General features: G+C 36.3%; 1 protein-coding gene across 1 annotated transcript; it reads left to right on the plus strand.

The window, feature by feature from the left end:
- The first annotated feature begins 33,769 nt into the window (after window positions 1-33,769).
- Window positions 33,770-104,681, plus strand: SLC7A11 (solute carrier family 7 member 11). Its single transcript, XM_004471969.3, has 13 exons — window positions 33,770-33,880; window positions 36,432-37,289; window positions 41,153-41,279; window positions 45,270-45,385; window positions 53,359-53,484; window positions 57,045-57,144; window positions 62,446-62,490; window positions 85,266-85,389; window positions 87,182-87,285; window positions 88,071-88,167; window positions 90,350-90,499; window positions 91,738-91,915; window positions 97,528-104,681. The coding sequence occupies exons 2-13, from the start codon at window positions 37,013-37,015 to the stop codon at window positions 97,593-97,595; spliced, it is 1,512 nt and encodes a 503-aa protein (XP_004472026.1). The 5' UTR covers window positions 33,770-33,880; window positions 36,432-37,012; the 3' UTR covers window positions 97,596-104,681.
- Window positions 104,682-144,179: the final 39,498 nt, after the last annotated feature.

Raw genomic sequence — 144,179 nt, forward strand, 5'->3', positions numbered from 1 at the left:
TGGTTACATTAAAAAATATAAGAGGTTCCCATATATCCTATTTCCCACATCTCCCACTCCTCCCACATCAACAACTTCTTTCATTAGTGTGGTATATTCATTGAATTTGATGAATACATTTTGGAGCACTACTACACAGCATGGATTACAGTTTATGTTATAGTTTACACTCTCTCTGAACCCATTCAGTGGGTTGCTTCTACTTTTATTACTGCTAATTATAAGTCTTTGTGTAGATAAATATGCTCTGCATTAGAATTTATGACACTCCTGAATTAAATTTTTTTGAATTTGGACATTTTATCATGATCTAGACATTTAGTTATTGTCTTGAACATACCTGAGATTAGTGGAACACAAAAACAAAAAAATTCCTTTTAGATTTTTTCTTCTTATACTCTTTCCAAACAGCCTCCTGCTTGTTAGGATATTTTTGCAACTTTAGAAAATTTCCCACCATTTTTTAGTACAAAAATGTCCAATCTGGTGAGAATAGTTTAGAACTTCAATCTCATTTCTGATTTGACACTCATCTCTTCACCTCCCCTTCACTGATCAGCCTTGGATTACATCTGTAGGTAGTGGCGGTAAAACCTCTAATCCTGAGGTACTATCTTCTACCTCTTATATAAGGTTATTATTTAGCCAACAACAAAAAAACAAACAAGATGTCTTGTCCAGTTAAATTTGAATTTCAGATAAGTAGGCAGACACTTTTTCAGGATAAATCAATCCCAAATATGACTTGGGACATACTTATACTAATTTGCTTCCATAGGGCATCCTATATTTTCTCTGACAACCCTGCCCTAATAGCTTCTGGACCATCTAGAGTGTTGGAGCTAAGAAAGGGAGAAGAAAATAAATAAATATATTTTGTGAAACCAAACACATAATTATAAATAACTCCCTCTGGATTCATTCTCAGGGTTTTGCTTTGCTGCCATGTAGGAAAGGAGCTCAAATGAGAGCCTTCTCGGGGGGCTCATGTTCTGCAGACAGTGATGTTCTTCAGGAGGCTTCCCAATATTCCACTCTGACCAGGGAATGTGCCCAGGGTGAGTCCTCTTTGCTTCTTCCTCTGGAAGGAGACCCCCCCAATCATATATGGAAAATTAGCAAGTCCCCTGTGTAAGAATTCCAAAGGCATTTGAGAGCCTTGTTTTCCCTTTTGGTTGAAAGTTCAAACTCTGAGTGGTTTTATTGAAGGATCCCTCACATGGATCCTGTAAATAATGGGCATACCTCTTATAGTGACAGTAAGAAACAGATGTAACATTCAAAATGGATCAAAATGAGGGGAGTTAAAAAGAATTTTAAGGGGCTATTTTTAAAAAGTGTGGGGAAGGTATAGGGAAATCTGAAGGGGTGATGTAATACCCCTGGACACCTAATGCCAGGGTATAGTTACTCTCCTTAAGACTGAAATGTTAGGGGAAATTTTGGTTATTGGTGCTGGAGACAGAGCTGTGTGGCAAGGCTCACCCAACAGGATGTGTGTCCTTCAATTAAGAGATATTGTTAGCTCTTGGCAACATCACAGCACACCTTCCTCCCTTCCACCTCCTTCCCAAGGGAAGCCAGAGGCAAGAGAACCCACTGATGCAGCCATGTGCAGTCAGCTGTGGAGAAGTGTTGAGAACGGTTGGAAGGTGGATCTGCAGGGCAGAGAAGAGCACAGAGCATTCTCTCCTTAGATTAATGACTCTATTCTTATCAACTATCCTTGAATTTTGTAGTCTTTCTTTTACATAAAAGGCTGGGAAGACTGGTAGGGTGTGTGATGTTTAGGGTAGCACACAGTGCCCTTTGTAGGTCCTGTGGAGATGTGGCTGTGGGTTCTCTCTAGAGTGTGTAGGGTATGTGATTTATATTTATGTTTATATTTATGTATATATTCCAGAGCTTGGTCTAGATTAACTATAAATTTTATTTTTATAGCAGTTTTAAATTTACAGAAAAATTGTCCAAAAAGTACAGAGAGTTCCCATGTACCCCTCATCTCTACCCTCACACATAGAGTGTGTGATTTTTAGTACCTATTGTCCTCAGATTTAAGATTTTAGTGGCAATCTTGAGACTGCTAGAAAAGAAGTCCTATTCAGCATCTTGGTTCAGATATAAATGAGAGAAAGCTATTATTTAATTCATGACTTAGGGGAAAATCCATGGTAGTGACTGAAGCTTACACAATTTTGTGTAGACACTTTAAGGAAAAGAACACAAAATAGGAATACAAATATAGGAATGGAAGACACAATTTATGTAGAATTAGAGGCTAAATCACAATAATTTTTAAGAAGTTGATTAATACTGAGACTATTACAAAATACTTATACCACTGCAATATTTTCATACTTCCATTTTTGGCTGTACATTCTTTGTATACCTCTTCATATGAGGAATATTTTATAATATTTTCTGTAAAGTATACAAAGATAATTCGGTCATTCTGATATGGTTGAGTGGAATTGGCTTTTGTTATGCTGGTTTATACAAGTTTCTTTAAGCTTCACCACTTATTGATATTGTCATTTTAATTTTTCAATTGTCGTGAAACTTAGGAAATTTTCTGTAGTGTATTTATAATTGTATATACTTAATTTTCAGGTATATTCTTGACAGGAGTGAATTCTTTTTGACTCAGTGTCAATGAGAATCAAATTCTCTTTTAATAATATTAACTTGTCTGATTATTGGAAAAATTCTCTGCAGTGTAGTTTCTGGCTCTGCATATTTCACACCTTGCTTCTTCATTACACACATGCTTCAAGATGTTATAGAATTTGTTGACATAGTGATTTAACCTCCTACCCTCTTTTTATCATGACACCAGTTGTGCCTGCAAAATTGGCAGTAACATATTCCTGGGAGCCTGTCCCAGGACAACTGGCAATAACTAACCACACACATAAGTAACTGAAAACCATAAAAATATATCTCACTAAATGGAATATAAATGTTTGCCCAGCTCAACTTCTACTTCACAGGATTCCAAGTGTGCCCACAACCACTTCAGCACTGAAGAAGGGACTGGGTTGAAGGAGTTGGCAGTTTCACATGACTGAGGTTAAAATATCTTAGACTCACTTAATTATCCAAATTTCATGACTATGAAAATACCTCTCTAGATCCATCCTCTCAGCACACTGCGGGTCCCTGAAGCTTAAATGGCATTTTCTTCATAGTAAACCCATTACTGCATCCTAATCCTTTTCATCCTGGAGCATACCAAGAGCTTCCTGTGTAACTGGATGTGAGTCGATGGATGGCTCAGGTCCTCATGTGCATTGTGTCCTTTATCCTTGTAAAATACATTCTCTAAAGGTGTTATCATCTACAAATACTGAGTCTCTTTGCCTCTTCCCCATACCCCACCCCAGAGGCTTTAGGAAAATTTAGAAAAGCAAAACTGTATAAGTTTAATATTGCTTTTGGGAGGCTTCTCAACATATAAATCAATAAGTACAACTCAATTACTAGATACTTGGTGGTGAGGTCACCTATATGCTAGAAATATTTTAGTCTGATTCAGTCTTATGTTAGCCAGAAAACCTTAACTGGTGGGAACCTCAAGAAAACTGTAGTCTTCATAAATGTCCTTTTGAATAATATTCTTCAGGAAACCAGGTTTATATGTGTTAATATTCATTTTATTCTTAATCTATACGAAGAATTAAATCTTGATATCATTTTGGAATACTGAGAATTTTATTGTCTATGCACCTGAATGATCTGATAACACTTGTAATTTTAAATGACCCCTGTATCTGTGGAAATTCATATTAAAATTCTTGTTTCTTCACTCTACCAAATTATGGATAAAATACTAAAGTCAAAGAAGTGTCTCAGTGAGAGTCTGGTAGTAAAATAATTCTCATCACTTTGAAATCCACTGCTGCTTATTTTGTACTTTTGAATTTGTAATTTAACTTGTGATCATACTCACAATATATACAGATGTATGTTTAATATAAAATGTTCTTATTTTTTTAGGCATTTTAACAAAACCAGTATCATATCCCTAGCAGCAGTAAATGGTCTTCCCCTATAACAGGACATACTAGTGTTCAAATTAAAAAGGAGTCGAGCTCAGATTGCTAATATTTCACCTATGGCTTGGGATACAGATACATTTGAAATGAATTCTTTTCTTCAACCTTTTATGACTTGCAGTATTAGTCAAGTTCTCTTGGGAAACAGAACGAAGAAGAGATCTCTGTAATTAGTATCAAACTTTATAAACTTGTCTCATGACCATGGGGATGCACAAGTCCAAATTCCACAGGCAGATGGAAAACCAGGGGTGCTGGTGAAGGTCCTTGATGAGTTCCCAGGTGACACTGGCTGCATGAAGTAGAGATGGGAATTCTCTCTCTGAATGCTGAAATCACTTCCCCTTTTAAGGTCTTCAACTGATGGGATGAGATGTCACTCTTTGCTGATGGCAATTTCCTTAGTTGATTGTAGTTGTAACCAGCCATCTATGCAATTGACTCACTGATGATTAAAGTACATGAAATGCCCTTGTATTACAATTAGTCCAGTGCTTACTTAACCAAACAACTGGGCACCATTGCCTGGCTGAATTGACACATTAGACTAACCATGACAGTCCACCCCTTGTCAAATTGGCAGCCATACACATCAACTTAATCTCTAAATAAAATTAATCTCTAAATAGAAACAATAACAGACACATATATATTTCCATCTAACAATATTCAACTGCCCTGTGTACACCAGAAATGCACTAATTCCTCCAGAATAGGATATAAGTCCTTGGGTCATATTCACTCTTAAACTTGACACCCTTAAATACTATGATGTGAAATTAATACAACTTATGTCATATAAAGGAAAAGGTTAAGGAAGAAAACAAACATTCATTTTATGTTCAGATACTAACATGCTTAAACAAAACAAGGAAGAAATATTCATGACTGTTACATTCCTCATTTCTGTAACTTGTCATGTGGTCAAAGGTCATATTTATCACTACCTTCTTCCACTGTCCATTCCATGTTCTCTTCACACTTAGCAAGCAACTCATCTGGCAATGGTTCTTAGACTGGTGGGGTGACCCAAACTTTCATTCTTCAAGATTCTGGGCCATTGTTAGTCCTGCTTGGATTGGGTTGTTGCAATTTCCCATTGACTTTAATCACAGGGCATTGCAGCTCTAAGAGATGCCTTAGGGGATCTCCTCCTGTATTTCAGGCAAACTCTTCTTTACCTCCACTGTGTAGACGTAGTCCTATTTTCCTGTGATAATCAGGATAAATCACCCCAGCCAGTACAGTAAATCCCTTCTTTGTCAGTTGATTCAGAGGCACAAGGAGCACAAAGTGGACAACTGACTGTCTTAACATCCAGTTCAATTGAATCCTTGTAGTATTTCCTGGTGGAGGCACTCCTCCTTTTGGAACTAAGAACTGTAGACCAGCAGAGTTTATGGGTGCAGGGACAGAAAGCAAAATTTTTCCTAATGGAACATTAGGGGTAATAGTGAGTGGTTTCACTCTGATTTCCACCCCTTGATTCATGGACACATGAATCCTGCCTATGGGAGAAATCAAATGAAAGAGTGGATGCTAATTTAGAGCATAAACAGCCTCCTGGAGAACACTGCTATAACTGAGTCTTCAATAGGCCATTGCAGTGTTCTATCAATCCAGCTGCTTTGGGAGGATGTGGAGCATGGTAAGACAAGTAAAGTCCATGAGCATGTGTCCAATGATATGAAGAAATGCTGTGTGGAATACCATGACTGAGGAGAAGACATTCAGTAAGTCCACAGATGGTACTTTTGGAAGAAACATTGTGTGCAAGGAAGGCAAATCAATATCTGGAATATGTGTCTGTTCCAGTTAGAAAAAAATGCTACCCCTTCCATGATAGAAGTCATGCAATGTATAATCAGTCATTCCCAAGAGGTCATAGCTGTTGGCTGGGAAAGAGAAGGTAACATGGCAAGAGTGGTGACCATGGACATTTGAGCCACTTCTCATGTAACTTACTTGTGCCTTCAGGACCTGCTTGAGCCCTATCTTGTATATAACACTTCCACTATATGATGAAGTGTTTCTGTGCTTGCCCAGGTTTATGGTTTGGTGGTTTAGACAATAACCAGTTCATGATAGGCAACTCATGTGTCATGGTAACTTGGTGGCCTATGGTTAGGCATTCAGTCTCTACTAAGGCCAAGTAATAAACCAAAAACTGCTTCTCAAAAAGAGTAATTATCTGCGGAGGATGCCAAGGCTTTGCTCCACATCCTAAGGGTCTGCATTGTGATTCGCCTACACAGTTCTGCTAAAGCCTCCAGATGACATCTCTATTTGCCATTGACAATTCCAGCACCATGGATCTTCTGGAGCATATGGGCCAAGGAGCAGTGCAACTTGCACAGCAGCCCAGACCTATTGCAGAGCCTCCTCTTGTTCTGGTCCCCACTAAAACCTAGCAGCTTTTCTGGTCACTTGGTAAATGGGCCAAGTAGCACACCCAAATGAGAAATGTGATGTCTCCAAAATCCAAGAAGACCAACTAAGTGTTGTGCCTCTTTTTCGGTGGTTATAGGAGTAGTCAATGCAACAGCTTATTCTTCACTTTAGAAGGGATATCTTGACATGCCTAATACCACTGGACACCTAGAACTTTCACAGAAGGAGAAGGCTCCTGTGTTTTTTGTTGGATTTATCTCCCATCAGCTCTCACACAAATGTCTTACCAATAAGTCTAGTCTGTATTAGTCAGCCAAAGGGGTGCTGACTCAAAATGCCAGAAATTGGTTGGTTTTTATAAAGGGTACTTATTTGGGGTAGGAGCTTACAGACACCAGGCCATAAAGCATAAGTTACTTCCCTCTTCAAAGTCTATTTTCATGTGTTGGAACAAGATGGCTACCAATGGCTGCCAGGGTTCAGGTTTCCTGGGTTCCTCCCTTCCAGGGTCTTGCTTCTCTCTGGGTTCAGGGTTCTTCTCTTCCCAGCGCTCAGGTTTCCTATCTTCCTGAGGCTTACTTCTCTTTCCTCTGTGAGCTTACTTCCTGGGGCTCCAGCTTAAGGCTTCAGCATCAGCTTCAACATCAAAACTCCAATATCAAAAACCCTCAACTCTGTCCTTTGCCAGAGGCTTGGAATTTCAAGAATCAGTTTTGTTTTCTTTGTGCCTGACAGCTCAGTCCTCAGCATATCTCTCTCATCTAGCATTTTGCTATAAATTCCAAGCAGAAGCCAAGCCACAGTCCCTGGGTTTACTTTGGAAATTTCCTCCACTAAATGCCCAGGGTCACCATTTTCAAATTTAGCCTTCCATAAAACACCAGGAGTTAATCTTGCTAATTTCTCTGCAACTAACTTTAAAACACAGATTGCCTTTCCTCCAGTTTCCAATAACAGTTTCATCATTTACTTTTTTTTTAATGATTATATCCAGTATTTTATTATTACATTAGAAATGGAAATAAACTGTGACAAACTACAAAATCATACAACACCATGACTATAAGGGAACAATGGCAGTACCCATTGGAGAAGGTTAAAAGTGGATTATCCTGTAGGGAGTGCAAAGATGACATACACAAATGTCATCTGTGGTGAGATTGTTCACAGCACTGGCTATCTGGAATTTACACATCAATGGGAAGTTTTAAAACAAAGGTAGTGGAGCATTCACTGCCCCTGTGCCCTTAATCAGGGAGTATGTGTGAGAAGACATAAGAAAATGACTAAAATCTCTACAAACACATAAACTTACAATTAATAAACCCATAACTAAGACAGTCAAGTAATGCCGAAATTTGCTCTTGTGAGGAGACCCCATTTTATGATGTTTGGACACATTCTTTCTCCTGCTGGATAGTTTCCTTTGAAGGGAGAGTATTTTTTTTTCTTCAGTGTTAGTTTTCTTCAGTTTTGACCTGTTGAACTTCTCCACTTCGGACAAGTCTGGTTTATTACTCATCTTGTCTGAAAGCTTGAAGACCTGGTAAGAGACAAATACTGGGCGCCGGGAGCTCCTCACCCTGGGCAAGGTTCCATTTACTTTTAAGACATCATAAAGTCTCTTTAGTATCCATATTGCTATCAACACTCTCTTCAAAGTGATCTAGGCCTTTTCCATCAAGCATCTCACAATTTCTCAAAAAAAAAAAAAGTGCTCCTTACTGATTTATAAAACTATTCCAGCATTTCAGTAATTGCAAGAGCACTCCCCCCCCCCCTTGGTACCTTGCTCACTAGGACCAATCAGCATGATATCATCAATATAATGGACCAGTGTGATGTCTTGTGAGAGGGAGAGATGATCAAAGTCACTGTGGACAATACTATGACATAGGGCTGAAGAGTGATATACCCCTGAGGTAGGACAGTGAAGGTATATTGCTGGCCTTGCCAGCTGAAAGCAAATTCTTTCTGGTGGCCCTTACTAATGGCAATTGAATAAAAAGCTTTTGTTATATCAATAATTGCATACCAGGTATCTGGGGATGTGTTGATTTGTTCAAGCAATGACACCATATCTGTTATAGCAGCTGCAATTGGAGTCACTGCTTGGTTAAGTTTATGAAAATCTACTCTCATCCTCCAAGATCCATCTCCTTTCTGCTCAGGTCAAATAGAAGAGTTGAATGGGGATGTGGTGGGATTCACCACCCCTGCATACTTCAAATCCTTGATGGTGGCACTTATCTGTGTAATCCCTCCAAGAATCCAATATTGCTTTTGATTTACTATTTTACTAGATAAGGGCATTTCTATTGACTTCCATTTGACCTTTCCTACCATAATAGCCCTCATTCCACAAGTGAGGGATCCAATGTGGCAATTCTGCCAGTTACTGAGTATGTCTATTCTAATTATGCATTTTGGAACTGGGGAAATAACCATGGAATGAGTATGAGGACCCACTGGACCCACTATAAGATGGACCTGAGCTAAAATTCCATCGATCACCTGACCTCCATAAGCCCTACTCTAACTGGTGGACCATCATGATGTTTTGGGTCTCCTGCAATTTATGTCACTTCTGAAGCAGAATCCAGTAATCCTAGAAATGTCTGATCATTTCCTTTCCCTAATGTACAGTTACCCTGATAAAAGGCTGTAGGTTGCTTTGAAGGAAGATTAACAGTAAAATTTTTTGGCAGTGTAACAGGATCTTTCTCCAAGTGAAACTGGCCTTCAGCTCATTCAAGAGACTCTGGGTCTATAAATTGTCTCAAATCTGGGAATTAAGGGGCTTGATTCTCTGTTTCTGTAATTCATGTAGGGTTTTGTTCATTGGAACTAGATCTCTTTTGCTTATACAGATCAAGTAGGAATTTAGTAGGCTGCTCATCTATTTCACCTCTATGTACCCGATGATCTATTAGTCAACATCTAAGTCTATGCAACTCAGACTATTTTGCTGCATTGAATCTGCCTTCCATTGTGGGGACCATGCCCACCTTTCTTTGATAATGAAGTGCTGCTACTTGGCTTCTGCCAGCCCAGGATCGAAACATCCCCATAGTGCTTAGGATTCTAGTCCATGATAGCAGTTCCCACAGTAATATCTGGACTACAGAGAAGACCACCACAGACAGCTTCAGGGAAGATGGAATTAGTCTCACAGATTTATTCCTCACCGTCCTGGTTAAAGGTGTGTCCTCTAAACATTCCTGGGGTAGGCAGATAGGTCTTAAATGGTGAATCCATTCTAGCATTCCAATCTCTCGAAGCCTTTGGATCCCCTTGTGCACAGTATACCAAGGAAAATAGGGTATCTCAACCTTAGACATTCTAGGCCATCTTTAGGTCCATGTTTCAGGCAGCTACCTGAACAACTGTTAGACCCCTTTCTAACCCCTTGAGTTACAGTGTTAATTCAGAATCTTTGCTTAGTGGGCCCATACCAACAAATTCAGCCTGATCCAACTTTATATTCCTTCCACTATTATCCCAATACCCTTGATATTCATTCCCACATATATTCCTCTGATTTCTGTCTCTATAAATTGGAAAACTCGTGTAGTTCTTTTAACATAAAGCATACTTCCTCATGGGTTACACTTTGTATTTCATCTTTGGGGGATTTTTGTGACTCTAGTCTAGTAATGGGTGTGGAAGAGAAAACAAAACTGACCTCAGGGTGTTCCTTTGCAATTTTTCTAGTGAGACAAGATTAATCTTTTCAGTCAGGGGTTGGATGGTAGGTTCCTTGGGGCAGGCTGGAAATTGATTGATGGTTTCTTCAGGTCAGGGAGGAAGTGGAGACACTGTGGGGCAGGCTGGAAATTGGGCAGTGTAGGCTTGATGTTGGGTGGTACCTGCCTAAGAGTAGGGAAGAGGTTCAGACTCCCTAGGTAGGCTGCAGGTTGGGTGATGTGAGCTTGATATTGGTGGTCTCCACAGGGAAGACAATCACAGGTTTATCTGGCAAAGTCTCACAGAATTTAGGATTTCAATGTCCCCACCGATATCATCATCAACTCATATTGTCTCTATCCCAATCCTCAGTGTTCCACTTTTCTTCCAAATAATGTCCTCACTTTAACAGCAGACACCCTGCAAGGTCGATATTTTAATTTCTGTTGTAATTCTGCTTCTCATACAATGAGAATGTGAGTCTGATTTTCAGAGATCTCAAGTCTACTGCTGTACACACAAAAAAAGATTTTCTTTCAGAGTACACATAGAAACTTTCACATCATTCATGCAGCACTTAAGCTGCAAATTCAAAGCTTTCAGTTCATCCCTTTCTTTTGTAACTGTATCCAGCATATTTAGGAACAGCCAGTAAACATCATTGTACCTTTTAACTCTACAGAATTAATAAGGTGTGAAAAACACTCTCATCCAGATCCTTGCCTCTTATATGCATGGAAGTAGTCTGATCCAGCGGTGATATTGTGCATATCTCTGTTGCCAACTCTCACCATGAACTATAAGTGGCCTCTTGATTATTGGAAAGAAAGTCATTAGTGTCCTTGAATCTAATCAGAGTTAAGAGCCAGTTGCAAAAATGCCAGAAACACTTCTAAAATTCCATTTTTAAGATTCTGTTTCTTAAGAACCGCTCCCGGTACCTACCTGTATTAGTCAGGGTTCTCTAGAGAAACAGAATGGACAAGAGGTTTCTGTACATTGTATGATGTTTTATAAAATTGTCTTAAGCAACTATGGGGATAACAAGTCCAGATTCTGCAGGGCGCTGAAGAAGGTCCTTGATGAATTCCCAGGAGACACTGGTTGTCCAAAGGGGAGATCGCCCTGTATGCTGAACTCACTTCCCCTTTTAAGACCTTCAACTGATTGGAAGTCATTGTTGAAAGTAATCTCCTTCGCTGATAGTAGATGTAACCAGCCATCTCTGTTATCAACTCACTGATGACTAGAGTCCATGAAATGCCCTTGTATTACAATGATCTCAGTGCTTGCTTGACCAAATAACTGGGCACCTTTACCTGGCTGAGTTGACACTTTAGCCTAACCATTACATCTACTTATCAGTTTAAGCTCAGTTTCTTTACTTTTTAAGTTAAATTTAAATGTAAATCCTTGGGGGGAAATAGTAAATCCTTGGGGAAAGCATAAAAGAAAATACTAGAATGAGAGGAGGGAGAGGAATTGGTATACAGAGGAATTGATTAGAGAGTCAGTAACAGATTTATATTAAAAACTTACTTCTCTATAACATAATACTTTTGTGACATCCGAATAACATGGGCCATAATAAAATACTTTACAAAGTGTAAAATGTTATAGACAAGCATAATTAATGCTTGTATTTACCATTCTATTTCTATTTAAATATAAATATTAACCCAGAAATCTGTGTATCATAGGAGTTCTTTTTTTTTTTTAATCACAAATTTAAAGGAGATTTTCTAAAAACTTCTTGGGAGCCTCATGGTTCTAATTACAGCCATTGAGTAACATTCAGTTTTCTAAAATTAGTTGTTTTGGGGCAAATGACGCAGATTTTAGCAAGTAGTATTTATGAGGACTCTTTACTTAAAAAAAAAAGGTTATGAAAAATGCTCTTCCTGGGAAGTCTTGACTAAATCAGGCAGAATAAAATGCAAGATAAAGATCCACTTAAAAAGAATTTTACCTAATGTTTTGCCTTTCTTCTCCCAATTGTTTCCTGGCTGCTTTTTATAATACCGACCTTCCTGTTTCCCTATAAATTCTTTTGAATTATTTCTTTCCCTACAGTAGAAACAATGGTCACAGATGTTAATAGTTCCTAGCTCACTTTCTCTTTGAACTTTACTTTGATTTTCTGAATGAATGCCTCAGAAATAATATCAGAAAAAAGGAGGAAAAAAATCTCCATTTCTGGTCATTGTATATGCCTGTTTGTGATTGTGACCTCACCAAGTTTACTGCCTTTGAATAAAAATTTTAAAATACACACAGTGTATTTGACTGTGATTTAGAATTAAATACACTGGGTATATAGAAATACAAAATATATAAATTTATATTTCTTTTTACATCAGACCATATAAAACAGATTTCAATTTAGCCATTTTAATATATGACATCCTAATGATAACAATACGATATGGTTTATATAAAAGTATTCGCTTATTTGAATTGTGAAAAAAAAACCTCTTGGTAAAGCACCTGTAAATACTTTTTTTTGTAAATACTTTTTGAACACAAAAAACATAGTCAAAGTTGTTCTGACAGATGAAGATTGAGGGTCCATAGCAAACTGAAAAACAGACATAACATCTGAAATTTTCATTCAAGCAAGACACAGCCCATAATTCCGTTGGTGTCTTTCCTAATTGATTCATCAGACCTGGTATTGAATAGCCTATAATATCACCAGTTTGATGAGGTACAACCCTTCACAGGTTTCAAGGGTAACTTGGGGAAAAAATGCACATATGCTCTTTGGTCTAGGGCTTCAAAATTGGGCAGTGTTATTTTCAAAATATTTGAAAATAAAGTTTCCAGTTGCTATCCATTTTAGGGTTTACCTTACTGAAAAGAATGTTCTTTGGAATAAAAGCAATATTAGAGAGTACAGGAACACTCGTAATAGGAAATACAGTATTAATCTATTAGAGCAATGTGTTTTTTTTTTTCACTTCATTTATAAAACAAAAATTCCCTTACTTTAAAATAAGGAAGTCAACTAGATAATTTGTGTTTCCTTTCTAGCTCTATAAGTCTATAAGTAAATAATAAAGATCAATATGTATGCTAAAAAAAAAAAGAATAGATTCGAAGACCTATTACTTGGAGTTTTGTTCTGATTTTCCCTTTCAAATCATGTCTTCTTTTAATATAATAAGTATTGTAAACAGGAATCACTAAACTATGTCAACAAAAATTTAATCATGAGATAAACCAGGACAAATCCAGAAGGGTAGCTTCTGTGTTTATAGTCGTATCATCCCTGTTCATTGTACTTTGAAATGGAGTTATTTGTATGTGGCTGGCAAATTGCTTAGCTAAACAATCTCTGCACCTGGTTTGAAATGGTTAGAAAGGAGGAGCAAAAATTAATTTGATTTCCCTTTTCCTGTTATTTCCCCTTCCATTACAAAATACCATTTAAAAAACAAAAAAGTGTTTAAAGCTCTTGTTTTTGACAGTCGCTGCAGAAGTTAGCTACCATTTCTGATCTCTCCAAGTGTCAGGCATCAGAACCCAGGAAAGTAGAATAAATCTCTGGTGTTATCCAAAATGAAATATTTTTAGTAAGTCATTATGCCCCCTGGCATCCTGGTCTGTAGTGTTGAATATCGTTTCTGTCTGAATACATTTTTTCCAACATTGATAATCAGAGTTGATGTGAACAGAGAACAGTGTATAGAAAAATGTTCTTCATACAAACTGTGCCAATGTTCATGCTTGGAAAATGGGTGTGATTTACTAAGATGATACATTTGTGTTTGCTTTCTGTTTGTCTCCCTTTTCACAAAGGTCCAGAAGCAAGGGGAAAGGGACAATTTGTCAGTTATATTTATATCTTAATAATGAACAAAACATCCTAAGATACCACCATCTGAAATCCTACCTCTCTGAAAATTTAATTTTTGTAATTATTTGAAAGAAATAGTTAACTTAAAAGTTGCATGCAGCATTTATATATTTTCAGTTTTCCCCCTACAGCTTTCCTAATAGATTATTTTCTATAAAGATCAGGGAAATATTAATTATAGAAACATTCTAAGTATAATACATTGCAAAACTGCTTGGAGTAGCATAGTTTATAATATAATTCTATCAGCAGTGTAGCACTATAGCATTAATTTTCAGTTATGAAGTTTGAATGCATAGATATTGAAAATAAAATATGCTGACTAAAGGGAAGCATTTTTAGGAATATCATTTTCCCAATATTTTGAAAATTATATAGAATTAGGAACTTTGATAGAATTAGAAACAAGTCAAAATTGTTTCAACCCTCATATTTTGCAGATGAGAAAATTGAGACAGATATATAACTTGTCTAATGTCATATTAGTACTTGGTGCAGAATTGTCAACAAGGGCTATTCTTACTTTATCACATACTCTTTAGTGTAGGAATCTTTCTAGACTATATGACTGTAATTTTAATATGTATCAAATGCAAGTTTAATATAAAATTTTTATATAACTTTACATTGAAAGTGTGTAATCTTTCATAGTCACTCTGATGTAACTAAGTAAAATATTTTATGATTTTAATAGAAGTTTTGATTTATGGCACAATACTTTCTAAATACCAAAGTGATTTGTTATGTGAACATTGTGCAATCCTTGTGTAGTTGTATCCCCTATTTCAGTTATTAGACACAGCTTACAATTTATAAATGGATGAAAATTATGCTTTAGCTTTTGAACTTAAGACCTGGTAAATAGGAAAGAAAAGAAGTATTTTGATTCTTGGAAATGTTTCACTCTAGTTCAATAATTAGTATATTTAGGAATTTGAATTTTGTAATTAAATATTTTGGTTTATAAAAGTATTATTCTTTGAAGTATATTGGCCAAGGATGCAGTCTTCTTGATGGTAGGTATATTTAGATGCTTATAGTTTATAATGAATTGGGGTTTTGTGGAGCACGATAACTGAGACTTCAGATAAAGTTGCTACTTCCTAAGAATCCAATAAAGAATAAATAAGATATATTTCTAAACATACCTCTGACTACAAAGAAAAAAAAGAAGAATATTAAGAGGTCAGAGATTATATTGCTGGGTTAGACATTGAAAAGGGATGGAATAAATCTGAGGAAGCTTCAGAAAATAGGTAGACCTCGAAACAAACAATTAGAGGTTGAATGCAAGGTGCTTTCCTGGGATTTGCTCCAAAAGTATGAAATAGCTTACACAGGGACTCAAAGGTTACTCTGAAATGAGAAGTATACTGGCAGAGAGGGTATGAAATGGGGATTTTGGAATGGAGCAATGGAACCAACAGAGCAGAATTGTATGGGAAACAAAATAGGACAGTGGAAAAATATGTATCCTCTTTCTTACACACATGATTTCAGTAATTTCAGACAGTCTTTACTAAGCACAGATTTGTAGACAAAAGTGTGGGTTCTGGAGCCCTTTTTAAGGGTTCTCTCTAACTGTAAAATGTGGTTAATAATGCTATTTTCCAAATAGCTAGCACTTAATGAGTCTTATGTGCTAGAAACTAAGCACTTTGCTTATATCAACTCATTAGACCTCAGAACAACCCATTGAGGTAAGTTTTAATGGTTTTGTTGTGAAGATTAAATGGACAAATATGTGCCAAGCACCTTAGTGAAAGTAGCAAGCACTTCAAAAAGGTTAGCAATTAGGATCATCTTTATTAGATGGTTTTCAAATTAAAATGGACCTAAGTTTTAGTCAAGACCTAGTTAAGTCACTCTTGGTAGTGCTATCACCAGTGTTAACAGAGTAAATGAATATTACAGTTAGAGTTATCTATGAAGCCAGGCCACATTTTAGTATCTGAAGATCAGAATAAATCATCCTGTCAGCGTTGTGATGCTTCACATTTGTAGGCAAAGTGTTTTTATTTGTTCATATTCTTTGGAGATGTGCCTATTTTAATGTACATATATATGTTTTCAGAATGGGTTTATAACATGTGGGAATTCCTAAGGCAATATGTACATGCTCAGAAAAGACAGAAAGGACCCAGCACTTTTGGCTTGGATTTATCTGCTGGATGGCTCAGCTTCTAAATTCCAGAGATAACATGTTAAAATATTAAAATGTACAGTGTGGGACAAAAGATCACCAGACAGACAAAAAAGCAGGAAATGATGACTCATTGCAAGGACAATATAAAACTTCAAAAACCATCAACAAAGAATACCAAATTTAGGGCATGTCAAACAAAGATTTTTTAAGAAGTTTTCTTCAATATGCCCAAAGAGCTAAAGAAAAAACATGGAGAAAGATCTAAAGGATATCAAGAAAATTATTAATTAACAAAGAAAATATCAATAAAGAGACAGAAATTATCAAAATGAACGAAATAAAAATACTGGTGTTAAGGACCACAATGACTGAAATGAAAAGTTCCTTAGAGGGTTGAAGAGCATATTGAACCTGGGAGAAGGAAGAAACAGTGAACTAGAAAATAAGACAATTGAAATGACTCAACCTGAGTTTCAGAAAGGAAAAAAAAAAATGAAGTGAACCCAAGTTACCTGTGAGACACAACAAGCCTACTGATATACACATTATGGGAGACCCAGAAGAAGAAGAAAGATAGAAAGAGGCAAAAGGAATATTAAAAGAAATAATGTACATTCTGAAAATGTACAAAATTTAATGAAAACCAGGAATATACATACTCAAAAAAGGTCAATGAAACTCAAGTGGGATAAACTCAAAGATAACCATGCTGAGACACTGTATAGTCAAACTGTTAGTGCCAAAGGCAAGAGGAGTTCACCAAAAGCTTCAAGAGAAAAGCAATGTATCGTGGATAAGGAAACCGCATTAAGATTACATGTTGAATCCTTCAGGGAAGATTCCCAGAATCCTTCAGGGAAGAAGACATTGGAATGAAATATTTAAAGTGGTCAAAGAAAATAACTGCCAATCAAAAATTTTATATCTAGCAAGACTATGTTGCAAAAATGAGATTAAAACATTCCTATATAAGCAAAAGTTGAGAGATTTTGCCAAATTTGACCTGCCCTACAAGCAATGTGAAATGGAGTTCTTCAGACTGAAAAGACACTGTATGCAGGGACAGATGCTGGACATTGTGTATGCTGCCATGGTCCACTGGGTGGACTGGGGGTGAGTGTAGAGCAGCAGTGCTCCAAAACGTATGCACCAGGAGCAATGACTGTGCCATGATGATGGAAGAGTTTGTTGATGTGGGAGGAGTGGGTGCGGGGGGACCTCATATTTTTTGAATGTAACATTTAAAAGAAAATAAAGGAAAAAAAAAACCCAGTGATACGGAGAACAATCATAAAAAAAAAGACACTGTACAGCAGATTGAAGTGACATAAAGAAATAAAGATCACCAATAAAGATGAGCATATAGGTAATTATAAATTCTAGTATTATTGCATTGTAATCTATCAATGTAACTCCACTTTTTACTTCTTACAGGTTGTAAAATGTAATTGCATAAAAATTGTGATAAATCTATGGTTTTGGACACACCTTGTATAAAGCTACAAGTTGTAACAAATACAACAAAACAATGGGAAGATGTAGCAATACAGAAACATAGTTTGCATATGCGGATGAAGTGGCTATTAAATCAAGCATGATTGCTATAGATTCAGGATGTTAAATTTTAAGCCTGATGGTGACCATGAAGAAGATACCTGGAAAAATATATACAAAAGGAAATGAGATGGGACACAAATTAAGATATGAAAATCAAATAAATATGAAAATAGCCACTAATGGAAGAATTGAGGGATACAAAGACAAAATAGTAAAATGGAAGAAGAAAATCTTGCATTATTCATTAGCAATTACTTTAAATGTAAATAGATTAAACTCTCCAGTCAAAAGAAAGAGATTGGTAGAACTGATAAAAAAACACATGTCCAACTATATACTCTTTACAATTGTCTTACCTTAAATTCAAAGACCTCAGTAGTTTGAAACTGAAAGGATGGAGAAAAATATTCCATGAAACTAGTAACCAAAAGAGAGCTGGGGTAGCTATACTAACATCAGATAAAATAAACTTTAAGTAAAAAACTGTTACAAGGGACAAAAAAAAAAAAAAAAAAGACACTATATACCGATAAAGGGGTTAATTCAACAAAAAGATATAATAATTATAAATAAATATGCACCTAACAACAAAGTCCCAAAATATATGAAACACATACTGACAGATAATTTAATAGTAGGAAATTCAATACAAAACTTTAAAAAATGGATGGAACATCTAGGCATTAGATAATTAAGTAAATTTAAATAATCTTTAAAAAAATTTTGTTTCTTTTGCTTTTTTCCTTATTTTTTTGCACTTTGTATTTTTTGTTTTTAAAAATAGAAACTTTGAGTGGTACTATAAACCAAATAGTCCTAAAAGAAATAGAGTACTTCACTGAACAACAGCATAATACACATTCTTTTCTAGTGTACATGGCTCATTCTCCAGGATAAACCATATATTAGATAACAAAACAAGTCTCAATGAATTTAAAAATATTAAAATTATATGATGTATCATCTCTAACCACAATGGAATGAAGTTAGAAATCAGTAACAGAGGGAAAATTGTAAAACTCACAAATATGTGCATCTTAAGCTTCAAAGAAAAGTGACAAGGGAAATAAGGAAATATCTTGAGACAATGAAAATTAAAACAAACAAAAGCTTATGGAAGGCAGCAAAGATGGTGCTGAGAGGGAAAATTATAGCTCTGAAGCTAACATTAAAAAAGAAGAAAGATCTCAAATACAGACATAACATCAGACCTGGAGGAACTAGAAAAATAAAAGCAAACTAAACCCAAAGTGAGCAGAAGGAAGTAAATACAAAAATCAGAAAGGAGATAAATGAAATATGTGACAAAAAATAGAGAATCAATGAAACCAAAAGTTTGTTGTTTGAAAAGATCAATAAAATCAACAAAATGTTAGCTAGATTGACAAAGAAAAAAACAGAGGATGCAAATAATTAAAAGGATTATAAGAGGATAACTGCTGAATTGTATAATTGAAAGTAGATAAAATGGGAAATTTTAGTTGTATATTTGTTATAGAATAACTTTTTAAAAAATCCATTCAACTGTACAAAACAAAGATTGACCCATAATATAAACTATGTATTGTAGTTAATAGTATAATTATATTAATATTTTCCATTGATTGCAGCAAAGATGCCAGGCAAGTATAAATGTTAATAAGAGGGAAAACTGTGTGTGGGGGACAGGATATATGTGAATTCTGAACTTCTTGCATGATTTTTTATGTAAAGTTGCAACTGCTCTAATAAAAAAAAAGCTCAAGGGGGACAAAAATGAAAAAAGTAAATAATATATAATTTCACCTACATGAAGTTCTAGATCAAGCAAAACTAAATTGTAGTGAAAGATCTCAGAACTGTAGTCCCTCAGTGGAGAGCAAGAGAGGGAATTGACTTGGAAAGGGATGGGCAGATTTTCCTGAGGGAAATATACTGTATTTTGATAGCATAATGGAATTTGTCTTGCCTGGCAAAAGGGACCTTGTAGGGATGATTAAGTTAAGAATCTTGAGATGGGTTAATTATCCTGGATTTTCTGGATAGGTTCAAGGTAATGACAAGGGTCCTTATAAAAGGAGAGCAGGAGATTAGAGAGAGGAGTTAGAGATATAACTAGGGAAGCAAGAAGTTGGCATGGTGCAAAGAAGGGACCGTGAGTCAAGGAATGCAAGGTGGTAGCTCTAGAAGCTGTGAAACACCAAGACATGGATTGTCCCTTCAGAGTCTCCAGAGAGAATCAGCCCGGATTTTAGACTTTGATTTTAAATTTCTGACTGTAAGAGAACAAATTTGTGTTGTTTTAAGTCACTAATTTTTGTGGTAATTTGTCACGAGGAACAGAAATTTTTACACTCCCTGAATTCTCTCAGGTTTCTGATGCAATATCATCTTACTGGTCAGTTCTCAGAACCCCCTATAGAAACAGCAGTGCTCTTACATTTCCATTGCTCCTTTCCTCCTCATTTTGTATTTTATTATTTTAACAGACTTTGTCCTGAAAGGCAGCTTTCATCTGGCTACGTTCAGGAGTCCACAGGGTCCAGATGGTTTCAACCACAACCTGCTGTGGTCCCATTGCCCTCACCCATGTTTTAGAGCCTGCCAAGCCTACTTGCAGTATTGGTGGCTGCTTTCAGCTTGTCCTAAAAATGTTCCAGTGGGTAACTCTTGGCAATAGTTGGGTTCTCCAGGTCTCAGGATCCTTGGAATTCCCCTGTGCCTTCCTCCCACTTTTTCCTTCCTGTGTGGGTCTATCAGCTTCTGGTGGATTGTGGTCACGGACTCATAGTTTGGGATTTGTGAGGATACACTTTCACTTAATTTTGTTGTGGATATTGCCTGTGGGTTTTGTTTTTTTCTTTCAGTTTATATGGGGGAGTCAGGGAGATTACAAAATTATGCCTCCACTGCCAAGATTCTTTTAATTAAAAAAAATCTTCATAAATTTGAGAATGCAACTTGTTTTAAAAAATAAAATAGGTATTAAAAGCACAGAAAAGACAAAAAGACAAAAATCTATGGATTGGAAAACCAAGATTGTTAATTGACTCTTGTTAAACTCTTGGCCCAGTGTAGCAGTCTGATATGGTTATGAATTCCAAAAATAGATATTGGATTATGTTTGTAATCTAGTCTGTACCTGGGCATGATTAAGTTATGATTAGGCCTTTAATTGCTCCATGTCATTATAGCATTGAGTCCCCACACCTTGGTAGGTGGAGACTCACAGATAGAAGACATGACAAAGGACAGAGCTGAAGGTTTTTGATGTTGGAATTTTGATGTTGGAGTTTGATGTTCAAGCCTTAAGCCAGAGCCCTGGAACGTAAGCTCGCAGAGGAAAGAGAAGCAAGCCTCAGGAAGAAAGGAACCCTGAGCCCAGGAAGGAGCAAGCCCTGGGAAGAGAGGAACCCTGAATCCAGAGAGAATCAAGACCCTGGAAGGGAGGAACCCAGGAAGCCTGAACCCTGGCAGACATTGGCAGACATTTTGCTCCATCATGTGAAAATAGATTTTGGTCAGGGAAGTAACTTATGCTTTATGGCCTGGTATCTGCAAGCTCCTACCCCAAGTAAATACACTGTATAAAAACCAACCAATTTCTGGTATTTTGAGTCAGCACCGCTTTGGCTGACTAATACAGCCAGTATAAGCTTTATACTTAATTTTTCCCTATGACAGACTTCTTTTATTTAGGAGGGAAGTTGAAGCCATTCTACTTAGTATGCTGAATCTCTGTTTCTATCTCTATCTCTAATCTATCTGTATATCCATCTATACGTTACATGTATATAAATATATATATTCATGTTACCCCATGTATTCCTCATAGACTTTTGAGGATATATTAATTAGCTTCGTATTTATTTTATATGAAGGTGACCACTATGTATATGGAGACTCAGGCTAAGTGAGTGTATGTGGTTTCCTCACGGTGCTGGGATGTTATAGAACCCTGCCTCCTGAGAGTGCTAGAAAATCAAGACCTCAAAAGAGAGATGGAGACAGGATAAGCTCTGGTCCTAGCAGAAGAGAAAGCCTATGTTGAGAAACTGAGGCAGAAAATTATTCGCATGAACTGGGCTAGCGTGTTATAAATTTGAAACAATGGTAATAGACTGAGCATAGGGTGACCAAGGGGTCTCTCATTCCCTGTCCGTGGTGGAGATGGTGGTAAGACTTTTTAATCCTTTCTCCTGACAGCTATTCAGATGAATCCCTACCTGCCCTCAATATTCTCCTTACTGAGGACTTGGGAGAATGAACCCTCAGATGATAGTAAATCCAGAAATGGGAGAAGGATTGTATGGAGTCAAGAAGATGATACTGTGCTACCAACAGAATATATTTCCAGTTTTTAGCAGGGGTCAGTAACCTACTAGAAAATACATTGAACTGTTATGCAATTATTTTTAAAAGACATGGGATTAAAGGGTATTCTATCAGAGTAAGCAAAGGATATCTTTACTGCTTTTATGAACCCCTGAAATATTTTCCTACACATTCTATCTATTGATTTTAATTAGAAAATACTTCTTTAAAGTTTGGGCCTGTGTTAGCTATTCACACTTAGTACACATTTCTCCAATAAAATTGCTTTCTTATTTTAATAAATAAGGATATTTTCATTGAAGAAAATTTTCTTTTGCATAATGGGACAAATAGTGAATAGTAGATTCAGTTTGGGATTTGATTATCGAGAAAACATATAAAAATATTCAGTTGAAAAAGAGGACTAAAGGATACCAAAAATAATTTTTTCCCCTAATTTACCATTTTCTTAAGTGTCATCAGAAATTTTCTCTTTGAAAGACTTACTTTGCATTCCACACATTGCCCATACTTTATCTTTTAATACAAAAATTATTTTGGTTGCATGAAACACATAAAAATGGTTAACTCCAATTTCATTCTTTCACATTATAAATGTGTCATAGAATCATGAGATTTTGTAATTAGATGCCTTTCTCATAAGACACTCTCAATTAAAATGGCCATGAAACACCCAACAACATATATATTTCTAAAAATTGGCTTCCTTCCTTTCATGTCTTCCTCCCTCCCTCCCTCCCTTCCTCCCTTCTTCCTTCTTTTCCTTCCTTCTTTCCTTTCTTTTTAATGTAAACCAGTGGTGATTTAGTTTGCTAGGATAAGACATGTGAAACTAAAAGGTACATTAGAGCCCTTATTTAATTGGCAGGTTAAATACCAAGACAACAAAAGCTATAATCAGTCCAATCTGCTACCATTCTTATCAAGAAATCTAAGTCACAAAATGGTGGTAAGTAGCTATGGCAAAAACACGGACCGTTGCATCTGGGTAGTTAACTGGAAAGGCTACATACTGACTTGATGTTAGTGGAAGAAAAGACCTCTTTGCCAAATTAAAAACTATCTTCTAACTTAGAGCTTTGTAAATTTTAAGCTACTGACAATCATGCTGTATTTGAGTATGTAATCCCCAAGCATAGCACAACTACCTGCTTCACTTCGAAATTTTAAACATATTCTCTCTGAGTCAGTTTTACTTATCATCGTCCTCCTCCTTCTCAGCCTTCACAGGAACACCTGTAAACTCGTGATAAATTTTCCTTTAATTTTTTTCCAGAAAGTGTTTGTTCCATATTCACCGACACCTTCCCTGGTCATGATAAATGTTTTTGATTAGCTCCAGCTGGGCTTTACTATTTTTTGACTTTCACAAGATATTGAGCATTTGATCATTGTAGGTTTGAACAAGACACACTGCTTGGTTTCAGTTTGTTCATTAACATGGTAGATTGAATAATTCTGAATTTTAATGGAAGACAGAACAAATGTACCACATTGATGGGTTTTGCATGGTTTCTAACTGAATGGATAACATGGAAGTTCTCATTTTTACCAATCATTTTTAATGTCCCCACTTTTTCTAACCCCCGGCTGCTCCCCCACCCCTACCCCGACTCCATAGCACACACATACTTGTACCATCTACCAGACTTTCAGGGGTCATATACCTATATTTCTGAATATTCTGCCTCTATTTTTCTTTAAGCCAAAGTTTTAACATTTTTCTTCTTTTGTTCTTGCATCGGGCTATGTCTTATACTAAGTGGTTTATTACTATTTTAGAGACATATATACATAGACTGATCACAAACACATATACAAAAAGAACAAAAATATACTATAGTATTTGTTGGAGAGAATTCCATTATAATTGAATCAATAATGCACTGTTTCTATAAGGCACCAGTCAGAACTTTCAACATGTTTTTATAGCACATTTTACCTTTCAATATTATTCATTATAAATTGATTTTTTCTATTTGCTTTTGCTTTTTTTAAGAATATATTTTTATTTTTAGAATTTATGCTTTCATAATTGCAATAAAGAGGGAAAAAAGAAGCTTGTTAGCTTAAGAACTGAGGGAAGAATTCCTCTTGGGTGAAACAAATGTCTTTCTTGAGATCAACACCATGATGGGCCGTTTGGTTTGTGAATGATTCTCTTAGTTTAGGAATAGGATGGGATAAGAATAAGGAAATGCAGCCCAACTGTGCTGAATGGAAAAATAAGGTGACTTTTGAATTTCTGCATGCTGCCTGGAAAGAAGAGAGATGAGAATAGATTATGAGAGACAGGTAACTGAAAATTTAGGCAATGACTGGGAGAATGATCTGGGAAAATTCGCCAGGGTCAGAAATTGGGTAAAAGACTTTGAAAAAAAACCTAGATATATCTAATTTTAGTTTTAGTTTGTTTGCTGTATTTCTCTGATATGGAAATTCCTCTTCCCCAACGCTCATTGCAGTAGAACTTCGTATTACTCTGTCAGACACCTCAAAATGCAAAACTTTGAGTGGTTGCTAATTGGATGTTTGTGACAGATTTGGGGCAGTATCAAGTGGGGTGAAGAGGTAAGGATGTCAATAATAGGGGAAACTATGTGTATAGCTGTGTGTGTGGGGGTTATATGGAAATTCCCGATATTTTAGGTATTTTTCTGTAAATGAAAATCTAAAATTTTCCTAAAATAAGTAAATACAAAGTATAAGCAAGAAGAAAAGGCAAGGTAAGTGTCTAAAATTCAGCTGAAGTACAACCTGAGTGTTCACCTTGGCTGGCAGACATGTAAGTGCTACCTTATACCCTCTCCAAATCTGTAGCACACAAAAAATGTGAGATTTGGTCCAGCATTACTTTAAATAGAGGCAAAAGAGGGCCTCAATGCTGTGGTGCATTCAGTGCACCCAGGGGCTGTTTACATGACAATATAATATTCGTCAGGAAAGGACTCTGTGTACTTCTAATACTATGATATCTGTTTTAAATTAGGCATTTATTTGTATTAATAGCTAAGGGAGGTAAGAAGGAACACAAAGAGAGAGGTAAAGGAGGGAAGAAGAATAAGAAAAAGAGGGTGGGGAGGGGGGAAAAGACATACCCAAGTTCTTCTATGGTAAGTATCAGCTTTATGCCAGTGCTCCTCTCTCCTCCTTCCTTCTGAGCCTCTGCTTTTCTTTCTTTCTTTTTCTCCCTGCTTTCATTCTTTCTCCTTTCTGCCCTTCTGTTCTCATTGTCTTCCTTGTAAAGAAAGAACAGATTATGATAGGAGTGGAGGTTAAGAATTTGGGAGAAAGGTAGCTTTTAATCAGCATTTCCTGAATTCTCTTTGGTTTTATTTGTATCAGGAAGGGAAATAATTGTGCAGGAGTGCTGATATGAGTTTATGTATCCTCAATGGGATGAAGTGTATGTACTTAAATATGGAGACCAAGTGTGGTTTCATTAGTAAAGAACAGGTCAGGACATGGGGAAGAAGGGGTGCAAGATGGAGGAAAGAGCTGAATATGGTACCTACCGGTGCGGCATTGGTTTTCAGAAATAAGCAGTATTGGGCAACTGGGGCAAGGTAGGGAGGGTGATTGGTAGAAACTGGAAGTGTCCCTGTGCTTTATCAGGGACAACGTTCCTGGCTTTTAGACCATTTCCCCTATAAGTTAACTTTATAGCAGTTATGACCATTATAATCAATTTATTAGTTGCCTCTGTCCTACTCGATTATAAACTTCATGAAATCAGGGTTTATACCATACTTACACAGTGCCAGTCATATAACACACATTCAATTGATTGTTCTCATTAATCACCATATATTTGCACCTAGCATAATGCCTAGCACATGTCAAATATTTATTAAATATCCGCTGAAGGAAAGAATAAATGGGAAAATGCACAGAGGAGAAACAATTACAGAAGAGGTCAGCAAAGCAGGCAGGCTCTTTCCAAGTGGATGTTCTCATCTCAGGTCTACATGTCAGTGAGATATGTAAACTTTGTATATCATTTATATGTATTCAAAGAATGTTCCAGTGGAAAGGGAATATGCTTAGCAAAGTTCCTAAAATATTCATTAACATGAACAGATTTGAAAAAGAATCCCATTTTGGAAAAATGGTTTTATAACATTTTGATTTTAGAATGGAGTTATAGCTCTTGATCACATCTGCAATAGTGAGTTAGCCATTTTAATGGAAAGCATTTTAGAGAACTCTGGTCTAGGATTCCACACTGAGATTTTCATATACTTCATGATTGAATTTAACCTAGGTTCAAACTCAGTTTATCATGTGTTTTGTTTAGTAGTTACAAAGCATGGATTTGTTTATGTTAGAGACTAGAATTAACCCTCTCTCTTCAGTAGCACTTTTATTTCAGTCATAACTATTTCCCCTGGAAAATTTCTTTAAGGACTACTTTCCCAGTCAAAAGTATAAAAGGACCTCTAACAAATTATCCTAGTCAATGTTGACATAAAGCATACTGTAGATAAGCTGTCAGTTGTGATGAAGGGTGTATCCTTTTCAGAGATTACAAGATTTCCTGCTTCTGAGAAAAACAAGGAGTAGAATTTCAAGCTTAGACTTGCTTGTCCTTATATTGTGATGACTCAGTATCATGACTGAAATCAAGGCACATGATTCATTTACTCGTTGAATTATTTAAATGGAAACACCATAAGTATTACGGTAGTTCAGTTGTACATATGACTCACATATACATATACTTACATTTATGTTTCTTATATTACTTCAGTATATTTTCTCTAGAGTTTCTACATTTTTCAAAATATAGTTCCAAAATTAAGATTTTTATCACTCTATTTACTATAGGTGTTTTTGGAATTGGTTATTTATGAATGATTTTAGGTTTTTAGCTTAGTATAATCTCAATGATATGTTACAACAGAGCGCTTTCAGCATTCCTGATGATTGTTAAAAAATTTATGTTACAGGAGGCTAAGTAGTCTTCCTAAAATCTTTTTTTTTTCCTTTCACGTGGGAATTTAGGCTTAGTTGTGTAAAATAATTATAGGCAAGAATAGACATGCCTAACCTTTCTATGTTTCCCGTACTGGTATGTGCTATGAATCCTCATTGGAGGTAGTGAAGCTCATTGAGACATAAGGTAGAATTTGAGATGTCAGATTATTTTAGTATGTAATTTAATTACATTGAGTTGATGTAATTCAAACCTATAGAAAAATTTAGAAAGGCCATACAACAGACACAACATGCTTAATTCAGAATTAACAGATATAATTTCACCACATTTTCTTGACCTCACACCTTATTTTTATTTTAAAGAGATAAAACATTAGGATCTCAGCAAAGCCTTATCTCTGTAACTCTTTCCTCTCCTCCCTCCATAAAGGTAATCACTATTCAGGAGCTGACATTATCCTCACATGTTTTACATGCGTTATAGATGCATAAACCATATGCACACTTGTTTTGTGTACTTTTAAACTTTACATAAATGGTATCACACTGTGTGTATCCTACTGCAATTTGCTTTTTTCACTTAACTTTATGTTTTTGGGATGTTAACACATGCAAATATAGTTCATTCTTTTTACCAGCAGCACCATATTTTATAGGAATAAGCCATAATTTATCAATTCCCTTAAGATGAGGATTAGGGCATTTCACATTTTGCTGTTATAAACATTTCTGCAATGAAAGATCCTTGTCCGTGCCTCCTTGTGCACTTGTATGAGAATTTCTTTGAGGGAGATTACTAGAAGTGAAATTTCTAGTGCATAGGGTAGATTCACCTCAATTTTACTGAATATTTCTAAATTTCTCTCTAAATTCTATGTACTTTTACACTAGCCATCAATGTTTAGGCTTCCTTTTCCTCACATCCTCATCAGCACTTGGACGTTATCGGTCTTAAATATTCGTCAACCTGATAACGGTGAAATGCTAACTTTTCTTTCATTTCCCTGAGTAAAATAGCTGATTAAGATTTGTTCCTATGATACTAGGAAACACAACTACTGCTTTTTATTTCCCTTAGAACCTCAGGCACAAGGAATTCCACTTCTTATATCCCTAGGTTCATGGCACAAAATTATTATTAATCCATGCATGGTCAAATTTTCCTTTACAGTTTATTCAATTGTTTATTTTTTATTTATTTCTCTCCTTTTCCCCCCTCCTCTCCCCCCCCCCCCCCCCATTGTCTGCTCTCTGTGTCATAATGTCTGCTTGCATTATGTGGCGGTACTGGGAAACTGCATCTCTTTTTTGTTGCTTCATCTTTCTGCGCCAGCTCTCTGTGTGTATGGCACCACTCCTGGGCAGTTTGTGCTTTTTTCATGCAGGGTGGCTCTCCTTGCGGGGCACACTCCTTGTGTGTAGGGCACCCCTATGTGGGGGCACCCCTGAGTGGCACCGCACTCCTTGCGTGTGGCAGCACTGTGCATGGGCCAGCTTACCACATGGGTCAGGAGGCCCTGGGAATCAAACCCTGGACCCTCCATATGGTAGGCGGATGCTCTATCTTGAGCCATGTCCACTTTCCTGTTCATTTGTTTAATAATAATGCCATGGCCACCATGAACTTACCTTCCAAGCTTCCATGAGATGACAAATCCTAAGTAAGTGATTTTTTAAGGTAATGCTTCCAGAAAAACTGGTAAAGGAGTACAGGAAGCAGGAGAGAGAAGATTAAGAAGCCAGGCACAAATACAATTTTAGCTGAAGTCCCAGCCTGATTCTGAAAGAAGCACTCTGGAGTATATCTCAACTCAAGGCAAAGGCACTGGGATTTCATATTGCTAGATAAGTGAGTCACTGGCTAAATTTCCTTAAAGGATGTGACCTCCCAGGCACTTCCCATTCTCTGCACCCATGGGAAAAGTGACCCCATTAATCTAAGAGCAGTTCCCTATGGAGAGTTCAGGTGTGCCTTTAAAAAGCAAAAGAACAGGTCAGAGAATGGGTCCACACAAACAGGCAAAGCAATACAAGGAGAACTTGACAGAACATCAACAGCTTGCTAAACTTGATCATGTTTTCTCTGATTGATTTAATAAATATTGAGAGACAAATATTGAAATCTTCAAACATTGGGTGTCAATTTTTCCTTACAACGCTATCATATTTGCTTTACATATTTTGTGGCTATGTGCATTTTTTGTGGCTATGTGCATAGGTATTTTATTTGCACAATGGATCTCTTCATCCATGATAATATTTTCCTTAAAGTTATTTTGTTTGAGTAATATATTTCAAATGCCGTTTTCCATAGTTTCCCATCTGCCTGTGTCATTATGTTTTAAACTTCATGTGTTCTGTGTAAATAGACTCTAACTGGACATTGACTTGTATAATCCAGTCTAAATCTTCTCTTTTAACTTGTATTTTTCACTTAAATTTGTTATTACTGTTGTATTTGGATTCACTTTTATTATCTTATTTTGTGCATTTTTTGTTTAGCATGCCATTACATTGATCATTTTCCTACTTTTCCTGATCATGGCTTTAGTGATTGAAATTTTCCATTTTACTTTTCCCGTTATTCTGGTTTGGGGTTATATATTGATCATCCCCTCCCTTCCCCTTCCCTCCCATCCTCTCCCTTCCCCTCCTCTTCTCTCTTTTCTTTCCTTTCATTCTCTCTGAGTCTCTTTTTCCTTTCCTCATTGCTCCTTCCCTCTCCTTCTCCCTTCCTTCCTCTCCTCTTTCCTTTTTGAATATGCTTGCATTATTAACATGAATAAATAACTTACATAATCTGAATTAATGTATCTACTCTCTTATTCCAAAATAAAAGGATTTTGAAATATAACTTTAATCACTTCCCATTTTTCATGTTATTTAATCTAATATGTACCTATAATTTGTTTAATTTTACTTTTTATCAAGTACTATTAGAATATAATTTGAAAATTCTTAAAATCCTATGAAGCTTATAACATGAAGAGGTGTCATTTCAAACAAACAAAAATCCCTCTCTGCCCCTCCCCTATTCCATTTTCTTGCTCCCCAGAAGAAATACTTACCAACTTTAACCTATTATTTTTCTAAATCTCTAAAAAATATGCCTATATTGTCATCTTATAGTTCTAGTTTTGTGTGTTATATATCAACTTCTACTCTGAAAGATGATGAATTAAATCACTTACTAGTATTCCCTCCCCACTAATCCACCCCTTCCACTCTCCCAATAGAGATAAATACTGTTGTCTTTATTGCTGGGAATAAATAATTACCAAATATTTATCCACTACTTACTACTCTGCAACAGATACTGGGTTAGGTATTTGGGATGCAGAAATAAAAATGCAATCCAAGATCGTGATGCTTATAGTTTAATGAGGAACAGAGCAAATTAACAGAAACTAACTATGGAATATGAGTAATACGGTAATTGAAGTTAGTAAAGGAGGTGAGAGAGTGAAACATGTAGGTATTAAAGAAGTTAAATTTTAAGGTAGAGGAAATAGAAAGTTCAGATGCCCTGAGGCTGGAGTGTGCCTATGCTGTAGGTATGGCAAGTACTCACTGTGCAGGAAAGTTACTAGCAAGGGATAAAATCAAAGAGGAAATGGGTTGTCAGTTTCAGTATGTTCTCCTAAGTCAGGGTCAACAAACAGTTTCTATAAAGAGCCAGATAGTAAATACTTTAGGTTTTCAGACCATATGGTCCCTGTTAAATACTCAGCTCTGCTGTGATGGGGTAAAGGCAGCCATAGACAATAAATAAATAAATGAATGTGGCTCTATTTCCATAAAACTTTATTTTACAAAGACCTCTGACTAAGCCATGGCAAGGCCTAGCTCTTACTCACTGTGTGTTACCATCCACTCTATACATTTCCACACTTTTACATTAAAGCTAATTAAAACTTCTACATATATTAAACCACCACCTACCACCAGGTCTTGAAGATATTTTCCAACAATTTTTTCTAGAAGTTTTATGGTTCTTTCTTTTATTTTTAGTTTTTTGATTCATTTTGAGTTAATTTTTGGATAAAGTATGAGATAAGGGTCCTCTTTCCTTCTCTCAGCTATGGATGTCCAATTCTTTCAGCACCATTGTTTAATGGATTGTTCTGCCCAAGCTGTGTGAGTTTGACAGACTAGTCAAAAATCTCTTGACCATATCTGTGAGGGTCTGTTTCTGAACCATAACTTTGGTCCATTAGTCTACTTTGTCTGTCTTTAGGCCAGTACCATGCTGTTTTTACCACTATAGGTAGGTAATATGATTTAAAGTCTGGAGATGAGGGTTCACTTTTCCTTTTTATGATGTTTCTGGCTATTCAGGACTCCTTACCCTTCCAAATAAATTTAATGATCATGTTTTCAGTGTTTTCTGTAATGCTGGTGGAATTTGTATTGGGATTGCATTAAACCAAAATATCAATTTGAGTAGAATTGACATCTTAATGATATTTAGTCTTCCAGTCCATGGGCATGGAATGTTATTCCAGTTATTTAGGACTTTTTTGATTTGTTTTAACATTGAGTTGCAGTTTTCTGAATACCAGTGCTTTACATCATTGGTTAAGTTTATTCCTGACTATCTGAGTTTTATCTGTCATTTTATTTTTACCACTCTTTTGACACTTTGTTACTTTTATTGATATAATCTTCATTTCTAGACTCTTCCAGGCCCCTTCTCTCTGTCTTTTCTTTTCAGACTCTAGCACGCCCTTTAGTATTTCCTGAAAATCTGGTCTCTTGCTTAGAAATTCTCTCAGTTTCTGTTTATCTGTGAATATTCTAATTTCACCCTCATTTTTGAAAGCTAGTCTTGCTGGATATAAGATTCTTGGCTGGAAGTTTTTCTCTTGTAGTATCTTAAATATATCAGACCACTGTCTTCTTGCCTCCATGGTTTCTGGTGAGAAATCAGCACTTAATCTTATTGGGTATCCCTTATATATTAGACATTGCTTTTCTCTTGCTTCTCTCTGAATTCTCTTTGTCTTTGGCATTTGACATTCTGATGAGTATGTGTCTTGGAGTTGGTCTATTCAGATTTTTTTGGATGGGAGTATGTTGTACTTCTCGGACAGCGATATCTATGTCCTTCAGTAGGGTTGGGAAATTTTGTACCATTATTTCTTCAGATATTCCTTCTGCCCCTTTTCCCTTCTCTTCTCCTTCTGGAACACCCATGACACGTATGTTCACACACCTTTTGCTGTCATTTAGTTCCCTGAGACCTTGTTCAATTTTTTCCATCCTTTTCTTCATCTGTTCTTTTGTATGTTCACTTTCAGAGGCCATTTCTTCAAGCTCACCAATCCTTTCTTCTGCCTCCTCAAATCTGTTATTATCTGATTCCACTGTTTTTTAAATTTCATTTATTGCACCTTTCATTCCCATAAGATCTGCTATTTTTCTATGTATGCTTTCAAATTCTTCTTTGTTCTCATCCAATGTCTTCTTAATATCCTTAATCTCTTTAGCCATCTCATTGAATTTATTAAGGAGTTTTGTTTGAACATCTATGATTAGTTGTCTCAACTCCTTTCTGTCATTTGGAGGCTTATCTTGTTCCTTTAACTGGGCATAGCTTTCTGTTTCTTGGTGTGGATTGTAATTTTTTCTTGGTGCCTTTGCATCTGACTTCAGAGTATTTCTTCTGGGTGCAGTTTTTCTCTTTAGTTTAGGGCTTCTTATCCTTTCTCCCTTGCTGGTTGTGCAGTAGGAGGAAAGCATGTAGTTGGTGCTGTAAGCTGTGGAGGTTCAGGCTGCCCTCATTGCCCCAGGGACTGATGAAGTTTCTCCCAACTTTCTCCTTTCCTAGAGGCAGGGACAGAGTCACAGTTGTATGGAATAATCCAAGTCATGCAGGCCTAGATTGTAATTTTCCAGAGAGACTGATAAAGCCTCATGCCCCTGTCTCCCCTGCCTGGGACTTGATGGAGCTGCATGTGTGAGTAGCAATCTATGCAATGTGGGTCCAAGATGACCACAGTTGCTCTGGTAGACTTCTGATTTTCAGTCTATGCCAGCCAAAGTTACCTGTAGGTACCTGTATAGGCTGGTACAGGGCTCCTCAGCCTCCTCCCTGTTAGAGTTGGGGTTGAAGCCTAGGCTAGGGCTACAGGCTGATCTGCGTGAAAGAAACTGGTTCCTGCCAGACAGTGAGATTTTCAGTCAGTCTAGTTTCCCCTCAAGCTGGTAGTAGAGTCAAAATGGCCACTACTGGCCTCTTTCTGACTTGGGCTGGTTCATACCCCAACTGTTCCCACAGTTATATCTTAGCCAGCTAAATCTACCAATCAGTAGCTGAAATCAGCACCCAACCGTCTCTTCCTCCCATGTTTCTGGGAAATGGAGCTTCCAATTCCAGCCACATAACAGCTCCTAGGGTGGCTCGTGCCACCAGAGTAGGATAATCACTAGCCTCTGTGGCTTGGCTTCTATTTTCCTGAAGAGGCTGGCCCAGGTCCCTGCAGCTTCCTCCCTGCTGGAGGTGGCACTGTGGCCCAGGCTAGAGCTGCAGTCTGGCCTGGATGGAAAGAAGCCAGTCCCCACTAGCACTGGGATTTTCAGTCTGCCCCACTTCCCCTTGTGCCAGGCGCAGAGTTAAGATGGTGGCTCCCGGCCTCTTACTAACTTGGACAGGATCAAACTTTAGCTGTTCTCAGGATTATACTGTAGCCCACTGAATTTATTCATCAGTAGCTGAAATTGGTGCCCAACCATCTCTTTCTCCCTCATTTTTGGGAAAGTGGAGCTTTCAATTACAGCAGTAGAACAGCTCCTGAGGCATTCCAGTGGAGGATGGGCACTAGCCTCCAGGGCGTGGAGTGCTCTACTTACAAGTCTTCTCTGCAGATGGGCAGTCTCCTCCTTCAAGGATGTTGCAGGAACCTCTTCTGGTCTCCTGGAGCCCCCAAACAGGTGCTTCAGCTAGCTCCAGAGAGCTATGGGTGTTTCCTAACTGCCCTGTAGCCGGAGCTGACTCTAGGAGCGCCCTACTCTGCCACCATCTTGCTGGTTCTCTCACAATTGATTTTTGTATGTGGCATGAGGCAGCATACCTAGCAAGGACATGAGGTAGCTTATAGAATCAAAGGAAGGTCTTCAGGAACCAGAACCAATCTGGGTCCCTTAGAAAAGAACAGGGCTACATGGTACCAAGACTGAATATCTCTCATCTTTACTTATTCTCTCTTACTGCTTAAGGGCTTTCTCAACATGTCAGATTATGTGACTGTAGTACTTCTTGGGTCACATCCTTAAACTTTCTAACTCATGATAGTAGCTAATCCCAACTCTGTTTAGATTTAAATGCCTATACTCTGCATTCAGGGGGCTGATTTTCTGTGTGTGTGTGTGTGTGTGTGTGTGTTTTGTCAGCCCTGGGTTATGGGCCCTTATTTATATGCGCCAGGAATTTTACCAGAAATAAACAGCAGTTTATCAAGTCTAGTTCTTATATGAGGTACTTTAAGGGAGCTGAGACTATACTTTGTGCATAGTAAGCACTAAATAAATATTTGTTCGATGAATAGAATAAATAGCCTCTTAATTTTTCAGGAATGTTTAAAATAAGGCCTGAAGCAGGAGGGAGAATACAAACCCATTTGCTTTGAACTCATTTTTATGATACATATTTGAAGACCATCCAAATTCTTAGTTTATAAGTTTAGGACTGTTGATTATAAGGGTTTATTAACTTAGAAGGTAATTCAACATTTTCTTTGTAACCTGCATTTCCTGAAATTTTCTGGACGGCCAGAGGCAGTATACTGGTATCTTGATAGCTGTGTGCAGCTTTCTGGAATTCTTGACTATGACTCTTTTATATGCTAGTACAGCCCATTTGGCCATTAGCCTGAATGTGGGCAAATTCACAAATATTCTTTAAAAATGCTGCAAAGGAAGAGAAGGTTACTTGATGTTGAAAGAAAATGTTTTTCTCCTTTGGAATTTATCTAACTCTGCACAGCAGGGCTTAGGCTCAATTTATTAGTTAGATCATTTAAGCACAAAATTTAAAATTGAAGTGTGACTCAATGTTAGTGAGGAAAGGGAAGTCATTCCCTGGGATTCCTAGTGTTCTAATTTTAACTCAAATATATTCAGTGCTAATATGTTACCCTTTGGGTCAAATGGAAGCCTCTCTTCTCCCCATTAGGTGCTTTAATCAGGAGAATTGTTTGAGTGGAAACACATGGAGGAAACAGAGAAGTAGAAAGAAGAAAATCTTCAGCTTCCTTTTCTAGGAGTTTGAATGAGGCAAATGACTTTCTATTTTTGTTTTTTGAAAGACATAGCTAAGGAAAAGTATTCATTGGCCTTTATAAAAACCTGACTTAGTACACGCAAAGCAAATTAGGTGGGATTTAGGCAGATAATATAAAAAGGAAATGATGTAGCCTCATTAATTGAAGATAGAGCATTGATGTGATGCACAATTTTCTCAGGTGCCAACATAACAGAGATTGATTCTGATCTTCTGTGAGTTACTTTCCCAACTGTTAATTTTTTCTTGTATTATCCTATTCCACCCCTTTCCTCACACACCTCACTTACCTTTCATACACTATTTCTTTTGTTTTTACCCAGAAGTTCAGAAACACAGTTAATGGCACGTGTAAATGTAGTTTCAGGGTAATAAGAATGTCAATTTTTCTCACTGGACCTCAAACTACTTGTAACTATAGCCAAGTGGTATCTAGGATTTCTTTTTTTTTTTTCAGCATTTGTTTTGTGGACACTTGGTTAAGAAAGTTAGTAGAGCTTAAAAATATTTTGCCTTTCTTACTGTTTCAATGTAAAATTTTAAACTTAGCTTACATTCTTAATTCATTTAAAAATTATAATCACAATAATGTTTCATAAATTTAGAGGGAAAAAAATTACATAATACCATCACCTTCTACCACATTAATGTGTGTATTTCTTTTCAGGCTTTTGTTATATGCATGCCTTTATGTAATAAAAGTTATTACTTAATTTTGAGATTAGAATTTTTGTAATTAAAGAGAATGTAATGCAAATGAAGAATCTGTACCTTTTACTTAGTTCAGGGAATCACCTCTTGGTGATAAGGATCAGAAAATCACTATTTTCTGAAGTTCTATTAGTTTTAAACTTGCCATACTGAGATGATGATTTTAAATACTCGTTTATTCTGGGTAGTAAGAAGTAATTTCATCTTTTAATGTTGAGGACAGCTTACAATTGTTACTTGTGTGGCAGCAAGTCTATAATCTAGAATCATTTTATCTTTGTAAATATTAATTTTTAACTGTTGTTAGGAAACACAAAACAAAAAAAAAGAAACAAATTCTGAAACCTAAATTTCGTTGTTATAAACAATGCAGCTTTGGATTATGTTCTATTATTAAAACAGTAGTGTAAAATGTTTTTATGTGCAAGGAAAAAAAAACTCCTTAAAATGAAGTAATCACTTCCTGTTTCACTTTTTATTTTCTTTTCGCAGGAAGAGCTTTGTCTCTCACTAGGAGTTGCTTTAAATCTCTGAGAAGGTCTGTTCTGAATTTACTACTTCTGGAACGGAAAGATCCCTTTTAACTGTATGCTTTGTTCTCTCAAAACCTTCTGTCAGTTGAGCAACACGCTGCTACTGTTAAAAATAAATAAATAAATAAAAAAGCGCTGAGTAATGCTGGAGCCTTCTCATGTGGCTGATGCAAACCTGAAGAATTTACATCATCATTTAGCTGGAGTAAGTTGGTGTGACAGCCAGGAGCTTAAATACAAGCCCATGAGGAAGCTGAGCCGGTTTCTAATGATAGGGCGGCCGAGCAGCCGCAGCAGCAGGGGTAGGACGAGGAGGTGGAGGACAGGAGCGCGCTAGGAACACACAGGTGTTCCTCAGGAGTAATTAGACAGCCGGGAAGAATAAAATACCCCTTTGCGTTTTTACCTGTGAACACAATAGCACTGAGAAAGACAATCCGAAAACAGAGAGGAAGAGATCGATCCGTAGAGACTCCAAAGTTGAGAGTTTGTTTGGTTTTGCTGTTCCTCTGTTTTCGCTTTCCCCTGTGGGTCACTGCTATGGTCAGGAAGCCTGCCGTGGCCACCCTTTCCAATGCAGGCTACCTGCAGGGAGGCGCTCACGGAAGGCTGCCTGCCGTGGGCGGCAAGGAGCCGCCCGGGCAGGAGAAAGTGGTGCTGAAGAAGAAAATCACGTTACTGAGGGGAATCTCCATCATCATTGGCACCATCATCGGAGCAGGAATCTTCATCTCTCCTAAGGGCGTGCTCCAGAACACAGGCAGCGTGGGCATGTCCCTGGTTATCTGGACAGCCTGCGGGGTCCTTTCACTCTTTGGTGAGTGCGACTTCTGCGGGGGCGTGCTGTGGGGCTGAGCAGTTTGCTCTCCGGGAATGCAGAGGGCAATTTTTAAGGAGTGACTAGCAAAGGCTCCTCCAAACTCTCTGAGTTTTTGCTTAAGTGTGTGAACTGCCCAGACAGCGACTGTTAGCAAAATTCTGAGTTCCCTCAAATTGCTGCCTGCAGGTTGTACTCTCTTTTCCTAAAACAAGTATTTTCTGACTGTTCCCTGTGGCAACAAAAACAAAGGCTAACTTTGATGATTCAGGAAAATACACAGAAGCTTTCTGTCCTTGGAAGTTGTGTTTCCTTACGTATGTTGTATGTTGGGGGCATCCTGGCAGCTGGCACACTGAATGAAAACACCTGTGAACTGAAAAGCAGCATGGCCAGTTTAGACACAGAACTCAGCAGAAATTTTACTGAATTTTTATGGGCAAAACGGATGGGTGGCAGTAGTTTCCTTTTTAAAATTTTAACTTCATACACTTGCCAGTTTCTAATACTCTTTCAAAAGTCCTTGATGTGGAAAGATGTGACATGGCATATAACTCAGACCCTATCATAAATAGGAATATTGCGATGGCCTGAGCCTATTTCAAATTTTTTCAACCTTTCATCTCCTTCAGTACCTATAAACTTTTGCAACATGTGTTGTGAAAATTCAACTGGGTGATGGTTTGCCATTTTTGCTGAGATCTATAGCTCCCTGTGTCTCAAGGAATATAGATAATTTGTCTACCTGTTCACTGAGTTAATCTGAACAGAACTGGTAGAAGAATATGATCATTAATTTTTCTTCAAAATTTAGATTTATTGTATTGACCTGAGAATTAAAGGTAAGGGGCTACAAATGTCATCTCATGAGTTGGGCAAATTACTGTAAAGCTGCCTGAGTTAGTTGGAAAAGTAACAAAATCTTGTAAAGGGTGAAAAAAAAAAAAGCAAAACAAATAAAAACCCATAAAACTAAGTTTGATTTCTGCAGTAGGGTAAATTTCTGAAATATATTTATGCTTCTCTGGAAAATAGTGTACTTTGATTCCAAAAGACACACTTTGTTAAAGGTTCTAATTCTGTCCTAACTCTAAGACCAAGTACTTACTATTCATCCTACACATCCTTGACCATTCATTCTTTTTATTCATTCATGGGTTTCAGCATTCATCTATAGAACCCAAATTTCCACTATTAGGAAGGAGGCATTTAAGTAAAACTTGTTAAATCAAATTCTTGGTTAACATACAAAAATCATTTCTAAGTATTTAAAAAGAGTTGTGTCATTTATGTCAATAGCATGTGATTTATAAATATTTAGTGACACTTGTGTATGATTATTTTCCCTGTTCTATCCTTCATCCTTGTAGAAGACTTTGGATTTATGGTTATAAAAAACTCTGATAGAAACATTAACTACTATTAATATTGAAATGGTTCTGGTATAAATGTTTATAGATAAACAAAGGGAAATCTAATTGTTGATCTTCTTAAATGACTTTGTGCACCCTTAACCTTTAATGTTATTACAGCATTTGGTATACTCAGAAAAAGTCATTGTCTAACAGGGAAAACCATAACCAATTGCCTAGACTTTGCATACCTGTATGTATATAGCTCCCACTATGTGATTAGATTTTTGAAAAAATTTAAAGAAGGTTATATGTAATGCTCTGAACAGTGATGTTGATTTGTATTATGAAAATATATTTATTCATAAATATCTCATATCAAGCAGAAGAAGTTCACCAGGAAAATACCAGCCCAGTGGGCGACCTAAGGTTGTACTTATGTTGGTATTCTTTGCTTACTAATTACAGGGGTGTGTGCGCGTGTTAATTTACTTATCTATATTTGCATTGCATTTGTCACTTTAGTTACTAGGAGGTTTTTTGTTTTTTGTTTTTTTGACAAAAGTGCCTCCCTAATAAGAAACAAAGCAAAAATGAAAGGAAAAAACAATTATTTCTTTTTAAAACTCAATAGAATTCTGGAGTTAAGTATAAGGAATCTGTGTATTTGGTTTTCAATTTTTTTTTTTTTTTAAATCCAGCGTCAATACTACATCCTGTTTGAACTTTTTCCCATCTAGGGAAAATGGTTCTAGAGCTTGAGACCTTTAAATGAAAAACTCATTCCTCTAGCAACCATCCTGGAGGTACAGCAAAGCATAGTATACACAGGACTAGGTACTGATTCTCTGGCAATAAAGTCTGAGCACTTAAGACTCTTTCCAATAACGTTTTAAATTGGATGCTTTTCTGGCCAGCATACAATCATGGTGAATGGTTCCCAACAAGGTGAGCAGCAACTAGTTAGTTAGATATAAGTATGCAGAGTATCTCAGTGGCTCCCAAACATCAGTGTGAAAACTAGTTACTGTTACTTTGGAATCCACCTGTGGGAGTTTTACACAAATAGAGATTCTTGTACCCCTCTCTATTGGAGAGTCTGGTTTAGTGGGTCCGAGGTGTGGCCTTAGACAGAGGTTCTTAACAAGGGGCCTGTGAGCTTGAACTGAAATTCAAAAAAACGTTATTCTTGTGAGGATGTGTTGGTGTGGGTGTGATATATTTACAGTATAGTATGGAGTTAGTAAAGGTCTATGATTTTCACCTGACTGGTCCGTGGAACAGAAAAGGATAATGACCCCTTCCTTAGAGGCTATTTTTGTTTGATTGTTTTAAAGTTAAATATTCTTCCAAGGTGATTCTGATGTAGTGCAAGTTTCAGAAATCAGAGAAATGGCATTGAGATTTCATTGGATATCCAAATTATATTCATTTTGAACAGTTCTATCTGCAGCTTTACTGACTAGTAATAATTTTCCACACTTTTTATCTCTGAGGTAGGTTAGACAAAAATTGTGTGTTACATTTGGCCTCTTAGCAACAGGAATAGAAATTTTCATATAACTTCAAGGTATATTTTTCATTGGATAGCTAGTTACTTGCTCAAATGGAATTAGTGTAGCTGTATTTCATTAGGGACTTGCCATGCATCAGGCCCAATGTTGTCCTGGGCACACAATGTGTGCCCACAATCTCCTGTCAAACAGTATCGATATTTCCGTTGTACAGGGGATGAAACTGAGGTTTGGGGTGGCTATATAACTTGCCCAAGGTCCATGTGAATTTTACTCATAAATATTAAGGTCTTGACTTCTAATCTATTTTACTTAATGTACAGAAATATAAATTCAATCATATCTTTTTAAAAAAGATTGCCATTATGCTCTTTCAACCACTCAGAAATGTATACTTCAAAAAGACAAGAAAACCTTTATCTTGTTCCTAGAAAGAGATTATCTGAGTCGATATTCATTTTGTTGACATAATAAATATGCCCTACAAATTAAATGAAATCTTGAAAGGCTTAGAATCCATACTTTTCTGAAGAACAGATAAAGCTTGTTTATTTTGATTTGCCATAGAAAACAATTTGTTTATAGAGTTTTCAGTATAATGAGGTCAGTCTAAAATGATTCCTTATCCTGGCATGGAGTTGTATTCTTCTAAAAATAGGTCATTATAATTGGCATCTGCCTTGTCTTTTCCTTTATTTCAAGGTTTGAGGTTCTAAATTCAGAAACATAGGATATCATTTTAGAAGTTTGCCTCTACCATCTCAAGAAAAATTGCATTGTTCTAATGAATGAACACAATTTAGGGGAAGTTACAAGAGGTACTTGGTGACTCTTAGCAATTAGCTGGCCATTGTTTGTCTTGAAACAAACAAGGCTGTCATTCAGACCAGAAGTGGCAGTTACATTGCAGGCAATACAACCAGTGTTGCATCAATTCTACTGTGGGGTGACTTGATAATATATTAAATTTACGCTTTGTATCATAAATATTGCACAGGTGCCTTGTCCTATGCTGAATTGGGAACAACTATAAAGAAGTCTGGTGGTCATTATACATACATTCTGGAAGTCTTTGGCCCATTACCAGCTTTTGTACGAGTCTGGGTGGAACTGCTCATAATACGGTAAGAAATAGAAAACAAATACGGGAAAGTAAACTTCGTTGTATCATTTATCTAATTCAACCTGATTATTTTAAACTAATAGGTATATACATGTCATTTGGTATGTTGAAAACATGTCTACTTCAGTACATGAAATCTTTGATAAAATGTCTTTCTGAATTAATAATTTTTATGTAGTTATCGTCATGGTAGTGGTTTACCAACCACATTAAACCTTTAAAGGATCTGTTTTTCTTCAGTCTTCAGTTACTCTCTGATATTTCTAGGAAGAATGTTGGCTTGAAACTATATGAAGCATGAAAATGGACCTTGATGAATCAAACTTTTTGGCTGACCAGACATAATAAAATGTTATACTAGAAATTGGAATTTTCTTTTATTATAGATCACACCATTAAGTCATTTAAGTTTACTCAATTTTTGTGATGAAGGAGCTTCTGTGACTAACAGCTTGGTGTATCACTCAGTCTTACGCCTTACAAAAACTAAAAGTTTACTTGACATAAATGACTCACTTCCTCATATTAAGCAAATCAGTGAACTACAGTTGTGAACATTTTTTTTATTATTGTTGTGGAAACGTATTCCTCTTTCTGATTGTCTTGGTTTAAAATCAACCAAATAGTGCTAAGTCACTCTGAATAGCAATTTTCCTAAAACTCTGTGGGAAACTTCTGACGTCATAAGAGCATTTTACAGTACCGTGATTCCTTAAGGTTAACTGATTCAAAAACATGTGAATGATCTGATTACAGAACTTAACAAGATAGCTAGAGAAACTTACTCTTACTGTAAGCTTATCAGACATGCCCAGTTGAGATCTCATGTGAACTTTTATCCTTTCTTTTACAGTAATCTACAAGATACAGAGCTAATTAATATTGACTCGTGATTTTTATGATCCTACAAGTCTAATTTTAACAGTTTTAGAATAGTATTTTTTAAATCTGTTCTTGTTAAACAATTCTGAATTATTTAGAATGTGTTATAATGAAATAATAGTAAAGAAGTGTTTTCTTCATTCTCTAAAATCCTCTATCTAGAATGTGCCTTCTGCTCCTTCCTGATTATCTGAATCTTATATACTCTTCAAAGGCCAACTCACGTCTTATGTTTTCTACAGTTAATTTCCTGTTCACCCTAGTTTATAGCATTTCTTTCCTCTCTTCATTCTGAGAAATACAGCCAATGCTTCTCATCTGACATTTAACATGATACCTTGAATTCTTACTTAATATTTTAGGCATCTGTGTTCTGTTTTGCTGTCAAACCTGCAATATTTCATGCACATAAGATCAGGTCTCACACTTTTATGCAACCCTTATATTGCTTTTAGTGCCCTGCATATTGTAGATATTACATTATTTTTGTATTTGACTGCAAGTTTAACGTCACAATATATTGAATACAATACAGTCAGCATCCAAATGAGTGTACTACCTATTTAGAGAACTGACCTGTCAGGATCAGATATACTTGGGATCTCATATACTTGGACTCGAATCCCTTTTTGTCCATGTATTTGTTGTGTGATTTTTGGCTAATTGTTTGGCCTTTCTAAGCCTCCTCTGTAGAATGAACACAATCACGCCATCTGTAGTAGCACAGATACAGTGCTCATCCATATATGTATCCCTTTTACAAACTGCTGCTGAATGGGATGGACAAGGCAAAGAGTTCTAAAGTGAAATGAGCCACAATACCTTCTCCCAAATATCTCACACTCAATTTTGCTTTAATTGCAAAAAGCTGCCTCACGATGTTTGAGCATGTGTACATTGTCGGGTTTTTTTTCACATAGAAAATTGCCTAGATAAGTTCTAGAGGAATCCTTGATGTGTTCATATCTCCCTTTGTAATAATGGACTCATATTTCTGGGTTGGTCTTTCATATAGGTAGAACAATGCTTCTGTTGATACCTAAGTACTTTAGCACTTCTGTTACAAATACCCATGATACTGAAATTCTCCCCATTAAAATTATACTTCTATATTAAGCCAAACTTGCCAGAAATAATTTATAAAACAAACATTTCTAGAAAAGAAATATCACCCATCAGTACATAGCAGGAGTCAATAGATTGAATCACTCATTCAATATTTAATGAGTTCCTACTATATTGCAGACATTATACTAACACCACGGGTAAAGCAGTGATTAAGATGGACAAAGTCTTGTCCTTGTAGAGCTCAGGGTCTAGTGGGGGAAATAGCCATCAGCCAAGAAATCACATAGGTGACTATAAACTTGCTGCTGTGATAAGCACTGTGTAAGGGGAGCCGTGGGCTTCTGTAAAAGGATCTGACCCAGCCAGAGGGCCTGGACAAGGGAAGATTGAACTAAGATCTGAAGTGGAATTGTCAATGGATTAAAGAGGCTCCAGGCAGAGACTCTTAAGATCTCTTGAGGGGAGGAAGCAGAGGGAAAAGGTAGACAAAGCGTACACCAGATAGAGCCTTAGGTACAATAATGGTTTTTGTATCCTAAGTGTGGGTTTTTTTTTTTTTAAGGTTTATTTTATTTATTTATTTCTCTCCCCTTTCCCCCCACACCCTCCCCACCCTGGTTGTCTGTTCTCTGTGTCTATTTTCTGCGTCTTCTTCTTTGTCCGTTTCTGTTGTTGTCAGCGGCACAGGAATCTGTGTTTCTTTTTGTTGCGTCATCTTGTTGTGTCAGCTCTCCGTGTGGGCGGTGCCATTCTTAGGCAGGCTGAACTTTTTTCCTGCTGGGCGGCTCTCCTTACTGGGCGCACTGCTTGCGCGTGGGGCTCCCCTACGCGGGGGACACCCTGTGTGGCACGGCACTCATTGCGCGCATCAGCACTGCGCATGGGCCAGCTCCACACGGGTCAGGGAGGCCCCGGGTTTGAACAGTGGACCTCCTGTGTGGTAGACAGACGCCCTAACCACTGGGCCAAGTCAGCACCCTAAGTGTGTTTTGAAAGTACTAAAATGACATGATGAGAGATGATTTACACAACCCAAATTTTCAGAAATGGTAAAGAGCAGGAAAAAGTAGTTTTGTTTATAGGGAAGATAGGAGGCTCTCTGTGAAAATGAGAATTAAGAAGTTTGTGATGCTCTGGGATCAGCAGATTAAGATTGGGAATACATAAAAATGATCGATTTTCTAATAATCTTGGGATAAGGCTAGGGTGTTCAGTAACCAGAAGAAGGAAGAGAAGCTGAATGGGAAGGTTAGCATGAGAAACTGGATAATTCCATGGGCTTACATTTTAACTAAAGGAAATATATACATTAAAATAAAAAGGCCTGTGTAATTTTCTCTTAGAAATATTTGAAGAATTAAATTATAATGGTTTGTTACATGCTTTACTATACATCTGAACTTTTTAGTTTTCTTTTTCTATGCATGCTTTCTCAATTATATGAAATTATAAGAGTTGTATTGTATTTCAACTTATACTTTGAATATTGCTGTGGAATTAAGAATAACCACTTGGCTCTTTAAGTTATCAGCTATACAAGAAAATAATAAGAATAATGAAAGATTATATTTGCAAAGAATATTATGAACACTAAAAAAGGCCAATCTTTATGTTTATTCTAGTATAACCCAGTCCATTAAATCCGTATCAGTTAACAAATTCATGCTGTGACTAAAATTCAGTTGTTGACTCACCCAGAAGGAAGACTGCTTCTTGTGAGCATGATACTGTCAGGATCTCAAGCAATAACTAGATCCTGTGGAAACAAAGAGCCAAATCTGGAAGAACAGCAGCAAAGTAGATAGTACCCAGCCTTGTGCCTGAGAAGATGTGAAGGTTAAAAATGTAGCCTGTAGTGTTATTGGCAGTATTTCATTTAGAATGTCCATGACAACCTAGCCAAATACGGAGTTCTAAATATTATGGACTTTCTTACTGAACATGTTCCCTGTGTTGAATAATAGTACTTTGAGGTAGAAAAAGTTTAGTAGAAATGCTATTTATTTTTTCCTGTAGTTAACCTCAATTTTTTTTTGGCCAGTCCTGCAGCCACTGCTGTGATATCCCTTGCTTTTGGACGTTATATTCTGGAACCATTTTTCACTCAATGTGAAATTCCGGATCTTGCAATCAAGCTCATTACAGCTGTGGGCATAAGTGAGTATTATAGGTACAAACATGAAAAAGAAAAAAAAATAGCGATCAGAGACAAAGTTTCTTCTGTCTTCTTGCATGGTAGGACTGCTCCCAACATCAGGTTCTTTTGCTTACCGTTCTTTGTTAACTTTGTGTTGGAGAATAAAGTAAAAAGTGAGAATTCGGAATGATCCCTGATATTATATTACATATGAGATTTTGCATTTGGTCAATACATAGGATGGCCAATCTTTTAAAATATACAAAAATCACCTTGTTAGTAAAATATTAAATGAATTGTATATGAAGGGACTGGAAGATGAAATCCAGTTATCTTATGGATATTTAAATTAAAAATTATCCTACCTCAACAACAAGATGTTGAATTATAACTCACTTATCCTCATGAAGTTATGTTTACGTGCTAGGTGTATGCATTATATTCATACATTGTTTAATGTTAGCAGCTATCATTCTCAGTGTCATGGTTTTAGCTGCCAATTAACGGTCATGTTAAAAGTCTTTTTTCAAGATTTGATTAACAGTAGTATGCCTCAGTTTTTCTTCTTATACTTCAAATTAGGAAGTTATTCATTATTTATCCATGGATAAAAGAGAAATTTCAGAATCTTAGAATGTTTTAAAAAAGGAAATAGAAAAGAGGAACATGCACAAAATTACGTGAGTGTTATGATGCCAAATATGACTAAGTTCCTGATAGAGTCCAGAATATTCAAACCTTTGAATATTGTGGGAAAGATGAATTTAATTTTAGATGCTAACTGAATGCTGTTTGAGGAATCAATATGGTCACATTTGATTATGTTTTAACTACTCAGAAATAGAAAGCTACATGGGAATAACCGAACTGTATACTCATGAAAGAATTTTTATTCATGTGTGGCTAAAATGTTTCAGTAGAACATTGAAGAGAACATGACACATTCGCAGTAGAAAGGTGAGTGGTTAGTTTTCAGAAAAGAGGAATTACACGTAAAAATGTCTCTAGTAGATCTATTTCAGAATTAAATTCATGGTTTCATCCTGCATTTTTTGCTTTATCAGCAAAGATGTAAACACAACTTATGCTTCTGTAAAACCTCTGAGAAAAGGGCAAAGAGAAATATTCATAGTAGACATTTCTGAGTTCTGGAGAGGTAATGGTTGAGTATAGTTGTACTTGATTCATTTTGCCCTTAAAACTTACCAGAGATAGAAGACTTGGGGGCAAATCACTTAACCTTTTGCACCTCAGTATTCTTATCTGTAAACCATACAAGTGTCATAAGGCTTAATGACATCAATTGAGACAACGTATAAAGTGTTTGAAGTGATGCCTACAGTTTAGTAAGAACACAATACAAATTGAAGTTATTTCTCCACTCCTCTGCTGGGAGAACATCCAAGTTCCAAGAACTTTTTCACTGCAGTTTTTTTAGCCTCTTGCACAACTCCTAGCTCATTGTTTGTGCTTAATAAATATTTGTTAACTGATCGATTTTATGAGAAGAGACTAAAAACTTCTCTCTAGAAGAAAAGACTAAGTCATTCATTCCCCTTGCTAAACTTGGGGATTACACATCACCAGTTTTCTAAGGCAGCAGGAAAATGGCAGTGAAAGGAAATAGAGTTTGTTGGACAAGATGTTCCACTCTAACACTTTGAAATTTTGTGGAATGAACCATCTTAGCATCATGCTTATAGCACACGTTCTGGAGGCAAACAACCTGACATTGAAACTTCATGTCACAATTTATTTGTTTTATGTTTTTGCCCTAATTAACTCAAATCTTTAAACCTCTATTTACTGGTAAATTGCTTATGAAAAGATAATCTATCTTGTGTGACTGTAAGAAAGATGAAATTAAATAAGATTTTTAAAGCCTTTAGCAGAGTACCTTGTCCATAGCAAGTTGTTTGTTTGTTTGTTTATTTGTTTGCTTGTTTGTTTAAATACTGGGTCAGGGTGGGCCAGGGATTAAACCTGGGACCTCCTATGTGGGAAGCCAGCCTTCAACCACTGTCATATCAGCTCCCCAAGGTGTTCTGTTTGTTTGTTTGTTTTGCTTGTTGTTTGTTTTTTCATGTTTAGGAGGCACCAGGAACCAAACCCAGAAGCTCCCATGTGGGAGGCAGGTGCTCAGCTACGTTAGCCACCATCTGCTTCCCCATAGTAACTTCTTGATAAATCTGGTGATTCATTAAGGGATTGGGCTAACAGCCATTGTTTTATTCCATAATTTTCTTGACCCTTAAATGACTGATGCAGAATTATATCACAATTATTATGCTATAAAAAGAAGGGTAAGGGTAGCATTTTGGGGACCTCTGTAAATTAAAAATAGATGTTACTAATTAAAACTGAAAATCAGAAGACTTTAAGTAGATCTTAGGCAAATGTTTAAAAATCCACAAATATTGCCACTTTGGACTTGAAATTAGATGAATAATGATAACATATTACTATTTTGATAACTTAACTCTCCTCATTTATCCCAATTCTGTTAAATTTTTAAAAGAAAATTTTTATATTTTAAAGAATTAAATGATAACTGTACAAACCAAAAGTTTTAAAGCAATTATGTGCAAGGACATCTAGGGTTTAAAAATCTTTTATAGTAGGAATTGGAAGGATAGAAGAGTTGACAAAGAGCCCGAGTCATGCTTGGATGAACCTAGATATTTCCTTCCATTTTTGCTACTAGTTATTGCATTAGTTTATAAATACTGATGCTCCTTTTGCAACCTTGAGACCTGGGAAGGAACTGTGTTCCAATAATCCTAAGCAGAGTACTGAAAGAGAAAACTGGGTATTCTCATGACTAAGTGGTAGGTAACATAAATCAGTGGTCTAATTGGGAAAGTCAAACTGTCTTTGAGAAGAATTTAGCTTTAATAGAGCAGTAGGGGGTAGAAATGGAGAATGAGAAGGAGAATTTTACCTGGAGGCAAATCTCTCACATCCAACATTCTTCAAAGTGAGTATAGGTTATTTCTGCCTGCTTGGGGTGGAAGGTTGGTAAGATATAGAAAATAGAGTTTAATTGCATGAATTGCTTCCCTGTGTTCCCTGGGGAAGAAGAATGGGGTGGTTTGAAACCTCTAGCTCAAATATAAAAGATGAGCAAACCAGAAGGATCTTATTACTATCAAATCAGAAAAAAGCCTTTTAAACTTTAACTGTTAACTACCCATTTGAGAAATGATGCTAATATAGGGGTGGGAGATACTAAATGCTAACTTATTCCCATTTTTTTTTAAGTATGCTACTTCCTTTTTGTCACATTAGTAAAGATAAGTAATTTTGCTTATCCTAAATCTGGTCTTGTAAGTAGAAATCATGGGTCAGGCACAGGAAAGTTTATTTGGGAATCCTTGTATATTCATATCTGGCTGATTTCCTCTGCCCCAGTCCTGACAGCATTCCTTTTACCTGCTGTGGAAGTCCATGGGTTGTCACTACTCTTGTTACTTCAGAAGGCATTGAAGTGTGTTTGTTATTTAAAAGGATATTTAATCTGTTGTTCTGTGGTGTCCTGAAGCTAGACCCTACATATATATACATTTGAATGGCTGAATACTTTAAAAGCAAGCATTTGCCTTCACATATAAGATCTAGTCCCTGACCCATGCCTAACAGCCTGAGTGTCACTTTCCTTACTAGTAAAAGGTGAGTAATAAGCCCCACCCAACTTCTCATACCTTATAGGAGTAACTGGGAGGAACAAAGAAAATAACCTTTGTGGTTGTGTTGTGGAATAAATATAACAACAAGTAGTTCTACAAATGTATTCTTTCTTTTTCAAAATTGTCTCATCACTAAGTCATATGAAAGAAAATAAAATGTAGGACTAGCTCTCTCTTAACATTCCAAATATAGCACCAGGGGTGACTCTGTTTAAATCTTCTGAAGCATGGCCTTACCTATTCCATTTCTACCATAACTAAATTATGGAGATAACCATTTCTTTGGTAGATATGTGTAGCACCCAAATACACAAATACAGAGGAAGAACCACCATATCCTCTGAGGGGATGACAGACAAAATGTGGAATGTAAATGTCCACAAATTCCAGCCAAGGTAAACATGAACCTTTGCAGAGAGGAAGCACCAACACGAGTTTGAGAAAACTAAATATGCTCAGGATATCAGAGATGTCTTTTTGAGCTACTTCCTCAATTGTTACCTATGAGTTAGTGGTCAAAGTGCAGACTCTCGAGTCAGACTATCTGGGCTCCAATCCTATCTCCACACTGCTACCTGTGTGAACATTAGCAAATTAAATAATAGTCCATGTGCCCGCTCCTAATCTGAAAAATAAGGCCAATAATGGTAATGACTTCATAGAGATATGAGAATTAAATAACATTATCCATGTAAATTCTTTGCATAATGTCTGCCATGTGATAATAGTTTATATTTATTTAATGCTTAATATTTTAATTCCCAATAGTAAGATCCTAATTAGAAATAGTCTTCCTGATTTGAAAGGTGTTTATTGCTATACAACCTCTCTGAAATAAATGCATCCAAGAAATGGGTGCTAACAAAGAGATAAAGGCAACAGTGACCGCTGTCAAAAAAAGCAGTGGAAAAAATCCCCTTCAACTAGTCATGTAGCATACATACAGCATCCTTATATCTTCTCATTTTATCACAAAGCAGTCAGAAGTCAAAAGCTAGGAAGAACCTGGACCGGAAATAAAACCCAATATATCCAGGCTCAGTAATCTCACTCAGCAAAACCAAAGACAGGCTTACCGTCACTGCAGAAAGGAATACTTGCCAGTCCTTAAAACACAGTGTCAGTCATTAACATTCCCCAAACACCCTCTTCAAATACAGCCCCCTTCAAATATGTTTTTCTTATCTCTTGGATTTATAGGTATATAGTGTTTATTGCCACATGTCAGTTCTTGGGAAACTGCATCATATATAAGTAAATAAAAACGGTATGTCCCTATATAGGTAAGGTTTACCATTTACCATTGATAAACATTACCATTTTGGTAAAATTTAAGGAAATCAAAAAGAAGCCCAAGTTCATATAAAGTAGTTCCTCCTGTGGGAAATTATCAATTATTACCCAAAGGAACTAAGGCTAAGACCAGAGAGCTTGTTCAGATTTCTTTGATTATTACAATATGCGTAGATGGTGCGTACAAAACAAAGTAGATATTATTTGTTTCAGAAACGCAGAAAGCTCTTGCATTTAGTGAATCCCAAATCCCCTTTCAATATTGTTGGATAAGCTACATATGTAGACTTAAATTTGTTGAAAGATACATGATGAAACAGCAGTTCTAGTCACTTGAGAATCTTCACTGTGCCTGTGTGCTGGCGACCTTGTTACTTGTTAAGCTGCATCCTTTAGGGTCAAAGAGGCACATCTCAGCTGAAATTTGGCGTACCAAATAATGAGTGCAATGTCTGGGTGTTCAGATAAACCAGACTTTTGAAAAACCTTAGAAATAAACTAGTCTCAACCAGAATTTTTGTTTTAACTGTCTGAGAGGAAAGCAAGTTGAGATGCTCAATTCATAACAGTGTTTGATTTTGTCTTTCATTTATCTAAGAAAACTTTATATAAATAGAAGAAAATCCCCAATACTATTTTTGTCTATTTGAAGTGGTATTGGGTACTTACTCTCTTTATGAAAGAAACAAATCCTCTTTTCTCTTCGCAAATATGTAGATTGTTACATGTTCCAAAAGGAAGAATGAGTCCTGACTTTCTTCTTTATTTTTTTCTTTCTCTTTCTCCTTCCTGCTTCTGTCCTTTTCTCCTTTCTTCCATTCCTTCCTTTACAACAGTTCTTCTCTATTGTTGAGCAATCTCAGAAATAGAGAGTGCTTCATGTTTCAGGAGCTCAGTTTAAAAAACACTGCTCTTTTGTTGCTGGTGGGACCTTGAGACCAATCTTTTCTCTTTCTTTTCTCTTTTCTCCTTAACTTGGAAATATATTAATTCCCATTTGATGACTCATTTATCACAGAATCATTTATGTAGGAAAAGGAAAGGATTCACTAGATGATTAGGGGGAACATTCTTGCATTAAATTATTTTCAATATAAAAATACTTCATTTCGGGGAGAGAATTTTATTCTTTTGTCTTTTCTTTGATAAAATGATGCACTTTGCCATAAGAAATGGGCCTGTCTATGTTATGTTTTCTGCTTCAAACACAGATAAAATATCGTAGTCAGTCTCTCCCTATCAGTAGCTTATTCAGGGTTTCTGCCTTTTGATTAGTTTTCATAATTATGCATTGTATTACTTTTTCATTAGTTATCCCCTATTTAACTTTGTATGGATTCTTTGATCCCATATTTCTCCAATCTATTTTTTTTCAAAAGTGAAAATAGCTTTATTGATAATTTTACATTAAAATTGTTACAAGCATTTTAAAATTAAATAATGCAGAAAAACAAATGAGAGAGAACTGAAAATCATTTAGTGCTCTATCATCAGTAGAGATCTCTATTAGCGTTTTGGTAAATATTCTTCTCTCTGTTACTTTCTATATCTGAGTAACCTATTTATCTACCCATCTATTGTCATCTATCTATATATCCCTCTGTCAATCCATCCCTCTGTAACTTGCTGTACTAGTCAGTTACATATCATGAACACTCTTTCAGGTAATATGTATTTAACTGCATCATGATTTTCAAGGACTGCATAGTAATCTGTTAAAAGGATGTACCTTAATTGCTCCTCCTTCAGTGGTTTGTTTCTATGATTTTCTATTATGTATATTATACATTGAAAATGCACACAATTCTTAAATTCTGAAGTGAGCTAATGAATCTATCAGATAACTTGTGATAACTAAACGTAAGGAAAACTACTCCAACTTGCAACTTGAATTAAAAGAATTCTGGGTTTTGTTTTATCCCCTGATAAATGTCTTCATGCATTTTTATTTGTTTACAGGAATACACCTTTTGAAAAACCAAAGCTTATATACAATATGTACAAACTTGCAAGTAGGATGCGTTTTGTTTTGTTTTGTTTTTTTGTTAACACCAAGTATAATGGTTTGGAAAGAGTAGCAAATTGAAAGCCATTGTACAGAATAACCTCAGTTTTCCTTGCAGAATATAGGAGCCAGGGTCTCACCATTCATTTCATGCCCTTTAGCTAAAATGAGACTCTAGCTCATTCATTCACGCATTCAACAAAAATGTTCTGATTATCTACCTGAGTCAGGCATGGAGCTTATTCTATCCTCAAGGTTCTCATGGGCCGCAAAAGAGGGAGAGTAGATAGTAGGTGCTTAGGAAACTGTAGACAGCATCATTAAAAAAGGAAAATACTGCTGACTTTGGACCCAGTGTGCATTCAGGCTGGGAAATCTTTTGGTCTGGTCATTTATAACATTTCTTCAGGTCGCAAAGCATAACTTATAAGCCCAAGGTTTTAGGGTGGGTTCAAAGTCATTCCTTGGTGTCCTACTGGAAAGTGTGGATGAAAATCAAGAGAAAGACTGGCTTAGGCTAGTCTTGAGGATGAGATCTCAGGTAACTTATTGCCATCTTATCCCTTCTTGACATTCTTTAGTGTCATTCTTCTCAATGGCAGGTGGATATACATACCACCATTGAAGTAGGAAATAGTTGCCACATCTTGCTTAAGGGTCAGATTCAGCAATCTGATTGTATACTGTGGTAACTTCAGGACTTTTATACAGTTGTTAGAACACTACAAAATTCCCTCTTATTGACTTTTACCAAGAAAGAGAAATTCTTACCTTAGAGAGGTTTTATTCAGGCTTCTCAAAATTTAATGTGCCTAAAAATCACTGGGGGATCTTGTTAAAAATGCAGACTTGAATTCAGTAGGTCTGGGACTGGGTTTGGAATTCTGCATTTCTAGTATGTTTCTAGTTAACATCAACCCTGTTGGTTCCAGCACCTATAGTGCAAGGGCCAAGATGTCTTCATTCAGATGCGGACTCACCTTTCGTAACTTCATTTCTTTGTTTACAGCTGTAGTGATGGTCCTAAATAGCATGAGTGTCAGCTGGAGCGCCCGGATCCAGATTTTCCTAACCTTTTGCAAGCTCACAGCAATTCTGATAATTATAGTCCCTGGAGTTATGCAGCTAATTAAAGGTATGGACTGAAAAGTAAATGCTTTTTGAAATACGGATCTGTTTTTGGTCTCTTCTAACACTAACTTTTGCTTGTATTAGCAGAATGTCTTAATTAGTCTCTGCTTGTGGACTTTAAACTCTGTACTGCCATCTGATTGATTTGAAAGGCTGCTACATTGGATGGGGGGGCGGGTGCGTTGGTGTTTACAGGTGAATGGCAGCAAGATTTAGACTGGCCTCCGCAACACAATAATGCACCAGTGAATTCTCTCAGTATAAGCTATTTGCAATGCAAGCTCAATGTGGCAAAAAAAAAAAAAATTTGCTAATTATTTTTGACTACAGGTGAATATGACCTCTTACTACTTAAAATAGTTCAACGCTAGTAATGAAGAGTAAAGATAACCAAATACTTGGAAAATAATGAAAGACGATCAGTAATCCTTTTACTTTATGGTTATTATTCCTTTTACCTTGAGAGCAGTATCCTGACAGAAAGGAAGTCAGATGGGCATAGCTTTCCCAATACTCAGGAAACAATACAAATAGTTGTCAAAACTTAATTTTTTTCATTACATTATTTTTTCATGTAAAATTTGCATTTCTACAGAAATATAACACTACTTCCTAGAATTATTTGTCTTGTAAAGTTTACTATTTAATAAGAAAAGATGAAATGGTTGAGGGGATGGTGTCATTTATAGTATCAGTTGTTTTAGGGAAGAAAGGAGATTCAATTGTTTGGATCCAGTGGAAACTGTTGGAAAAGAAAAAATTCCAGGCGAGTTATTTAATTAGCAATGGGCATTACTGTAGGAAGTAAGTCGGAAAGTAAGGTGAAATTTAAATGAATGACATGTTAAATATTTAATGTTTACATTGATATTGTCTATTCCAAGGAAGGGAATTTATAGAGAAATTTAATGAAGTTTCAGGAGGAGAATTACACAAGGCAAAAGAAAATGCTAAAGTTCAGCAAAATCATTGCTGTTGGTAAAAGCATTAAACAAAAGCAAGCATTAAAAGATCAGTCACTCAGTAGCTGGGGAAAGGAGCTGCTGTTGTCCATTTAATAAGCCTAGTGGGGGATCTTAGAACTCCGCTGGCTAAATGTTTTTGCCAAATTCACAACTTCAGCCAGCTCAGAATATAAATCATAAAGATCTTTTATGCTACAGTTTAAACTGAAGAGAAGATATGAACTTTCTCTTCTAATTCACCTTGTTTGACCAAAGAGCTGGACTGCTCATAGTACATCTGCTCCATTAGAAATGTAGGCAAAATAATCTGTTTTGTTAGTTCGTTCTTTTTCTTTACTATTTATTACTATTATTTACTATTGTGTAAGGTGTTTCTTTAGTTTTTGGAAAGTGCAGAAACCCCATGTCATTGGCCATACTTTAGTTCTAATTTAAATTCTCAAAGATGGAACACTTTTCCTTAAACTAAGATTTTTTTTCTTTCATTTTCTTTTGGGTGTAAGACGTTATAGATAGTAGTATAGACTATCTCAGTTTTTCCATTTACTTATGTATGTGTGAAATAGGGTTAGGTTGCTTAGATGTTATTGTATTTCAAATTTCTTGAGAGCAGAGGTCATGATATACCTCTTAGATCCTTTTTAGCACTTACTATTGTGTAATATTTTGATTAATACTTAGTGTTGATGCTTAATGTTACTAAACCTCTTTATATATCTTACCCAACAGAGAAATTTAAATTTATCAAATTTAAAGTAAATTTTAATATTTTGGAGAGCATTCTTAGCAGGTATATTTGCACTATTAATATAAAATGGTGATTTTCTTTATCTCTACTTTGATCACGTTTCTCACATTAATCTGAAACTCAAAAAGAGAAAAACTTTACAAATAAGAATTTTCATAGTTTCTACTGTGATCTCTCAGAAAATAGAGGTATATTCTGTATTTCTTACTAGGACTTGTTAAACTTTCCGTTAAATTTCACTACTTTCATCCTCCTGAGACCACATCATTCACTCAAAATATTCCTGAAGTTTAGATACCACACTTTTGTTATTCTCTTAAAATGTTACTTTTAGAATTTGTGCTTGAAAACCAGACTGTGTAGAGTTTTGGTTTCTTACTAGCTGTTCAGTGTGCACTCTTAGGAATATTGCCTCTTTAGGCCAGGAGACCACAGATCATGATAAAAGAGTATTTATCAAATTTCTTTATCTGAATCTAGTATTTATATTTCCTTCCAGGAAGGCCACAGAGAAGCTTTTATTCTAACAGGGGGATTTCTGAATTCAACATTTTATTTTTAAAAATGAGCTATATTTGGGAATTGAATACTTTGAAAGAAAACTACTTATTGTGTTATTCAACATTCTCCAATTTTGGTTTCAGTATGCATATATTTTATATCAATATATATATTGCATGTGGGCAATGCAGGCAAAAACAGGTTTGATGTTGAAGGAAGTGTGTCTCCTTTACATCATCTACCTCCCATGCCCCTCTTGTTTACTTATAGGAATACTGATTTGTGAAACAAAGTCTCTTTTTCAATTTGCGTAATCTCACTTACTGTATTCTTTGTGAAATAGAGACAAATTTTGCTTAACTCTGAATATTAACTGACTAAAGGGAATCTGAATTTGTTTTTTCAAATTATCCAGAAAGAAAAAAAACTATTTTCATTCACAAAATAAAGAGAAAAAAAATGTGTTGAATAATAGTGTTTATATATATAGATGCCAAATTTGTTAGAGCCCATTTATTTATTTAGAGGTGAATGTAGTTTTCTTTTTTATTTTGTAATATATTTTTTTATTAGAGAAGTTGTGAGCTTGGAAAACAATCATACATAACATGCAGTGTTTCTAGAAGGAAACGGATTCCTTGACAGGAACAGGGTACATTTTCTGTAAAGGATGAGATTGTTAACAATTTCAACTTTGTGGGCCCAGTTCAAATAAAACTTTATTTACAAAGAAGTGTGCATGTGGGGGGGTGGGGAGGGGGTACAGACTAAGCCCTGAGGAGGTATTTGCTAATCCTTATTCTAGGAGGTAGGTATCTAATGAGCTGCAGGGGATAAATAGAGAGCAGAAAGGAAGCTTAACGGTATGGGAAGCTGGTTCTGCGGTTTCTTGCCACCTGCTTGTTTAGGGTAGACCCTTGAATATTCCTTTGAATTTCTAAAACATCATGTTATCTTCAGTTTTGAAAATACTAACATGTTCCTAATAACTATAGTTTATGGAAGAGTCTCTAGTCTTTCATGATCAAACTCTACGAGGGTATAGGCATGCTCAAACAATGGATTGTTTTTTAAATGGCATGCTCCTGTTTGCTCTAACTTTATTAAAAGAGAGACATGGGGTTGTGTTAGTGGAGATCAGCGTGCTCTGATGATTCGTTCTTCATAATGGGTGCAGATATAGTAGGCACTGCTTAGGGATTAAGTAATCAGTCACCTGGAACAGTCTGGTTATAAGTGGTTCATCATCACCCACCCACCCACATTATCTAAAAGCAAAAAATTTATGGTTAAAGAATGAATAATAATCAATTAATTAAAAGGTCTGAAGTCTTTCTATTCTCATTGCAGGACAAACACAGCATTTTCAAGATGCCTTTTCAGGAAGAGATGCGAGTATTATGGGGTTGCCTCTAGCTTTTTATTATGGAATGTACGCCTATGCTGGCTGGTAAGTTGTCATCTATAAATACGTGGGCTTTTTAGGTTTATTCATTTCTTCAGCTACTTTAAGTTCCAAACACAGTGCTAGCTAGGCAAATGTGAGTAGCTCACTTTGGTGCTATATGCTATACCTAAAATGGGAAGCATGGCAGGGAGTCCCTCCACAAGGCCAATTACTGCACACATGGCTTAGCAAACATGATAACTAAGGTTTCCAGTCAAAGTGACTATGAGATTTAGCCTGATACTATAAAAAGCAAACAAATGCTGGGTATTAAGCACCAGTACAAACCACTTACAAGTATGTCTCAGTAAGGACATGATAGTGCCCGAAGTATTATAGATTAGCACCTTGCCTCTCAAAATGTCTTTCATCTGAAGCTTCAAGGGTACTTACAAAGAGTGATTAATTGATTTTTCTCCACTTTCCTATGAGAAAGGGATATAATTCAGATATAGAAATAAGGAAGAAATTCTCCAGAGGCAAAATGGTACTCTAAGAGCAGGGGAGAAACCAAAACAAACAAATAAATAAAATCAGATGTACTTGACAACCTCCTTACATTTTAAGAACCCTTACAAATTCCTTAAAATATTTTATGAAAACACAAATATGTGGCAAAGAGAATTACAATCACTCTGTTACAGATACATTTTCCTTTGATGCATGTCCAACTGCGATAACGTTCTGGTCAAAGCATTAGAACTTTGTATTTATTCCTTGCTTTGTTTCAAGTACTTGAAAAACAATAATCATGGTTAAGAGTAGTGTTTTTTTCTCCCAGCTAAATTTTATTGACCTAGGAGGATTTAGTTGAAGTGACTCTTGCAAGAAAGCTCACTCGGTAGAAAAGTATTATTTAAAGATCAAATCATTATAGTAAGATTAAATTTCATTTACTTAGTGTAATTAATGGCAATTTTTCTTTTTCTGTTAATTAGAGATCTAATGGTTGTACAGCTTTACCTGTGAGAACATTGTATGAGCCTAAAAATAGTATCAGGAAACTACATTTGCTCAAAAATTATACAAATCCATTTCAAACACAAATATAATTTCCTTTTGTTTTTTTCATTTTTAGGTTCATACCTTCCAGCTAATGCATGAAGTGTAGTAAAGATATATCTCAAAATAAATGGAGTGTTTAGCCTATAATCATAATTGAATTGTGCAAATCTAGCATTAGAGAATAAGTAAAGCATAGGAACTTAATATTTCAACATTTCTTTTGAGGCAAAAAATGTTTGAAGATTGTTAACTCTGAGGAGACTAATGCAAAATAGTTGTATATTCCCAGAAGAGTTTTTATTTTTATAGCCATTGTGTATAGTCTTAAATCACTCAGTAGTTTTGAAGTCTTTTTGTTTTTGTCCAAAGCACAATGTGGTGCTGGGCAGAGAAAATAACTGTGTTGTGATCCCAGAATCAACTATCCCATGGCTATTCAGCCTGATGATCACAGCTTAGGAGACCAGAAGCGACAGCCAAGCTACTGTGGAGGGTCATAGGGAAAAGGCAGAGCAAAGTGGGGAGGTGGTGAAAGCTTTTAGCTGGAGCCAAGTGTTGGGAGCCAGGCAATATTCAAAGAGATATGTGGAATGTGGAGACGGTCACAAGGGAGATTTGATTAATTCTGTTGAATAGAGTTTCTTTTGCCTGTGAGCTCAATGCATCTGTTCCCACAGAATCTTAAAATATTCCTCTACCCTGCCACCCCCGTTGCCCCCCTTCCCACCACCCAGTACTGAATATTCAGGTCACCTTCTTTATTTTGAGCAAATTTTGTCCACTTCTGTAGGCTTTTGAGGACTTTTCATGTTGAATTATCTTACTATCTTAAGTATTTAATTTTAGTGATGCCAAACCTAAAATGTCATTCTTTTTACAGGTTAAGTGAGACTCATATAAGCCTTTATTTACATTTTTACCCACTTAATACTCATGTTCACTCCCTATCTTAAAGACCAGGAAACTGTTATTTCCTTATATCCCTGAGGGTTCAATCACAGCATAGAAAAATAAGGCCAGGATTTAAAATGAAATGTTATCTGTTATGTTTGGCTTATGAAGGAGACAGATAAGTAATGTGTTTCTTTAACTGGTTGTTGGACTACCTGAATGCTGCTTTGTGAATAGGTAGAAATAATCCAGTTGTTAATCTACAGCCATCACTCTTAGAAAAAAGAAACTATGTTTAGAGGAAATAGTTTGTTGGAGATCTAGAGGAAAAGTTAATATTTGGATGTAAATGGAATAAGATGGATGCTAAAAGAATTCTGAGAGGGAGGAGCAATTATTCATTTTCTAAATTTGACCCGATCTTTCTATCCTTTCCCTGTCTTTCATACTATAAGTACAAGGTTGAGTTTTAGAATTAAGCATATTTGATGGAAAAAAGGTGGGAATTGCAAATAGAGTGAGACAGAAGTATCTATTGTCATCAGAATTTACCACCCAGGGTGTAAGTGAAAGCAGAAGAACTGCTGTGATCCTGGCCACCCTGCTGGAACAGCAATTTCTGACTCCTACATTTTGAATAGCAAAGAGACACCGCCAAACCTTGGGGAATCTGAAAAGAGTAAGCTTTTGGCCATGAGGAACGCAGAGGCTTTCTAGAAGGATGAATATCCCTTCATAGAAACATGATTAGGGGAAAAGAAATCATTAAACCAACCAGGTCACATCACAGAATTGGGTCAGAACGGCTTTAATATGATTGCCAATGTCTGCATTCAGAGAAATACATCTGCCAGTCTCCCGTGTGGCCCTTGGGAACTCAACCAATTTCAGTCCCATAACCCAATTCAAAGCTAAATATTGCTTGGTGGGATTTTTTTTTTCCTAAACTGTGTGATAGAAAATAGTTTTTCTCTGTCTTTTTTTCCCCTTTAAAATCCTATCCTCAATGGATTTAGTCTTTTCTAAACACCTGCTGGGATTATTTTGTACCATTGTGTCAAATCTAATCTAAAGCATAAGCTTCTTTTTAAAACAATTCAGGCAGTTGGGTATTGGGATGTACTGCCGGCTTTGCAGTACCTTCTATATACAATCATGGAAGAGCTGGAACAATAATTCTCGTGCATATTCTCTAGAGGCCTTCAGGAGATGTAAACCCAGAAGGATACTATGGACTTGTTGCTGGAGACCAGGAGAGCAAAAAGGTGTATTTCCCACAGGATGTGATTGTTTGGAACAAAATGAGAAGTTTCCTCCTTCCCATCCCCACCCTGCCCCAAGCCCTTTCCTTTTCACTGTTCTCTGGGGCTACAGCAAATATTTGAAATTGTGTTCTTTTTTCACAAATATTTCCTTTCTTGTTTTAACATTGTTGAAAAAGGCCAGTTTCTATAACAACTGTTAAGAATGAACTGGCTATTTTTGACATGAGAAACCCAGAAATATTGCTTTTTTTGGTCTTGTTTTGTTGTATGTGTGTGTAGTTTTTTCTCTTTTTTTCTTCTGCATTTTCTTCCTTTAAATCCCATTGCCTCAGGCTTATAACGAACACATCAAATCCCTTGGAGTGCATATTCCAGTTATATGTATTGATTGTTACTTGCTTTCCTGATATAACTGTAAGCCATATTTTCAGAAACTTACTTTCTAGTTTTTTAAAAAAATCCTTGCCTGCTAACTTTTTAGATCACCTTTATTGCTATTGTTCTCTAAGCTATTTAAGTGCTTCTACTTAAAACACAGTCCTAAAATATTAGATATCTTAAAATTGAACATCAGCCGCCTACTTGTGAAGTTAAATGGAGTTTTTATAATGATGGATTAAGACAGATTTCCTCATCTTTGTTTTAAGTTATGAAATACAGAATTATTAAGGGCTGATGAACTAACATTGCAGCCATTTGTTTTTAGATTGCAGAGAATATGTACCTATAGACTGTGTTCCTGTGTATCTGTGTCAAGTTCTTTTACCTTCCAAGGAATGGTAAGGGAACAAAAGAGTATATATACTGGGAATATATCTTTTTTTTATGAAAATTCTTTAAACCTCTGAAATGAAGAGGAAGAATGGCCTTGGTCTTTTTCTGTTCAGCTCTTCTCATTATGACCCCCTGGTTTTCCCATTTTCATGATCTGGATATTTATATGTTTGTGTGAGGATGGAGTCAGCCTCAACCTTATATCTTGGAGTCTTGAAAGAGAACTGATAACTTTAAATTGTTTCCAGAAGTCCCTTTAGGTTGGAAAAATAAGTCAAGGATACAAGGGATTGCTATTGTTTAAGTCACAAAATGAAGGAAAGGAATCTGAGAATCTAAGGGACTGTGGTTTAGGGTGATATTTGTGATCCCGTGGAACTTGAAAGTGAAAGATTGTGTATCTAGAATGCTTTTTTTGTCACTTATGAGACCTACAAAAGTTTTCAGAACTTGGAAAATGTCCAAAATGTTCTGCTCTCTAGTTGTCAACTAATAGTATAATGACTGACACTGTGCCTAAAATTAACTGCCTAATTATACACAAAAAGGGAAACAGCAAATTCATTGCTGTATGATTTCAGATTATTTGGGATGTACGCTAGAATACAGTGAACTGAAAGGAAGAAGTGCAAATAGAGAACTTACTAACTTTTATCCCATTTTCAGTTCTTTTCTGCCCACTGCCTTTATATCTAGGAAGCCAATAATGGTTCTCTAAAATTGAGAAAGTCTACTGTTGTATTTATATTGGACTCTAACTTTTGGTTGACCAATTTTACTATTAAAAATTGGGCTTGCAGAAGGCAAAGACTACCCCATACTGAATTTCTTTTCCCATCCCCTTTGCCACACTCGTGCTGCAGAATGCTCAAAGACTGCTCAATCTTCTTAGCACAACTGTTCTTCCACCCCACTGTGCTCCGGCCCTATACTCAGCCTGGAATATCCTTTCCATACTGTTAAGCATTCTTGAAGACTCAGTTTGAGTGTCACCTCCTCCAAGAAAGCTTCCCTGACTCCCCCAGGCTGGGCAGGTGCCTCTTGAGCTCCCATGGTGCCCTTTGGCTGCCTCCAGCATTGTTCATACTTTCCTATAGAACTTTCTACAAACTATGAGCTACTTGAAGAGAGGGACTATGAACTTCGACCTTTATATCCTGTGTCTGACACCTTAGGCTCTCCATAAATATGTAACAGATTTGAAAATGATTTGTGGGAGTTTTGGTTGTTGGAGTAAAAACTTTTTAAGTATTTATTTGCAATGTTTTCATAATTCTGATTTCAGTTTTATATATTCAAAAGTTTGAAACTTTGGACTATGAGAATAAAATAGGTTAATAGTTTGTAATGTATTTGTATATTTTCTTAGGTTTTACCTCAACTTTGTTACTGAAGAAGTGGAAAATCCTGAAAAGTAAGTAGATGTATTTACACTGCACTTTTTACGAGGGATAAAATTTAAGGTTATGTAGTTGAAAAGTGGCTCTGAAAAGGGATTCAGCATGAGCTATTCAACATTATAATTATCATTATTTTTCTCTTAGACTTATAAAGTTTATTTGAATTTGTCATAAGTTGTATGTAAACAACTTCATTGTATATTCTATGTTAATACTAAACTACTTATAACCTGAAAATATAAAAGAATAAAGTTAAATTTTAGTAACCAACCTCTTATAAACCTGAACGTATAACTTAACATGGACTCTTAACTATCTACAAGTGTTCCATAAGACATGAACTCAAAAAGTGAATTATTTCTAAAAATTCATATGGATTTTTATAACTACCCAATTGTAGAAACTAATATAATTAATGAATAATTAATTATGAAGCCTGGAAATATCTGTAGGATGTCATAGGAAACTATAAATTCTGAGAGTTGGATATTGCTTTTACTTTTTTCTCCAGGTAACATTTTTGATGATTAGTTGCTATACTGATGATTTATATAATGCTTCTAAACTGGTCTACTATAAGAATGAATTATTTTTATGATTTGTGGATAAGCATTTGACTGTGTACAGGAAAACAATCCAAAAAATCCATGGGCAGAAGAGAGAAAAATCAAGAATTAGAGTGCAAAATATGGCCTGAACCCTGAAGTTATTTAATTCATCTGACTTCAATTGAGCATTTACTATGTGTCAACCATTTTCTAGGAACATCTTGCCCTCACATAATTTATAGTCTATTCAATCAGTCAAATGGGTACATGAATAGATGTAACACAGCATGAGTGCTGCCATATTAGGTTATGGTCCCAGTTTGAGAGAAAGAAAAGGAGGAGGTAATTAACTGTATCTAGAGATGTGTGCTTATTTGGAGTCTCAAATGTAAGTGCTAGAGAGAGAAAAGAGAGAAGAGAAAAAATTTTCAGGAAAAGTAACCACAAGTACAAAAGTGAATCAGTATGAAACAGCCTCGATGTTAGAGAATAGGCCTAAGGGTTAATAATTCAAATTACGATAGACTAAGAAATTCTGGCTCCAGGTATATTGAGCGATAGTTAAACCAGTTATACTGGGCAGGTACCAGAGTTGTCAGAGCTTTAGAATAGACAAACTAGGAAATGAGATTACAATGATCTTTCAGAGTGCCTGATTCAACTCTTATGCAAATCAATACATATTTTAAATAAATGAGTAGGTATTTTATTAGGAAATATGATGGTATTGTCAATTATAACTGGAATATCCGTGGAGAACATACACTTTTCAGGAGCTAGTCTTTTTAGTATTACTTGGGAATGATCAGCTACCTTATGACTCTAAACTCATACTTAGGAATACAGAGATAAATGGTTTGCCCTGTTTTTAATGTTTGAGAACAATTGGTGTATAGGTGGCAATATAGAGAAAAGGCAGCTTTTACTCAATCTGTAAAATATTTATTGAATTCCCATTGTGCACAAGAGACTACTATGGTTTGTGACTGTCTCTTTTAAGTGTAACATTTTAAAGAGACCAATTATTAAATCTAATACAAGAAAGTATCTCTCATGAGGAAATGAAAAATTGTAGATCTGAGGACATGACCTGTATTGTTAAATTTATTAAATGGTACATCAGTGACATATATATAGTTCATATTCTTTTTAAAAGTTATATAACAGTTTAAAAATAGTGTTTTGTTTGCTGTATATACAATAATACTATTAGGTATATTAAGTATATTTTAGTGCTATTTATGCCAATATCACCCCAACATAAATTTCTGTTGTATTCCATCAGAGTGGCATATGCATCAGGGACTGCCTCTCCACGTTGCTTTCTTTCTTAAAGCATTAAGTTCACTTATTGATTATATCCGTGATTCAAAGTATACAAATCCCAAAGATTAATGATACAGTGATGCAGAGTTTTTGTTGTAAAGAAATATCTTATCTGGAAAAATGTGAATATTGATAGCACCTACCGTTGTGTTATTGAGTTAATATATGTGATGTGTTTAGATTAGTGATTCTCATTTTTTAATCTCTACATAATTGGTTGTTGTTACTACTATTCTTATTATACATATTTTAGGAACACGTGTAAAGTTATTCATATAACAGTGTTTTCTAGGTTTCAATATCCAAAGTGTTTCACTTTTTTCTGGACTTTTGAAACAAATATAAAAATTATTTCATACTGTATTGAAGCCTATTCTTGGAACGTTCAGTGAAATTGAATATGCATTTTATGATGCATTCTGTGTAGAGATTTCATTGAGTTTTTATGTATACAGAAAATAAACTTACCATTTAAAAGGAAAAAATAAAAGATGTGAGAGTTTTATAGAAATTAAAAAGTACTACCAAAACTGATTTAGACTAACTTTATTATCACTGGTTACATTGGATAAAATATTTTCACTTTCTGGAAATCATGATTCTGTACACTTCATTAAATAATCCTGGAATACTTTTAATTTGAAATATTACTTTATATGATATTAAACTGAGGAATTTCTCAGAAGAGGTTAGATAAGAACTATTGGATTTTTGAGGTTCAGGTATGTGCAAACTGGTAAGGAATATTTTGAAGGAAAAACCTCTGATACTTTTTGTTCTTTCAAATTAGGTACTCAGGTATTCAATTGTCACATGTTGGATTTTGTGTAAAATTTAGCCAATGCATTTGTTTTCTCAAAATCAGAATATGAGAAATGCACAAAATCCCTGTAGTGTACAGTACAGGTCAGGATTGTATTAATTGCTTATCAACCAAACAGATTCAAGGTTTTGAGCAATTTAATCAATGACCTCATTTTAAAAATAAAATTTCCTTGCAATGTTGATAATCAGTCCAGGTCTTTTAAAATGAAATCTTATTTTTCAAACATAGAGAATGCTTTTGGAAATATATCTTGAACAGATGGTAAAATATTATGGACCTAGTCCAGATATGTAATTTGTATTATTTTGTAACACAGGTATTAAGTAGACACAGCTCCAAATACCTTTAGTTACAAGGAAGAATAATTATGATTCCATCTCTCTTGTGACTTGCCCAGATAAATGTGTTTCCCAATCAGTCACAGTTGCATGCCTCCAGGTGTGCTGCAACATGCAACTTTCTGGCAGCTGGTGAAATGAATCATCAGCCGAAGATACAACAACTTTTACTATCCTCCTCCACCTAGGCAATAAAACTTCCCTAAAATTGTGACCTAATGGAACAGATGATAATTAATTTAGAACAGTAAAAACTGCAATATGATTTAAGATATATAGAATGCAGAGCAAGTTTTCACAATCATCTTTGACTACTACCTCCCCGTGTGTAATTTAATTTCAGTGGAAATCTTTCAAGTTACTTAACATTAATCTATGGAATAATATAATCCATTGCAAGCATGGATTATAGAACAATTCCTTAAGTGGTGTAACGAGTGAGAGAGAAACTGGGAGAGTAATGGAATCAAAATAACTAGTTCTTCACCTCTTTCATCTATCAAATATCACCTACACTTTAAAGCTTGGAAAGCATTAATTCTAACATTTTGGACAAAATTTCAGTGTACCTGATTGCATTTATAATGTTAAGAAAGTTTCCTGTGGTCCATTTTATAATGTCTTCCTCTCCAAGAAATAGCTTTGGATCTATTGGAGTAGCAAATCTTTCAATAGGCATTTCATATTTTCATATATATATGTAATTGCTATTGAACTTTTATGGGAATATAAAGATGGCATTTACAATTAATCTTTTGCATGGTGGCTGGCTCTAAAACTGAATACATTGGAGTAAGGACATTATTTTGAAGACCATGAATGTCCAAAGTTTGGACCATGGACATGATAGCATCCTAAGGAATGTCTGAATTTTAAAATGCTCTTTTTCCCCAAAATTGCATGTGTAGTCATAATGATTGCCAGCGTAGACATTTGTTTTTAAAAATCAGTGTTTTTATTTGCAAATGTAATGAGCTTTACTTTTCTGGGACCTATGTAATTTATCATTGTTCAGAAAGTTATGCTGCACAAAGAACTTATCATTGAGATGTATAATGTTTGTAATTCTGGTCTTCTATTGATAAATGATGCCTTGTGTTGATGAAAACCAAGAAATGAATTGCTGTGCTTTGACCTTGAGGGTCTGAGATTAGTCAATTTGTTTATTAGACTTTTCTCAGTGTTCTTCTCACTTCATTTAAACCTTCTTTTCTGAAGACTTTGGAAGCAGTACACTTAGATGAAGTCAGTAAAGCTTGATATCATCAGTCAATTTTGAAGAGCAGGTTATCAACATGCTCTGAATAAAAAACTTTAATAGAAGGTTTAAATAATCAGAGTGTCATGTTTAATTAATACTTTGCCTGCTACCAATTTATATTAATTGATGCCTGAAAGTCATCACACCTTTTACCAATGATAACTTAGAGGAAGAGAAACTTGGTTGGGGAAAAATGCCGAAAGGCCTTGAAGGCAGTGTGATGGATCAGACTGGTTGGCTTACAAATGGTCCAAACAACCACATTATTCTTACTCAGTTCCAATGTTCCTACCTTAAATTCTTAGTATATGTGTTTTAATTCCTTATCGATGTACAATTAAACCACACAAAGTCATTTACCAATAAAACCATATTGTTTTACGAGGCCTGTTGCTTGTAAGACACATATGACTGTTAACTTGATTAGAAGCAAAGCAAAGCAAAACAAAACAAAACAAAACACTTTGCCCAAATGTGTTGAAGCAAGGTTGCATGATAAAACATTTAGGGTGGATTTAAAGTCTTATCTAATACTTTGGCTTTTTAAGTATACAGTTCCCTAAGAGAGACAAATCTGTTTTATATGCTTTCTAGCTTTCTAACTTAACAGTTGCTGGAAAATAGCATATGTCTTGATTATATGTGTGCAGATTTCAGTAAGATTAAGATTTTGTTAATTTATTTCAGGATTTTTAATTATAAGTTAATGTTGACTACATTCTTAGAATATTTCCAAATTTTATTTTCAAGTGCTCAAGTGATATATAATCATAAGGTTTTTAAGCTAATTTTCATAGAAAGTTACCTTATCAAAAATAAACGTTTATAGAAAAATCTGAATTTATTCAAGACATTTCATTTATAAAAATATTTGCCAAGTGAATCTCTTAAAAACTGAGATCTCATATTAAAGTTAAATTATGGAACTGAATTTCTGCACAAGTTCACATATATCCCTTTGGCCATTCGAGGCCTCTTTTTAACAACAGTAATACACTATTGGGATTATTTTTAAATGTGCCACTACTTCTCTTCAATGGTTGAAATAATTGATAGCTTAATTTAAATCATTCTGTTTTGTATTTTTCTTCTGGGAAATATACATAAAATTTGGTAAATCTATTTTAAATATGTTTCAGAGTATGAGAATAATTTTACTGGTTGAGCTACTGAGGCATACAAAAGGTCAAATTTGGCCAGATGTCACAGAGAAGAGACAATTCTGTGTTCAGTGAGCAAGGTCACCCAGTTATTTTTCCTTGCTTTTGCTCACTCTAAAAATGTCTCACTAATAGAACATGTGGTTGATGTACCTTGGGATCAAAATTCTTGCATTTCTCAGCTTCACATATGCATAAAAACTACATTTGGCTCAAAGACAGTTTGTTCATGTAAGACTGAAGTATCAAATAAGTGGTGCAGAAATTATAGGATTATATTATAGTTTTATATCACGGGTAATCAAAAAAGACAGATATTAATCCTTCAGGTGCTTTGTGGAAGCCATTTAGGTTTTTTTTATTATTATTTTAATTTTAAGGAATCCATCCCCATTATGAGTTAGAATTTGAAAGGCAATGCTGATGGATATTTCACTTCCTTTCATACTGGTTGCTTCTAAACTCTAATTTTAATCTTATTGAAGTTTGTATTTTGACTCTATAAGCATGAACTCACAATGTAGGAGTAATGATCTTGGCTGATTTAATTTTATGCTATATGTCTTTTTCCTAAAATAATCATAAAACAGAGACTAGAAAGTGGTATAATGAATAGAATTCATTCATACAAAGAAACTGAATTCCTTGAATTGGGCTGCCAATATTTTTCTCTTGCATATGCTGATTAGTAGCCTACTAATTGCTGTGACTATTTCAAGCTTTGATAAATTCTTGGTTTAGTGACAGAAGTTGTGAGGGCCAAATGTTTTGACTGTTAATAAGTACAACCCAAATGAGAAGCTAAAGGGCTCACACCAGAGGATCCAGGTTTAAAATCCTCTTATCTGAAAGAAAATACCTTCCATAATCAGAAATAGTAAGTCAGTCACCTGCCGTAGACTTCACACTTTTGTAGCTTCCCACTCTATATTCTCCTAACAGAACTTGGTCACTGCCTATCCTTCTCTATGCCCAGATTAGATAGTTACATAATTATGCCAAGAAGGTAGCTCATAAATATATCTGACACTCCAGGACAAAGGTTGTGAAAAACTTCTTAGACCACTAATATCTAGTTCATGGCCTGCTGCTTGGGTGTTCTTTCAGAGTCCATGTTGGTTAAGATTTTCAATAAAGTAGAGAAATGCCCCATCTTGTGCATTATGTGTAGAGATGAGATTCATTCAGGCCATTGTATTTACACATGCCAGGTACTAAATTACTTTTGATAATTTTGTTCTAGTCACATTCAAACATTGACTCAGATTATTGATCTATTCATTAAAATGAGCAAATTTTGAATTTCTTTAGGCATAAGCTAAACCTGTATTAACAATGTAAACATCTAAAATCAACCAAATGAAGCTGAGACTTTCCAGGGAAGCAGAGATTTCCTTCACTTTTATGAACTTAAAAAAATATTTACTTACTGAGTCTTTGAAAATAGCACTGAATCAGGAAATCAAAATTCAATTCCTGTTCCTCTTAACTAGCTGCTTGACCTTGGACAGACCTCTAAATTGCTTCTAAATCTTTGTTTACCACTTTAAAATGGAGGGTAATAATCCCTATATTATAGCTCTCATGGGGTTATGAGGATAAAATATGTGAAATTCAAAAATGTTAATTAGCACCACAAATTATATACAAAGACCATCTGCAACGGAAACTTATATTCTTCAAAGATTAAAATATTTCATAATCTTTGAAAAAATTAGAGGATTAGCATAATTGTTTTATGAACGGGGGTGCCTTTTTTCCACACATGACTTATTAATCAGCTTGAAAGTTGTTCTGCATCATCAGCAAAGTACCCAATTATTAGTAGTTAAAAGGTTCAGAAGATGATGAGAACTGCTTTTTATTTAATAGTCTCTCACCTCCCTCAGGTGGCAATACACTCATGCATCGTAATCAGAATGAATTTCCTGGCAGATATCTTTTTTTTCCCTACTGAACTAAATATTTGCATGCTCACACCCATACTGTCATCATCACACTGTTGGCTGATCTGCTGAGATAATGGATGGACTGTTTGTATTTCCACTGCAGTCACCTGTTTTTAGGTTCACTATCTTACCCAGAACTCCTTTATGAAATCTGACAAAGTCTTGATCTGACTGGCTCATTCTGTTTACTATTTTTGCTGGATATACTTACAGAAGGTATAAAATAGTCTGTAAGCCTTCATGGTCCAAAATGCTTATAGTAGTCTTTTACTATGTTTCTTTACTTTTCTTCTGCGTCTAGACATGTTGGGAGGGAATTACCTATGCAGAGAGGCATTTTCTCTAACAGATTTTCTACATTTAAGTATTAGACACATCTAATAATCCACTTTGGAATTGGTTTTATTTATTTTAATTTTATCCTACCTATCTAGAAAAGGGAAGAGAGAGATAGAGCTTGGTAATAACTTTCAAAAATTCATAAATATTCATTAACCCACCTGTTAAGTGGGGATCCTAATCTCACTTGGCAGAGTTTTTGTGAGAACTAGAAATAATGCACTGATGTGTCTAACACATCACCTTGCTTGTAGTAGCTGCTTATTTAATAGTAATCCATATTCCTTTTATTGTTGTAATTAGACATCATGCCTTTAGTGTATTTGTAACATTGTAGGAGTTATCAGATCAGGACGTGTGACCAAGGGCAAGTTGTTTCTTTCCTTCTGCACTGCTCGAATGTTGGGTTTAAAATACATTTATTGCAAGGTAAGGGACACCTTTGTTTAAAGCACCTTTCCATAGGAAGCCAAATTGTCTCAGTCTCAGTTTTAGGCATTAGTAATCTCTGACTCTGTAATTGTGTTAAAAAATATGTCAGATTTCTGTAATTTTCTGTAATTGGTTTTCTGAGGAGACAGGCTCATAGCTTTTGAAATCACATGGTTTTCACAGCTAGCCACTTACTACTGTACCATATTCTCATTCATTCGTTCTCTTATTTCTCTCAAAATTATAGAAGTAGAGCACAGAGATAACTGTGACAAAACCTTAACACTAAACAATACTGATGTATATCAGCCATGAAAGCAAGGGATCACATACAAAGCCTACTGCTTTATATAGTAATATGTATAATAATATATGGGAGGTGGTTTATGACATTAAGTCTATGGCATAGCAATCAAATATATCATAATAGATAGGCACACAGCACAAAATGGAAAAGAGACTAAATATTATAATCCATGGTTTTATGAATAAAAGTTTTGCTAGGGCCAGTACACTGCCAATCACACAGTTCTTTTTATAGGTATCCCAAGTCCCACCTCTTTCAGAACCTCTTTCTGTTGGCCTTTCATGATGTCCCTTCTCCTTCTCCCTGAATTCTACCATCATGGTCATTCTCTCGGGGGGATAGATAGCAAAATTGTCTCTAAATTTCTATATTATTTACATTTCCATGTTACTGTGTTTACAAATCTTTTGCTACCTATTTAACTTCTTCCATTCACACAATGGCATGGCTTAGATGATTAGATTAACCCGTTGTCACAATTCAAAGCACAATAAACTTGTCCTGGAGAGAATAAATCACAAAGGCCTGGCATGTTAGAGTTGGAAGAGAAGTGGTCATCAAATTTTCCAATCTTTTTATTGTAAAGATAAAGAGTGAAGCCATGGAGATGGGTTAATTTGTTTATATTTACAAGTTAAAATCCTGATCCCTTTTTGGTGCTCTTTCCAAATACTTAGTGTTGTTGAGTACAAATCTAAGAGAGATGGATATACCAAGAATTTAGTCTTGAAATAAGCCAGGGGAAGAATGTGATCATTAGGTTTGACCCATGTGTCATTTGCGAATAGAACAAAACTCCTCTTAAAAATGTGTAAAAGCATTAACATTTGTCTGCATTTGACTTTCTAAAGCTGTTATTCAAACACATAATGAAAGAAGGTCCTAGGCCAGCTGAAGTAAGTAATTTATTGCAGGTCATTTACTGAAGGTCATTTGGTTATAAGATTAAAACAGAAACTTCATGATTAGGAGATGCTGAAATGTTAGAGTACTATGAGGAAATAGCCGCTTTATATTTTCTCCATATTACAGATACACTGGCTCTTAAAATAGGCTTTGTCTCTCTTTGGGGGACAATATTTAATTTTTCTGTTATCGATATTGTCAAACAATCAAAATCTCACTTCCTGTGTTCTGGCCTGAGGCAAGCAAAAGAGCGATTGATATAGAAGACATTTAACTTTGTTTTGAGCTCAAAAATGACAAAAGAAATGAGATAGATAGCAAGTGGAGGTCATGATTCTAAAATACTGTTTTGTAGCTGCTCAGGGTCTTGTAGAAGAAAGGTTAAATGTGTTTTAAATGTATGTAAGCATTCAGCTATTTAAGCTTCATGACGCAGCGTACTCTTGCCAAGGAAAGGTGATCAAGTGGCAGAGGCTGGGAGAAAGTAACTAAAAACTGAACACAGTGATCCCTCTCTCTGGGCCAGGGAGCTGTTGATCTTCATGTCGAGGCACAACCTGAACTCTGAACTGGAACAAGGGAGAAAGCTTCAGTTTGGTTAAGTAGGTGCTTTGCAAACCCTCAGGTTTATAATGGGTGTCAGTGATGAGGCAGAACAGGAATTTCCTGTTCTGCAGTAGATAGTGTTAGCACTGCCCCTGTTGCCATTTCCATAGAGACAAGGGGCAGAATCCCTGGCCTGTCCACCTGCCTCCCACACCACACCTGATCCAGGGCAATGGAAGGACAAGGTGTCTTGATTGTCTTGTTCTAACAGAAGAATTTAGTTTATTCCATCTTTAAATGGCTGACACACACATCTCCATCTAGTGATTGTAATCAAATGGTCCATTTAGTCAGATGACAGACGTGAAATTTCTGTGTATTGTGTATACACTTGAAAAAGCCAAATCAAACTTTATGATTTTCCTAGCATTTTCAATAACAATATATAAACTTTGCCCAAATTTTAATTATGATAGAGGGCCAAATTTCAAAATATCAAAAATATTATGTAGAAAATTAAAATCACCTCTCATGCCTTAATTGCAGCAAATAAAAGCATTCAGTTATTTTGACGTCTTGTTCCTCTAACCTCTGTATGCATGTATGTTCTTATGTATCACATTACATATCTTAAGATTTAAGGGCACAAACATTTTTGTCCATAGCACTTATCAACCTTGGCTTTGTAATATGTATTTACTTGATAGTTTATTCATTGTCTGTTTCCCCATGAGGGCCAGAGCCTTGTCTGTGCAGTTCATTGGTATACTGCTAGCACCTGGGAAGAAGTGGTGTGCGCTGCCATCTAGATTTGCTGCTTCTCAAGTTCATTTCTAGCTCTTGCTACCCATATACCTATAGATAACCTACCCTGCTCTTTTCATTTAATGTCATATAATTAGATTTTCCTATATCATTAAAATTGTATTAAGCACCATTTTTAGTGATAGTGTTTTTCATTAGATGGATGTACCAATATTGACAACTTTTCCTGTTAGGCATTTAAAATGATTTTCTAAAATACAATAATGATGTACTATACATTTTTGTATATATATCTTTGAATACAACCATTTTTTTCTTAAGGTAAATTCCCAGAAGTCCTGTGTAATGGAGATGGACTTTTAAAAGTCTCTTGATTTGTATTACCAAGTTGCTTTCCAAAATAGGTATATAAATTTCCTCTCCAATAACAATAATAAAGGATACATGCCATAGAACATTTATCTCATTGTTTTAAATTGCTTTATATGAGCACCAGTGAGGCTTGCAACTTTCCCCCATGCTTAGTAGTTAGGTGTGTTTTCTCAACAAATTAACTTTTTGTCATTTTGAGGCATGAGTATTGATAATTTAACAGAATTCTTTGTGTGTTAAGGACACAACTTCTTTATCTATTAATAATGTTTGCAAACTTTTATTCCAGTTTTTATGACATTCAATATTATGACATCAGCTTATAGAAATTTAATTTGTAGTTAAAGCTAGTTATCATTTATTTATTTACACTATTATGCTCACAAATCTTTCTGCATCTTAGATCAATTTAAATTTCATCCACATTTTCTGTTTGTTTTATTTCTGGTTTCTTTTTCACAGTCAACCTTTAAAATTATCCGGATTGAATTTTTTAGTGTGATATAAGAGGTTCTTGATATTTCCCCAAAGTCCCCAAGACTAATACTAAACAGTTTTAGTACCACTTAGTTGATGATAGTTACTTCATCACATCCTAAATTATCATACTTATCATGAAATTGTTTGAGTTTTTATGTTACATATTAAGTTGTATTTCAAGGGTAATCTATTCTGTGCCATTTATCTTTTTATTGATGAATCAGCCAAACTTTATACAATTTTAATTTAGAAGCTTATAATTATTTTTTTCCTATCTGGGGGGAAAGTAGGTAGCCTCAATTATTAATCTTTTTCTCTGAATAAATCAAATTATATTTATAGTGTTAACTCGTATTATATAATCTGCATAATATAAAGATTTATTCCTATGTGTTGCAGAGCCCTTTATTGCCCAGAAATTTTTGTTTCTGTGTAATGTGGTTATTAACTTGGTTTCTTCTTCTTTTTCTTCTTTCTTCTTTAAAAAATTCAGCTAATTAAAGTAGCTTTTAATGCATCTTCCAGTGACATTAATCTTCTTTTCCCCTTTTGGTCTTTCTTTTTATACCCTGAATCCTATTAATAGAGCACGTTTTGCTGTTAAATGATTTTTTAATATCCAGAGTATTTTAGACAAAAAGCTGAATGCCAAAATATTAATGGAATATCAGTGGAAACATACAAAAATTATTTTTTATGGTTGTTGTAATTGTTGAATCTGCCCTATAAGGGATTACACATGAATGAATTTAATTATTATATAGAAGTATCCAACTAGTTGGATTTATAATCCTGAGGGATAATCCCTTTATATGTTATAAAAATGATAAACACAGTTTCCAAGCAATATACTTTAGAAAGAATAGTGTACCTTCTTCTCTTTGACATCTTTCTTACTTTTGAACCAAATATTTGTGGGAAAATATTCAAACTATATTTTTATGAATCTGTTAAATGTAGCTAATTTTCGTACAAAATGAGAATGGCAGTATTAGCTTATCTGCTTACTAGTCTTTGTTTTCCCGTGGTATTCTATTTCCACATCACTTGATGTAGCTTCTATTTATGCATTAAAATTCAACATGAAACAAGATTGCTCTTTCAAATCCAATAGACACTCAGGAAGCTCAGTATCTTCTCTGGGCCTACTGAGCTGGCTACAACATTGTATTTATAAATGAGTCTTGCTTATACCTCTTCCCCTTCTGTGGTGCAGACATAATTTCAGTCTGTGGTCAGTTTCCACTGGCCGGTTCCTCTAGATTTGCAAGGCCTTGTCCCTTACATGGCTCTGAACCCTGTTGGCTTGTACCTCTGAGCTCCCTACTGATCGCTGCCAGCTGATTGTGCCATGCTGTTTTTGTGTTTTATGGGGAAATTTTCATATGTGGCTGCTGTGTTAGATATTAAATCTAAGATGAACTTCAGGAGGTTTCCTGCTTTTTATTAAAAATGATTTGGGCTAAGGGATGTGTTATCCTATTCATAAATCAGGTGTGCTCAGAAAGTTAATAACTTAGAATTCATATGAGGATTTGGTGGAATAAACATTTTTTTAATCTGTTAAATCTGACTAACTTTTCTAATTTTTTTTTTTTTCCTTTTTACCACTTCCATTTCTCTCTTTACGTGAGGTCTTCTTTGGGAGGTTTGTATAGATTTATCTTATCTCTGTGAAAATAATATAAAAGGAAGAGTCAAAGTTGTAATAGTCTGTTGAAGTAATTTAAATTTGATAACTTTTGTAAGGCTTCCCATCACTATTGGAAACAAGATTTTATTTTAATTGTTTGTTTTTTAATCCAGTTATATATATCAAAGTAGTGATCTGCTGTCCCTGTTTTAATGAACCATTTCTTTTAGGAGATATCTGGGAGATAATAGGTTGATAAAAAGCAAACGAACAAACAAATAAATGAAACAGAGGTGGGTCAACAAACCAGAAACTCTTTTCAGATATGGTTACATAAAAAGTAGTGCTATCCTTGAGGGTGACAAATAGTCCTGTCAGCTCCCTATCACAACTGTTTGCAATAGAGATTTAGAAAAAATAATCTGAGGGTGCTTTATAATGCCTTAAATTTTTTTGTAGAATTCGGTGCTTAGAAATACAAAAGTGGGGAATTGGACTTGGCTCAATGGATAGAGCATCCGCCTACCACATGGGAGGTCCAAGGTTCAAACCCTGGGCTCCCTTGACCCATGTGGAGCTGGCCCATGCGCAGTGCTGATGCGCGCAAGGAGTGCTGTGCCCTGCATAGGGGAGTCCCACACGCGAGGAGTGTGCCCTGTAAGGAGAGCCCCCCAGTGAGAAAGGAAGTGCAGCCTGCCCAGGAATGGTGCCGCACACACAGAGAGCTGACACAACAAGATGGTGCAACAAAAGGAAACACAGATTCCCGGTGCCGCTGATAAGGATAGAAGCAGTCACAGAAGAACACACAGCGAATGGACACAGAGAGCAGACAATGAGGGGGTTGGAGGGGCGGGGAAAGGGGAGAGAAATAAATTTAAAAAAAGAAATACAAAAGTAAGGAAGACCATGAAGTGTTAGTAAGAGCTTTGTCTTTTCTCACATTAAAAATGGTAAAGGAATGGTGGATGATAGAGTGAGGACCTACTTAAGATTTCTTTGGGGGAAACTTTTGTTCTGAAACTGACTGACAAGGATGAGGGAGTCTTGTGAGGATCTCCCTTCCAGGGAGAGGGGACTTCGTATCTTGTCCTAATTGAATTTTAGATTCCATGAAAGGCAAATTTTTCTGGTTGAAGTCTTTATCCCTTTATTTCTGCCATGCAAAAGGCATTTGACAAACAGTCATTAAGTGAATCAACTCAACTCTATATAAAGGACTTCAGCAAACATAATTGACAATATCCTTACTACAGATACCCTCCTGGATTCAGATGACTTTTAAATATTTTTAAATAAACATTTTATAAAATCTAAATACATAAAATAAAGTGATTACTGAAGACATTCCATGAGTGTCCATGATAATATGGTTCATGCATGTGGCCTCCCAGTGGTCTAACCTGATTTACAGACAGCATTTTTAGAATCCAAAAGAGGGGCCAAACTACTCTCCTTTGAACAACCTTGTAGTCATTTGTCCAGACTGGCATTTTGAGGTTGTAATGAAAGTTCAATTATGTACATGTGTACCTATATATTCATTCATATGTATGTACTTTATAAAACCAATAAAGATACTTTTAAAACTGCAGCTTAAGAAGTTAGCATTAACTTCAAAAGAATTATCCAAAGGCATAATTTTATTTGTACTATCTAGATTAGTGATTTTTGAAATGATGCCTAAGCACTGAAACATCTCAGATGTTGGAAGACTATCAATACATAAAACAAGTAAAAGAGGACTGATTTTGTTAAAGTAGTAAGAATAAGGTAATCCTATAAATTGTCCACTTTCCATTCCAATTACCAGAGTACACAATTTGAAAGGCAATTATGAACTTCGCCACCAGATATCAAAGTGATTTCATAACTAATGCTGTTGATCAGAAAAGTTCAAGCTACTCTTTGGTGGTGGAAGCAGAAATCATTTGTCATGATTGAATGTCTGCATGTTTACCTATTCCATTTCTTATTGTGTGGCTGGTCAGAAATGTGACTGAACATGTGTGTACAGTAGGACAAGTGTTACTAGTTCTTTCTAAGACACGTTTATGGCCTGAGGGAATTTCGCCTCTAATTTCCATTTACCATGTACAAGTGGGTATATTCATTTTACATTTCCTGGTCTTAGCATAGAGCATAATTATTTTACATTCCATTGTCTTATTAGGTGTCTCAGGGCAAAGCAACGGGCTATTGTAATTTTATCTTTGTTGGTTTGGTGGCAATTGTCAGAAGTATAGCAGATATTTTATTCTAAAAGAGTGAACAATAGAGTTTATCTTGGCTATGTTTCTAGGAAGTTTTAATAATAATTAATCTTTCTCTACCCTATCCTTTTCAAATATCAATAAATATTTATTTGATTTTTCCATGTGGAATTATTTTTAGAATTGTGTATTATATTTTGGTCTCTTATATAACAAATAATTTTGTGCAAAATAAAGTTTAGTAGGGACCCATTTTAAGCATCATGTAAGCAAATTAGCTGAAAAAAGTCTTGACATAATGGGATCCATCATTCTTTTATTAGTTAGGATAATGCCAGAAACTACCACAAACAAACCACAATATTTCAATGGCTTTCAACAGTTCAAAGTCTACTGTCTAAGTCATGTCATACTATACTGTTGGTGTCCCTTGCTGGCTGGTGGGCTTTGTTCTACCTGTTGACTCTGTGAACCAGGCTCCTTTCACAATGTGGCTTTGCCACCCTACAGGTACTCTGCAACTAGCTGTCCATCGGGGGAAGAGGTTTGAGAAAGTAATCCACTTCTCTACAACTGTGGTGTTCAATTGATGTATCTGCTCATATTCTGTTGGCAAGCACTAATGACATTGCCCCACCTGTATATAAGAAAGTTTGGAAAATGTGTCCTTGGCCTGGGTAGCTGCTTCTTAAGAGCAATAAGGACAATATATACTTTCAGTGGGTACTTAGATCAGTCATAAATCTAAATCTCAGGACCTCTGCTATACAAATGGTTCTCTGAGATGCCTCATTAAATTAGTGTACTTAAGAACAAATCCTGAGGAAAATAATGAAAATTTTTACAGTATACCGTAAAACAATTTAAAAAAAATAAGAATTGAGAATTGTGTGAACTAATTTATTATTAAAAATACTTAATCTTCTTTGTTATTGAATTGCTAACATTTTATTTGAAACCATTTTTTTTTTTGCCTGTTTACTAGGTCTTATCTGCTACTATGTTTGTGTTTATTCATAATAAATATGGATAATTGTGATATATCTAGAGGGCATTCTAAATTTTTAGAAAATGAGATGCAGACAATAAAAATTCTTTGAGTTTGTAGGAAATGCACACGAATGAAAATTTACTCTAAAGCTACATTGTGCACATTTATTTTATTTAGTCATGGGTTTATTCTAAAAGTAAGGTCAAAATTAATGTATTTTAAGAGATGAAATGTTTATACTTATGTTTCTGATTGCTTATTGGTCCATGGCTCTGAGTTGGAAGCTTTCATTTTAGTTCATTTATCTGTGTGGTTTTGCTGTGCTTTCCTCTCCCTTATGCATTCGTGAGCCTCCATCAGCCCTAGGGTCTTTTAATCTGTGTCTGTTCCTCTCTTACATATCCCTACAGGTCTCTGTCTTCTCTTTTTGTTTATGGAGTTCTTCATCTGTGGACAATTAAGAATGGTGAGCTTTAGATTAGACATCAGTGGTATGGAAATTTAAAATTTAAAATTTAAAATAGAACACCCATAAACTTGCCATGGTAAGAAAGAAGCAGAGGGCAGCTGTTAATGCTTAAATTCAGTGGGACCCCTGTGAAGAGTTATGTGACAATATTCTCATCACTTCACTGTGCTCATCTTTTTTCTAGAAATTGCCATTAAGTTAAAATACAAACCACAGACCTTTATTGAATGTGTTCCTCCTGCTACACTTCTCTCCGGATGGCAACCCACCCATCCCCCCTAATTACTTGCTCTGTCTTCTCAAATTTGTTTCTTTTATACTGTTTTTAGTAGCCCATTACCTTCTTATGGTAGATAACTAGAGATATATTTAGAGCACTGAATGACAATAAGGCAAACTCACTGAAAACACAAAATAAATTCACATGGTACTAGTCATTTGTAGTCTAATCATATCAACTCTGGAAAAGTATCTAGAAGACTTGCATGAAAATCCATCCCTGCTAGAAATTTCAGAAGCTACATGGCCAGATAGGATGATTATATGTCAAGGTGTCTTTGCAGAGTCTGGTATGTGAGAGAGCTAGGGAAAGTATGGAAAAAGGCACAGAAGAAATATCACATGAATAAAACTGTAGAAATGGATTTTCTTAGAGATATACTTTAATTTTTTTCTCTACAACATGTCACTGAAATTTGTCTTTGAGATGTCACAGAAATAAAATTAACTACAGTGGTTAAAAAAAACAGGGAAATTCTACAATAAAACAAATTGGTGGATCACAAAGAGAAATAGAAGGTGCTTATATTATTTCTGGGTCAGGTATACAAAAACTTAGGGTTGCTACAGAGTCACTTTAAGTGTAAAATAAGTTAGGCTCTAAAATAACTAAAGATATTTAATATAATTATAAATCCTGTCTTTTGAGATAAATCACTATTGCCTTTCAATTATATCTGAACTACAAAGTCACACCAAACAAAAGTATTAAAAAGACCTTGGAAAATTCCTGATTTTCCTTTTTACTTTTGCATCTCATGTGTTTAGAGGTTTGCCATTTCGTTGCCTTTCTTAATGCCTTAATTTTTCCTCCCTTCCTTTTTCCTGAATGCCAAGTAGAGTGTTAAAATGGAAAATTTTAGATAGAATATGTGAAGCATCAGGGACTTCCATTAGATGGTTTCAGGAAACCCTAGAGTAGGCTTTAACAGAACTGTCATCATGCCCAGCCCCATGGCACAAAGACAATTTTAGATGTCCCAGATCCAGTGAGTTCTGTGATCCCCATTGTATGTATCTAGCTCAGAATATGACAGGGGACCTGTTTTGGTTCACTCAAATCTCAGAAGATTGTGTTCAAGTAATAAAACAATCTTGGATTATCTTAAATACAAGTAGATTACAGAGTTGCTCCTGTGGTCAAGATGTTTGAAATTGCTCCAACTTCAAGTTTCTTTGGCTCTAGAGAATCAAGCTAGATTTACTCGTTCTGTTTTCATTGCAAGGGTCTCTTTTTGCCAAAATGAAACACTAAGAACAGTGTTCATTTCTGATTCTCTGTCATAGTGTTACAAAGTATATACAGAAATTGCAACTCATGCAGCGTTATTTGCACGTTTATTTATGGTGACTATTTGCTGGATAGAAAAATATCCTCAGCTTAAAATGTATCACATTGTAACAATCAGCCTTCTGATATTTGTGTCACTTTCATAAAGTATTATAAGTGATTGTAAGCATGTAAGTACCCTAAGGACGTTTTTCTAGGAATTAAAAGTTGGTACAAGGGGAGCGGATGTGGCTCAAGTGGTGGAGCGCCTGCTTCCCATATGGGAGGTCCTGGGTTCAGCTCCCCATGCCTCCTAAAAACAAAAAAAGAAAGAACAAATAAACAAACAAACAACTCAGGGTAGCTGATGTGACTCAGCGGTTGAGTGCCAGCTTCCCATGTATGAAGTCCCAGGTTCAATCCCCGGCCCAGGTACCTCAAAAAAAAAAAAAAAAAAAACAACCAGAAAAAAAGAGGCACAAGGCAGCCATGTTCTCATGGTAGGCCTGCCTCATGTATAGGACTTAGAGCTGGAAAATCTGGGTTTCAAGTTCCAGCTCTACCTCTTATTATGTATATATCTTAGGGCACATCACTCAACCTTTCTGAGACTTGATTTCCTTTTTGAAAAATTGAGATATTGCCTCCTATTTCAAAGGGTTCTTGTAAATTTTGTTTGTTACTTGTTCTACACCATCTCATCCCACAAAGAATCTTTTTTAAAATACACATTTTTTGAAGATAAATGAAATATGTTTACCAGTGCTTTGTAGATTGTATAAATATAAGTCACTAACTACCACTACAGGTCCCATTTGGATCTCTGAGGAGGTCTATCCCTTTGAATGAAAGTACTTCTAAGTAGATATTCCAGAGACTTCCATTTAATAATTTCAATTGTAGCAAATATGTATCATGAATGATATAGACTGGTTATAGTTAGAATTTAAAATGGGCCTACAAGAAAGGCAGGCTAAACTAGACCTTTTAGATTGTAGGCCATTTTCCAAATAATAAAAATATCAGGCTCTCACAAGCTAGTAATTGCACATTAACTGAATATATATAATGACAAAAAATCTCTTAAGGATTAAGTAGTTCTTTTCAATAAATTTGTGTTTTGTTAATCATAGTAAACATGTGCAAGCATTTGAGAAAGAGTAATTTTTATTCAGCTTCAAGACAATGCTTTTTGCACTTAGGATTGATGGATACTTCTCAATAACACAGAGGCTTTCAAATTTCAGTGGTCCACCATCCATTCCTTTTATCATCATGTGCCATTTGCCTTAATCTTGGGTTACTAACTGTGCTTATCTGTGCTGTGCATCTAAAGCCTCCAGAAAGATTGCTCTGCCATGGCCTAATAGCTTTTATCAGTTCACCCAGTGGCTCTTACAGCTTTGATGCTTGAAATTCAGGAGTTAACCACGTGTGGCAAGCCCTTCTGAACACGTCAACTGCTCTTCTTTTATGATGACTGTTTATGCCACAGAACCTACCAGCCCCCTTCTCTTTTCCCTTCTGTCAAAGTGAAGTGGAAACTATGGACAGAAGCTGGTGGCAGTTCTGCCGTGCCCCTTTTAATTCTCGTGGCTTAGTTTTACCTAATTGGGCGGTATTTACTGGGTGTGCTGTGAATTGCAGAAGGGTTAGCCCCTGCCTCTCTTTCATTCTATAGTATAAGTTCATTTGATTATTTCTCCTAATATCTATATAGTATACTTGGTTTATAGTTGAAATTATTAATAATCTATTTTTGCTTACCTGAAAAGCCTACTTACATTCCCTGCTTTTCTGCAAGAAATTATTTTAGGAAATCGGTTAAGTGACCATTGGCTTTCTTTCAAATATTTAAATAATTCAACTTTGTTCTAAACACTGAAACTGTATGGAAAGCTTATATTTGATATTATACTTCTTGGTACACAGAAAAATGGAACACTTTTCCCTCTGCTTTATAGTATATGAAACTGCATTTTCAGTGAATACATAAGAAATGCATTCTTGGCAAAAGCTTTCCAATGGATGTTATACTCCACCACTATGATTTCCCTAAAATAAATAGTTGGCATTTAGAGATCCACAAACATAAGAGAGCTTATACCTTCGTGGTTAAATGCTCTGACTTCAAAGTAGGTCATATATGGAGCGAAGTTCGGGGTTTCCACTTACAAGCTGTATCTCCTTGGCCAGTTGTTTGAACTCTCCAAGACTCCATTTTCTCATTTATAAAATGGTGATGATGATGCCTTGCTCACAGTATTTTTCAAGGATAAAATGAGCCCAATATTTGAAGTACCTAATAAAATGCTGAGCACATAGCACTTACCAAATAAATAGCAGCAGCTGCTTCTATTTTGCTGTTGACACTCTGAGAAAGAAGGGAAACCTGGAAGGTTGGGTTTTCTGGGATCCTTTCTTCTAAGATCAACTTAGAAAACCAAACCAGAGAGAGAGAATCTCCAGGCAGGGAACAGCCAGGGAGGGCAGACATGGAAGACCTAGGAAGGGAGCTGGATTCTGCTTGGGAGGTCACACTCCTACACGCCACCCTGATTTCTCTGCATTTGGCATCATCGGGTGATATGACACTAGGCCCTGTCCCAAGCGGGTTACTTCACTCAATTTAACAATGCCCCCCGCTTTTCGTTCTGGAGTCTTTACAGCTCCTATCCTAATCCTGTGCTTGCTAGGATTAGAGAGTCAGCCTTTCTCGCCTTTTCTTTCTCTCTTCTATAGAAATAATTTAACACTCCATTTTGGGATATTATAAAAGCTGAAAGGATTTAAGTTTAAAATAAGACAGTGAGTGGTGGAAAAGCTGCACATACACCTTTATCTTCTCTTTCTCATCCTTTTGCATTTGGATACAGCCTTTATTTCAATGAAAGAGAATTCATCTTTAATTTGCTTTATGCCATTCACCCTTTGTATTTAGTTGGCCCACTGATTTCCTTTGCTTAAATTTAGCATTTATCAGTCTCACAACTAGCAATGCATGTTTTGGTATTAACAGAAAATTCCACAGGACCCTCTTCATACTGGGGAAAGGGAACATATGCTACTTTCAAATTAGGATGCCAGGATTTAGAGGTCAGTGTGTCCCCCATCAAGGTTTAAGGCTTTGGGGATCAGGGGGAAGTGTCAGGCTCCAGGCAGTATAATGAATGGCATTTGCTGACTGCCTAGGTTCGCCTCATCTCAACAGGGATACTGCTGTTCAGTTCAGCATAATATGGTGAGACTTAGTGGGCTAAACAGCCCCAGCTTGGGGAGTCAGGTAGGCTCTGCCTTTTTCTCCCTGTTTCTGAGCTGCATTTTCTTCTGGAAAGAAGGAAATTATATTGAGGACTTCATTATTGGCACCCAGCAGGGCAAGGCTCCATGAGGTCTGTAAAGCATTATGGCCAAAAGAAACTCTCAGCCTTCGTGCAGGGAGCTGAAGGTTTAAGTTGTCTGAACTGGAAGGAGTCTGAAGAGGTGATTATGTTAAGCAACTAATGTGTGTCAGTAACATGGAATCAAATTATTAGGGTCAGTAACTTCCTGGCTTTCCAGTGCCTTAAATGAAGACATAACATTGCATTTGTGCTGATTTACGCTGGGTACCGCGTGGTGCCACATAGTGTCAGCACTGTCCAGTCATCTGTACTTCACAGCATGTCACCTCTAATTTCATGGGATTATACGTACTGTTGCTTTTTTAGATACTCATGATCTTGAGCCATCTTTGAACTCACAGCAGGGCAGTACAAAGCCATTATTGTGAGCATGTCTGTGCTTTTTGTATCATGTAGAAAAATGTTATTACCTTCATTTAGAAAGGTAGATATATCCTGCTATCATGCTTCCAAAGATCTGCACTTATTTGTTAGCAAGGGAAGCTGCTGAAAGTGAAAACAGTGGATGTGAAAGACATTTTTGAGGACTAGTGTTAGAAGGGAATCAAAGCAGGCAGGTATCCTATAGGACAGTGCTTCTTATAATGTGGCCCCTGGCCAGCAGCATCAGAGTCCCCAAGGAACTTGTTAGAAATGCAAATCCTACTGCATCAGAAATTCCAACGTGGAGCTCAGCAATCTGTCTTTCACGTGCTTTGTAGGTGACCTGACGCAGACTAAAGCATATTTGAGCATGGGGATGGGGTAGATCTATAGGTTCTGGGGATATTGCAGTATGTAGGATAGTTGAGGCATTTGTCCCCATTGACCTTAGTAAATTACAAAGCCTGATGAAATGTTTATGCATACTCAACAGAGTCTACAATTATTGTAGATTCCATTGTATTCTTCATTGGAATTAATCTGGTATCTTGTTTGGCTTCAGAGAGTGACTAACAAAAGATGACTAATCAGTGATTCTTTTGTGCATTTCAGAAATATCCCCCTTGCAATATGTATATCCATGGCTGTTGTCACCATTGGCTATGTGCTAACAAATGTGGCCTACTTTACAACCATTAGCGCTGAGGAGCTATTGGTTTCAAATGCAGTGGCAGTGGTAAGTCCAAGCTGGGAAAATGCCAGCTTGAATTTAGGTTAATGAGTTGATGTAATATTATAGTCATTCATCCCAGCAGAAAGTGTTTTGAAATTCAGTAATCTTTTATTGACCTCAAAGATAATGAATACTTAAAAATATTAGAACTCCCATTTAACTGATTTGACTAAAGTCCTATATGAATTCTCTGTATGAATTATTTCAAGTAAGACATGTCCATTATATACATGCTTGGAAACCTGTCAAGGCCTGTTGAGTAGAAGCGTAACTCTTCTAATATTCTTTAAGGACAGGTAGGCAATTGTGCATCTGAATGTTCGTAATTTTTCAAATGATAACTTAAAATCCCATTTCTAAAGGGCAACTTTAGAATTTCCAGGTTTACCATACATATTTGTTTTTCCAAGTGTATTATTTTGAATACTGTCCTGGGATATTAAGAAGTTTGGGAAATACTGATTTATTCAAAGTTAAACAGATGTCATTGCTGTACCTCCCAGAATCTTAAAGATGCTAATGTTCATTTTAACACCCTGAGAGGTGTATACCAGAAATTTATAGCATTTTCCAACATTTCCTTGACTCAAGGATCCTCTTTCCCAAATATGATCATTTTATGGGAAATTTTTTCAAAGGAGCATATTTTTATTTTGCAAGAAAATTCAGCCTGCGAGAGAGCATACATTTGTGACCTCTTAACAATGACTGGTAAATAATTAGCTTTCCAACACTGGGTGTCAGTTCCTTTTAAAATAGTCAGAATTACATCATATCGGGAACATCCACAGGGAACAAATTATCTCATTTTGTGTGAACCTATATTCAAGTTCACTGTATGAGAAAGGACTTTGTTCACTGCTCAGAGTCCTACCAGACAATCAAATGTACAAAGCTTACTGAAGTCGGGTCAATTATCTCATCTTACTAGAAAAAGGGCAGCATTTCTTCCTTTGGGTCAAATGTGATCCATTATTTACATAGCATCAGTGTGTCAAGGACAACTAAGTAATACTTCATGTTTTGGAAAACATACATCTTTCGTGGAAATTCTCAGTGGTGCACATACTGTGGCATAATTGGAAATTTCAGATGCTGTGTTTTTCTTTTGCATTTTCTGTGGTTTGATACCCTTGGTTTTATGTCATGTCCTGGCCTTCTTACAGGAAACCACAGAGGGAATTGACAGATTGCCAAAAGGGAGGGAGTACTTAATAAAGAGAGATTTGGCTAGTGTGATTTTTCTGGGAAAAAGAATTTCAAAGCTGCTCACATAAATGCTATAAATGATTGTCATCAATTATTTTGCCACATGTTTCTGTTCTAACAGTGGGTTTGGTTATATTTGCTAGGATCAGTAATAGTTCTCTGTGTACATTTGTATTGATGTGATGAATGAAATGTGACTTTTCAGGTGAAAGAAAGGAGGTGTTATGCAGGAATTTTGTCTCCAAAAGTAAAACTTTCGAACTGAGCTCTTTCTACCTACCTACCAGATGTAGAGAAGACACGTAGATGATAAAGATTCAGTAAATGGGCCATTGCTTTTTTGAAAGTAAGAGAAGAAGGTGCCTATTTAGACCTTTGCCCATAGTGCTGCAACTAGCAATCCCATGGCGCCTGCTTTTGATTATTACCTACCGAGTTGATCTGACCCGAACCATAGAGTGGGATTGTAAAACACACACGTATCACCAAGCTAATAGAAAGTCATAGAGCGAGTTTGGCCTAAATTGTTTCATTTTATTCCACTTCCTGGCAAAGCATTAATTTGCTTCGTCCTGTCTTTCTCTAGACCTTTTCTGAGCGGCTACTGGGAAATTTCTCATTAGCAGTTCCGATCTTTGTTGCCCTCTCCTGCTTTGGCTCCATGAATGGTGGTGTGTTTGCTGTCTCCAGGTGAGTGAGTTCAAGTATTTTCAGCAAAGCATTTCAGTTTTTGAGATTGGATGTGATAAGGATAACTTTTAAAAGAAAAGACATAGTGCCTCCAGATCCATTGATTTTAAAGTGATATGCAAGATTGAAGGCTTTGCCCAAGTTTCACAGCATGTCTTAGTGTGCCCATTAGAGGGCACTCCTTGCCTACTCATCACCTACTCTGAAGTCAGGCATGTGGCTTTTTTTTTTTTTTAATAGTATGTCTACAGAGGCACATAGCTCCATTTTATTTCTGGCGATAAAATCTTTTGTTTTCTAAAGGTGGCAAGAAAAAAGTAAAGTAAGAGACACCAGAAATCATTACCCCACCATCTGTATCACTTTTCTTTTGTTTGATGCAACTGTCCCTTTTGTTTTAATATGAACCCCAATTGGATAAATATAAATGTTATGTATATATGCATGTGTCTGTATATACATATATTAGGATTGAGTTGACAACAGAAAGATATAATACTAGAAATCTAGAACTTAATTTACCATTAGCTATTTATATGTAGGGAGAGCTACACTGAGTGAGATATTTCTCTTGTTTCTCCCCAAAGAATAATTTAATGTGTTCACAGATTTTGTCAAATTCCAAGTCATATTTCTTGTGATGTTCTCTTACCTTATCTGAAAAATGAAACATAAGTAATCACCTAGGAAATGCCAGACAATTCGTGAAGGTTTTTCTCTTGGATTTCTGGATTTTGAAATGATCAATCGTGCAGTCAACTCCACCCACATTTCTCTCCCATCAGGTTATTCTATGTTGCGTCTCGAGAGGGTCACCTTCCAGAAATCCTCTCCATGATTCATGTCCGCAAGCACACTCCTCTGCCAGCTGTTATTGTTTTGGTAATGCATATTAACAAGTATATCTAGATATAACCGCCAACAATAGGGTAGCAAAGAGGAATTCAAACCAGCCTTTAGAGTCTTTACCTTCTCATTTATTGCTAAATAAGCTTTATGTGTATTGTGGTGGAAGCTGTGGACACAGAATGTTTCCCATCGCCACCCCCCTCCTTTCACTCTGTGTTTCTGATGCATATTTGATGATTTGGGACAATAACTACATCACAGCTCTTGCCTCCTTACCTAGGTTAACTGACCTGAGCTCCCCCTCCTCTCCTGGGTTTTCTACCCTGAGCTCCTCTTCCTCCTCCCATGGGCATTTTGACCTGGGCTGCACCTCCACACCTAGGTCTGCAAGAGTTAGGCGTGCCTTGCTGCCTGAGTTTAATGCCCTGAGCCCTGCCTCTCCAGGAGAGCAGGCCCAAATATGGAACATGCTCTGCCCAACAACCCCTGTGCTCTGACCCCGAGGAATCCACATACATCCATTGGGCAGAATGGGCTGCCTGCTCTGTGCTTACCTAGGAGGATTCCAGAAGCTCTGCTAACACTAACCAAAATCACACTCTCTGTCCGCCACTTTATAACCCATTACTTACCTGGTGTTGCTTCTTGATTCTAGACCCCCTTCTCCCTCCAAAGGGCTTCCTTTCCTATGACCCTGACCTGAGCTTTCTCTTTTCCACATTTTCCAAGTTCCAAGTTGCCTTTTTTTTTTTGCAAGCAAAAGAGCATTTAATAGGGAGCTTATGTGGTGATAGATCCAAGCCTGGTTGAGACCTAAATCTTCAGGGTGGTGGTGGGCAAGAGAGTGTGCTGTTTCTGAGGCTCAATCTGCTTGCTGGCTTGCTCTCTCGCCAAGTTGACTCTTATACAATGAATTGTTTAATAAATAAAATTAAAATGTTGGCTACATTTAAAAAAAAAAAAAAAAAAAAGAAAAATGGTTAGCTGGGATACTGCCATTGACAGGTCACAGAAAAGGATGTAGGGTGATAAGTCCCAGTTTTACTGAATTGAAAGTGGTACTAAAAGCTCCAGTCCCACACCTGCCAGACGTCTCATCACAGGGCCCTGATTATAAAACACATGAAAAAATTATTCAAAGAATCAATGAAATCCTAGACAGTGCAGCGATTCTGTGATTAAAAGTGAGACATTTGAGAGCAGCCCTTTAAAAGGAAGAAATAAAAGCATCAAAACTTAGATTTGAGCTGTGGAATTCTTTATGCTGAGAAAAGTGTTTGTGAAATGTGGAATACAAAAGGTGTAAAAGTCCTCAAATACCCATTGGCAATGTCATATTCATTTCTCCCTGCTATTTTGTAACATTTTTCTCAATTGGAATCTGCTATCAGGAGCACCATAGAATGTATTGAACCTCCACCCACCCCTCCCACATTTAATTTGTTTCGAAATGTTTCCTTGAAATTTCTTTTTAAAGTACCTGTGCTCTCTGTGTGGGATCTGGACATTACGGTTACTTGTGGGAACAGAATGTATGATTTGGTAAAGAGGGCTTTCATTTTAAGCCTCTCTATCAGTCATGCTGTCTTGGGCCTGTTCAGCTGCAGACTTGCTGTACTGATGACTGCACGTCATTCTTTCCATGTGGGTCATACATGGCAAGCACAAGAGGAGAGTTCGTGTGGAGGAAGAAAAGTTAGGTTTTTTTTCATTCAGGACCACAGGGTCACCTATCAGTACTTGTGTTTCATGAATGTGTATCACTTAGAACTCCTAAGAAAGCATTCACCGAGTTTTCTGTAAATTTTCCAATCAGGTGCACTTTTAATCTTTATCATTAGTTATTTACTAATCATCTCAGTCTCTGGATCTTTAGTTTTTGAGTCATTGATTTCCATTTCTTTTATTCTTTGAGAACACACTTCTATCAAATGCTAAAGGATCTGAAAACAAAACATCCACATACAATTCCACTGAATAGCGGGTAATGATGACGGCAAGCTCACACTTACCGATATGTTAAGGGATTGTAAAAGGAGAGTATAACAAAGAAGTTAGAGGAATCCAGGCTTTAATCATGATGATAGTTCATCAGTATGAGTGATCATTTGAAAAAGATAATGATCATGTATGGAGACGTTATTGTTTATCACCTGTGTTTTCATTTTCTCGCTTAATTCACCAAGCTTGTTTTTTCTCTCCCCCCACCCTCTAGCACCCTTTGACGATGATAATGCTCTTCTCTGGGGACCTCTACAGTCTTTTGAATTTTCTCAGTTTTGCCAGGTGGCTTTTTATTGGGCTGGCAGTTGCTGGGCTGATTTATCTTCGATACAAATGCCCAGATATGCATCGTCCTTTCAAGGTAACCTCATCATCTTGATGGGTTTACATAAATCTTTCTCCTAGTCCCTAGTCCTCTCTTTGTCATAACTTGATGATGGGGCGGTTGGGCAGAGGATCGCATCCTCTGGAATAAAATGTTTAACTCTAGCAGGTGGCAACTTTATAATGAATTTATTTTAGCTTGGAAAAAAATAACTCATCACATTTTTTATGTCACATACTAAACTTGGCATGCCACAATTTTGAAAAGAGATGGTATTAATGGATGTTTTCTCTGGTGATTTTTCATGAGTGTGTCCAAAAACTTGATGTGTTCCGAGTACGGAGTTCTTCTATCTATCTTTTTACTGAATAGCTATGGACAGCCATGCTGAAAAGGAATGAAGGTGATATGGAATTGTCACTAATTAGAACTAAAAAGGATGCTCTTTACAAAAAAGCCATTTTAAGTTTTCTTAAATGTTATGACTTATGATATTGCCCACGGTCTCCTTTTCTACATACACACTCTAAATGGAATAAAATATAAAGTGTACTGGGAAAGGGAGGATCTGTGAATCTGCCATTTAATAGGATGCCCAGTTTCCATTTTGGGAGGTCTGAGGTTATCCTTCTCATCTGCTTCACCTTTGAACCTTCATGGGGTTGATTTGACCGCACCATTTATTTGCTTTTAAGAAATAACACAGATAACGTTGTCAGTCATGCTGTCAGAATTTGTTTCTAATTATATTCATTGCCTAATGCTGGCAACATTTTTTTAGCAGTCAAATAGGAGTCGGTTTATTTTATTCCTGTCAGTTCTTATTGTGAATCTCCAACACAAAATCAATGTGCACTGAAAAGCTTTAACATGTAACAAGCAGTCCATGCTCTTCACTCCACATTTAAGTGGATTCTAATCATAATTATCAAAGAGCCAACCTTTTACAATCAAAAACGTAAATCACAATGGTACTTAGCTAGTAAAAGAATTCAAACAGAACACTTCTACAGAAAACCCTTTATAAAATCTTTAGATTTTATAGTATTCCAAGATTTAAAAATAATGTAAGGGAACAATTCTAATACAGTCTCTGTGCCTCATGCAAGGTGAATTTGCTTCTAAGGTAAAATCAGATGGTGTCATCATGTCACCTGATGACATGGCTACAGTGTATCACTTGACTACATTTCTGAAGTGCTCTTCTTAAACCCACCCTCTGTCCTTTGAACTACGTGGAAATGATTTTGTTGTTGTTCTGTGCTGTTTTTCAGGTGCCGCTGTTCATCCCAGCTTTGTTTTCCTTCACATGTATCTTCATGGTTGCTCTTTCCCTTTATTCGGATCCTTTTAGTACAGGGATCGGCTTTGTCATCACTCTGACTGGGGTCCCTGCATACTATCTCTTTATTATATGGGACAAGAAACCAAAGTGGTTTAGAAGAATGTCAGGTAAGACTATTTAAGCAGTTTTAGGGCTTTTTGAGACTGTTGTAAAAATTAATAGATGTATACATATATCACATGTACATCTTAAAATTTAGAAAAATACAGTTAGTACAATTGTTAGTTTGAATGCATCACATTTCACTTGGAATTGGGAGAAGAACAAGAAGGAAGCATGTTTAGGGTATAGCACTAAAGCCTTATCAGGATATTAATTTTGGCCTTCCAACAACTTCTTAAAAGAACAACTCTTTTAAATATAATTTTATCAGCACTTTTATAGCAACCTAATGGCACTTTCGAATCCCTTAGTAGCCTAGCTTTTAAAATTCTGGGTTGAATGTAATTCAGTGATTGTAGATCATAATATATAACTTGATGAGTGACATGAGATTGGGTGGGGAGTTAGACAGAGGTCAGCTAAGGTCTAAAATATCATGATTATAACACCCTAAAAGAGCTGAATCACAGAAGGTTCATAACAGCAAGAATAAGGAGAAAAATAAGCTCACATTTCTATATATTAGTACATATATGGCCTTATTTAATCTTTATAACAATTTGTTTAGAAAGAAATACTAAACCTATTTTATAGATTTGGAGTTGCAGCATGGCAGAATTCATGTAAATTACTCCCAGTCACACAGTTGGAATCAAACTCAGGCAGTTTTGTATTTTAGAGAAATCACTTGAGGGCAAAGAAGATGAATTAAAGAGTGCCGAGGCTGAAGACTGAGAATTGAGTTTGGTGGTTACCATAGAATCTTGGCAAGAATGAAAAGAGGGTCTAAATGCAAGCAGTATCTGCAAGGTCCAAGAGAAAGTGAAAAATATTGAAGGAACTCCAACAGGAACTGGTGATTAGTTAAGGTGGGATAGGGAAAAATATAGAATATCAGTAGGTAAGAGGCTGTAGGAACAGCCTCTGTTGAAATTCTAGCTCTCTGTCGGGAGCTCTGCTGAGTCCTCTCCTTCAATCCTCAACAAAATCATTGTGTGAAGTGGTGTTATTCACATACACAGATGAGGAAATCAGGGAGAAGGGAGAAGGGGCATTTATTTTTGAGGGTACTGATTTTAAACCGTAGAGCTAGGATTTGAACCCATGCCACTGGACTTCAAAGTCCAAGTTCTTTCTATACTGGTTATCTGGTAGAAGAGAAAGGGAAGGTGAAAATTACAGCTGAAGGAGCAAATAGGTTCTTGCTGATGAGTTTAGAATGCAACTTTTGTTCTCCTTTTTAAAATTCACTGAGTTTACCATAATTCATTGTAGAAAGCCCAGTAAAAATTTCAGGGATATTTCTGGTAAAACGACTAATAAATAATATTAGTGTTACTAAAAAATTACTTGATATACATATTGAATCTCTAGAGGACTACAAAAGCTCATTTGGAAGCAAGTCATTTGAAACAGTTTTGCAATTACTCTTTATTAGCTTTTAATTGGTATTTGGTATCTTTAGACCTGATATTACTATTCATACCTGTATTTTGTTTTCTCCCTGGCAATATTATTTCCCAAAGAAGAGTTACTATACAGGCATAGGTTCTTTAGGGCTATAACAGGTAAAGTGGTTGCCTAAATTTGTTCCATCTCTTTTCTCATTATATCACTAATTTTCTATAGAATATTTTTGTTAAGTTTTCTCTGTTTTAGGCCCTAAAAATCAAACCTTTTCTGAAAAAAAAAGTCTCATTAAACTATATTTATCATTAGAATGGGTTTACTTATTACCAAGGTTTAGGACAGTTTAACGCTTACTTTGAGATCTGCATCTATTGTCAATCCTTGCTAGGGACAGTTAACCCAAGAGAATTTAGGAATAAAGAGCTGAGAGCCCTAAATTTGTACCAGAAGGAGAATGGAACATAAGGAAAAGTTAAATTCTTTATTCTTTCACACTCAGTAGGCATTTTGTTTTCTCCTTTTGCTAACATCATGTATTTGGTACCATTTCTTCATCAGTACATAGCAACTAGCCATTTTCATGCTTGATCCTCCTTTCATGTTTTTCCATTGCTCATGTAATTTTAAGTTTCTTTGGTATTTTTCTGTCTCTAATGATGTTCTGTACATCTATATGGCCTCCAAATTTAGCGTTAGCCATTTGTGAAACTAGCAGCAATTTAGTAGTCCCATAATGGTTATTTGGTTCTCAAAAATGCCATTAAGTCTTACCAGGGAGCATGGTAATTCTGCCTTTAAAGTGCGATCATTGTAACTCTTTATCTTTATAGCTGCCTTACAAGTGACTAGAAGAAAGCGACAATCCTCTGTAATTTTGTTTGATTTTCCTCTTAGGCAGCATTCTTGTAGTAAAACAAAGAAAATTCATAATATTTATTACTGCAATAGCAAGTATTTTCTTAGCCTTTGGCCAAAACAAAACATTTACACACACAGACACAAGAAACAACAGCCCCCATGGAGTACGGAGCTACCAACCCTTCTTTCATCTCCTCCAAACCACTACCTGTTTCTAGGAAAGAACTCAGTGTGCACACGGAGGCCGAGAGAGCCTTTGCTCGGAGGACTTTGTTCAGGGATTTCACATCATATTGTTTTGTTTAACCTTCATATTGTCATTTGTTTTTGCCTTAGCATACATGAGCTGTTAGCCATTTGAAAATGATACTCTATCAAAATATACCTTACCTAGGGTGCTTCTTTGAAGAAGAAGAGGTTACTAGAAAGCATTTGGGAGATGGTGAAAGCTGTTAGTACCGGTAGCCAGGGAATGTTCAGAACCTGAGGATCTGAGATTTTCCAAGATTTGATAAATTTCTCTGGCCACTGGATGCCAGTATTGAACCACATTCTGTTTGATAGTGTTCCTAGGGCAAAAGAATATGTGGTCTTAAGGGAACAGGCAGATACACAGGAAGCTTTTTCCTGCCATCTGTGACAGAGTGGTTAATTCTTCTGGTTATTTATTTAATTAGTTATTTTTAGAAACATGAGCTTCTTATGGAAGGAAAAGGGTCAGATACCCTGGTGACCTATTCAAATACGCAGAAGTAGCAAGACGTGGCAAACCTCAGCCTGGGCTTACAGCAGCCGTTTGATTTGGCTGCTTGTATTTATCAGCCAAACGCTGTCACAGCATAGAGCAAGTGGGGCGACTGTAAGTTGGTCCCTTTTCCTCAGGGTGAGATACAGCAGACAGCATTATTTAAACAAAATCTTTGATTATAAAAGTAATGCTGGACAATGCCAGCAGAATGGCTATAATCCATCTTTGTGGACAGTGACTTTGCAAACTCCATAGGCCTAAAAGCATATCTGCATCCAGTGTATCAAGTGCATGGGACAGATTTTCATGAAGCTCTGCAGTGCAACATTTTCAATTCAGTAAGTGTAAATACATTTGTTAGGGGTCTAAATGAGATAATGCATATGAAAAAGTTTTGAGGCCTTAAAAAACATACACATTATTATTATTTTTGTTATGTCTTCCGGGGAAGTTTGGCTTTGCACGATCTCACAAAAGAATTCAATTTTTGCTACAGTTCCCACACTTGTACCAGGTGTGGCTGGGAAAATCAGCTCGTACAAGGTCAGTTCTTGTTTCAGCTTATTTCAGGAACAACTATTGAACATGAAAAGTGAAGCTAAAAATACCAAAATTGCTATTTGGTCTTGTAGTTTGCAACTATTGAAAGCATCCAAAGCAGACTCATCGACTCAACTTTATCTATTCAAATAACAGTATCATGGGATTGATTATCCAAAAAGCCTTATGTGAACATGAATGTAGACATGGCAGTTGAATACCAGCCACATGCACTGCAGACTTTCCCAGGCTGGAAAGCAGTAGCCTCAGAGGATTATTTGGCTCTGTTGAGCATACCCTTCTATCTGACCCCACTGCTATAGATTTCCTACAAGGAAATTCTGTGTGGCTCCAGCAGGTGCAGCCCAAATCAGTCCTTATGAGGAAATCTCCATTAGGATGAAAAGTATTCAAACCTTTAGATCCCAAGAGAGCATCATAAAGCCACAGGTTAGATTGCCTTCAGGGCTGATTGAACAGGGACAAGGAGCTGGTTGTGCAGAAGGCAGAAAGGAGATTCTTTGGCCCCGTAAGTACTGCTGAATCTCAGAGGTTCAGAGTGAGCTTTCAGGGAGGAGAAAAAATTTTGGAAAGCAGCAGGATCTAAGTTGCTCTCTGTTTGGAACCTATACAGTGACATGATGTGGTGAAGCACCATGTCTAAGAAAGCAAAGGGCATGGGTTCTAGAGTACAAATAAAACAAAACAAAACAATAAAACACTTTTGGAAATGGCCTTAATTGTGAGCATGGAAGAGCAGATATTTTGTAAGAAAGCAGTTGTAGAGATTAATTTGGGAGGCTGTGATAGGACTACTCCAGGGCAGAAGGGCTGGAGAGAATGTCTTTCACCCCACTGCATTTCATTTTCGACCATTGCAGGCTACTTTTATGGGATAATTTTACCATTTCCCCTTTCCATAAACATGGGCTTTAATTACTCTGGAGTGCTCCCATATGGTGCATATCCATATCAATGTAAAATGGCATGTGATAATATATTTATTTATGAAACACATACACAGATCTTGGCCAGATGAGGGAGCCATCTCATCGAGGGGTGGGGTGGGGGAATAAAAATTTAGAAAAATTAAAAATTAAAGAAATCCAGTGTGCTGCGATAAACCACTTGTGGAACACTATTATAAAGCTAAGGATAAAGAAATATGCCCTTTTGTAGCATTAACTATTGCTTGGAAGGAGCTAGTATTGGTGACAAGTCATTTGCATCCAGATGAGAGATGATCAAGTATGAAACTGTCATGAGGATAGGCTCTTGAGTGCTCCAGGGCCAGTGGAAGTTTGATGAGGTTCCACAGGGACTGACTACAAAGGTAAAAGATGAATAAGAAAGAGCATCCTTGGAAGCCAGGATCAGCTGAGATGAAATGACCTTAGAACCCATCTAATCCAGGGTTTTCACACTTTATTGTGGATCAACATCTCAGATAGATGCCCTGTCCTTCAGTTTCTGATTCAGTTTGTCTAGGGTGGGGCCTGAAAAGCATTTCTAATATCTCAGGTGATGCTAATATTGTTGATCTGGGGACCACACTTGGAGAACCACTTATAGTCCAAGGCCCTCATTCTACAGATGAGGCCCTGAGGGATAAGATGATTTGCTTAATAATATACCACATGTTAGGAACTGAAACATGTTCTGGTTCTGCTCCCGATTCTTCTGAGGAATTGGTTTTGATCTTATGTATGCAAAAACAACAAACTTTTAACAGAATATAAATTACATTTTGGAAAATTTATTTATATATTGGCCCTGATTGTCTCAAAATATTTTCAACCTTCTGGTTCATGAATAAAAGTCCTTATCTGAATACAAAATGTTAATGCATTCTTGCCGAGAAGCCATCATGGGAAGTTATGGAAGTGACAAATAAATTAATTGAGCATGATAGGATTTTAATGAAGTAAATAATTCTTGAAAGTGCTCTGTGAAATTGACAGTTGTGTGTTTTCAATATGCAAACCAAAGTACTTCTTATTTTGCTGTTTTTATACATTCCTGATTTCCATGCATTTCTATTTATTCTTCATTTCTTTGTAGACAGAATAACCAGAACATTACAAATAATACTGGAGGTTGTACCAGAAGAAGATTGTCATAAATTATGAATGAATGTATTCTACATCTTGGCAACCCACCCTTGGCCTTGTTCCTGCTCAAGGGCAGAAGCACAATATGGATCTTCGCTTAATTTTCTGGAATTCCAGAGGATTATAAACTTTGGTAATGGACTAAAGGAGTCAGTTATTCCTAGCTATATATTTTAATGTATTGAAACTAGTTTCTAAGAAATTTGATATAACTGTGTAGTTAGTGAAAGCTAATATGTAATTGTACAACAGGTCCACAAGATTCTTAAGAATTTTATATACCTACCTGTTGGGGTTAGGGCAGAAGACTAAGGAAATGGACGATCACGTTAATAGTTGTTCTCTACAATTTAAGAAGTTCCATAACAAAGACTGAGATATTTCCTGTATATATGGGTTTTGTAAAAAATGTTTTTAGATACTGTAGATGAACATACTGTGAAAAGTGTTTTCTACTTTTCTGGGGGGAAAAGCATAAGTCATCATTACGGCAAAGAGGAAAGAAAATTGACTTTACACTGGCATTGCATTGCTACCCCTGATACAGACATACCAACTTAGCTACCCCTTATCTTTTTAATAGATATCCAGTGCACTTTGAAGAAAAGACCTAGAATGGAAATGCCTAATTCTCTTGAGTGCATTAAAGAAGAGGTTCCAGGGGTTATTTGTTATGAGACAAATCCAGGAAATATGTTTAAATAAAAATTCTTGAGATGTATTATGCCAGGAGATCTTTTCATTCATTATCAAGAAGTCCCACTGCTATGTGCCATTTTCGTTTTCTCATCAGCCAGTTTGATTAGGGAAGGATGAAACACTCTGTTTTTTCCTACAGCAATAGTCTGTCCAGTATTAAATTCTCTTAAGAACAATCACCTGCTTCACTAATAATCTACCCCTTGATTGACATATCTAAATACAGGTGTTTTAACATCTTCCAATTGCAATATCAACATAAGGGAGAAATCACCAAGAAAGAAAACTTCCAAAGTATTACACCTCTTCCTATAATGATTTCTATAATGCAACATTGGTAGTTCTGAGGAATATCTTTTTTAAAATTTCATAACTGTTTATACAAGGTGATGAGTTTAGGCAGTTTGCACATTTTCTTTATACATTTCATATTCTTTTAAAATTTCTCCTCAGATAAAACTATTGAGATAAATTAGGAAAAGGCATATATTTACATACAAATTGAGGAAAAATGTCACTGCTAAATAAGATTTACAACTAATGTTTCTAAAATATTTCCATTCCTATACCTAGGATTTGTCAGTATTTTCCTCACTGTAATTATCATTCAACTTGCTAAAGAGATAACTGATAACAAATTCATTGAAAGTATGGAGAAACTGTTCAAGAGTATGTTTGTTCAGGTAGAGTCTCTTAGGCCAGGATTAGAATTTATTGTGGAATTTTAGACTAAAAGTAGTAGAATGATGAATTTTGTTACATATTATTAAACTATCTGAAATTAAATGTTTAGTCATGGCTAGAATGTTTTTTCCTTTAATTTTTGTCCATTTAAAGGTGAGAATTTTTGAAAGAATTGCATGGATTAAAATCATTAAGGCAGATACAGAGTTCATAGAAAATACCCAAAGTAGAAATGATTATTTATAAATCATAATATCTACTCTGGACAATTTCAATTCACTAATTTTGATTTTTGCTATTGATAACATTTAATATAATCCAAGATTGATGTTTTTTCCATCAAACTTAGAGTTCAGGTCCTAAGTGAATTCACAAAATTCCTTATTTTTTCTCTTAGCATAGGAGTTTCAAAATTTGATCTGAAGGTCTTATTTCCTATATCTATTATTCCTTTTTCTACATCTTTTCCAACTCTATGTGTTAGAGGTAAAAATAGATTTCCTTTATATCTTATTTTTTACATAGTCAAGACCCATAACATCTAAACAAGCAAACTCTTTTGAACTTTTACCTGCCTAATGAAAAGAATGATAAAAGTCTCATTAACAGGTTTGTGTAGTTCCTGAGGTTAATGCAATTATGTTGACAGTGGCAGAATCATCTGGTTATTTAGTTGTTTAGTTTTGATTTCTAATCTCTTTAAATGCATCATTGTACAAGTTAATTATAATGTATATGAATTATTCTTTCCATTATTTTAAAAATGGCTTTTGCATTGTTGAATTTCTAGTGCTATATACCATTTTAACCAGGAGAAATTCAGTCGGTAATTTAAGAAAAAAAACAACATAGAGATTAAGTTTTACTTCAGCTTATTTTTAGGATACTTCATGACAAGATGCAGGGTTTTTGTAATTAAGGATTCCATATTCATAATTTTGGTACAGACGGGTGGCATGTAGAGCAGATTCTAGTTCACAAAGTTTCCTGCCACTTTTATATATGTGTACACTTTTATACCAAGTAAAATTTTTCTCAGATAACTGTAAAGATATATACTATTATATGTGCAGTGTGCATATTCACATGTTTAAACACATGATATGAGATTATAATAACACAAAAATTATAAGTGGTCAGTACAGTGTATGACAATCATAAACTATTTTCCTATGTTCTGTTTCTTGGGGCACAGAGAGTCTCAAGTATATAATTATTTACACAGGTCTAGTTAAGACTTACAAAGTTAAATCACAATTTTATTATTAAATTAGAATACTTACCCTTAAAGTGTTATGAGTATTCATGGTAAATGTTTTTCTCAAAGTGCTGTTTTGATCTCATTTTTTAAGGATTAGATTATTTTTCTGAGATTTTCTTTTGATCCAGTGAAGACAACTGGACTCTTACAAATGGTAATTTGGTCAGCTGGAGGTAGACCCTATTCTTACCTTTCTTCAGGCATTTAAAGATTTGACCTAGAGAAAGGATGGCTGACTCCAGTATCAAGCACAAATGTTAGGTGTTTGCATGCATACAAATGCATATGCCTTCGTACACAGGTTGTTCCCACCCCTGCTGGCACAAAATTAGGACAGCTTATTAAGTTTTATTAGCAATGTGTGGCAATTTTTCTAGCACTGAAATATGTACATTGAAACGAATTTCCAGATTGTTTTAAGTATCTGATGTATCTTGATATTTGATACATCAATAGGTGGTTAAGTGGGTATAATTAAATTACTCAACAGAATCCTTCATGAACTATAATCATTCTTCAGAAAACACATCCCATATCTATATTTACAGATGAGCGTAATGCTTTGACCTTTGTTAAAGTTAATCTCTTTTAAATTGAGATATAGGCTAAGATAAAGGAAAACTGAAGGTCAGAGAAGCAGGAAATGAAAGGTAGCATGTGACCAAAGGGTAACTATTTTGCTGTAGCTTGTGAAACATAGGGATGTATTAAAAATTGTCTGATATGCATAGGTAGATATACCAAGAAGCTAATGAAACTTAAGCTTCAGTGTTCCTCACTTAGACATGCCTCTTCCAAGGTCTTACACCTAATTTTGCATTTAGAATTTTGCATTACTTTCCTTCAAAAAGACCAGCAAAATCGAATATACTTTTGTCCCTCTTGCAACCTGAATCCACCACTACGAATAAGGTAAAAATAAGGTAAAAATAACCCCTGTACATTTTTTATTAGAAAAAAAATGGGTTCTTTGCACGATATATTTTAAAATAACAAAGTTGTATGTTAGCTGAAGTATCTATATATAAACATAAGTTTTTTGTTTTTTTCATAATATATATTATTGTGATATGTAGAGATAATTTCATCTTGGTTATAGCTTATGTGTCAGTTCTCCATAACAGAAGAACAATGAATGGGATATTAATTGTAGCTTTTTTTCTTGCTCTGGAAAGAAGCAGAGAGAGATTTGGGATGTGAATACAAATGACTCAAGAAATTTGAATATAATCTTCTTCCTTTTACCCTACATTAAAAGCAATATATCAGTGCCGATAGTTTTTACAGAGTTAAATTTCACTTTCCTGAAGAAAATTCTGAAATAAATATTGGCATATCATGTAACCAGCAAGTAATTCATGGTGGATATAAGTTAGAGTAGATAATGATTCATCCTGATAGCTTCTTTTTTTCAAAATTTATATATAGGTAAAATAATTATTACCTATATATGTATCTTCAATTTAATTTTCCCTTAAACAGTATCTTTATCTCAATATATACAATACCTAAATTATGATCTCTGTAGGCAATAATTTATTTGTACTGTATTTACACACTTAATAGTCTCAAATTTTAGAGGTAATGTTACCTTCCTTTGTTACATTTTCAAATTAGTTTGTGTTTAAAATTGATGCTTGGCCTGTTTTTTAGAACTGATACAGAGTCACAAAGACAAAAATCAGGATCGTATGGAAAATTCACGAATTATCCAAATATTTTGAGATAGTGACTTTCCTGTCAATCTCATAACGATATATTTCTTTTTTAACCATTCCCTTATTTTCTTTGAATGCATCAGTGGCCTCCTTTGTTTATTTTTAAAATTTTTTGATATGATATCAAGATACGAAATGAGCTTAATTTTAATTTAAATTTATACGTTTACCTGGGTTTTCTCAGTGTGACTCTGCCATTTAGGGTTTTTCCCCTTCACTTTGTTACCATTGACTTTAAAATAGAACAGAGGATGGTTGCATTCTCCAAATAGCTCTCTGTTACATGTGTGTATTTTAGCATACTTGGATCAAGGGTACATTTATAGTATCAATAACTTCCTTTACAATTTCATAGATAGCAGTTCTCTCAAGAAACTGGAACATTAGGCATCGGAGAGCCATACGGATGGCTGCACTGGTTTGAAAGTAAACATACTTTTTTTTTCCGCTCAACATATGCACTACTGATTTTTTTTAAGAAGTATGGCTTTCAAGTGAATTAATGTATTGGTTAGAAGTTCTGCTTGCCGATTCCTTATTACCTCTTCTTAAAGCCACTAAAGGCCATGGTGAAAGTTGGGGTGAGAGTAATGTATAGCCATCTATTTTGCATCAGTGACTGTATTTTGAGCACCCCTATGCAATGCAGTATTTTGTACATCTTGTGAGAAAACATATTAGGCCTTTGGATGTTACAACTGTATAATTGGTTGGGTTGTGAGTGGTTCTGACTGAAATATGTACTGTGAAGTCAGACCTCGCATTGCCTGCTAATTAATATTATTAGACACACACTCCTATCACAGGGAGGGAATGCAATGTGGTTCCCTGGTCCTAGCTTTGTACTGTCTTATTTCAAATGATTTCTAAATCATTTATTCCTAACATTTCTCCTCAATCCTTAATTTCCATCTGAGGACTGTATTAAAAATAGTATAGCAATGTAAAAAAATACTTCAGAGGGAAAAAACACAGATTGTTTTTAAATGAATGTATTCTGTACATTGAAATATTGTGTATGTTAATAATTTCAAACACTACCACATAGCACTTTTTATTTGCTCTGAAAGCAGAAAAGACACATGTATAACTACTGTTATCACACAAACCACCATTCCCCACAAATTTTAATAGTGTGGGATTACTTTTATCCTTTTAACTTATTTGGAGAAATTTATTACCTAATAGTTTTCCCTTGTGAATATTACTACTACTGCTATAAATCTGGAACTAAACTTTTGATATTTCTATCTCGAAAACTGTGTACTGGTTTGGACATTATCCATGTTCAGACAGTGTCATATCATTTTACTCTTTTCGGAGTTCCTACAATCTGTAGAAATAATTTTGCAGATGGACTGTAGCACAATAGTAATGCGTTTTCAATGTTACCTCTCAACATGTTGAGAACTTCGTAAACGTGAGCATCAAACGTGTTGAGTGCCTTCTCTGAGTACCATGAAATATATTAATTTCTCTCTACGTTACACAGGTGAACAAGCATGTAGTTTTGTTTTACTGATGCTAAAGGTTGCCTACCTGTGGTTTTATAATAAGCACAAGTCAGAAAAAGGCAAGACAAATTGCCTCTTGTACTCAATTCTTGGTGAACTTAATTTGTCTTACTTTTCTGACAAGGATTTGGCTCTAAACTTCATAGAGCTTATTTCTTACCTGTAGGGTGGATTATTAACTGATAGTGATGCACTGGTAGAAATAGTTTTTAATTAATAATTCAGAATCCATCTCATGATGTACCTTTTGTTTCTTTTTATTGTTTGTGTAAATCTATATTTACTTTATAAAAATGGGTATAGCAAGCTTTGTGTTAAAAATATAGCCTACTTAACAGTAACTTTTTCAATTATACAGAGGTAGAAAAATGTTCTAAGGGTTTTTCTGGCTGCCATATCTTTAATCTGTATAATTTAGAGACCAGATAGGTCTACTATCAGGGATCCAGAATGCATTTGTCATAACTTTGTACATTCCCACAACTGGGGGAAATGGTGGGCTTGGTCTGGTGATCTAAATACAGGAACGGAGAAATCCAGCTGGGCAAGAGTGCTCCTCTGTATCCTGGATGGCCCTCACTCTGGCAGGATTTCCTTATTCTATCATTGTGATGCTGAATCTAGGTAAAGATGGTTGTGCACATTTTACCAAAAAATTATATAATGTTTTAGATTGATTGATAAATACTTAAAGACCAAAATTGCTTCTCTAATCTACATTCAACCATATTATGAGTACTGAGATATTTAACTATGAAAATACAAATGGTACAAAGGGACCTTCATCTGTGCATTATATATTGTATTTCTTTGGGTCCCTTGGCACTGATGCCAGCACCAGCATGTAATATGTGAAATCGGATGGGTTCCTTTGCAACTAAATGATTTCCCTCTGGGGAGAGTTCTGGTGCAGCAGTCACACTGCCAGATGGTGTTTATGGGCTATTTGTATAAGTCGTAAGATACTATGAAATAAGTGTACTTTCATCTGATGGAAACTTTTAATGCATGTACTTTTGTATGGAATAACATCTTGGTGCAATATGATGTCACTCAACTTTGTATTGAATTTAATATACTGTCTTTTTGGGTATATATATATATGTATATATACTGGTCATATTTCTAGTTGCTTTAACCTTTGTATATCTGTTTTTGTACATATTTTACTTGAAAATATTTTAAATGAACATTTGAAATAAACATTTGAGTAGTTTACATAACAAAAGCCTGTTGTTTTCTTTGTAAATAGCATATATTTCACTAAATAGAAGGCCTTGGTTTTAGTGACTGGATTTATCGATCATTGATTCTGTAAATTTCTTGGAGCATTGCACGTAACATAAATTTCCCATACTGAAAAATGGGAGTGGTCTCCTATAAATTCTTTGTCCTCAGGGCCGCATCCATCTGCTCTCTGTCTGAAAATACCTAGCTCCTTTTCTATTTTCACCAGTCCTGCTTCATTGTCCTCTCATCTCTTGCATATAAACAACAATCTTGTCCCATCTCTCTCTAATTCACCATGTTTCCCCAGCTTGTTCTTTCTGAAACAAAAATAAGGTCAAAATCTTTGATGATTTCACTTTTTTTGTGTATAAAATCCAAACTACTAAATGTAACATACAGGGCTTTTCACAGTTTCTCCCCTTTTCTTTCTCCAGCTACAAATGGCCACTTTCACATTCTCTGCAGATACTTTAAATTTTTTCGGTAGTTCACAACAGAAAAGATACCACTGTTTCATTTTATACACTATAGGCTCTTACAGGAATGTTATTGTCCTCTCCCACTGCCATCTCTTTACTCCCCACACAGCGAACTTACACTTTGCATTCAACATTGAATTCAAAAGTGTCTTCTTTCAGAAACTTTCCCCAACCTGGTTCAGGACCTGACCCCTGAACTCCTCCAAAATCTGGGACACACATCTTTTGTAGAACTAACTGTACATTATTGTAATTGCTTTCCTTGACTCTTTTTTCTACTGGATTTGCAGATTTTGTCTTCCACTGACTTTTAACATAGTAGGTACTCAACGTTCACTATAATATAATCATAAATTCAATAAATGAATGTAGGAATGAATGAGGTTCCATGATAAGCTTTTCTTAAGAACTCTTTTTATTACCTCTAAATTTCAGCAATCACTAGAATTCCATAGAAATAGAATATCTGTTAAACGTCTTACCTTCAGAATAGAAGCACGCTGACTGGGGAGTCTCTTTCTCTCCTTGCCTCCCTCCAGTTAATGTCAGTAGCTGGGTATTGATGGGGTAGATACATATTCAAATAAAATATTATGAATTCTTCCTATGAAAAGACATTTTTGTTCTTGCATTTTTACCTTGGTATGCTTTTTGTAATAATATTTTGGGAAAAAAAATCAAGATCTGCAATGAGAGTAGAAGGAAACCTAATTTTGGATGCCCAAACTTCACTTTCAAATAGAAATGGGAGATTGTATAGCAATTTTCCATGGTAAAAAGGTTTAGGAGAAAAGGAAAAAGCAAACTGAGAACTTCAGCACTTGTTAAATTTATATGACTTTGTAAAGAAATCCAAACTATGTGATATTAGATATATTTAGTTTTGAATTAATAGATATGACTGGACATGTGTTTAAAGAAAGTATGTAAGAAGATTAGGTGATGCATAATGTTTAATAGATCGCTTTTAAATTATTATTAGCCTCTTAAAGATTCTGATTTAGGTTGACTAAGACTTTTGCAACTGGAATTCATCTAATAATTTTCTATTTGAAATTTTAGACACTGTCTAATTACAAAGATTTGAGATGATTGCATACTGGAGGTGGGCTGAGCCGTCAATGTGTATTTGTAATGTTGCTTTTGCCTCCACATGTCTTAGAAATTATATTTGCAGACTCTCTGGAGGAGATATGACTTGAAGGTCATGTCTGCATAACCATCTTACTGTTTTTATGGTCTGAAGCTTGAGGAAATCTGGTCACCAGAGGCTAAAACTATGATCTAAAAATGTTTGATGTCTGAAAGAATTCAGAAATAAAAAAATGTAATTAGGATTCTGTGCCCTTTAAAATTCTGTGTACGAAGATTTATTAATCTCTGAAAGGCATGAAACAAGATTTTGGTGATGTTAGTGCAAGCTAACGCTACAAAACATCGAAATGACCTCCAGCTACAATAAAATAACTTAGTAAGTATAAATGAACATGTGTGGACAAACCAGATTTTTCCTCTCATTTTCATTTTTCTTCAAAATAAGAGAAACTGATCTTACCTTTGTCATAGTAATTAACATTGTAAATATATAGCATGTCATCATTTTCATGTTTTCCATTTCTTGAAATCCAAAGACACCATGAAACTTTCTTTCTTATTAAACCTACTCTATTATTTCCACATTACTTTGTTCCATTCATAATTTGTTAGTCAATGATCTAAAGTCGAATTTGAATTATTTATTTATTTATTTGGCCAAAACTCACTAAATACCTCTCCTATGCCAGACAATATGTTGGGGACTGGAGATGCAATGGTTAACAGTTTGGGCATTGCCACTGTTTCATGTCTTTACCAGAGTGTTGGAAGATAGACTTTATTTATTACTGTATTTATTAATTACTTCAATTTATAGTTACAAACTAGGGTAAATCTCAAGTGCAATGAGACAGTAAAACCAGGGTTACATGATTTGGACTGGAAGGTTGAGGAAGACTTTTCCTAATAGGAGCTGATATTGAGGGATAGGTGCAAGTTAAAGAGATGGCTGGGCAAGAAAGAATCAAGGGGAAAGCAAAGTCCCTGAGTCAGGACAAACAAAGTTGTTTAAAGGATAAATTAAAGACCAGTGTGACTTGAGCACTGGATCAAATTATATAATGCACCTCTAGAGAGGATCAATTGTGGGGGATGAATTAGGCCATGTTCAATACCTTGGTCTTTACCCCTTGTAACAGAGTAAATAATGATTTTTGAATTTTAGTTCTTTTTTATAATCCTTATAATTCACCTAATTAGTCCACACTGGAAAAAGTGTTGGCCAACTATGCAAAAGACTGAAAGCATATATATGGAAAGGGAAAATAATCAAAGAGATTATGTATCAACAAAAATGGGAAATCTTATTTCCAGCCATTTTACCATTGTTCCTCTTTTTTAAAAATGTTTTTCCTCCTTCTTTCCAAGTTAGATCACAAATGATATGTTGAATGTTCACCAAGTATCATCCCTAAGGTGGATTGTGATTTGTTTTTTGAGAAACTTCTTCTAGTACTTTAATTTTTAAATATAATCTTAACTTTTAACATATAATTTGCCCACATGAAAATAATAAACTAATACTACCTTGCATGACATTATTAACAGTTACAGTCTCACAAGTAAAGGCATAATCATTTTGACTCTAATGATTTAATATGAAAGTTTCAATACAGTAAAATGATTTGAAGATTTTTCTGAGTTCGTAGTAATTTAGAGAATGAATCTGTTTTTTCAATTCTTCATAATGCATCATAAAACAAAAGTGGCTCTTTTAGCTAGGGAACAAAATTTTTGTTTAAGGAATAAAGCAACTGGTGGCGGACTTGGCCCAGTGGTTAGGGTGTCTGTCTACCACATGGGAGGTCCAAAGTTCAAACCCCGGGCCTCCTTGACCCATGTGGAGCTGGCCCATGTGCAGTGCTAATGCGCGTAAGGAGTGCCGTGCCACGCAGGGGTGTCCCCCATGTAGGGGAGCCCCATGCGCAAGGAGTGCACCCCATAAGGAGAGCCACCCAGCGTGAAAGAAAGTGCAGCCTGCCCAGGAATGGTGCCGCACACACGGAGAGCCGACACAACAAGATGACGCAACAAAATGAAACACAGATTCCCGTGCCACTGACAACAACAGAAGCGGACAAAGAAGACATAGCAAATAGACACAGGGAACAGACAACCGGGGTGGGGAGAGAAATAAATAAATAAGTCTTTAAAAAAAAAGGAATAAAGCAACAAAAGAAAGAAAATATTGAGATTATTTAAAGGACATTTTCATGGAAAACACAGGATTACCTGATTTATTTTTCATACCTTGACTTCTTTTACCTGAAGTCCCATTACCAGATGTTCTTCTATTCATTTATAGTGATATATTGATTTCCTTAAAAGAATAACTTGGTATCATCCATGTGTGCCTAATGATAAGAAAAGGTTAATATAGAAAGTCTATGATAGTAAAACACTTTCTCAAATTTCCCAGATTTCACTGAATCTATTGAATCAAAGGACTGAAAGGGCAGCAGAAATTGAACAATGGTTCAATTTTGCAATAGATGTTATTTATCATTTTTATTAAATTATTAGCCATTTGCATTGCCCTGACAAAGATACTCCTCTCTGCTCTCTATGATTAAAGCAGATAACAATCTTTATTTCCAATTTTGGATTAAGAAAATGAGTCCAAATAAGCTATGTCCAAATAAGGATTAAGAAAATGAGTCCAAATAAGTCCAAATGGCTTGCCTAGAGCAAGTAAGAAAATCAAAGAGCTCAGAGTAGAAATTATGATTCTCAAATTACTCAAACTTTAGACTGCTGAGTCAAAACATCTCTTAGGTTATGACAATTACTTTGTCTTATTTATAATTCAACCAATTATTAAATACTTATTTGGGGTCTACTGTACTATTAACAATAAATTTTATAATATGGGAACTGTGTTTGATTCCTTAGCCCTAGAAACTCAAGGGAATTCAGATTGGATAAATATGAATCTATATAAACCATACTAAACACAGAATTTAATACAGCATGTGATTGTGAAACTTTGTCTTACAAACTGTAAATACATCATAAGGGTAAGAGATGTTGGGCTTTGCATCAATCTTTAAACATTTGGAAGACATGGTAAGGAGGGTAGAAGTTGATTTTGGATATGTGTGTGTGGTTTACAACTTGAGTAAAACCTTGTAGTAAAAGTATACTATAATTTAGTTCAAAAAAGAGTAAAGTCTGAGCAGAATAAAGGATAACCAATAAAGATAGGTTGGTTTTACTATGTCTAATTATAGCAGAGCCTGTAAACTAGGAAAAAGGAGTTTGATTTGAGGATGGAATCCCCATTTCTGAAGGGAATGAGGTGGTCAAAGTGGCAGATGAACAAGATTATATTGTCAGTTCTGCTAGAGAGTTTATAAGGAATAGTCTGGAATCAACAAAATCTAGCAAATGATATTTTGCAGTGAACAAGCATGAAGAAGTCTACATTAAAATTGAAATAAAAAGTCAGATAGATGAGAAATTCCAGAGGAAAAAATCAACAAGACTTTGTACATAAATTACTATGGAGGATGAAGAAGATGAGTCATAGGCAACTACAAGGTTTCAAGTCCGGATGAATTGGTGAATAAGGGTGCATATAACCAAAGCAAGCATGTTTGGTGGTGAATTTTTAATTTACACTTATGGGATATTGTAGGCTTATTGATTACATTTGTGAAATGCTGAATTCAGAATAGTGAAAATTTCATCTGGATCATTACATTACAGGACAAGAACTCAGGACGGGGTTAGAGACACACAGGTTAATATTCTTAGGGAGGTGCATAAATAACAGCTCTTTCCCACTTGAATTAGAAAATTAATTGAGATATTATAAAAATTGTAAGACAGATGGGAGACCAAAATATCACCTTTCTTGGAGACACACCAAATGTAGGAGAATGTGACTCATAGCTCTTAGCAAGTGGGCTTTCTATATGAAACTCTAGCGTTAGAAAGATTTTCCCATCCACCACGTGCAGCCCTTTACCATTTCCAGCCTCTTTACATGGCTCTGCATAACTTAAGGCTTGGAACAACACAGCAGAATCCATGCCCTCTGTTTTTTTCTTCCAAACTCATTAATAAGATTAAGATACTACTCCTCTAGGAAGAGACCAAGAGTATTTCCTTAATGTTTCTCCCTCCATGTGGAAGAAAACATAAAAAATGAGGAAGGAACCAGCTTCTCCTCTCCCTACCCTATTGTGTTTAAGAGTACTTTGCATAGACAAGACACATTGGGATCAGAAATTATGTCTTTTTTTGGTATCCCCAATCTAAGTCATAATGCCTTGAAAAATTTAGGTACTGAACAAATAATTTTTTAATAAAATGCATAAAAAATTGAAAATGTGTAAATTGATGACTTGCCATCTGAGTGAGGGTGAAAACAAAGAATAGCACGACTCCATGGAGTAAGTGTGCATGAGGTGGGTAGGATATGTAATGAGGAAGGGGGACAAAAAGGAGCAGGGGAGTAAGCATCTAAGAACATTTGGATCCAAGAAGAAATTCTGTTTTAGATGATGACAATGATATTCTTTATTGTGGTTTCCAACTACCTCCATTAATGCTATTGTTTATTTTCTCTCTCTGGTTCAATTTTGAACAGTCAGCGGCAGTCCTGGAATTTGTGGTGCCAGTTAGGTGATTAGTGAGAAGATGTCAAATAATGATCACTATATTATCTTTTTATCCCAGTGCAAAGACATGGTTTTCAGCCTAAACAAGCTTGTTGTGATATATTGTATTGTATTATTTAACTCTGGAATGCAACTAGCAAAAAAACAATGCAAGTGATTGAAGCAAAAGATGGCATATAGTAAGGATATAGTTGAAGAATCATTCATCAGGAATGTAGTCGAGTCTAAGAAAAGGCCCAAAATTGGGAACCGTAAAGCTATGGGAAACGGGGCAACATTCCCTCTTCATTTCTTATTGAAATATGTCTGTGTGACTACATTATAAATCTATTCCCCTTGTACTGGCTTTCTCTATACAATGCCTGAAGTAACATATCTCGTCCAATCAAGAGAACAGCTCAAAGATTCAAATCTTTTAACCCAAGCAGAGGCCAGTACTGGTTTCAGATCCCTGCACAAGTCGGTGACTGAATGGTTTTGAGGAAATGGAATTCCCAGAAAATGTTATAACTATAAAAGATATCCTCTACATGCACATGTGTGTACATGCACACAAAGCATGAATAAATTAAGAAATGTAAAAGAATAGGAAAAGTGAAATACAGCCAGAGATGGGATAAGAATAGGTAATACCTATCAAATGCATACAGTGTGCCTTTAGCACTGTTCTAAGCACTAAAGGTACACTAATCCATTTAATTCTCATGACAAATTTATAAGGACCTCACTGTCATGAGGAAACTGAGGCAAGTTTGGCCAAGCCACTCAGTAAGTACCTGGAAGATTTTAGATGTCTGTAAATGAAATCATTTTTATTACCTTTATTCTTCAAGTACTACATGTTCTTTTTTCAGTCTGTTCATAAATATTGCTGGGGGAAGTAGACTTGGCCCAGTGGTTAGGGCATCTGTCTACCACATGGGAGGTCCACGGTTCAAACCCCAGGCCTCCTTGACCCATGTGGAGCTGGCCCATGCGCAGTGCTGATGCGCACAAGGAGTGCCCTGCCACGCAGGGGTGTCCCCCGCGTAGGAGAGCCCCATGCACAAGGAGTGCGCCCTGTAAGCAGAGCCGCCCAGCGCGAAAGGAAGTGCAGCCTGCCCAGGAATGGCACCGCACACACGGAGAGCTGACATAACAAGATGATGCAACAAAAAGAAACACAGATTCCCATGCCACTGACAACAACAGAAGTGGACAAAGAAGAACATGCAGCAAATAGACACAGAGAACAGACAACTGGGGTGCCGGCGGGGGGGGGGGTGCGGGGAGCGGAGGTCGGGGGGAGAGAGAGAGAGAAAGAGAGAGAGAAAGATCTTAAAAAAATAAATTGTTGGGGCTGAAATGTCAGGTTCTTTCTCACCCCTGCAAACTTCTGCAGAAAGGAAAGCAATTCAAGTTCAATAACAGGCCTCATTTCTACAATCTTGCCATGAGGCCATGACTAGTAAAAATGATTTTACTCCTCATTAACTATTCCACATTCTCCTTGCTTTTGGATCTTTTTGTTTTGGTGGCAGTAGAGTGGGGTTGAGCAAGGAACAGAGGAGTGGGGAGATTTAGATGAATCACCAATTTTAGTCGGAATTTTTAGCAGTTTCTCAGAAATGGTTAGATCAAACAGACAAATAGAAGTACAGAATATACGAAAATCACATTAATAAGCTTAATTTTATATGTGTAATATTAACATGTGTATATTATGTAATATATCTATATATTTAGTACCCGATGCATAATGAATAACTTATTTCTTTTGATCACAAATGAACTATTCTCAAAAATTGACTCTTTGTTAGGATTCAATAAAATCCAACAAAATTTCAATAAATCAACATCACAGGAACTATGACAATAATGCAGCAAAATTAGAAATCAATACCAAAAGGATAGCCTAAATCCTGCACATATGCAATCTTAAAGTAGAATGCAAAGGAACTCTTGTCTAAAAGAAGAAATTATATTCAAAATTTAAAAATCCTTAGTACTAGACTATCATGAAAAACTTTATGAATCAGTATTTGTGGGTCACGGTTAAAGCAGTTCTAAGAGGAAAATTGAGAAGACAATGGGTATGGCGATATAGATATGGAGGGGGGGGCAGGAAATAGCAACAGCAACAATGAAGCCAGAGAGCAAAACTTGCATAGGAAGATCAGATGAAGCCTGTTTAATAGTCTTTTGAATGCAAATTGTTTCAAATGAATTAGCTGCAATAATGCAGTAATATTATATTCCACTAAAATCAGTTTTTACCAAAGGGAGGGGTGTTATTTAACAGCAAATTAGAATGATACTGAGGAGCTATGATGGAAATGCATATACCAATGAAAAAATTTCTGATGCATTTTTTGTAATATATTACAACTTTTAATTACTTATGTATCTGAAGTCCAAAGACAGAGTGATAGAAAAATAAAGAATGATAATAATATGGATGGTTAACTTCCTGTGTTAGTATGGAAAATCTATTTCACTCATAGCTTACTGCAATCCACTGTTTCATTATTCAGGGAATTTACTACTGTTTTCCATGTTTCGAAACAAAGCCAAGTATAAAGCAGACTTTCTCACATTTTAGCTTCCCTGTCAGAATCTATAACTTAGTAATCTGGCTGTGTCCAGGTAGTATAATTTTCAGATACTAATATCACATGAATCATAAGGTATTCTCTACAATTTACCTTTAACTCTACAGTAAATGAAGCAACAAAAAGGAGTCTTGAGATGAGCTTATTAACCTTTCAGCCATATAATAAGATGAATGTGACATTGGCAGATTATTCCATAGACTTTCATTTGAGGTTTTGGCATGAATATGGATTTTAAATTACTGTTTTATCCTGTAGAACCCTTTCCTTTCATTCACCAAACATGAGTCCTGTCTGCATCACACAAGTGCAATTTGCACTTTGAAACTGGAAATTAACCATTGTAACCCTGATTTGCTTTATATGGTATTTTCCGTTATAAATAACTAGAAGGGTTGTGAAGTCTTTTTTTTTTTTTTAAATATTTATTTATTTATTTAATTGCCCCCCTGCCCCAGTTGTCGGTTCTTTGTGTCTATTTGCTGCGTCTTGTTTCTTTGTCCACTTCTGTTGTCAGCGGCACGGGAAGTGTGGGCGGCGCCATTCCTGGGCAGGCTGCACTTTGTTTCGCCCTGGGCGGCTCTCCTCACGGGTGCACTACTTGTGCATGGGGCTCCCCTACGCAGGGGACACCCCTGCGTGGCAGGGTACTCCTTGCACACATGAGCACTGCACATGGGCCATCTCCACACGGGTCAAGGAGGCCTGGGGTTTGAACCACGGACCTCCCATGTGGTAGATGGACGCCCTAATCACTGGGCCAAGTCCGTTTCTCTGTGAAGTCTTATAGTATATATTAAAAATTCTTTCATGTATTCCTATCACAGTTCATCAATACCATTTCAATTTACTTCTAAATAAAACCTTCCGTTTGGCCAGAAACTGCTTTTTATAGATGTACAATATTATTGCTTTCTGTAGTGTAATTCAATAATTTAATTCATTAAAAAAATGTTTAGCAACTATACTAATGGGCAGATTAAATGTTGCGCACTCAAAGATAAAGCATTGTTTTTCTCAAATAATTAACAGTCTAAGAGACCCACAAACAGTTATAAAACAATATTGTAAGGAGATATGCATGGGACATTATGGAAGCATTTAGCAGCAATTTATAATCCCATCTGAAGAGTTTCAGGTTAAAATCCTGGAAGGATGATTCACAAACTATGAGGTTCTAATGGCTAGCCAAGTAAAGGGGGATGGGAGGGTTAGGACCATGAAAGACAAGCCAGCTAAGGGCTACAGTGTGTGTAAAGTCAGAGAGGAAGAAACTGTCCAGAGTCCATGAGGACCTCAAGCAGTGTTTGAGGCAGAAAGAAAAGACAAGTTTGGAGAAGTAGACAAAAGCCAGGTCACATGGGAACTTACAGTCCATGGTGAGTAATTTGTACAAGAACACAAACTATTGAGGAGAGAATATGGAAGAAGGGTTATCATTAAAGAGAATGTGACAGTATTCTAGACAAGAAATGATGAGAACAAAATCAGGGCTGTGAAAAGACAGAGATCAAGTGATGTATTAGTTTATAGCTGCTTTTATCACATTCTTAGTGGTCTAGAACAACACTAACTTTTAGCTTACAAGTTTGGAGGACAAAAGTCCTCCAGAATCATTCAGGCATGAGTATTGTAAATTGGAGGCAGGTAAAGTTTGAGGTACTTGTAAAATCTCACACCAATAGAGATGCCTATCAATATGTGGCTATCTGAATTTGAAGCTGGGATGAGAATTGTATTGCAAGTTTGATTTTAGATGTTCTTAGTCTATGAGAGCAGAGTTGAAACCATGTTGGATGTAGAAACACTCAGGGAGAAATTGGAGAGTGAGAAGAGTAACAGGACCAGAATTAAGGGGTGTTGGGAAGATGCATAGCCCTCAACAGTGACTGGGAGGACTTATCAGAAAAGGAGAATTGGGGGAGTATGTTCAGCATAACAGGAATTAAGGAATGAGAGCAATGGTTTTAACCCTGTGCTATGAAAAGTCCCATTAAGAATTACCACATTTGGAGAGCTGAGATCAGTACATGGTATCCATATCTCCCACCATAATCAGAATAACTGTGTTTTCATTAGATGTTTTCATTGTATTTTACTTAAATAAAGGATGTGGAGCTAAAAATTGTACTTAAATTTTGAAAAGAACTAAAGAATTTGAAATGTTTGAATAATGAATGTCACATGATCACTCAACTACAATACAGTGTGAATAAAACCAAAGAGATGCTCCTGCAGACTCTGTTTATCAAGTCATATAATTAACAATGACTGTTATTGGTCCCATGTGTTTACATAGTATCCTGTACAGAGTTCTGTCTTGCTACTTTAATTTTTTTTGAGAGATATTAATTTTTATTTATTTTTCTCCCCTCCCCCCTCTTGTCTGCTCTCTATGTCCACTCACTGTGTGTTCTTCCGTGGGAATCTGTCTCTTTTTGTTGTGTCGTCTTGCTGTGTCAGCCCTCCGTGTGTGCGCGGCACCATTCCTGGGCAGGTGCACCCTCTCACCTCCCCCTCCCGTGCTGGGCCGCTCTTCCCACTCCCCTACATGGGGCACACACCTGCGTGGCATGGCACTCCCTGTGCGCATCAGCACTGCGCATGGGCCAGCCCATCACACAGGTCAGGAGGCCCTGGGTTTGAACCCTGGACCTCCCATGTGGTAGACTGATTCCCCATCCATTGGGCCAAATCCACTTCCCTCAATACTTAATTTTGTCTTAACTTGACTCCACTGTACTGTTGAATATAGTAAGAAAAAAAAAACAAAAAACTTCTGGTGACTTTCCTTTCTGTATAGCAAGAGTAAAAAGAAGGAAAAAATTTTATTCACAAGATCTCATTTTTGGGAGAAAATTATTTTTCAAAGAATTTTCTAAGCCCCTTTGGGTAGAGAGAGACAGACTTCAAAAGCATGCTCAAATAAATTGAGATGCTTACTAAACTGACAGATAAAATTGTCTTCTTCCTGAAGTGAAAGAAGGAGAAAAGAAAAATGAACAAATAAAGGAATAAAATATGGTAGCAAAAGAGAAGGCAGGTTAAGATTGAGATTTATGAGAAACCTTAAACCTTTGTACTGAGTTTACAATGTATAAAGATGTAATTTGTGAAAAGAACATCATAAATATGGGAATGCAGAAGCAGAGAATGTGTACGCAATTGACATTAAGTTGGTATCAATACAAACTAAATTGTAGCTGATTTGGAATGTTAAATGTCATCTTCATGGTAATCACAAAGAAAAAAATGACAAATATGGTAATGAAAAAGGACTTAAAATGGCTCATTATAAAAGATCATCCCCCAGAAATGAAGACAGTAATGGAGGGAAGAAGGAATGAAAAAAGGTATAAGATATACAAAAACAATTAGCAAATTGGCAAAAGTATATCTTGCTTAGTCAGTAATTACTTTAAATGTAAATGGATTTAACTCTCAAATCGAAAAGCAGAAATTGGCAGAATGGAAGCATGATCCAACTATGTGGATCAAAGAAGAAATTCATCTTATATCAAAAGACACAAAAACACTGAAAGGATGGGGAAGAAATTCCATGCAAATAGTAACTAAAAAGGAGTTTAGGTAGCTATGCTCATATTAGGTAAAATGGACTTTAAATAAAAAGCTACTATAAGAAAGAAAAAAAGAAAAAAACCCATAATATCAGTAAAAGTGTCAATTCAAGAAAAAGTTCTAACAGTATACACACACACACACACACACATATATATATATGTACCTACAACAGAGTCCCAAAATATATGAAACAAAACGACAGAATTGAAGAGAAAGGCAGATGGTAAATTAATAATTGTAGATTTCAATTCACCACTTTCAATACCAGATAGACTATCTAGACAGAAGATCAACAAGGGAATAAGGACTTGAACAACAAAATAAACCAACTAGAGCTAACAGACTTTTACAAAACATTACCCAACAGCAGAAGAATATACATTCTTTTCAAGTGTGCATGCAGCATTCTTCAGAAGACAGTATGTTAAGACTTAAGACACGTGTCAATAAATTTTAAAATATTGAAGTCATACAAAGTGACCTCACTGACTGCGGTGGAATGAAGCCGGATCAATAACAAAAGGAAAATTGGAAAATTTACAAATATGGAGAAATTAAACAGCACATCCTTAAATAATGAATTTTTATTTTATTTTTTATTTTTTTAAAGATTTGTTTATTTATTTATTTCTCTCCCCTTCCCCCACCCCCCACCCTGGTTGTCTGTTCTCTGTGTCTATTTGCTGTGTCTTCTTTGTCCATTTCTCTTGTCATCAGCGGCACGGGAATCTGTGTTTCTTTTTGTTGCATCATCTTGTTGCATCAGCTCTCTGTGTATGCAGCGCCATTCCTGGGCAGGCTGCACTTTCTTTCGTGCTGGGCGGCTCTCCTTATGGAGCACACTCCTTGCACGTGGGGTTCCCTTACACGGGGGACACCCCAGTGTGGCAGGCACTCCTTGCGCGCATCAGCACTGCACATGGGCCAGCCCCACATGGGTCAAGGAGGCCCGGGGTTTGAACCGCAGACCTCCCATGTGGTAGATGGACGCCCTAACCACTGGGCCAAGTCCCCCACCTAAATAATGAGTTGAATATAGAAGAAACCACAGAGGAGATTAGTAAATACATGTAGAATAAAGAGAACAAAAACACAACATACCAAAACTAATGGGATGCAGTGAAGGCAGGGTTCAAAGAGAAGTTTTTAGTTATGAAGGAGCAAGGTGGCATTAGTTTAAAAGGATACTCACCAGCTCTCTCTTGCAAAAAAAAGGCTGAGAAGGGGCAAGATCCTGCCTGAGGGAGCTGTTTTGGGAACCCACAGAGCAGGAGGATTCAGGGCATTGATCTGGAGGGAACTGGACAAAGAGATAAAAAGCCCAAGGGAAAACAGTGAGTTTCTCACCTTGGTTGCTGGAAACTGTGGGCAGTCAAGCCCCACCTTCAAGGCAAAAAACCAATGTGAAACCCCTGACTCCCACCAGCCACTGAGCAGGAGGGAGAATTCTCTAGTAAGAGAGTTATGGCGAAGGGTTTCCTTTCTGTGGGTTTGGTTACCTGGACACCCTTTGAACTTTACGAAGCATACCAGCTAGCAAAAGGTGACCCTGGGAAGAGGGGAGAGGTAGCTGATTAACCTAGCGGACCTGGGAGAGAGGAACTTGGGCTGTGAAAAAGCGGAGCCAGGCAATTCACTAGCCTGATGATGTAAACTATCAATATTCCAACTCCCCTAAGGGAGGCAGGCAGTAGGAAGCATTTAATAACCTTCCAACATAGACAACAGCAAGGGAATTGAATAAGAGGAACAAAGTGTCAAAGAGAAAACTTACCACCACACAAAAACAGTAACTAAAAAAACCCCTAGACTGGAGGGCAAATCACAGACAGACATGGCCCAGTTCAGTGAACAATCTAAAAACCAGGAGGAGATGCAGAATATGGAACAACTAATCAAAGCTGTCCAAACAAATATCATGAATCAACTTAATGAAGCAAAGGAAGAGATTAAGGATTTTAAGAAGACATTGGGAGAACATACTGAAGAAATTGTAAACATACTAAAAAAGATAATGGACTGATAGTGAAAAATAGCACAAACCTAGAAATAAAAAAAAAACACAACACTGGAAGCACATAACAGCAGATTTGAACAGGCAGAGGAGAGAATTATTGATGTGGAAGACAGTGTATCTGAACTCAAACAGATAGTAGATCAGATAGATGAAAAGATAGAAAAAATCCAGCAAGGACTTAGGGATCTGAGAGACAACAAAAAACACTCAAACATATGCATTATAGGTATCCCAGAGGGAGAAGAGAAGGGAAAGGGAGCAGCAGGAGTGTTAGAGGAAATAATAGATGGACACTTCCCAACCCTATTGAGGGAAATGGATATACATGACCAGGAAGTGCAGTGCACGCCAGACTGTATAAATCCCAACAGGCCTAGTCCAGGACATATACTTGTCAAATTGACCAATGATCAAGACAAAGAGAGAATACTGAAAGCAGCAAGACAAAGGACAACCGTAATATAAAAGGGAAGCTCAATAAGATTAAGTGCTGATTTCTTATTTAAAACCATGGAGGCAAGAAGGCAGTGGTATGACATAATTCAGGTGCAAAGAGAAAAAAACTTCAAGCCAAGAATTCTCTATCCTCCAAAACTGGCATTCAAAAATCACGGAGAATTCAAAATATTCACAGATAAACAGAAATCAAGAGAGTATACCAATAAGAAACCTGCCTTTCAAGAAATATTAAAAGGAGTGCTGCAGGCTGAAAGGAAGAAAAAAAAGGAGAGAAAGTTGAGGAGATTGTAAGAAAACATTTTTAAAAAGGCAAAAAGAGAAATAAAAACAACATATGATGTACAATAAATCCAAAGAAAATATCACTAATGTAAGTAATTCCATGACAGTAATAACACTGAATGTGATTGGATTAAACTCAACAGTCAAAAGACACAGATTGGCAGAATGTATAAGGAAATATAACCCATCTATATGATGTCTACAAGAAAGCCACCTTAGACCCAGAGATTCAAGGAGGCTGAAAGTGAATGGCTAGAAAACAATTTTATGACCAAAAAGTAACAACAACAACAACAACAAAAAGGATGTTAGTAACTGTACAAATACCAGACAAAGTAGACTTTAAGTGCAAAACTATTTTAAGAGACAAAGAGGCAGTATGTATTAGTAAAAGGGGGTAATCTTTCAAGAAGAAAGAACAATCATAAACCTTTATTCACCTAACCAGGCCACCTCAAAATACATGAGGAAAACACTGGAAAAACTAAGTGGAGAAATAGATGCCTCCTCAATTATAGTGTGGGGCTTTAATACACCATTATCACCATTAGACAGAACATCTTGACAGAGAATCAATAAAGAATCAAAAACTTGGAATAATACATTATAGGATCTGGACCTAATAGACATACACAGAACACTACACCAAAATACAGCAGGATATACTTTCTTCTCAAGGACACATGGATCATACTCCAAGATAGACCTCATGCTAGGCCACAGAACAACTCTCAATGAATTCAGAAAGATTGAAATTATACAAACTAATTTCTCTTGCCACAGTGGAATGAAGCTGGAAATCAGCAAGGGCCAGAGAGACAGATTAGCCACAAAGATGTGGAAGTTAAACAACACATTTTTAGGAAAAAACTGGATCAAGGAGGAAATTACAAAAGAAATCAGTAATTGTCTTGAAATAAAAGAAGATTACACCACCACATATCAAAATCTTTGGGATGCAGCAAAAGCTATACTGAGAGGGAAATTCATAGCCATAAATGCATATATTAAAAAAGAAGAAAGTGTTAAATTGAAGACCCAAGTGCACACCTGCAGGAATTAGGACAAGACCAACAAATTAACCCCAAAGGAAGTAGAAAGATGGAAATAAAGATTAGAGCAGAACTTAATGAAATAGAAATTAAAAAGCACTAGAAAAAATAAACAAAACCAAAAGCTGGTTCTTCGAGGTGATAATAAAATTGATTAACAAAGAGAAAAAAGAGAGATAATTCAAATACACAAAAAAAGTGAGGAAGGGGATATCACCACTGACCCCACAGAAATAAAAAATATCATAAGAAGATACTTTGAAAAATTACATGTCACCAGAAGGATAACTTAGAGGATATATTCCTAGAAACATGCAACCAACCTACATTGATGAAAGAACAAATTGATGAACTCAACACACCAATTACAAGCATGAGATTGAATTAGTCATCAAAAACCTCCCAACTAAGAAGAGCCCAGGACCAGATGGCTTTACAGGTGGATTCTACCAAACATTCCAGAAAGAACTAACTCCAATCCTACTTAAAATCTTCTAAAACATAGAAGTAGAAGGAACAATGTCTAACTCATTCTATGATGCCAACATTAATCTAATACCAAAGCCAAAGATGCTACAAGAAAGAAAAATTTCAAGCTAAACTCTCTAATGAACCTAGATACAAAAATCCTCAAAAAAAATACTTGCTAATCATATTCAGCAACATATCAAACAAATTATACAACATGATCAAGTGGGTTTCATGCCTGGTATGCAAGGATTGTTTGACATAAGAAAATCAACCATTGTAATGCACCATATAAATAGATTGAGAGAAAAAAATCACATGATCATCTCTATAGATGCAGAAAACACAGCAAAGGATAGGAATAGAAGGAAACTTCCTCAACATGATGAAGGGTATATATATCACTGCTCCTTTTTAACATTGTGTTAGAAGTACTTGCTCAAACTTTTAGGCAAGAAAAAGATATAAAAAGCATCCAAATTGGAAAGGAAGAAGTCAAAATTTCACTATTTGCACACAACATGTATCTATACATAGAAAGCCCTGAGAAATCTACATCAAACCTTCTAGAGCTTATAAATGAGTTCAGTAGAGTCACAGGTTATAAGATCAATGCACAAAAATCAATAGCATTTCTGCACACCAATATTGAGCAAATCTGAGGAGGAAATTTAAAAAAATACCATTTATAATAGCAACTAAAGTAATCAAATACCTAGGAATAAATTTAACTAAAGATGTAAACTACTTATACACAGAAAACTACACAACACTGTGAAAAGAAATCAAAGAAGACTTAAATAAATGGGAGAACATTACCTGTTCATGGATGGGAAGACTAAATATCATTAAGATGACTATCCTACCCAAATTGATCTACAGATTTAGTACAATCCCAATTAGTAAAAATCAACGCAGCATTTTTTATTGAAATGGAAAAAAAAAAACTATGAAATTTATTTGAAAGGGCAAGAGGCCCTGAATAGCCAAAGACATATTGAAAAAGAAAAGTGAAATTGGCGGAATCACACTACCTGACTTTAAAACATTATACAAAACTATAGCTGTCAAAATGGCATGGTATTGGCACAAGGATAGACTTACTGACCAATGGAACTGAATTGAGAGTTCTGATACAGATCCTTGCATATACAGTTACCTGATATTTGTCAAGGCCACCAAGCCTACTCAACTGGGAGAGAATGGCCTGTTCAACAAATGGTGCTTGGAGAACTGGATATCCATATCCAAAAGAATGAGAGAGGAATACAATCTCACACCTTAAACAAAAGTCAACTCAAGATGGATAATAGATCTAAACGTAAGAGCGAAGACCATAAAGATCTTGGTGGTGGAATTGGCCTCCCTTCTCACAGTGTAAATACTGTAACTGTGTAACATTTTGTATATTTGGAGGCAGGGCAGCCCCCTGTATAATAGCAGAGGCTGGGGTTGGCAAGTGGAGTGTGGCATTAATTATTTGGGGGATGGGGAAACTTATTTATTGATATATAGTATAGCACAGAGGAAGGAGACGGGGACAGGGTTCCATGCCTGGGTGATTCGACTCCTGTTTATTTTGCTTTTTATTTCTGAATAAATGGATTCAGCCAAAAAAAAAAAAAAAGATCTTGGAAGATAATGTAGAGAATCATCTACAGGACCTTGTAATAGAAATAGTTTCACGAACTTCACACCCAAAGAATGAGCAGGGAAAGAAAAAATAGATAAATGAGACCTCCTCAAAATTAAATCTTTTGTACCTTAAAGAAGTTTGTCAAGAAAGTGAAAAGACAGCCTACCCAAGGGGAGAAAATATTTGGTAACCATATATCTGATAGGAGCCTGATATCCAGCATATATAAAGAAATCCTGTATCTTGAAAATACAAAGAAGAACAACCCATTTAAAAAATGGACAAGTGATTTGAACAGACACTTCTCCAAAACAGAAACACAAATGACTAAAAAGCATAAGAAAAGATGCTCAACACCACTAGCTATTAGGGAAATGCAAATCAAAACTACAAAATGCAGTGAATGTCTCATGATGATGGAAGAGATTGTTGCTATGGGGGGAGGAGTGGGGTGAGGGGGGGTATTATGGGGACCTTATATTTTTTGAATGTAATATTAAAAAAATAAATAAAGACAAAAAATAAAATAAAAGACATTGGTTAAATACTTTGAATAGAATAGCCAGAAATAGCAGTGAGGGAAGCATAGAAAGATTGTGAAGTGAGGAATTTTCTCATTTGTTTCTTTGTTTTTTATTTATTATGATTAATATTGAAATAATGAAAGTACTCTAATAATAATTGAAGTGATGAATGCACAACTCTGTGCATATATGTGATTATAGCAAATACTATTTATTGTACACCTTGGAGGATTTTTTTCTTTATTAATATGTATCAATAAAATTGATTAAAATAAATTCCTCAACAACAACAAAAAAAATAAAAAAATAAAAAATAAAAACCAAAGGATAAAATGGCCAAAGTAAAAAAAAAAAAAATTACAATGAGGTATCATCTTACACCCATTAGACTGGTGGCTATTAAAAGTCAGAGGACAAGTGTTAGAGAAAGTGTGGAGTAATAGGGACACTTGTTCACTGCTGATGGGAATGTAGAATGGCCCAGTCTTTGTGGAGGACAGTTTGGCAGTGTCTCAAAAACCTAACTATAGATCTGCCATGTGATCCAGCAATTCCACTGCTGGGTATATAACCAGAAGAATTGAAAGCAAGGACGCAAAAAGATATACACACACCAATGTCCATAGCAGCATTATTCACTATTGCCAAAAGTTGGAATCAACCCAAATGCCCATTAACAGATGAATGGATAAACAAAATGTGGTATATACATACAATGTAATAGTACTCAGCTGTAAGAAGGAATACAGTACTAACACATAGGTTAACATGGATGAATCTTGAGGACATTATGTTGAGTGAAGCAAGCCAGTCATTGAAGGACAAATATTACGTGACCTCACTGATATTAATTAAGCAAATCAGCAGATTCAGAGAGTTAGAGTCTGGAAGATAGGTTTACAGAAAATAGAAAGGGAGAAGTTTGTGAGCCAATGCCTATATGGATGAAATCTATGATAAGGTGGAAGTGAGTAGATTTGCAGTGTAGGGATATGACTGGGGTGTATGATACTATGGTGCAAGTTGTACAGGGGGCTAGTTTGGGGAGGGTGAGTTGGCAGGGCCATAGAACTGGGAGGAGGGTTAGGGGAGAGAGTTGGTGAACACTGGGGTTTGTTGGATATGTGGTTGAAACTACAGTGTTGGGAAAGCTCATTTGGCAATATGACAAGAAGGGTTACTTGTTTAGGGTGTTGGATGGTGGTGCATTTGGCACAGAGTGCACCTGGGTCAGTCTTCTAGAGGATGTGCGAGTGACCATTTTGCCGTAGTGTGTTGTATCAATGAGTAATGATCCACATAATGAGCAGGAAGGAATTAGAATCCTTTCCTGGGAAGGCCTGATATGTTCTCAGAAAGAGGGGTGGGTATCTTTCGAGAACATGGGCAGTTCCTAATGGCGGAGGACACATAAATGTGTCAAGCCCTCAGTGTTGATTGTTGATGTAAGTAACTATGAATCTTTTCCTTCAAGATGTAAAGGGTGGTAGTCCTGAATAACACTGTAAGGACAAATTACAGCATTATATATCCTGCCATAACCTACAGAATTGTGTAGGAGAGTATGAACTGAAATGTAAACTATAATCCATGCTTAGTGGCAATGCTTCAAAATGTATTCATCAATTACAATGAATGTACCACACTAATGAGAGAAATAGGTAATGTAGGGAAAAGTGGGAGGTGGGGGGAGTGGGGCATATGGGAATCCCTTATATTTTTTTATGTAGCATTTCATGTAAACTAAGTATCTTTAAAAAAAATATATATATAATTAAAAAAATTAGCAGAAGAAAAGGAAATAATTAACATCATAACAGATATAAAGGTAATAGAGAACAGAAAAACAATTGAGAATACCAACAAAACCAAAAGTTGTTTCTTTGAAAAAAAATCAACATTATTGACAAACCTTTAGCTAGAAAAAGATGAAAAAAGACCCATGTATCTAAAATCAGAAATGAAAAGCATGACATCACTACTAATTTTATGGAAATAAAAGAATTATAAAAGAATACTATGAATAATTTCATGCCAACAAATTAGATAATCTAGAGGGAAAGAAAAATTCCTAGAAACATACAAATTACCTAAACTGACTCAATAAAAAAACAGAAAACCTCAACAGAACTATAATAAGTAATCAAAAACATTCCGGTCAAAGAAAAGTTTATGACCAGATGACATCACAGGTGGACACCAGCAAACGTGTTAAAAAAAAAAAAATTGACACCACACCATCTTAAACACTTCTAAAGAATTCAGGATGGAACACTTCTTAATTCATTCTAGGTGGCCTTATGCCAAAACCTGATAAAGGCATCAGAAGAAAAGAAAATTACCAATTTCCCTCATGAATATAGATGCAAAAATTCTAACAAAATACTAGAAAACCTAATCTAAATCCCTAATGAAATTTATTCAAGAAATGCAAAGTAGTTCAACATGTGAAAATCTACCAGTGTGACAGTCCACAAAAATACAGCAAAGAAAAAAACCCACACCTCGATAGGTGCAAATAAGGCATTTGACAAAATCCAGCACTGTTTCTGATATAAAACACTGAGAAAAATAGGAAGTGAAGGGAACATTCTCAACATGATAAAGGCCATTTATGAAAAACATAGCTCACATCACATTTAATGGTGAAAGAATAAAAGTCTTTCCCATATGATAAGGAACAAGACAAGGATGCCCATTTTCACTGATCTATTCAATAATGTACTAGAAGTTCTAGCTGGACCAATTAGGCTATAACAAGAAATAAAAATATATCTAAATTGGAAAAGAATGAGTAAAACTCTCTGTATGGTAGGCAACATGATCTCATAAAGAGATAATCTAAAAGAATTCACAAGAAAACTATTTTAGTTACTATAGCAAATGGCAAAGTACAAGAATGACACACAACAATGAATTGTGTTTCTATACATGAGAAATGAACAATTCAACGAGGAAATTAAGAAGCAATTCCATTTACCATAGAATTAAAACGAATAAAACATCTAGGAATAAATTTAACTAAATATGTGAAGGACTGAGGGGCAGGGCAAGATGGTGGCTGAGTGAGCTTACCTGACTGTCTCTCCTGCAAAGAGGCGGCTGGGCAGCATTGGAGGTTCTCTGGGACCAGGCTGTTTTGGGATTTTTGCAGGGCAGGAAGTGTCTGGACATCGATTTGGTGGGAAGGTAACGGAGAGGATTAGTCTATAAGATATAATTGAAACTCTATTGCACGGAGGTGAGAGCTGTGCCCTGGACGCTCCCTTCTTGGGGGGGTGGAGCTGCGGAACTGGCACTGCAGTAGCGCTTTTTGGAGGCTCTGCGGTACTGGGGAATTCACGAGCCCTGGGTGGGCTGTTAGGGGGTTGACAGGACGGGATGCCTTTGCAGACTGATCTGGGGAGACAAACGGAGTTTTGTTGCGAAGTGGGGAATTTTTGATTGCAGACACAAGTAATAGCGCTTCCGACTGGAGCCCCGCCCCCACAAGCCCGGCTGCCGATCTGCAGTGGACTTAGATTGCTGGCAATAAAGGGACGTAATTGGGAGGTTGTTATAGGGTGCGGCGAGGCAGGCAGACACGTCTGAAAGCCGATTGGGGAATTCCGGTTTTGGACTCTGTTGTGGGTGTTTTGGCTGGAGCCCCACCTGCGGGCCTGGCTTCTGATCTGCGTCATTAAATTGGCTGCAGTGTAGAGGCGCCCCCAGGTGGCCATTCTGGGGGCTTACTGAGTGGGAGCTGTCCTGAAGCCGAATTGATGATGCATCCACAGAATAGACCCCAGTGAGTGCGTGAATTGGGGGATTCAAACATAAGATAGAGTTTGCGGATCTGACTTCCCCCATAGGGCTGGCACTCAGCTGTGGGGATCCCTGAAGGCTGTGTTACACTGCGGTGCTCCCAGGCTCCCTGTTGACCAGATTTGAGGTTGCCGGGTCTGAGTACCCCAAACCCTGGTGGCCCACACCCTAGAGACTCACACCTCTTGAGTCTTCAATATCTCAGACTTTACATCCCTGAATCCATCACGCCCTGAGGTCCATCTGAGGTCCTTGAATGCCCTAGCCCTCAACGTTTGCATTTTTTTTGTTTTGTTTTGTTTTTATTTTCATTTTATCTTATTTTTTACTTTTTTTTAATGTCCTGATTGCTAACATTAACATTGCATTATCCCCTACTCTTTTCTCCCAGCATATCCCCCAAAGTCTTTTTTTTCCAGTTATTTAGGGTTTTTTTTTTTGTTGTTGTTGCTGTTGTGGTTGGTGTATATCTTTTTTTTCTTTTCCCTACCTGTTCCCCGTCCTTTACCCACCCCCTTTTTCTTTCTTCCTTTCTTCTCTCTCTTTTTTTTTTCTTTCTCTCTTGTCCCTCATTTTCTTCTTATTTTATTTTATCTTAATTATATAATAGGTGCTGCAGGGAACACCTCACATTTGCTGGGTTTTCTCATCCTCCACTGCCTCATTTCTGTGTGAATTGATTTTGGCTACCTACACTATCCCCTGTCCCCTACATCTTGATATCCTCCATCATATACTGTCTCTCCTATATTCCACCTCCCTTTCTTTGATCCACAAAGTGTCTAACTCTTAATTTCTAATACCTTTGTTTTGTTTTCTGTCTGTTATCCACTCTTGAAACTACTACCTTTCTTTTCTCTTTCCCTCTCTCACAAAAATACTAGCTTTTTAATTTATACCATATTCCTCCCATATTCAGTCGACTACCTCATTATAGGTACTCTACCTACTGCTATAACTCTACACAACTTACATGAATCTAATATCCATCCTCCCAGATCTCATATTGTTGCTCTGTTAACATTTATCACCAATACTACTTTACACTTTTTCCTTCCTTACACAATTGCCTTTCCCCGGCCCTAATACTTTCCTTTAAAGTGAACTCAAACAGCAATAAGAAATTAGAATAAGAAGAACAAAGTGACAAAGAGAAGATATAACACTTACTCAAAAACAACAGCTAATTAATCCCCAAGACTAGACAAAGAAGCTAAGGAACTGATTAAACCTGTCAAGATAAAATGATGACCAGACAGCAACAAAAATCTACAAACCAAATCAGCAATCAGGAAAACATGGCTGAATCCAATGAACAAACTAAAAATCAGGAAGGGGAGCAGAACTTTGCACAAGAAATGAAAGCTCTCAGAACATTTATCACTGACAAATTTAATGAAGTAAAGGAAGAGGTTAACAACATGAAGACAACACTTGGAGGGGAAATTGCAGACATACGCAAAAAAGATAACAGATATGATGAGAATGAACACCACAGTTCAAGAAATCAAAAATACACTTGCAGCAAATATCAGCAGACTAGAAGAGGCAGAGCAGAGAATTAGTGATGTGGAAGACAGTACATTGGAAATCAAACAGATAGTAGAATTGGTCGATAAAAAGATAGAAAAAATCCAGCTAGGACTTAGGGACCTGAATGATAATGCAAAACACTCAAACATACGTATTATAGGCATTCCAGAAGGAGAAGAGAACGGAAAGGGGTCAGAAGGAGCGTTGCAGGAAATAATGGCTGAAAACTTCCCAAATCTACTGAAAGAGACAGATGTACATATACAAGAAGCACAGCACACTCCAATTGTCATAAACCCCAAAAGGCCCACCCCAAGACATATACTTGTCAAATTATCCAATGCTCAAGACAAAGAGAAAATTCTAAAAGCAGCAAGAGAAAAGAAAACCATCACATACAAGGGAAACTCCATAAGATTAAGTGCTGATTTCTCATCTGAAACCATGGAGGCAAGAAGGCAGTGGTATGATATAGTCAAGGTACTAAAGGAAAAAAATTTCCAACCAAGAATACTCTATCCAGATAAACTAGCATTCAAAAATGATGGAGAGTTCAAAATATTCACAGATAAACAGAAACTGAAAGAGTATGCCAACAAGAAACCTCCCCTTCAAGAAATTCTAAAGGGAGTTCTGCAGGAAGAAAGGAAAAAACAGGACAGGCAGAGTTGGAGGAGAGTGTAAGAGCAACAAAAAAGACAAAAAGAGAAGGGAAAAAAAAAAGCAAACAAAATATGACAAACACAACTCCAATCAAAATATGGCTAACCCAAATAATTCCTTGAAAGTAATAACACTGAATGTCAATGGATTAAACTCACCTATCAAAAGATTTAGACTGGGACATTGGATAAGGAAATATGACCCATCTATATGCTGTCTACAAGAGACACATCTTAGACCCAGAGACTCATGGAGGTTGAAAGTGAATGACTGGAAAACAATCATACAAGCAAACAATAACCAAAAAAAGGCAGGAGTGAAAGCAGTGTAGGGAAACGTCTACAGGACCTTGTAATAGGAAATGGCTTCATGAATATCACACCAAAAGCACGAGCAGCAAAAGAACTAATAGATAAATGGGACTTCCTCAAAATTAAAGCCTTCTGCACCTCAAAGGAGTTTGTCAAGAAAGTAAAAAGGGAACCCACACAATGGGAGAAAATATTTGGCAACCATATATCTGATAAGAGACTTATAACTTGCATATATAAAGAACTCATATATCTTGAAAATGAAAAGATAAACAACCCATTTAAAAAATGGGAAAAAGATTTAAACAGACACTTCTCCAAAGAAGAAATACAAATGGCTAAAAAGCACATTAAAAAATGCTCCAAATCTCTAGCTATCAGGGAAATGCAAATCAAAACTACAATGAGATACCATCTTACTCCCATAAGATTGGCAGCTATGAAAAAAACAGAAGAATACAAATGCTGGAGAGGATGTGAAGAAATGGGAACACTCATCCACTGCTGGTGGGAATGCAGAAGGATCCAACCATTCTGGAGGACAGTTTGGCCGTTTCTCAAAAAACTAACCATAGATTTGCCATATGACCCAGCAATACCTCTGCTGGGTATATACCCAGCAGAACTGAAAACAAGGATACAAACTGATATATGTACACCAATGTTCATAGCAGCATTGTTCACTATCGCCAAAAGTCGGAATCAACCCAAATGCCCATCAACAGATGAGTGGATCAATAAAATGTGGTATATACATACAATGGAATACTACTGGGCTGTAAGAACAAATACACTACAAACACATGTGATAACATGGATGAATCTTGAGAACCTTATGTTGAGTGAAGCAACCCAGGCATTGAAGGACAAATACTACATGACCTCAATGATATGAAATAAGCAAGCTGCCTCAGAGAGCTAGAGACTGGAAAATAGGCTTACAGGAAATCAGGGGGTGGAGGAAGGATGTGAGCCGACGTCTGCAGGGGTGGAATCTAGGATGAGCTGGCGGTAAGTATGAGCACAAAGAAGAGATAAAATGGGGGCAAGGGGTTGCCTTTGGGTGGGGCTTTGCGGGTTTGAGGGGGGCTGGGGATGGGCAGATGGGTAATATTGCCCAAAAATTGGGGGGAGGGAGGGGCAACATACGAACATAGGAGAGTTTCAGGTGTTGGTTGAGAGTAAAATGCTGAGAAAATAGTATCAAAATATAATTAGGAGGGTTACCTGTTTAGGATGCTCAGAGGGGATGGTCTGATGCGGGACTGACTCCTGGGGAATGTCTGAATGCTCATTTTGCCAGGGTGGGTTGTACCATTGGGTAGAGACCCAAGTAGTGAGAGTGGGGGTGGACCCAAATCCTGGGGAGGACTAATGCCATCAAATAGAGGGAACTGTATCTCTCGAGAGAAAGGGTGGCTCCCAGGGCATTAGGGCAGTTGAGCAAGTCAAGCCCTGAACACTGTTGCAAGTATCTCTGGACGTGGCTCCTCGGGAAATGGAGGTTGGCTGTTACTGTGGGCCCCAAGGGGAGGGGGAAAATGGATGTTGAATGGATGGAACTGAGGTAAATGTGGAGGTAAGAGGAGTTTCGCGAGAGTACACAAGGATGGATATAAAACATGTAATATTACACCATAAACATATAGGGGACGACAGACTAATAATGTAAACCATAATGTAAAACATAGGATAACTAAAAATTTAGAAAACTGTATATCCTAAAGTACCGACCACAATGTAAGCACAGATGTCACCTTGTTTGAAAGCTATTGTCTCAGAGTCTGTACATCAGTTTAAGTAAATATGATATGAATAAGTTATAAGAATATCGCTGTGGAAGGGAAAAGGTTTTATGGTGCATGTGTGGGAGTACTGTATATTGTATATATGAATTACTGTGATCTAGGGCTCTTGTGAAGAGAAGTTCAATAATTAGGAAAAAAGAAAAGAAAAAGATAGGATGTAGAATTTTTCCAAATCAATACGTATTCTATATCTAACCTTTAAACCCATCGCTATATTCCATTTTACTAGTAAGGAATCCTGACATTATATTGGGCTTCACTTTTCAGGAAGTTTTGGATCACAGAGTGGTTCAACAATGGCAGCAGAGGAATACTGGTATAGGATGTTATTGACAGGTGATACATGGTTGACAGGGAGTTATACAGGGCATATGTCCAGGGTGCATGGTAATGTTTGGATATACTCATAGTGGCAACAATTAAAAACTACAGCTGGGAGGGGTACTGGGTTCCTGGCCAGGGGGGGCTCTGTCGTGGTCCCTAGGGGAGCAGCGGCAGTCCCCCAGGTGCAACGTTAAGGACCAGGAAGGAATGAGGGTCCAACACTGAGCTCCTGATACTAATGACTATGCTTGTGAGCCTATATGCCTGAAATAAGAACAAGGCCTAGAGCAGCACTGTGCCTAGGAGTTTCCTCCTGACAGCCTTCATGTTACTCAAATGTGGCCAGTCTCAAAGCCAATCTCAGCATGTAAATGCAATGCCTTCCCCCCAGCGTGGGACATGACACCTGGGGATGAGCCTCCCTAGCACCGAAGGATCACTACCAAGTACCAACTGATGATGCAACTAGAAAATGACCTTGAATTAAAGGTTCAATGCGGACCAGCAGAATATCCCTGTCTACATATAATAACAGGAGTTAAAAATGCTGTTTGACCTAAATTAAGGGGGAAATGGAAAGGACAAATGAATTTAGGCTATGAGTCTCTGAAAAAGAGTCTGGAGGATGTCAGAACGATTGCCCTTATGCACACCTGAGCAGAGTCTCAGAGACAGATAAAGTAGATACAACCCCAGGTGTTGGTTCTTTTGAGGGCTAAAGAGACCCACAGGTTCTATGGTCATGGCAGATCGGGTTCACTGCCATGTCAGTTGGCCCTTCTTTGGAGCTGGTGTTTCTGTGTGATGGAGCTGGACACAGATGGGATCTCTTTTCACAAGACTTTCATGCTACTTTACTGGAATTGTAGTTGGTGCTGGGGTTTAAGATATATCTAGGGGACTTAAATCTCTGGACTGACAGTATGATAGCCAGGCCCTGAGCCTCAACAGACTTCAACTCCTACACTCTGATTTATTGGCCTTACCCCACTCAGCTAACATGGAGTTGAAGAAGGTCAACCACCACACCATGGAGCCTAGAGTGCCTACAACTGAAAGCAGGAGGATTGCATCCAGTATCCATGTGGAATCTAAGCCTCCTCTTGACATAGATGTGCAATGGACACAACCAATCCAAGGTCCACAGAGAAAATGTGGCATTGGTGTGGGAAAAGTGGCCATGGTGGCTGATGGGTGCAGGGAATGGGAGGAAGAGATGAGATGTGGAGGCATTTTCGGGACTCGGAGTTGTCCTGGGTGGTGCTTCAGGAACAATTACCGGACATTGTAGATGTCCCAGGGCCCACTGGATGGAACATGGGAGAGTATGGGCTATGATATGGACCACTGACCATGAGGTGCAGCGATGCCCAGAGATATACTTACCAAATGCAATGGATATGTCATGATGATGGGAGAGAGTGTTGCTGGGCGGGGAGTGCTGGCGGGGTTGAATGGGAGCTCATATTTTTTGAATGTAATATTTTTACAAAATGAATTAAAAAAAAAAAAAGATGTGAAGGACTTGTACACTGCAAACTAAAGAATTAAAGAAGACCTAAATGATTGGCAAGTCATCCCATGCTAATGGATTAGAAGACTAAATATTGTTAAGAAGTCAATACTACCCAACTCAGTCTATAGATTATTCACAAATTCTATCAAAATTCCAGCAGTCATTTTTGCACAAATGAAAAAGCTAATCCTCAAATTCATATGGAAATGTAAAGGGTCTGAATGGTCAAAACAATTTTGAAAATAAAGAACAAAATTGTAGGACTTATGCTTCCTGATTTCAATATGTACTATGAAGCTACACGAACCAAAAAAGTATAGTATTGGCATAAAGGTAAATATACCAAAGGAATATAATTGAACATTTTGAAATAGACTCACACAGCTTTTGCAAATTGACTTTCGACAAGGTGCCAAGTCTACTTGATGGGGAAAGAATTATCTCTTCAGCAAATGGTGTTGGGAAAACTAGACATCCACATGCAAGAGAATGAAGTTGGACTCATACCTTATACCACATACAAAAGATTAATTCAAAGTGGATCAAGGACCTAAATATAAGACATAAAAAATCATAGAATCCTTAGAAGATAACATAATTTCTTGAGTATTATAAAAATGGATATGCATTCAAGAACCAATACAATCTTTCTTTAACCTAGAAAATTCCATCAAAGAAAGGTTACTCAGTCCAACCTTCTTTGTGCCATGGATTATTTTTAATCTTGACATTATTAGTAAAATCTGATACCAGGAAAAATTTCTGCTACATGTGAATCTAATTTGAAAATGCAGTCCTTTGTGTTTTTTAATTAAGAAATTGGAATATTTAATAAAAAGAAAGTAAATAATGTCTGTAAAGATATGTTTTGTGAATTTGTTGTTAGTATAGCTCATATTACTAAGCAATTACTTAAATGCCTACATGATACTTCTCAAAGCAATACTGTCCACTAGCCACATGTGGTTATTTAAAATTAATTGGGGAAGGGGACTTGGCCCAGTGGTTAGGGCGTCCGTCTACCACATGGGAGGTCCATGGTTCAAACCCCAGGCCTCCTTGACCCTTGTGTAGCTGGCCCATGTGCAGTGCTAAGTGTACAAGGAGTGCTGTGCCACGCAGGGGTGTCCCCGCCCAGTGCGAAAGAAAGTGCAGCCTGCACAGGAATGGTGCCGCACACATGGAGAGCTGATGCAGCAAGGTGACGCAACAAAAAGAGACACAGATTCCCATGCCGCTGACAACAACAAAAGGAGACAAAAAGAAGAACACGCAACAAACAAACACAGAGAACAGACAACTGGGGCGGGGGGTGGGAGAGGGGAGAGAAATAAATAAAAAATATATCTTAAAAATATGTAATAAATAAAATTAATTGGAACTAAGCCAAGTTAAAATTCAGTTTCTTTGCTGTTTTAGTAACATTTCAAATACTCAATAGCTACATGTGGCTAGTAGCTATTCTCTTGAACAATATAAATAAAAAAACATTTCCATCATTGCAGAAAGCTTTACTGAACGACACTGCTCTAGAGATTTGAGTTATTCTTGGGAAATGCATTGCTATGGACTAGAGAGAGGAATTTATTTTGAGTTAGAATATATCAATAAAATATTGCAGAGATGGCAAGCAGGAAACTAGGAAATAATGTATTTTGTTCTAGAGAGAGGGGGGAGAATGAAGAAAAGGGGAAGGTATAATGGGAGAGATGTAGGGAACTGAAAGTATAGGGGAAGGCTGCCATTTTGCCAAGTAATTCTGTATTCATGAATACTAAATTTTTAGTAATATTACTTGAGAATAGTCTGTAATGTATGTGTGTGTTTATGTATGTACTGTTAAATTATCTAAGGAACTAAGTTTCAGCTCTTATAGATCTAGAAGCAGATAACACCAGGATAATTGTAAAGGCCCTGAAATCACAATAATTTAAAGGCTTTAGATTTTCCACCATTGTAGAATTTGAGGTTCAAACCATATATCCAGGTCTCTAAGAGGGAAAGGGAAGAAGTACTTAACATTTGGATTATATTGGTACCTGCCATGGTGTCTGACTTAAAATACATTTTCAAAAACATGGTTGAGTGAATGGAATAATCCAATAACTCTTGAATTTCTTGAAGTAAGTTTTTTGTTCATAGACAATTATTTGTGTATGAAAGTTTAATATAGCACAATCTATGACTTACTTTGATTTTGTCATTGCAATGTAAATTTAGGCCAATGGCAAGGCAGATGGAAAGGACCCATAAGAGCTATAAGGTAGGCTAGCTTGCACGGGAGCTAACCTTTAGAAGCCCATAGTGTTTCTTTACTTTAGATTTATTATGACATTCAAATCTCTGATGCAGTTAAATGGTACTAATCTGCAGTACATCTTCTTCTACTGCAGAGTAAACCTTGTAAGTCTAAATGGAATTTGCAGACACCATCAAGCTGAAAAAATTTACAAAGAAGATGATATGAGGACATTTACCCTTTTGACTCACTCTAATGAAGACAATTCTAGAAGTGTATCTCAATTTTGATCCCAGCAAACCAGTCCTGAGGTCCTCCTGAAGGGCCGAAATTGTCTTGTCTAAAAACTGGTTTAGATTCAGTGCGTTTGCACTGTATAAAAAAGACTTCATTAAGTTGACTTTCATTCTATTTATGCCTTTGCCATTTCCTTCAGTGTTTAAATGAAAATAACATATAAGAAATCATTGCTGACAGGCTTAGAATTTGTCTTCTATTATTTATTGTGATACTTCGCTCTCCACCCACCATTACACTCTAACAAGTCAAATATCAGTTAAAGGGATGTTTAAGACTCTGTAATTCACAGCATGTTATCTGTTTTGAATATATTTAATAGCCAGCACTTACTCCAAATGAGTTAAAGCATATTATTATGTAAGCATTTATTTCTACTATTTTATTGCCTTGGTAAAACATTTTACTATTTCTCTACAGCTTTGCTATTCTTTAGTAAGTTTAAATCAAAGAGTATAACTAGTTAATAAAGAGGATTTTTTTCTTTTAAAGATTTATTCATTTTATTTATGTCTCTCCCCTTTCCCCCATCCCCCAGTTGTCTCTTCTCTGTGTCTATTTGCTGTGTGTTCTTCTTTGTCCGCTTCTGTTGTTATCAGTGGCACTGGAATCTGTGTTTCTTTTTGTTGCGTCATCTTGTTGTGTCAGCTCTCCATGTGTGTGGCACCATTCCTGGGCAGGCTGCACTTTCTTTCGCTCTGGGCAGCTCTTCTTACAGGATACACTCCTTGTGCGTGGGGCTTCCCTAAGCGGGGACACCCCTGCATGGCAGGGCACTCCTTGCACACATCAGCACTGCGCATGGGCCAGCTCCACAAGGGTCAAGGAGGCCCGGGGTTTGAACCGCGGACCTCCCATGTGGTAGGCAGACACCCTAACCACTGGGCGAAGTCCGCTTCCCTAATAAAGAGGATTAGATATTGTACTTATCAAGCTGATGTTGATACTGGTAGGAAATTACTAAAACACTGACTAATGAATAAATACATATAAAGACTATAATCACCCTGGTCTCATATTTTTCACATGTCTATATCTACATATACATACATGTATAGACTTTTTGTATAGACTATATGTAACTTTTTTTTCATATATAAACTTCTTCCCCTTCAAATTAGCCAGTAAATTTGAGTTTCCCTCTTTCAGAGAATTGCATAACTATTCATCTCATTGTTAAAGCTAAAAAATTGTGTATCATTCTCAACCACCTCCCTTTCTGTCTCAAACATAGATCATATTTGGTGAATTTAGAACTCAATTGTATATCACTCAAGATAATCTGAGTGAAGCAAAGTTCTCTCCCTTAATTTCCTTTTTTGAATTATCTAGGTTGTCTGATTGAATGTGTATCACTATGGATGATTAAGTGCCCAGACTTTAGTTTTTCTTCTATTTACAAAATACTTTTCTATTTCAAAATTGAAACACTCATGATCTTGACTTTCTAAAATATGACTGAGTTTAACAGCTTTCAGTTTTGAATAAGGAGAGAAATATGACTCTGGATAGATTAAAATATGGTCTTCTAGAGAACACTGATCAGAACCTTGTCAGCTGTATCAAATGTAGAATAAAATTCAGTCCACCTGCTAGAACTAGCCTTTCTATAAGAAAATATAATTGTTTTAGATCAACCATAGTAGCTATTGTTCAGAAAACATTCCACCTTCCTGTCGGTTATCTCTAAATGAGTCAGAGAAAAGTATGTCCGAAGCACTATTTGATTAGTTGGCTAATTATAATTATTGTGTATCAGCATCATGTAACTTACTGCAATAAGTGGTATAAGATATTAAAAGAAAATCATATAACGAAATGTGCATGTAAAGAGTTACAATCTAATGCAAGGAACAATAAAATACAGATTTTAAAAAGTAAAATTCATAGTTAACTAAGGCTGAAAAATATATATCTCATAATATGAATATCAGGATGAGAATATTTTTTAGTTTACCATTGAGAATGTTAAATCATTGGAGGTAACATAAATGTCAGTGGGACAATAAGTAAGTATATGGGATAGACCATAACCATTAAAAATGATGCTTTCCAAAAATGTTCAAAACATGAAAAATGTTCACAGTATTGAGTGAAAATAAATAATGTATGAATAAAATTATATACATGGTTAAAAAGTAGTCTGTGGCTTCCAGAAATTTACTTTTTGCCCACATGTAAGAAAAAAATATATTTTTTGCAGTTTAGTTATTACATCTGTATTATGTTCTACTCCTTGTTGATTTCATCTACTACAATTATAGTAGTATAGTCTATAACCTATCAGAGTAGGTTATAGTACACTGAAGTAATAAATGACACCAAAATCTTAGTGCATTATAATGACAAGAGTTTATTTCTCACTCATATTAATGTCCTTCACTGTTTAGCTCTGGCTCTTCTTGTTATCATCCCTCTAGAAATCAGGGTAATGGAGAATACTCTCCTAGAGCCTTGTCTGTTCCTGCAGAGAGAAAAGAGACACCACAAATCATGCATAGGCTCCTATAGCTTCTGTAGCTCATCAACTCATTTCATTTCACCAGCATTTCATTGGCCAGAGTAAGTCATACATCTACTCCCTATTTCAACAGTGTGGGGATGTGGAAGCTTTCCTCTATGAGGGGCATTAAAGGAAGGAAAACAATATTTCAGTGGACCCTTACTTCTCGTTTTCTCCACTCTCTCACACCAAATAATTTCCACCAACACTTCAGCTATCCCACACACATGGCACATTGTAGACCATGGTTTTGTCATCTCAAAGGAATTCAAATCCTGTTTCCCCTCAGGCTCTCCTGATTCCTTTCTCAAAAAAGATGGAAACATTTCATTTAGAGCATCCTCTAGAATAAGTGTTGCTCAAAAGGCAAAGATTCATTATCATCCACTTGAAAATGATAGGGATATCTCTGTGCTGCCCTAGAGTGGTCTGGTATGGTAGGTAGCCTGAGGCACCTTCTTTCTTATGGGTGATTGGGCCATTTGTATCTTTTTTTTCTCTCTTTCTCCCTTTTAGATTCCCTCCCAAATGACTAGGTGGGATGGGTGGGTAGAATCGGACTGGGACTCAGTAGCTTGAATAAAGATTGAGATAACTATTCTGTCTTTTTAATCTCTTGATTCTGCTTCTTTCTGGAAAGATGACCTTTTTTGCATTGAATACATAATCATTTAGGGTTTTGTCTAGCAGCAGGAAGATCTCTTCAACCTGAATCATTTGGGCCACACCTTAAGTGATGTAAATCTTGAAGAGATCTTATTTACAATGAGTCCACACTCACAGGAATGGATTAAGTTTAAGAACCTATATTTCTTGGATACATAGCTCCAAGCTACCACATTACCCTGAACAAATTATCTTTTTTTTTAAGTTTCTGGAAACAGATGAATAGAGAAACAGAAGGTAAACCAGGGAAAAGGACACTGTGTAAGGTTCTAGGGCTTTGGGTTCATACTCTCGTGAGTCATTGTGGCCCAAAATGTTGGAGAACATATTTAGGCTAAGTATACTTAAGAACCTAGAAGCAAAGTAGGAAATATGGCTTGTCTTATTTCTTTTCTGAAGCATGAATATGTCTAAGGATTTCTAATTCAGAATACACCTGCCAATAAATGAAGAGATAGCAGGAACAAGATGCTTTTTCTGTAAGCTTTGGCTGCTTTTTTGAGTTTTCTTGGGTATAGGGAAGGTTTTTGCTTCTGAGTCTATTTACTTAATAGTGGGAGGGGAGAGACAGAAATATCATGTCAATATATTTTAAAAAGACACACAGAGATTATGTTGTGGTGGGCAAAAAGGGAAAGAAACAAAGAGAGATGTAGAGAGAGAGAGTGGAGGAGGAGGAGGAGAAAAAGGAGAAGGAAGAGGACGAAGAGGCAGAGAGATTTTTCTCTAGGGGATTAGATTTTGAGACATTATTCCATGATCCTAGGAAGGAAACATCCAGCAAAAGTATACCCACATGCATTCACTAGCGAAGTGTCCAATAAAATATCCTAGGATCTGAGCATTTCTTAGCAACACTGTTTCTTTTTTTTGGAGAAAAGTGAGATTTGTTCATAACACAATTGCATATTGAAATGAAGAGATGATGTTTAGATAGATGAATTTTTTAATATTTCAGCTGGATTGGAGGATAAGTTTAGGGTTTTGTTTCTTAGAGAAACAACCTAAGGCTTTTTTTTTTGTCCATCACTATATCAATCAGGTGGAAGTTTCATCAGCAAGTTTTCATACATCAATTTTATAAGTAATAGTAATAAATTCTAACATGTAACAGATCTCCTATGAAACGTATATCTGAATTATCACATTAATAGCTAGAAAATTGATAAAGCCAACACTTCAGAGAATCATCTGTTACATTAACATCTTTACTATTATTTGCCTCTTATTTTACAAATGAATTTTAAAGTGTTGTGATTTACTGAGTATATTAGTCAGCCAAAGGGGTGCTGATGCAAAATAGCAGAAATTGGTTGGTTTTTAAAAAAGGTATTTATTTGGGGTAGGGGCTTACAGATACCAGGCCATAAAGCATAAGTTACTTTCCTCACCAAAGTCTATTTTGAGCAAGATGGCTGCCAAAGTCTGCGAGGGTTCAGACTTGCTGGGTTCCTATGTTCCTGGGGCTTGCTTTTCTCTGGGTTCAAGTTTCTTTTCTTCCTAGGGCTGGCTCCTCTCTCCTCTGTGAGCTTACTTCCTGGGGGTCTAGCGTAAGTCTTCAGCATCAAACTCCAATATTAAAACTCCAACATCAGAAGCCCCCCAACTCTCTTCTTTGCCATGCCTTTTATCTGTGAGTCCCCACCCACCAAGGGGCGGGGATCCAATGCCCTAATCATAACAATCATGCCCAGGTACAGATCAGATTACAAACATAATCTAATATCTGTTTTTGGAATTCATAACCATATCAAACTGCTATACTGAGCAATACTTTTGTATTATCATGGCTTCTATGGCTATTATAAAATCCCCCTTTGAAAACACTTTCAGAAGGTTTGTTTTTTTATTTAAAGCAAAGTTAAATTATGGAAATTACACAACTCTAATGTCAAGTCTGGTCATGAAAGAAGTGAGTGAAATTCAGTATAATAGCGAAAAAAGCAAAGAAAAGAAAAGTTAAAGCAAACACCAAGAGTTTAAAAGGGAAAAAATAGCATTTTAGTATGATAAAAGAATACTGCCTTAATCCATTATTAAAGGTGACCATTCATCCTTAGTAATCAGATCAATTTGTGCTGAAAATTTAGTTCTATATGTGTGAATTGGAAGTGATCTTATTAGTGTTCTACTACATCAAGTTTAATAAAATCCCCAATCCGTTTCAGTTAAGTTTCTATTGATCCACTTAAGAGATCAATTTGGACTAGTTCGATTCTTTTGTCAAGGGGTTTCATCTGGCTTGAGTTTAACGTTATGAAATAAATGTGATTTAGAAATGTATGATGGAATAAAAAAGAGCCCAGATGAGTGTTGACAACTATTTGAACTCCAGTTTTTGCATTTGAGCGTTTGATAAGGCATTGCTATTTAGAAATGGACTAGAAAAACAATAGGACAAAAGAGTCAGGGTGCCTTTCAGAGCAGTGAAAAGTCATACCTTCCCCCACTTCTACTAGTGATTACGTTTCTGGTGTCATTTAACAATTTGAAAGCTATTCGTCAATCAAAATATAGTTTTAGTTTTAAGTAAGTTTTACATTTATTTATACTGATTTTCATCAGCAATGTATTTTCTTCATATTGTTTTTCAGTATCATATCATTTTCTGCATCTCACCCTAATTTTTCTTGACAGAAAAAGAATGGATTTAAAAATGTGTGGAGAATCCAAGGACAATTACTGGAGTTCTAACTAATAACCATTTTTTATTCCTCCTTCCCCTCAGGGACAGTTTTAGAAATGGTTCTAGAATGACAATTGTCCAGAAATATTCCCCTTTCATTTCTAATTCTCTTCTCTTATTCCTAGAATATATGAGAAACTTCTTTTGGCAGGAAGCAGAGTCTTTAAGACCCTGTATTCTGCCTGATTAAGAACAAGTATGGATGAAGGCAATAAATAAAATGAGAGCAAAATACATACATTTATTTCCAAGTAAAATTAGAATAAAGGTGATTTGAAGGTAGATATGAAATATAATTCAAAAAAGTCAGACACTGTAATTGGTGGTCAATGCGATAAGTACTACCATTGTGCCCACCACATTTTAGTCAGGAGAACAGAGCCACTAAAAGCCCACAGAAATAAGGACTTATTAGAATGTATGGAAGAAATTAGACTGTAGCCAAATGTGAGGGGTTGCTGGGGAAGTGAAGTGTGGATAGCGAATGTTGATGGGTAATAGAAATAGTACTGAGAAGTCTCTAAAGTACTGGTGCAAACAGACAAATTGGATCAAACAGGGAAATCCCAGAAGGCAAGTATGCCTGGAAGTAGAAGTGGGAGCATGAAGGGGGCACTATCCTAGAAAAGCCAATGGAAATTGGGCAACCTGCTGCCTCTGTGTAGTGTATGCTTCTGTGAACTCTGCGGTCAAGTGTGTTGGTGCACCTGAGGCCACGTTGGGCAGCCAGGCAGCAGTCTGGAAGACAAACTGGATGAGTGCAACAGGGAAAGAACATAACCTAGGGCTTAACCAAGAATGTCTGTTTTTGTCTGTTCCCTGGTCTGATCATGATAATCTCAAAATTAATGGCTTATGCTTCACTTCTGCCTTTCAAATACCATTCAAGTTATCTCTCTGGTGAACTCTAAGCCAGGACCATGAAGAGAAGGGAACTCTAGGGAGTATAGTTTCCAGCTTGCCTAAGGTGACATAACAGTTATTCACAGCAAGGAACTATTTGACAAGTGTAGAGAGAGAAAAAGGGAAAGAAAGGTGGGGGAGCATATAGACACATTGTGCACACACACACACACACATACAGGTCTAACAGCATTTAAAGGGAAGCAGACTTGGCGTAATGAATAGGGTATCCGCCTACCACATGGGAGGGCCGCGGTTCAAACCCTGGGCCTCCTTGACCCGTGTGGAGCTGGCCCATGTGCAGTGCTGATGTGTGCAAGGAGAGCCGTGCCACGCAGGGGTGTCCCCCGCGTAGGGGAGCCCCACATGCAAGGAGTGCACCCGTAAGGAGAGTGGCCCAGTGCAAACAAAGTGCAGCCTGCCCAGGAGTGGCTCCACACACATGGAGAGCTGATGCAACAAGATGACGCAACAAAAAGAAACACAGATTCCTGGTGCCGCTGATAAGCATAGAAGAGGTCACAGAAGAGCACACAGTGAATGGACATGGAGAGCAGACAACTGGGGGGGGGGGGGGGAAGAGGAAAGAAAGAAATAAAAAATAAATCATAACAAACAAACAAACAAAAACAGCATTTAAAGAGGAGATAAAAACAGATTGAGCAAACCAAAGCCCAGACAAGGAGTCAAATAAGATGCCCTGTTTTCATCCTGTTTTTATCTCAGTCATTATTATTATTAAAGTATGCTCAAATTTATTTGAAAGACATTCATTGTGGCAATTTTCTAATTTGTTGGTTTGCTGCCTGAAAGTCAATAAGTCTAAAAAATGTCAACCTGACACATAGAGAAGATTTTTTAGTTCAATTCACTCATTTTATAGATGATTAAACTGAGACCTATTATGTTTAAGCAACTCATCCAGTTTTGACACAGTTAGACAACTGAACCTCAGGGCTCATTCCTCCTTGAAGAGACAAGTTAACTTAAACTGCTGACCAGGTCTCAGACCTCAAAAAACTGTTGAACCTGTAACTGACCAGGTTGACATTTACTTTAACACATCCACTATGTACGGCTTAGATTTGAAAGGGAGACTGGCCTCTCGCTTGCCTAGAGACTATTGAACAAGGTAGGTGACAAAATATTATTTACAATCTCCTTAAAACATGAGAATATTCATCTTTATTCAATTTTACTCAGAATTCCTGAGGGCCCAGTAAATACCATATACTTGGATTAGGCAATATAAAGCTGTGCAAAAGAAGTATCAGCCATGATACTTCTGCTTTAGGATCCTCTGCTGTAGGATCACATAAGTTTCAGATAATTCTACGGACGCATTAGACTTTCTTATTTCACATTCAGCACCTTCACATAGACGGTTTTACATGAAAATGCTTGCTAAAATGGGTTGACTAAACAGTCCAAAT

Source organism: Dasypus novemcinctus, chromosome 1 (genome assembly GCF_030445035.2).
Source record: "Dasypus novemcinctus isolate mDasNov1 chromosome 1, mDasNov1.1.hap2, whole genome shotgun sequence".
Classification (NCBI taxonomy): Eukaryota; Metazoa; Chordata; class Mammalia; order Cingulata; family Dasypodidae; genus Dasypus; species Dasypus novemcinctus.

Bases quoted from the DNA above. Each gene is read 5' to 3' on its own strand.
- SLC7A11 (XM_004471969.3), top strand. From the start codon at position 37,013: ATGGTCAGGAAGCCTGCCGTGGCCACCCTTTCCAATGCAGGCTACCTG. The intron at 53,485-57,044 runs GTATGGACTGAA...TTCTCATTGCAG, and splicing joins AGTTATGCAGCTAATTAAAG to GACAAACACAGCATTTTCAA. The intron at 85,390-87,181 runs GTAAGTCCAAGC...GTCTTTCTCTAG, and splicing joins TTTCAAATGCAGTGGCAGTG to ACCTTTTCTGAGCGGCTACT.